The 112,599-nt window shown below is 36.8% G+C and overlaps 7 protein-coding genes across 12 annotated transcripts; 3 read left to right on the top strand and 4 right to left on the bottom strand.

The window, feature by feature from the left end:
- Positions 1–19,684: 19,684 nt before the first annotated feature.
- nabp2 (nucleic acid binding protein 2) lies at positions 19,685–23,621 on the bottom strand. The gene is made up of 6 exons (XM_042765928.1): positions 23,516–23,621; positions 22,579–22,717; positions 21,452–21,522; positions 21,057–21,133; positions 20,910–20,958; positions 19,685–20,747 (listed from the first exon to the last, which is right to left on the bottom strand). Exons 1-6 carry the CDS (start codon positions 23,592–23,594, stop codon positions 20,572–20,574), a joined length of 591 nt encoding a protein of 196 aa, XP_042621862.1. The 5' UTR covers positions 23,595–23,621; the 3' UTR covers positions 19,685–20,571.
- dgkab (diacylglycerol kinase, alpha b) lies at positions 23,507–39,833 on the top strand. The gene is given in 24 exon segments (XM_042765929.1): positions 23,507–23,641; positions 24,933–25,029; positions 25,233–25,309; positions 25,721–25,865; positions 26,485–26,559; positions 26,742–26,801; positions 26,995–27,065; positions 27,712–27,828; positions 27,934–28,051; positions 28,645–28,733; positions 29,959–30,069; positions 30,226–30,315; positions 30,468–30,542; positions 32,078–32,151; positions 32,323–32,397; positions 32,475–32,560; positions 34,009–34,098; positions 35,237–35,397; positions 35,525–35,589; positions 35,690–35,780; positions 36,503–36,677; positions 36,971–37,091; positions 37,616–37,676; positions 38,964–39,833. Coding segments are annotated over 23 exon segments (2,178 nt in total). The 5' UTR covers positions 23,507–23,641; positions 24,933–24,956; the 3' UTR covers positions 39,042–39,833.
- An 8,109-nt stretch (positions 39,834–47,942) lies between these two features.
- LOC109098234 (serine incorporator 3-like) lies at positions 47,943–58,876 on the top strand. 2 transcript variants are annotated; one of them, XM_042765923.1, is made up of 9 exons: positions 47,943–49,828; positions 49,864–50,129; positions 50,369–50,516; positions 52,198–52,367; positions 52,526–52,616; positions 52,818–52,846; positions 57,444–57,616; positions 58,075–58,302; positions 58,447–58,876. In XM_042765923.1, the coding sequence occupies exons 2-9, from the start codon at positions 50,049–50,051 to the stop codon at positions 58,583–58,585; spliced, it is 1,059 nt and encodes a 352-aa protein (XP_042621857.1). In that variant the 5' UTR covers positions 47,943–49,828; positions 49,864–50,048; the 3' UTR covers positions 58,586–58,876. The 2 variants fall into 2 exon arrangements, with proteins under 2 accessions (XP_042621857.1, XP_042621858.1); XM_042765924.1 differs by lacking the exon at positions 49,864–50,129 and having other exon boundaries at positions 48,502–48,920.
- Positions 58,877–59,503: 627 nt separating this feature from the next.
- Positions 59,504–62,122, bottom strand: LOC122146568 (EKC/KEOPS complex subunit TP53RK-like). Its single transcript, XM_042765925.1, has 2 exons — positions 61,822–62,122; positions 59,504–60,285 (listed from the first exon to the last, which is right to left on the bottom strand). The coding sequence occupies exons 1-2, from the start codon at positions 62,048–62,050 to the stop codon at positions 59,801–59,803; spliced, it is 714 nt and encodes a 237-aa protein (XP_042621859.1). The 5' UTR covers positions 62,051–62,122; the 3' UTR covers positions 59,504–59,800.
- Positions 62,123–63,050: 928 nt separating this feature from the next.
- On the top strand, positions 63,051–69,475 carry LOC109098400 (solute carrier family 2, facilitated glucose transporter member 10-like). 2 transcript variants are annotated; one of them, XM_042765921.1, is made up of 5 exons: positions 63,055–63,874; positions 64,936–66,150; positions 67,224–67,346; positions 67,448–67,583; positions 67,797–69,475. In XM_042765921.1, the coding sequence occupies exons 1-5, from the start codon at positions 63,850–63,852 to the stop codon at positions 67,888–67,890; spliced, it is 1,593 nt and encodes a 530-aa protein (XP_042621855.1). In that variant the 5' UTR covers positions 63,055–63,849; the 3' UTR covers positions 67,891–69,475. The 2 variants fall into 2 exon arrangements, 1 of the variants encoding a protein (XP_042621855.1); XR_006161072.1 differs by lacking the exon at positions 67,797–69,475 and having other exon boundaries at positions 63,051–63,874; positions 64,936–66,193.
- LOC109098653 (casein kinase II subunit alpha-like) lies at positions 69,458–88,188 on the bottom strand. 4 transcript variants are annotated; one of them, XM_042765927.1, is made up of 6 exons: positions 87,337–88,188; positions 74,598–74,708; positions 73,389–73,490; positions 72,230–72,354; positions 72,001–72,075; positions 69,458–69,524 (listed from the first exon to the last, which is right to left on the bottom strand). In XM_042765927.1, the coding sequence occupies exons 1-5, from the start codon at positions 87,415–87,417 to the stop codon at positions 72,033–72,035; spliced, it is 462 nt and encodes a 153-aa protein (XP_042621861.1). In that variant the 5' UTR covers positions 87,418–88,188; the 3' UTR covers positions 69,458–69,524; positions 72,001–72,032. The 4 variants fall into 4 exon arrangements, 2 of the variants coding, with proteins under 2 accessions (XP_042621861.1, XP_042621860.1); XR_006161074.1 differs by having other exon boundaries at positions 69,473–69,524; positions 72,001–72,090; positions 72,230–72,343; positions 87,337–88,178; XM_042765926.1 differs by having other exon boundaries at positions 69,473–69,524; positions 72,001–72,090; positions 87,337–88,179.
- A 1,389-nt stretch (positions 88,189–89,577) lies between these two features.
- LOC109069844 (ubiquitin-conjugating enzyme E2 variant 1-like) lies at positions 89,578–104,336 on the bottom strand. Its single transcript, XM_042765920.1, has 4 exons — positions 104,196–104,336; positions 97,122–97,270; positions 94,815–94,940; positions 89,578–90,010 (listed from the first exon to the last, which is right to left on the bottom strand). The coding sequence occupies exons 1-4, from the start codon at positions 104,263–104,265 to the stop codon at positions 89,864–89,866; spliced, it is 492 nt and encodes a 163-aa protein (XP_042621854.1). The 5' UTR covers positions 104,266–104,336; the 3' UTR covers positions 89,578–89,863.
- Between the last annotated feature and the right edge of the window lie 8,263 nt (positions 104,337–112,599).

Here is a 112,599-nt window from a genome sequence, read left to right as displayed (position 1 = left end):
TATTTAATTTACGTTTTTTAATTCATTTTATATGATTTGTTTTGTTTTGGTTAAGAAAGAGGCTTGTTGAATTTGTACTCGTTAGACAAAATTGAGCATCAGTAAAGATGCAGCTGAGATTATTCAATAAACTGCTCATTTATCATAACTTCATCTCCTGCTTTCTGCTGTTCCCTGCCTTATGGACTGATAGAACGGTTGACATGAATAGTTTTGGAAAGCAGACAAAATTCAGTGTAAACTGCTTTTTGATAGCAGACAAAACTTGGTATTGGATTTTAAAAAAACAATAACAAACAAACAAAAAGTATAAAGTAGTAAGTTGAATTTACTTAGAAAACCAGTGGAAACTGATTGCCTTTTTGAGCTGATAAAACCTATTACAGCTTTGTATACAGTAGGTAACTTGTGTATTTGTATGTTACCAAAAAACTTGAGTGTTTGTAACTCAATTTGACAAGTTCAGCCAGCTTAAAGATTTAAGTTAAGCCAAGCACACAGAACTCAAATGTGTATTTGTATGTTAACAGTTATTTTGGGTGTTTGTAACTTTAAGTTGTTAATACAGAAAACAGATTGTTGGCAGCAAATAGGACATTTATATGTTTAATAAAACAATGTTAATTCAAGTCATTACTTTTAAGGCATGCTATCAAATCAACAATTTAACACTGTAAGAAAAACTGCACATACTGCATTATGTAAATAAATAAATAATAATACAAAACTGAAGAAAAAAAAATTAATGTCCCTTTCTGACATCTTGTAAATCTAGATTAGCTTGTCCACACAAAAAGCAGTGAGGATTTGCAATTTTCACTGTTCAAATATGGAAATGGAGAAATTACAAAACTCTTCTTAGTAGATAGCAAGTTTCCTAATTCTCTTTAAAAAGTTCTCTTTAAAAAAAGACACTAAACCACTTAAAGGGATACTTCACCCAGAAGTGAAAATTCTCTCATTTACTCAACCTCACGTTCCAAACTCAGACTCTTGTTCATCTTAGGAACACAAATGAAGATTTTGATCAAACCTGAAAAATTCCATTCCATTGAAAGCTTCAAAACTTTTATAAAGAGATCATAAAATAAATCCATATAAAACAAGCAGTATAATCAAAGTCTTATGAAGAGACACGATCAGTTTAAATGATAAACACAACATCAGCCAGCATAAACAGCAGTTTAACATACTTGCTTGACGTGGATAAGCAGCTGAGTAACACACAAGAATGAACCTCACTGGTTTTCATGCATCAAGCAAACAGCAACTTTTCCAATTAGAAATACATCCTTCAGTAGTGATTTACCATTTTCTAAATCAATAATGGTAAATCATGAACAATTACACTGAAAAATGCTCAATCATGCCACAATGACACGTATAGGTTGGGGATGATTTTACAGGTCATCCAATATAACTGTACCATCCAAAACGATTGCAGTAGATGTGGTGTCAAGATGCAGTGATGGCTCTATGGTCAATGCTGTGTAGCCATCTAATGACTGGTCTTTGTGAATATCCACAGAACTGAAGACTTTCTGAGTGTATAAGCAAAATGCTATTTTAGAAAGCAACAATTTATTGCTACTATCTCAATAATCTGTAACTGTAGTCTAATTATGAGTATTTTTAAAATGTAATTTAATTTAATTACAAGTACTTAATTTTTGGAATCTGATTATGTAATCCAGATTACATGTAATCAATTACTACTCAGCTCTGTCTGATTTATCCTTGTTTAGAAATCCATTAGGTTCAGTCATTGGTCAGCAAGAATGGAGTCCATCATTTTCAGGCTATATAATCACCCCAACAAAAGAAAAACTGGCGAACCCTCTTTGACATGAAAAAGTGCTAGTCATACGACTAAGAGTTCGACGTGTAGGTAGTGAAAGTTTACAAAAGTATCTTTTTATCCTTAGACAAGCTCAGGGGAACACAATCTCTGTTAACAGAACTCTGCACGAGCCTCCTGCCGTGGAGCTTCTCTCTTCCAGTAGGTGGCGCTGTAAACCGGCAGGTTGGTTCATATTACAGCGCAGATGCACTAGTGAATCGCTCACTAGTTACTGTGCATTATTAACGTTGTAAAAACATAGCTTTGCTCATAGATTTGCTCATAGCAGACATCATAGGCATGAGTGTTAGTGTAGTGTGTGTCCTTATGTATTAAAACACATACGACTCAAGACAATCATCAAGTTGTGGTTTATTTCAGAATTTACAGTACCAGTACATGTTTTGAAAGGTTCCTAATGCACGCCAAGGCTGCATTTATTCAATCACCAGAGCTGGGTAGATTACTTATGAATTGTAATCAGTTACTGATTACAGATTACATGACAAAATTTGTAGTCAGTAATATAATCTCTTAGATTACACATTTTTGGTAACATAATCTGATTACTTTTGGATTACATTTAGATTACATTTGTGCTAACCCTTATTTGATATCACATATATTGAATTAGTTTAATCTTGTACTATTTTGACATATACAAAGAAAAAATATATTCCACAAAATATATTTAATTGCCCAACAAGAGCCACAATAGCTTCTAGTGCAATATTACATGTAATCCATTACTACCCAGCTCTGTCAATCACACACACACACACACACACACACACACACACACACACACACACACACACACACACACACACACGCCACGCGCACACACACACACACACACACACACACACACACACACACACACACACACACACACACACACACACACACACAAAAGAGTTATTCTGAAATATTATTACAATAATGAAATAAATTGATAATAAGATTAATCTAAATTATTTTTATGCTTTAAAATGTAGTTTTATTTTTATGTATTACTGTAAAGCTGAATTTTCAGCAGCCATTACTCACACAATCCTTCAGAAATCATTCATTAGCAGTTATTATTGGTGCTCAATTAATTATAAAAAAATCATTTTCTATTTTCAAAATCAAGAATTACAAAATTGTATTTTGTTGTGTTATGGTTATATTTCTTTATTAATTTGTTCTGATTTTATGATGTTAAGTTATTTTTAGTTTTTTTATGTTCTGTGTTAATTATTTTTTCTCTTATTATTACAAGTGTTAAAAACTGTTTTTGTTGCTTAATATTTTTTTCCGGGATTCTTTGAAGAATAGGAAGTTCAATGAATAGCATTTAATTATATATTTTGTAACATTATACTGTTAATGTCACTTCTGGTTAATTGAATGTGTCTTTGCAAAATAAACGTATTATTAATATCATTATTTAATTATTCAATAAATTTTAAAAGGTAATAATATTTCACAATACAACTCTTTTTACTGCATTTGATCAAATGCATATAGCCTTGGTGAGTATAAGAGACTTCTTCATTAAAAAAAGTAATTGTAAAAGTGAATTAAGTATTCAGTTTGCATGTATATCATATTGACATCTGATTGGAATATATTTCATTTCACTAGTGTGTTATCTGATTGTTTCTAGAAACAATAACCGCATTTTTAGAGCCCATTTTTTCCATAGTAAGCTACAAAAAAGTTTGTTCTTAATTCCCACAACATCAGACTGATTTTTTTTCTTTAGAGTAATGTGCATGAACTGTGCACCAGCGACAGATAGAACCCATTGTGATTTTTGTTTTGTCTGTTAGATTGATGAAGCAGATGGCTCTGGTAACAGTGTTCTCCACATGGTTTGTTACACTGGGCAAAAGGCTGTAGCTAGTGAGCTGGTTAACTGTGGTGCCAGTGTTAACCACTCAAACATGCGTGGCTGCACGCTGCTGCACCTGTCTGCTGCCTCCGCTGACGGAGCCTTGTGTCTGGAGCTGCTGGTCAATAATGGGGCAAATGTTAATGTGTTTTGATTTCAGAATAAAGATGGGAAGAGTCCTTTGTATATGGCTGCCATTCACGGACACTTCACCCGTTCCCAGATACTCCTTCAAAATGGTAAAGCCAAGCTCAAAAACACAAATGTCAAGAGCTTAATACTAGTTAGACGAGATTTTACAGCAGTATTTTCCTGTAGAGCGGCTTTGAAACAAAGTACACTGTAAAAAGCTCTGTACGATTAGAAATGACTTTATTTGACTGCAGAGCAATGCTGTTTAAGGCCTTGTAACTATAAGGTCTTTTAGTTGTAAAGGGTTAGTTACATGTTTACTCACATTAACTAAACATTCCTATACTGTCACCTACGACACTGTGACTGCACTGTACATGTGTATATTACTAGCACATTTGTAAGCATAATTTACGTTAGGAACTCTCCTATCTGATTAACAGTGTGTTAATGGATCAAAAGGCCTAATGTTAATTTACACAAAGACTTGGCTTTCATAAAAGTTGTTCAGGAAAACTAAACCTTATGATGCATACCATGTTGCACCAGATGCATTGCATCCTCAAGCAGTCCAAAACACGGCAACTAATCACTATACTGGCCAAAAAGTGGTGTAAATGAATTTTGCTGTGAAAACAGTCAATTCAAGTCAAGTCACCTTAATTTATACAGCGCTTTATACAATACAGATTGTGTCAAAGCAGCTTTACAGTGTTAAACACGAAAAATGTGTGCTGATAATGCAAGAGGACAATAGAAAACAGTCAGTTTATCAGTTAAAGTCAGTTCATTGATGATTCAGTGATGTCATCATCAAGTTCAGTTCAGTTCTCTTCCAATAATGTCTGTGCAATCAAGTCAACAGTGTTGCCAGAAAATTGTGTCCCCAATTAAGCAATTCAAAGGCGACAGTGACAAAGAACTAAAACTCCACTGGTGATATAAATAGAGAAAAAAACCTTGGTAGAAGCTAGGCTCAGTCGGAGGGCCATGTTCTCCTCTGGCCAGACGAAACCAGCATGATGTGGTTTAATTCCAGGCTGCAACACAGGTCAGATTGTGCAGAGGACTCGCCTGGTTCCCGTGGTCTTGTGCAGATGGTCGTCGAGGTGATGAAGTCTTTGCAGGGGATCTGTCTCGGGGACTGATCTAGTTGACATGGTCTCCGCTGACATTCAGGGCTGTAGAGGTCGTCTCTAAGTGTTGATCCACCATCTGATCTGGATACAGACTGGATCTGGAGGCTACGGTGATCTCGGAATAAGAATGAAAGAGACTAATATTAGCATAGATGCCATTCCTTTTACGATGAAGTGAGTACATCGGGTGTGAGAGTGTGTCTGCCTCCTGAACAACGCTAGGTAGGTTGTTCCAGAGTTTGGGCACTAAATAGGACAAAAAGTTTTTATATTATTATACAGTACATCTCTATATGAAGCACAGACTTTATTTAATCCACAGAAAGACAAACGTGTTATGGAAAAATGTCTATGGTGAAGTCATTATGTGCATTAATAATTTGGTACAAATATAATGTTTTTTAAACAATATGAGTGGGTAATAATAATAATAATATTCATGTTCATATTAATATCCAACCTTTATGTTTATTTTGACGTGCCATTGCTGCATGTCAGAATAAACGCTTCTTCCAACAAGAGGTAAAATGAGATATCAATCAGCATCAAACAGCCAGTAGCCAATGAAATTCTGGGGCGGCACCTCTCTGGCTCTTTTACTGATTTCATGAAGTCTTCAGGTTTGTGTTGCTGAAAAGCAACTGAAAAGCCGCCATCATGCTTTCTGGTAAGGATGATGTCACATGGTTACTGGTCTGTAGTTTGTTTGACAAAGGTTGTGTTATAAGGTTAAAAGCATTAGCAATTTTGAAATAACTTTCTGTTTTTCTTTTCTCTTGTAGGTGCAAAGGTGGAGTGTGTTAATAAATATGGTAATACTCTTCTTCACTCTGCTGCTAAACATGGTCATGAGTTGCTCATCAGTATACTCTTGAATAACGGTGCGGATGTGGCCAGGTGTGTCTTTACAAAAGCATTCAAACACACAGACCACTGCAGCAGAACAGACACTTTAGAGTTTGTGTCCACTTTGTTTGTATCTCCCCTCAATGATGAACTAAACACAGCTAGTGCAGTTCACTGGCTTTGGACCAAGTTAAAGACGGACCAAAATCAGAAACAAAAAATAAGAAATAGGTAGATTTTAAAGTAAGACTATTTTCCAACCTTCTTGTGTACAGCATATGAAATTCAGCATCCGATTTATTTTCTTAAAGGGAGGTGGGTGGCTTTTTTTTTCTAATACCAGCTGTATACAGTAACAACATGTTACTAAAACATGGCACAAACTGTCTTTAAATCAAATGTAAATTCCATTTATTGTATTATTTATTTATTTATTATTAAAAAGAAAAAAAATTAGAGCAGGGACTTGGTTTTTTTTTAGAGAGGAATAGAAGCAGTTGCTTTTAACAAAGGTGTGGGGTTTATGATAATGCACTGATTGGTGAAGTCCAGGGATACATCAGATATGACATTTTGAATGTAAGAAGATTTGAAAGTAGAAAGTTGATATGAATTTCCATTCCATTTCCTTTTCATTTCTTTAAATAAAGTGGCTTTTATTTTAAATAAATATAGTGCAAGCATACAATTTTACAAAAAAAAAACAATTGGACCGATGGAAATAGATTAGCATGAGATTGCAATCCCATAAAAGCACAGATGGAAGTGGAAAATTTTACAGGTGATCTATTGACAACAGACACAGACGCAACGTGATTATTTCCATAATGACCAATGCAATTTACCAAGACAGTGACAGTGTACAAGCCTTTTTATCACTATTTCTTTCACTGCTTTCTTTCGTAAATGCTGACAGTGTTTTTTTTAATGCCAAAGGAGGATTTGCACTGTTAGTAAATCTGGCGCATAGTGTTAAAATGTTACAAGTAAACAAGTATTGTTTCTTTGAATACAAAAAGAATTGAGATACGCTGCTATTATCAAAAATGTATGAAATGTGGAACATGTCCATAATTATTGTGAAGGTGAACTGTACCTGTGGTTACTGTGCTGAGTAGCTTGGCTTGGTTTGCCAAGTTATTTCTGAGAAAATCTCTTGCATCGTTTGTTTGCTGATGCCACCTTCTCTGGTATTTTGTTATCTAATGCACTGGCACACATTGTCAAGTAAGCATCCAAATGCTTTTTGAGAAACTGTTGTGCCCTCCATACTGTTATCTTGTTAGTCTCTTTGAGTGAACTGGCGTGGCAATAAATATTTTTTTATTAGCTTATAGAAATGTCTTTCAAATGTGTGGAAGATGTGGAGAGTTGTGTTCCTGTGAGCCCTTTTCACTTCGCTGTGAGTAGTCAGTCTCTAGTCATATCTCCTCTGTCTTTCTCTCTAATGCAGTCATTATTTCAAACTGAATGTGAAATTAAGTAGAATTAAAATGAATTGAAATTCATGTAACTGCTACAAATGTATTTTTTAACTAGAAATGGGAAATTCATAAAAACAAACTTTGAGCCTTGTTTGAAAGTTAAAGAAAAAATGAAGCCATTGCCAGTAGAAGTAATCCAGTCAATTCTTATCTCTATCATTTCAATTCAAAAAACAATTGTGTGGAAAAGCCAGTTCAATTTAAATTACTCATGAATTGATAGCAAGATATTAATTTTATCCAACCCTACCTAGACAATTGTTTCTATCAGGCGTATAATGGTCAGAGAGAAGCTCTTCAGGTGCTGTCCGAAACACTGGTTAATGTAGACATACAGGATCCCGGGGGTCATACAGCTCTGTATATGTCTGCTCTGAGAGGTCACGGACCCCTGTGTGGAGCTGCTGCTGCTTCAAGGGGCCTCGTATGCCATCAGGGAGCACATCCACAGATGGACACCACTACATGCTTCAGGTGTGTAAAGGAACAAAGAATTTGTGAAACTGTGATGAAAAATTTGGTTCAAAGGTTCAGTTGGTAAATGCACTTCACTAATATAGCATAATAATATTATACATTTGTGCTATAGTCTTACCAAGGCTCTTATGTATTCTTGGGAATGATGTACTGTATAATTGCTCAACTAGACTTCAATCATTGCAGAGCTGTGGGAGGGCCAAACTATGAATTGGTACAAGAAACTAACTTTATTTAACCCATTCATTTATGCTCACCTGCCAATGGTCAAACTGACTGCCTGCTCATGATGTTGAAAAGAGCCGAAAAAAGACATAATTGACCTCATGGACAGTAAATGACATTTCAATGTTATAGCATGATCATACAATGCATTCGCATCTTTTAAAATTATTGATTTATATGCATGATTGTGTGTATAAAGCGCGCAAGATGCCGCAGTTACAATACAGCTGTAAGATAACATATCTAATATAACCAAATGACATTTATTTTCATATTAAACATTACAACAAATTTATCACTCAGTTTAGGGCTTTTAAGTGATTATATTAGATTATATTAATTACTTTTGCAATAAATGACTATTTCAGATAGTGCTGAAGCTACAAAAATAAAACAGTCCAATCCAAACAAAATACAAAAACAATCCGATCCAAACAAAATAAATATTATACATAACCAGAGTAAACAGCATAGTACATAGTGATGGCTGCATTTATACAAACATAATGAAACTTTATGATAGATGTCTAAATCAGTGTTTTGCCAAAAATAGTATTTAACAAAAAATAAATTACTTTCTGCACCTTGAATGCCATGATGAATTTTGAATATTTCCATTACTCCATCATTAGCGTTTTGCACTAAATATACCAAAGGAAAAAAAAAACACCTTCCCAACTTAATACCAGCCACTGACAAGAGTAAACATTTGTTGTTGTTGTTGTTGTCTTTGCATTATAGCTCAAAGTTTCTCACCTCCTCTCTGTACTCTGTTGTGTGTAATAAGGCCCACCACTGCTGTCCTCAGCAAACTTGATAATGTGGTTGTTCTGATACTGGCCAACACAGTCATGAAAGGGCTGAGAACACAGGCCAGTTCAAAATGAGAACACCAGACTAATATCTGTTAGTCAGTCCAGGATCCAAGAAGAGTTTACGGGTGAGTGTCTGTGGTATAATGGTGTTGAATGCTGAGCAGAAGTCATTGAACAGCATTCTGACTCTGTCTTTGTGTCTGAAAGGGCACATGATATGGCATTTGCAGTTGTGTTTGTAAGCAAACTGTAAAAGGTTCAGTGTGGGTGGGGTGAGGGTCTTGATGTGAGTCATCACTAGCCGCTTGAAGCACTTCATGGCGATTGGTGTGAGTGCCACAGGGTAGTAGTCATAAAGGCAGGTTATTGATGATTTCTTTGGAATGGGGTGATGGAGGCTGTTTTGAAGCATGCTGGGACAACAGGCTGTTCTAGCGTGTAGTTAAAGCTCAGTGAATTCAGGCATAGTACTGTGATAGCAGTCCACCTTCGTAAGATGTCAGTTTGTGAAATTTAATCCTTGGCAGATATTCCATGGTCATCTCTTTTTGCTTGCCTAGATGAAGTAAAAACTTTTCTAAAAATTTCTATTTCTGAATGAATCAAAACCGAGGTTATAGTCTTTGGTCCCCATGAAAACTCTTGGAGTAGAAGTATTGACCTGAACTACCTTGCTCTCTCTTTACTTCATCCTGCGTTAAGAATTTAGGTGTGTTTTGGGATTGTAGCCTTAAATTCGACAAACAAATAAATGTGGTGACTGGCTCTTGTGTTTTTTTTTTCCAGTTACGTCTTCTCTCCAAGATTAAACCTTTTCTCTCTGAGAAAACCTTAGAGATTGCAATCCACGCACTTGTTACGTCTCACCTGGACTACTTCAACTCTCTTTATTATGGCATGTCAAAGTCCTCTGTCGCTCGTCTCCTATTAGTGCAAAATTCTGCTGCCAAATTCCTCAAATGACCGCTTAAATCTGTGTTCAAAATGTTACTCCGATTTTGAAATCGCTGCATTGGCTGCCTGTACATTTTAGAATTAAGTTCAAAATTCTTCATGTTTTTAAATCTCTAAATAATCTGGCACCAAGTTATCTGTCTGAGCTACTCCATCTATACAATCCCACACCAAATCTGAGGTCTGGTGAACAGTGGTGAAGAGCTTTTGCTATTGCTCGCCCTATGCTGTGGAACAGCCTCCCGGCTTATATCAGATCAGCACAGTCTTAAACTGATTTTAAATGCTTGTGTCATTAATGTGTGATCTGCCCTGTGCTTTTGGTTTATGTTTTATTCAGCACTTCGGTCAGCTGTGCTTGCTGTTTTTAAATGTGCTATATAAATAAAACAAACTAGAAACTTGTAACTGTAAGTGGCATTACTGGAAAGTGGAAGAAAAATGGGAACAGCAGCAACTCATGAAGCAGAAGACCAGGTAAAGTCACAGAGCGAGTGTTGTGGTGTACTGTATGGGGTGTAAAAGTCCCCAATGCTCTGCTGATTTCATAGCTGAAGAGTTCCAAACCTTCACTGGCATCAATGGGTTTCCATGACCGAGCAGCTGCATGCAAGCCGCACATATCCGAGGACAATGCTAAGCGTTGGATGGGTGTGAAGCACGCTGACACTGGACTCTGAAACAGTGGAAACCTGTTCTGTGGAGTGACGAAACACACTTCTCTGTTTGGCAGTCTGGGTTTGCGGATGCCAGGATAGAGCTGCCAGCTGTAAAGTTTAGTGGAGTAGGGATAATAGAATGGGGCTGTTTTTCAGGGGTTGGGCTGTATATTGTTGCACATTTATCAAAAGTGGTAATGTAATAGAGTTTCACATCACCATTATTTTATGTATTCTTGACCAAACAGCTCACACTTCATAATAGGCCTGTAGCAAGCACTTCACTTAACCAACTATGATAGTTTCATCAAACAGTAAACAGTATACCAATATGCAGCATGTTAATAAGAGTAAATTAAACACTACTTACAATTAATGCGACGACTTCTACTTTAGCCATTTCATATTTATGTAAAAAAAAAAAAAACAAATAAAAAAACTGGCTACGCACAGTAGTTTCAACAAAGGACACCAGAAAATTACCTCTTCACTTCATTGTCCAATAAAAATTTAAGCTTGTTTAAGCAAGATGCGCACAACCCATAGCAATGCTACCTTTATAGGACATCGTTTTCAAAACTGCACATTCAAGTCTCATGTTTCTGTTTGATGACAAAGCTCAAAGTTCAGTAATATTGTTTCCCCCATTTTTCTCTCTTCTTCTGGAGACAGAAGAAGCCGCACTGCGTTGCATCGTGCTGTAAGTTTATGTTTTGTACATATGTATGCATATACTTGGTTTGTGCATCTGAATATTTGCACATTATTGTGCTGGAATTTGGCAATGTTGTAAGGAGATTTAAGGAGATTTACACCAGCAGCTGAATTGTGCCATTGCTTTGGTAAACATACTCCAGAATATCTATGTGCTTTTTATTTGCCACTCAAAAAAAAAAAAAAAATGTTGTCTTTGATAATTAGGTTGCACGAATGAATGAAGCATTTGCAATATATTGCGCTTTTTTATCTACTACTGTACACCCAAAGCGCATTGCAATCATATCAGGTGGTCACTGGAATATCTCAACCTGCTCTGAACTGGCTCAAATAGGTGCATACACTTGTAACAGCTGGAGGATAACCCTGAAATTGGTTGGTATACCACACTGTCAAGAAGGACAGAAGACAACACAGTTGTCTGAGCTTTGCTGGTGCATGGAGCCATCACTCTGTGCAGGGATGTTTATTGCAGAAGCTCTGTGCACTTGGCTGCCTCTTGTGGTCACGCATGGCTGTTGTGTCCTTTACTTGATGCAGCATCACTCTCAGACCCACTTGACTCTCTGCTAGACTACAGAGTACACATCTACTCACTGGGCTGCTTACCATGGCAAGAGTCCATTCCAGTACAGAAACATCAGCTGAGAATTAATCTAATGAATTACAAGTCTCTCGTTTCCTACCTAAAAATAAGGAAGCTTTCTGTTGTTGTTGTTGTTGTTGTTTTTAAAGGTACAATGACTGTCTAGAAGCTTCACTTGAATACAGAACATCAAGCTTTCAGGAAGGAAACAGCTTTACACCACTGCACTGTGCACTGTGAGAGAACCTCACCTCATCTCATCCACAAAATGTTTCTGTACACTTTCCATTTCCTGTTTCTTTCTCCACAGAATTGCTGGTCACGATGGTGCTGCTCAACTGCTTGTTGAAACTATAGGAATAAAAATCATGAACCTCAGAGATGCCAAAGGAAGGTATGTATGTCTGTTGTCCACTTAAAATATTTTTCCTAACATAGCAAGTGAGCAAAACATAGAAACTTCAATGACTTACAGTAGGCCACCAACTACTTTGGACAAATAATAGCCTCACTTTCTAAAAGCCACCAATATTTCGTAATTCTTCTTATTATTGTGTATTTTATCTGCTGGACTCCGTTACATGCACCTGCTGGGTCCTCTTCAGATGGCTGAATTGAGGCCCCTTTCGTTTAAGACACTTCTCCTGTTGGCTTTGGTGTTGACCTACAAATGCTCTCTGTGAACACTTCCTGCCTTGAGTTTGGGCCCAATGACTGTAAGGTACTTAAGGTGCTTTCAAACGTCTCGGTTACTAACATAACCTTGGTTCTCTGAGATAATGGGAATGAGCATTGCTTAGCTGGTCTTGCTACTGCACTTGCACCTGTGTTGATGCTTGTCACTCTTCAGACGAAAGATTCTGATGACATTCAGAACTGACTTATATAAGTGAATAGCTCAGTCTCTTTTGGCAGGCTGAACAGTCGTCTGTTCGTGCAGGTGCTCAAACATGATTCAGTGGCTAGTGGTTCTTGGCTAGTGATCAAAAGTTTTGTTTTTCAATCCACTGAAGTTTGGTAGACTTATGAAATGTGGAGAAATTTATATTGCAATACTAATTCTACAGTTTGCAGGTTAAAGGCATATAAAATCCCATTTGCCACTACAGAGCTAACTGACGTGAAGTGTCTGGAAAATGCATCTTTTAAAATTGCGTCAGCAGCACTTTATACAGTATACACTAGATCACAGGGTTTCTGCAGGATTTTTAAGCTCAAATTGAAGACTTTTTAAGACCTTTCTTAAGACCTGCACAAATAAAATGAATTCCATATGAGCGGGGTATAGGGCAATGTCTATAGTACCATATTAAACTGTAAAATTACTGTAAAAAGCATAATTTACAGTTCAGATAATTTTTGAAATATATATAAAAATATATTTAAATATATGATTTTGGCCACTTTTTAATATTTTTCACATATATTAAATATATGTAAATATATTTTTATAGGAAATATTTACATATATTTATTTACTTTATATGTAAATACATTTAGATATCAGACTATGTAAATATATTAATTTGCAATATATGTGCATATATTCATTTCTAATATTTGTTAAAATATTACATTTCTGTACATGTAAATATATTAGATTTCTATAAATCCAAATATATTTTAAAACATTAAAATATTCAATTAAATAAACTTAAACATGTTTCATAGAATATATTCCCATTTACTCAAACTTTATGTTTATGTATTAGTTATTAAATTAAGTTTATGTTTTTGTTATTGTTATTTTAATTTTCGAATTCATAATAAATATAATACAAACAAAATTTGGACCTTGAAAAACTGTAAAACTCTCCGGACAATGTAACTTAAAAACAGTGACAATATAAATTGACTTATTAATATAAAGAGTACATTTATCTACACCAGTTCAGCATGAACCAACAAAATTATGAATACTTATGTTGTTTATGGCACATAAATGAAAGATTATCTTTCTGAAAGCATCCAGGGTCAAAACATTATGCACAAATATGCAAGTCTTAGTAGGCATTAGAGGTCTGCACGGGCTTCAAACCGAAGCCCGAACCCGGCCCGTACCAGAGATCTTCTGACCCGACCCCGAGCATCACAGTTAAATTTAGAGCCCGAACACGACCCAAAATCCTTTTTTTATTTTTTTACAAAAAAGGCTCTATTTCACGATTGCATGCAACAGTCAGTAGCCTGACAAATACGTGTAAAGAAACAGATTCATTAAGGGTCAGCCAGTTCACAAGGCAAAAGAAAAAAACACTTACAGTTACGAAAGTTTATGAACATCAGCGGTCACGTAAATTCTGCTAAAGTTTTTGAATGGTTGTATACAACAAGACGATAATTCTTTCACCGTACAAATTATGGTCATTTCCGTCAGTTAAATTATGTGATAATTCTAAATGCATTTTAACTGACTGATTCATGCAGTGAAAGAACGCACTCTAAATGCGCCCGCGCACTAGTCTAAACTACTAGACTTCATCACCTAATGTATGCATGCACTCTGTAGGTTTGTTTTGTGATTGCTTTTCGCGATATACTCATAATATCAAATCGCACATCGTTAAAACAAGAGTTACGATATTATCGCAGGCCATACATATCCTACACCCCAATGTTTAGATATTTATGATGCATTGTCTTCTTATCGATCCACCAGTTCACATTTACAGCTCTGTGTGTTTGCAGGGTAAAAACATGGTCGCATTGGTCTGAACTCTGAACAAAACAACAGTTTTATTGAAAATGCTCATTCATTCTCTGCCAGCAGGTGGAGTGTTGGTAGAAGTATAACTGTTTCCCCGGTAACAGCAGAAAACAAAGCAGCGCAGCACTGTACTTTGAATGTGCAACGCTCATATTTATTCAATTAAATCATAGCCTTTTGAAGTTTAATCGTCACATTCAGCCATATCACAATTCTGGTCTTTCAATCCCCAAATATAAGACCTCTTGAAATCATAATTAAGACATTCTTGTACAATTTAAGACTATTTAAAGGTGCCATTTTTAAAAATTGAGGTAAAAATATCCAAAAAATGACCTACACGCATCAAAAGAATGAGAAGAAATAAGGGGCGATGATGTCATTAAAAAAAATGTCAAGTTATAGTGCTGCAGAGATATCAACCTTAATTAGCATTAGCATTACTAGCCACGGCCCGACAGGTGTCGTAATACCAGTTTCGGCCATGGGAGGCGGTATGTGGGCAACATAACCAGCAGCCAAACTGCAATACACGAATAACTCGTACGGCTTTTGGGCGTACTTGAACCTGATGTCAATCGTGTGGAAGGTACAGCCCACTACTTCATTTCAGTTCAGGGAAGAGAGCGGAAGGATGGCTGAAGCCCTTGGCAAGAGACACCTACCACCACCACCACCACCCGCTACAGGGAAACAACCGCGCTCTGAATCACAAATCAAATCCGATAAGAAAAGGAGCCGAACCAGAGTAAACATCGGCACTGCTTTCGATCGCTGGAGACAACTGATGGACTTGAAAGAAATGAGCTTCGACTCCGAACTTGCAACATTTCTTTTGGATTGGTAAGTAAGATGCTGTTAGTATTTTCGCTAGAAGTTTGTTTTATATGTTTGCGTATTTTTTTCGGGAAGTTATAACATAGAAATGTATCGAAGGCTGTTCGATCAAACGTGCTAATGTTAGCGATGGCTAACCGTAGCAGCGTTTGATAATTAGCTAGCTATAACTTACCCACAGATCCGATCCGGTTTTCACCTGTTATCTACCAAAGCCCGTCTCTACCAAGCTGATGCTAAAATGTAACATTACCTAAGAAGCTTGAAATGTCTTCGATGATAATGAACCCGAGAGAGAGAGCGCGAGCGCCCCGGCCGCGCGCGCACTCACTCACTATATTCAGAGCGGTCAAGTTTTTGAAAGCGTGTGAAAAGAGTCAATTGCGTGTCTCACGGTGAATGCTTGAGAGTTGGCAGCTCTGGTTACGTTGGTTGGCGCTAGCTTGGTCAACATCAGCTGTCTGATGTTGACAGAATGCTGTCTGTCAAATTAATTTAATTCAAATAATGTGTATATACAACTCAAAATGTAATATGAACAAAACAAATATGAACATATTCACTGGTAAAGGTGAAGGGGAGTAGCTTGAAGATGTCATGGTCATCAAATTCACTTGACATCACCCAACGTTCCTCTGGAGGCAAAACGTCCTCTTAGGCTTCGGCTATGGCTCTAGGGTTGTTGTGAAGGTAGGGGCGGAGCATAGAGACTATGCCGTTTCTCGTTTGTTACTCTAGAGTAATTTAATTTAATTTATTTGTGTATACTGTTCAAATTTTGTATTGAATGTGGAGTATGACTTGATTTTTTTGCCAGACATTACACATGGCTCCTTTTAAGACATTCTTGTACAATTTATAAATTTAAGTCTTTTTAAGACCCCGCGGAAACCCTGGATCAGGGGTCAGGAAATAGATCAGGAACTTTGTTCCTGCAAAGTTCAGTGTCATCCCCTATCAACAGGGTACCTCATTCCTGGTACTGTTAAAATGCATAATTGCTAATATTACAGTTGCTGAGTTACAGTCATTGGTCTTTTCTCACAGGCATGCTATGATGAAAGAAAGATGTTTTAACAGTATTCTGAACATGAGGCTCAAATGTTAGATTAGAATCAAAAATTAGTCTTGTCTGAAACTCCATGATAGAACCATCAACAGTTAAAGTAACCAACCCAGATTTATGTAGTTAGTGGGGTGAACCAATGAGCATAATCTCAGTCTTTTCACTGTTAAGACAAAGAAAATCTGTGACATCTATTCTTTTATCTTAGAAATACATTGATAAACACAATTCACAGGCACAGTATCATCAGGTTTTGAATGTATGTAAATTTGAGTGTCATCCGCATAAAAATTAAATTTTAGACCAAGAGATCTCAAAAGCTGACCAAGTGTTAGATGTTAAAAAGCAAGGGGCCCAAAATTGATCCCTGAGGGACTCCAGATTGCACAACACCAACCTTAGACCACCCATGTGTAACAAATCGCTTATGATCTGTGAGGTAGGACTTAAACCAATTAAGTGCAGTATCAGAGACCCCCAAAAAAGTTTCTAGACAAGTAATTAAAAGAGAATGATCTACAGTGTCACTGAGATCAAGAAGAATCAAAATTGAAAGACAGACAGAATCTGAAGCAATTAACAAATCAATAGTGACTTTAACAAATGCTGTTTCAGTGCTATGGAATTTATGGAAGCCAGACTGCAAGAGATCAAAAAGATTGTTTTCAGATAAATGAGAAATTAACTGAGTAGCAACAACTCCTCCAAAATTTTAGCAAGAAAAGGGAGATTGGAAATGGGATGGAAATTATTAAGGTTTTCATAACTAATGTTTGTCTTTTTTGGTACAAGGGTAACCAAAGCTATTTTAGAAACTGCTGGCACAACACCAATACACAAAGAGTCATTTATAATACTCAAGACAACAGGACACAAGGAAGCAAAACATGATTGAAACAAACTAGTGGGTATGTAAGGAGAAACCTCCTTTTCAAGGGAATGTGTCAAGTGTGCAAAAATTTGAAAAAGTATTACCAGAATATAATTAAATATTTACAAAAGAAGAAAATGAGAAGGTAGAGCCACAAAAACATTTGCATACATTATCAATCTTGGTGCCAAGCAAGTCAAGAAACTTGTTACAAATATGAGTTGAAGCAGTAACATGCTAAAGACCACTGCAATTCAGAAATTAATGGAATTAAACAGTTGTCTTGGATTTCTTTGATTGTTGTGAATTATCTTAAAAAAACATTCAGATCTGGCTGAAACAATTCTAGCCTTATATTCATGTAAACAAACTTTCCATGCTTGATGATGAACAGTCAGACCAGAGAAACACCACTTACGCTTCATCTTACAAATCATTCATTTTATGGTGCACAATTCATCGTGATCATTATATCATTGTACAGGAGATTAGGACATTCAAATGAAACATTGTGGTTGTAAATGAGTAAATGAGTGAAGGGAGGACAGGATTTAAGTTTTTAATCTTGGCCTCCAGAGGATCAGATGAACAGAAACTACTCAATGAAGAATCAATAAAAACAGAAAAGTCAGAGAACTCAGTTAATCTCCATTTAGGGTATGTCAAAACACAAGAAGAGCAGATGTTAACAACAGGCAGATTCATATCAGAAAAGATCGCCAGATGGCAAACCTAAATCAATAGTAGACAACAGACACAATGGATTTGTGATCCAAGGTGTGTCCTTTGTAATGTGTACAGCAGTCAACAAACTGATTCAAATCGAAGCACTCCAGCCAAGACAAAAAGTCTTCTCTTAACGCAGTCTTTTTTGTCCATATGGATGTTAAAATCCCCCAAAATAAGAGTTTTCTCAAATTTGAGGCACAGGTTAGATAACAGATCAGCAAATTCTGATAAAAAAAAGTCTTTATTTGCCTTAGGAGGCCTGTAGACTTTAACTATAGCTATAGATTGGGACTCAGAAACACTCAAAACTAGACATTCAAATGAATTAAACTGAGGAACAGCTACGGGACTTAAATTGTATTGTTGATTAATACAATGATTCCCCCACCTCTACCAGAGGATCGCTGGAGATCAAATAACCCATAGCCAACAGGAATAAGTTCATTAAAAAAGAAAACCATCCGACTGTTGTGCCATGTTTCAACTAAACACAAACGGTTGAGTTTTTCTTCCACAATGATGTCAGATAAAACCATGGCCTTGTTGTTGACAGACCATACATTAAAAAATGCTGATTTCAACAGACGCAGGGACTCTTCATATATAGACACAGACAAGTTGTTATATTTAATCCCAGCAGCTCTAGACAACAGCCTCTGAGGTTTACAAAGAAATGTTGGAGAGGAAACAACATCAGAGGATAAGTATGTAAAACTGTATTCCAACATCTCCACAGATTGTATGGATATCATTTGCCAAATAATAGTTCCTCTTTAGTTTCAACAGCAGGTGAGCAGTGTAGGCCTAACTTAAAGGGATACTCCACCCCAAAATTAAAATGTTGTCATTAATCACTTACCCCCATGTCGTTTCAAAATCAGTAAAAGCTTTGTTCGTCTTCAGAACACAATTTAAGATATTTTGGATGAAAACCGGGAGGTTTGTGACTGTCCCATAGACTGCCAAATAAATAACAGTGTCAAGGTCCATAAAAGTATAAAAGTCATCATCAGAATACTCCATCTGTCATCAGTGATTCAACCATAACGTCATGAAGCGACGAGAATACTTTTTGTATGCGAAGAAAACAAAAAATAACGACTTTATTCATTAATTCATCTCCTCTGTGTCTCTCCACATCACCGTAGCGCCATTTTGGAGAATATGTGCTGAACGTTACAGTTGAATCACTGATGGCAGATTCTGACAATGTTTTTCATACTTTTATGGACCTTGACACTGTTATTTATTTGGCAGTCTATGGGACAGTCACAAGCCTCCCGGTTTTCATCCAAAATATCTTAAACTGGAACGACATGGGGGTAAGTGATTAATGACAAATTTTTCATTTTGGGATGGAGTATCCCTTTAAGGACATGCATGAGGAATCCACACCAACATCAACCTCGGTGCAGTGTACAGGGCAACAAGAGAGTTGGTTCCAGCAGCAAATACTGAAAAATAAAATCAATAATCCAATGGGTGAAGCGTAATTCCACATCGCAATAAAGTATAACAACACAAAGTCTTCAAAGGCTCCAAAACCGTTCACACAAAAACATCAATAGTTAAGACAAACAAATGAGAGAAAGGAACGGAAACCAAACCGCTGCAGCATTCCCCTTTGAACAATCAGTGCTTTAGACACTATTTCATCTAATCTTTTGTAATGTTTATCAATGTCCTACCAGCAAAGCATAAAAAACAAGGTAAAAAAAAAGAGGTTTTTTTTCCATTCTTTTTTATTTTTATCCAAATTTTCTGGCAAAAGATAATCTGCAAATAAAAAAAAGGTTTAATGGTTGCATGTTTTCAGTGTTTTGGGAATAAATGTTCTCACAGCTTCTTTTTATTTGTCTTTTCTGTTTCAAAAGCCCTCTGTGATGGACAACAGTTACAATGGTATTTACTGTAAACAGTTTTGGAGTGTCTCATGTGGAACATCAGATTTTTTAGGAATCCAAAAAGCTCTCTTATCAAATTGTGATCACTGATGACATAGTTTTTTCAATTTCTGGCTGGGAAAATGTTTCCATAACACCTACTTTTCAAACTCATCACAGGACGCTTTTCTAATTTTCACAGAAATTTGTCAGCCTTGTCCCATAATGACCAACTTACAGACATGAAATATTCAAGTTCAAGTTAAGCTCAAAACTTCTGGGGGTCTTGGGAGAACATATCGAATGTGATCAGATTCTGTTCTTAGAGGGCACTATAACAGATTTTTCTCATCTGCTTGTTGGTGAACCTCTTGTTGGTTTCATTTACCTGCCAAGACTTACTTTAGATGACAAACCTGGCATTTTAACAATGACTGAATATTAATGTTGAAACTGATCATCAAAAGTCGACTAACAACTAGAAACTACAATAGCTTAGTGTGTTCATTCTGGAGAGCATAAAACAAGAAAAAACAGGAATTGATCTATACCTCAAAACACATGTGATTTTACAAGACCGGACAGTCCATACAGTTAAACAAATATACATATGAAAGCATTAATCTCAAAGTTTAGCAATACATGTCTTCATATGAGACATGACAAATAGCTGCTGACATCCATTTTGAAATTATTACTGTAAACTGATTCATGATTGAACAAAATCATCTTTTGACCGTTCGCCGTGTCTCCTTGCCATTGCTTACGGAGCTTCCTCCCACACCTGGACTCGGTGTCGACCTGTTTCCATTTCCACTACTTGCTCGTCCACCCGGCTGTGGATTAGTAGAGTTGCCAGAGCCTTGAGAATTCAGCCCATTTCCATTGGGAGTGTCATTCCCCAAAGAGTAAAACAATGTCTGTGGACCAGTATATTGAAAGAATATAGAACATAAACAGGTTTATCAAAAAACTAGGAACCCTAAAGGATTTATAATTCTATAGGCTATGTATAGGCTAGTGGTTCACGACAAAAAGCAGATGTTGCAGTATGTAATGATACCTGCAGGTGCACCAGTGCTGCTGTTCGTGTTGCTCTGGTCATTCAGTCCCTGATGGGTAACAAGAAAAAAAAATCAATTACTATGACCAACGGTTTTTAAAAAAATGATTTGATTAAGTATTAAGCCAGAAATCCATCTAGACGTACCGTTTTATTAATCTGGGCCAAATATTCTGGATTTGGCTCACTAAAGTTTGGCACCTCTGAATACACCATGCAGAATTACAAATTGGATACAAAACATTAATTCATCTAAAATACAATATTTTGGGCAAGATGAAGTTTAATACATATATACTGTATTTTTGTTTCAATTCAATTCAATTCAAGTTTATTTGTATAGTGCTTTTTATGATACAAATCATTGCAAAGCAACTTTACAAAAAATTAAGTTTCTACAATATTTTGTGTATATATTGTCTGTATTTTTCTTAGTGATATTATAGTTTTTATGCAAAACATTTCTTATTGAAATAACTATACTGCCATTTACAAAAAATGAATGATTAAATAATTACTTCCTGTCCAGTAATCAACTTACTCTCCGATCTTCTGTAGTTCTCCACCTCTTCCAGTGTACAGCGTCAGACAGCCTTTAAAAACTGAGGCATAACTGCGGAAAAATACAAATGTACTGTAAATAGTTCTGAAGACTGTAAACTTTTAGTCTTGTATATCAACAGTTTTAGTCATATTTACTCTCAAATGATAAAACTGTTCACTATTGTTATAAACAATAATATAAACTAGAATGTACATTTCCTGAAGAAAATGTGAGTGGTGCTTGCAGTGGCAAAACTCGGCCCTCGGTTGCTAAGGTGTTTCTAGGCAGTTGCTATGGCAGTTGCTAGGGTGCCTAGGGTAGTTGCTAGTGCGGTTGCTAGGGTGCCCACGGTGGTTGCTAGGGTAAATGGGGTGGTTGCAATGGTGTTCCAATTTGGTTGCTAGGTTAGTAGCGGTGGTTGCTAGGATGGTTGCTTGGGTCCCCAGGATGGTTGCTAGGGCGGTTACTAGGGTCCCCAGGATGGTTGCTAGGGCCGTTGCTAGGGTACCCAGGATGGTTGCTAGGGTAATTGGGGTGGTTGCTAGGGTGTTGCTATCTGGTTGCTAGGTTACTTGGGGTGGTTGCTAAGGTGTTGCTAGGCGGTTGCTAGGGTGTTATTGGTTGTTGCTGTGTTGTTGTTTTGTTGATGTTTGTTGTTGCTAGGCAGTTGCTAAGGTACTTGGGGTGGTTCCTAAGGTGTTGCTAAGCGGTTGCTAGGGTGTTCTGGGTGGTTGCTAGGCGGTTGCTAGGCAGTTGCTAAGGTACTTGGGGTGGTTGCTAAGGTGTTGTTAGGTGGTTGCTAGGGTATTCTGGGTGGTTGCTAGGCGGTTGCTAGGCAGTTACTAAGATACTTGGGGTGGTTGCTAAGGTGTTGCTAGGGTGTTCTGGACGGTTGCTAGGCGGTTGCTATGGTAACATGGGTGGTTGCTAGGCAGTTGCTAAGGTATTTGGGGTGGTTGCTAAGGTGTTGCAAGGCGGTTGCTAGGGTGTTTTGGGTGGTTGCTAGGCAGTTACTATGGTAAATAAACTGATTGTCTTTTGAGCATAGTCAGCATCTGTTCAGATGTCTGAAAGAATACGTCTGATAGACTTTCAGTGTGCATCACTGATCAGACACAGTCTCACCCTTTGGTAAGTCTGATGATGTCACCAGCCTGGATGAGGCCACCGACTTCATCCCAAACCGATACACTGATGCTGCCCGTCTTGTCAGCCACTTTACATGTGCGCACCTCATGACCGTCTTTGGTCTTCGTCACTCGTCCTTGAATGAGAAAAATACTACCACTTACAGTAAAAAAAACAACAACCTGATATTCCTATGTACATTAGGGGTTTATGTTACTTCATATGCTGATAAATTAATGTTTATTGCAATTTAAGAGTAATGTTTTCACCACCTGTGGTTGTCATAATATTATAATAGATAATTATAAATTATAAATAAATAATTATTAATAAAAAAAAAAACGTAATGTGGTATATTAATGCTATTTCAGTTAATAAAATAATGAAATTGATTTCAGTCTTTAAAACTGAAAATGCTGCTTCCATATGTTTTTACTGTAAAACTCTGGCAAACATTTCTGCAGTTAAATTTCATGGATTTTTTATTTATACTTTATTACTTAATATACTTAAATTTTAAATAGTAACTAAATGTCAATGACAAATGGAGCCAATAACAAAAAGTACACAAATTAAAAGCCATACCATGAGTACATGATCAATATGGAAATATTACAGCACTTGGGTATAGATTATATTAAAATATGAAAAACGTTTAACAGTGTGTACCACAATACCATCAGAGAACGTGTTTTTTTTAAAGCTACTATATATGCATTAATGCATTAGATGCACTCCTTTTATTCTTGAAATTCAACGGTGTGGGACTGCTATTGTTGGTTCCTGTATGATAAAATGCTTTTGATTTTCCTGATATATGGGTCACTTTAAATAAAAAGCATCGGCTAAATAATTGTGTTAATGCAGTGAAATTATAATTATTATTTTTTCTTTCTTTTGTTCTTCCACTTCATGTAAAGTGTTGTTTGGACACCTGTTTCCAGCACGATGAAGATGACATTGAGATTCTTGAGTCCAGGTTTAATGTCCTTCACATGAGTCTCTGTGCTCATGATCAGTCTGCTTCTGCCCGAATCCTGCAAGACCTGACACACAACATGTCAGTCCACATCTGATGCATTTACACTCACTGTTTCAAATGACATGCAATGCCATGTCCAAATTAAGGATGCATATATGCAAATAATTTTTTGTCAAACAAACATTAATTTCGCTGTGACGACACATGCACGTGCAACACTGACAGCTGATCAACAATACTAACGTTACACATTTTCAAAAGATAAAACTAATGCAAACACTTACTGGTTAGCTCTGAGATATGGCCGCACTGACTGTTTTCTGTTTTAATAGTAGCCTACTATTCCTCGTCATCTGCAAAGCTTTGTGAGAATAATCCAGAACAGACTCACTGCTCGTAATGTTATTTATGGCGCTGAATGTTCTGATCACAGACTGCTGTCAATCATCACAGTGAACGTGGACACTCAACTACCGCTTACAGTGGTTGACGTAGTTTTGCTTTTTTTACTAAAACGTCGTGACGCAATGTTTCCGTACGTAATGACGTAGTTATCCGCACGTATACGACCTGCACAACATATGCATAATTAAAAAGTTGAATTATCTGCAAATGAAATGTGAAAATGTGTCAAAAGTATGGGAAAATGTTCAAGTTTTTACAGATACATTTTTAGAGGCTTGAGCTGTAACGTTACAGTCTCGTGAGCTTTATGTAATGCACATGCGTGTTAATCCACATATGATAGATATCTAAAATGCATTTAGCGCGTTAAAACGGGGCATTTAATCCCTCATTCATTTGTTTCGAGTGAATTTGCGCCTCTTTAAGGTAAGATCTTTAGGGTGTCTTTAGGGTGCGTTTTAAAAAAGTTGTTTTATGAATGCACACGCTGTACAACATAAAGAAACATCGCTGGGAAAATTCAGATCTGAAAAGAGTTGGAGGCGCAATCCAAATTAGAAATGTCATTAATTAGAGCAACCCCGGATTTATTCATTTAGTTGAAAATTTTCTTTTAATTGAGTCCATTAAACGAATTTGTCGATTTTGTAGTCTTTATGCGTTCGTCAGTTATCCAGCATTAAAATTTCACGTAACATGGTAATACCATGTTTCTTGTTTCTTTGTTTTGCTCATCTACTGTGGATGTACAGTAACTTTCAGCACAGCGTAAATACCATAGTGCATGTTACAGTAATTATTCACATGTGGAAATTAAGATCTTGTAACACACCAAAGATTAGACTACAGCAGTTTGCCACAAAAAAAAAGTTCTTTTTTTATTTTATTTTTTTTTTTTTTGTTTTTGTAGTGTATTCTTATTTTTTTTATTATTATTGTTGTTTTTTTCGTGTTCATTTCTCAGGCTGAGAGACTTAAGACAGACAATATGGCCACAGAATCAGATTTAGAAAATGAGATTACCCCCGTTGACTTCATTCAGCTGCAAGAGTATATAGAATGTAAGTAACTTTCATAAACCACCACATCAATAACATTATGATAAACATGATTAATTTCCTTCACTGACTCATACATGATAGAATAATAAGATATATATTATAAGTTAAGAAGAATATTCTAAGTTAAATAGCTGACAAAAGCTTTTCATTATTTATTTGTATGTTTTAATTAAAAAAAAAAAAAATTGTTTTGTATTTTCTAGACAGCAGGATAAAGGTGAAAGATGCAATGAAGGAATTTCATGCTGGTGGAAAGCTGGTCCACCACAGGTTTGGAGATGTAAGCTTGAAAATGACTTCCCCCAATAGTTCATTTGTCCATTAATAATATAATCATCACGTTAAAAAAGATATGTGAAGTTTGGGGGGTTATTGTTTGATATTTAGCCATATTTTGGTTTGATTTAAAGTATATAACTTTGAGTGCAAATGGGATAGTTCACACACTCTGAATGAATAAATCATTCAATCAATCAATAAATTAATTAATTCATTCCTCATGTTGTTCCAAAGCTGTATAACTTTCTTTCTTCTGATTCTTTGTATTCTGAAGAATGAGATCTGTTTTTGCCCATACACTGAAGTCAGTGGGGTCCAACACAACATTGTCACAGGTTTGGAAAGACATGACAGTCACTCAGTCGGTAAATGTTTGGTATGACACATTCTCTTTGCATTTTCCTCACTGAAGCGCATAGATGCAGCAGGATTTTCTCTGTTCCTCAAGACTTATCTCGAGGTAGAAGATTTTCCAGCTGATCTCTGCCAGCGTCTCTACTGGTATTTTCAAAGATCTGAACAGTGTTGTCCTGACCAGGGTCATCACACCAAAGACGGTTAGCTGCTTCATTTTTAACAGTCATCTTGAACTACATAATTTCAGTAAATGTTGCAAAATACACTTGTGTATTGTCTTTCTAACCTCTTCACATCCAAACTTCATAAGAGATCGAATGCCTTGTTTACATTTACGTGTCAAGCGCACAAGACAAAATGATAATGTTCTACGGCACATGCACTTTTTTAATGTTTTGAATAAATGCAATACCTGACAGTGCTTTTTTTTAATGAAAATAATATGAATTTATTGTTTAAAAGGTACGAATCAGTGACAGTGTGCAAGCATTGGCATCTATAACTCCCTTCTGTATTATAATTATTTCTGTGTGGGTGTCACTGTTGCCTTCTGCATGGGAGTCCACAATAAGTATTTTTAAGTACTTGCAGACAAAAATATATTTATAGAAGGTAATTGTGTTCTTAACTGTCATTAAATTGAACAAAAACATATAATTTGTGGGTTTTCACTGCAAAACAAAAGACAAATGACATAAATATCAACAACATTTTTGAGAAAGCTGCAGCAGTTTTTTATTTATTTATTTTTTGTGGTGATCATTACATTGATATTTAGTGTTATTTGTTTTGTTGTCAATCTTTGATCTCCTCTTTCAGGCTGTGTCTCTCTTAAAGCTGTATCTTGTTACTTTTCCATATTGGAGGATGGAAATCCACGAGACAAACTAGAGTGTAAGACATTCTCTAGTAGATAATATCACTGATACTATGTACTAACTCCGTTTATAATGCAAAATGAGTTGAATCATTTTTAATCATCTAAATTATTATAAAAACTTGCCGTTTGTTTTAAGTGTAATTAAATGTAGTCTACATGCAAAGTATTTATTATTTATATAACACCTATTTGGCAGACACCTTCAAATTATATGATAAAGATGACAATGGACATCTTGATAGCAAGGTAACATCAGGCATACTTTTTTATATGTCCATATGTATATTTTAATATTTCTATTTAATGCTACCCTCCTAATTCCCATTGTAGCTTACTTAGGTTCAAATTAGTCTACTAGCATGTCCAGTGATCTCCTCTTAAAATAAGTAATAATTAATATTTATAATAATAAATTCTATTTTTTCTGTGTATGTTTTTTTTATATTTAGTTGTAAAATTTTTTACACTTTTTGTTGTATAATATGAATACCTTGGATGGGATGTGACAGAACTAAAGCCAGTGAGTTCATACATACCAGTAACTTTTTCAGAAGGTATAACTGCTTCACAGAAATTGCTTTTGCTAGTTAGTTAGTTAGTTGGTTCGTGCCAGTGATGGTCTTGCATTTTTTTTTCCAATAGTCCCAGATTTTCTGCTTTTAATATATCTATTACATAATAGGAAAGAAAACATTTAAAGTCAAGTTAAATCATGTCATGCACATTATTTCAAAGAACAGAGAAGCAGGTTTCAGTCACTTCTATGTAAAGCTGTCTTTACATAGATGACAAACAGTGGCACTTTTAAAGCTGGCACACAGTAAATCAGAATAGACCCTATTTATTAATTGTGCTAATTGGGAATGATTCATCTATCCATATATTTTATAAAAACTATCTTTCTATAACATGGCTCTTCTCTGCTAAGCCACCATTCTCTTTAAACAGCATCCATCCACCATTTACAATTCATTTAACAATGATGTGTAAAATCAAGTCCTGCTTTCAACAATTTATTTTTTATTTAGCTTTAGCCATTTCTCTTGGCAGTTGAAGCCCATCGTCCTCCATGCACATCAAGTTTCCCAGTCTTATTATACCATATCCCACTAATATAAGGGCAGTATATATCTTTAAATTTTTTTATGCATTGTTCATTTTCTTAGGTGCTTAGAGACATGCTGAAAGCCATAGACATAGACAGCAGTGGTACTTTAACCCAACAAGAATGGATACAGGGTGGCTTGAACAACATTCCTCTTCTGGTTTTGCTTGGATTAAAGGTAAATAATCTTTGTCATATGCAGATGTATATATAATCATACACCAATGTTGTCACATGGTGTGGAATTCATTATATTGGTTTTTGTTTTAAACGTTATCTTCAGGTAGCTGAAAAAGACGGCCAACATGTCTGGCGGCTGAAAAACTTCAACAGACCCACGTATTGCTTTGTCTGTCAGAACATGATGTTGGGCCTGCGAAAACAGGGCTTGTCATGCAATTGTGAGTTTATTAATGATAATCTTTTTTATTTAATTCATGAGCATATTTTTAATATTGACGTACAGCTTTAAGGTCTGTTTTGCCACTTTAAATGCTCCACCTCTTTAAAGCAGGATAGATTCTGATTGGCTGTCAGTGTTTGTATTGTTCATCAGCTGGAAAATAATTATTCTGAAAGGGATTTCAATGATATCATTCATATGTCCCATTATCATTATCGTTGTGGTGTGGACTTAACTATTCTTTTATATTTAGAACAATATCGATATCATAACTATATCTTACTTATTTCAGAACCATATCAAAACTATTGTTATCGACAGTTATTGTCTTTGGTGTGAACAGGCTTTTATACATATCCTCTCATTATCCAAAGTCCATTTCAAGAGCCCCTACATTTAGTATATATTCATTAGATATTTCGGACATTTTTGGCCTTCATGTGCATGTAACGCTGAATATGTACGGCCTTGTCTTGTCTGATTTCAAAGCATATAAGAATACCCTTGTCTAGTGTCTTAGTATATGCTCTTACTTGTGTCTTTTTTAATTGACATTGTCAGTGTTGCCCCTCTTCTTTTATTGATTTCTAGTTTGCAAATACACCGTCCACAGCAGCTGTGCCAACAAAAACTGCACACCGTGTGTCAGGACCTTTGTCAGGTCCAAAACAGAGATAGGGGTGAGAATTAATAAAAAGAACATCTGATAGTTGCACAGTTCATAAATGACATTGTACAATACAGTAACACCTGCATGCTAATATTTGCTAATATCACATTATGTTCTGTATTATGTAACATTCGCTTGCTAATTATATGTTGAAGTTGTTCAAAAAAGGCATTGAAGCAACAGTTCCCTCAAAGATGAAAATGGAAATGTACTCACCCTCAGACCATCCAAGACATAGATGAGTTTGTTTCTTCACGGGAACAGATTCTGAGAAATGTAGCATTCCATCACTTGCTCACCAATGGATCCTCTGCAGTGAATGGGTGCCGTCAGAATGAGAGCCCATCTGATAAAAATAAGTAAAGCTTTATATAGCACATTTTAAAAACAGTGTTACAAGGGGTGTTACAAAAGAGAAATACATGTGTGCATTCACAGAAAAGAACAAGATACATAAAGAAATGAAATCATAAAATAAAATACAATAACCAGTGTATTTTACACAAAAGAGTAAGGTCTCAATACACCTGTCCGTTACCAGTGTATTTTACACAATGGGGTAAGACCTCAATAAACCTGTCCTGTACTGCACAAGTAATCCACATGACTCCAGTCCATCGATTAACTTCTTGTGAAGCAAAAAGCTGTGTTTTTAAGGAATCCATCATTAAGGAATTTTAAATGTACACTGTTGCTTCTGGCTAAAATATAAGTCCATAATCCATAATAACTTTTCCTCCAGTGAAAAAGTCCATCTCCTGTTTTCTTCTGACATTTTTTGTTTGAGAATGATTTTGGACTGTTTTTGCTTGTAAAAGCTGCTTGATCTGTGCATATTTCTGTCCTGATTCAGATCAGATGACTTGATCACAGGAGATATTGATGTTATGAGTAGAGGACTCTTGTTTTAGCAGAAAGCAATGGTTTGAAGTTAAAAACATCTTAATGATTTTGAAAAAAAACCCACAAATTTTTACTTCAAGATGCGCAAGATTTTTTTAGTTTTTGTTTTTTATCAGCTGTTTGGACTCTCATTCTGACGACACCCAATCACTGCAGAGGATCCATTGGTGAGCAAGTGATGTAATGATAAATTTCTCCAAATCTGTTCTGATGAAGAAACAAACTCATCTACATCTCGGATGGCCAGAGGGTGAGTACATTTTCAGCAAATTTTAATGTTTGGTTGAACTAATGCAAGGTAATGCTTGTCCTGTTTTTTCCCCCTTCACCAGTGTTCAGTTCATGATTGGATCAGTGCTGACTGTGAATCCAACAAATGTGAGATTTGCCACAAAAAGATTAAAATGCTAACAGGAAAGAGCTGTGCGTGGTGTCATCGCATGGTGAGTGCAGATTATTTTTGTCAGATCTGCCACTATTAAAAGCAACCGTGACCTAAAGACTTCATTTTTTTAGTTGGTTGTTTTATTTAGAGAGATCTAGTACTGCATACAGTATATGTTTAGATGCTGATGTTTTTTTGCTGATGATGAATGTAGCGCCACAGTGACTGTGTTCCTCTGGGCTCATCACACTGTGACTGTGGACTATTACAGCATCACATCCTTCCCCCATGGGCCATATGTGCTGTAAGCAACAACTAGAACAATATCAGAAATTATTATTATTTAATTGTTGTTGTTGTTGTGTCTGCTGTTGATATATAGACAGTTTTGCAATAACTATTATAGCATTTTGTATACAATAATTGTAGCATCCCCCCCCCCATGTTCAATTATAGATGGACTCTAGTTCAGGAAGTAGTCTTGAAGAAAATTACCTGGCAAACATAAATTCAGATGGACACTTTCTGCAGGCAAGCACACATTTACATTTAAACCAATCTTGAACTGAAATATTATAATTATACAGTGGTGCTTGAAAGTTTGTAAACCCTTCAGACTTTTCTGTATTTCTGCATAAATATGACCCGAAAGATTATCATATTTTTAAGTCCTGAAATTTTAGCCCAATCCTCAGTACAGAAGCACTTCTACTCTGTGATATTGGTGGGTTTCCTCCTATGAACTTGCTTTAGGTCCTTCCACAACATTTCAGTTGGATTAAGATCTGGACTTTGACTGGGCCGTTCCAAAACATTAACTTTGTTCATCTTTAACCATTCTTTGGTGTAATAATGACTCGTGTGCTTGGGTTGTTGTCTTGCTGCATGACCCATTTTCTCTTGTGATTCAGTTCTCTGACAGATTTTCCTTAAAAATTTGCTGGTATAATTCATAATTCATTGTTCCATTAATGATAGCAAGCCATCCTGGCCCAGATGCAGAAAAAACAAGCCCAAACCATGATACTACCACCACCATGTTTCACCAGTGGTCTAAGGTTCTTATGCTGGAATGCAGTGTTTTCCATTCTCAAAACATTACACTTCTCATTTAAACCAAAAATGTCCATTTTGGTCTCATTTCTCCACTAAGCATTTCTCCAATAGTCCTCTGGTTTGATGATCTTTAGCAAACTGCAGGGCAGCAATGTTCTTTTTGGAGAGCACTGGCTTTCTGCTTGCAACTCTGCCATGCACAACATATTTGTTTAGTGTTCTGCTGAAGATGGACTCATAAACATTAACATCAGCCAGTGTGAGAAAGGCTTTTAGTTGCTTAGAAGTTACCCTGTGGTCCTTTACAGCCTCACAGACTATTACACGTCTTGCTTTTGGAGTGATCTTTGTTGGTCAACCACTCCTGGGGAGGGTAGTCTTGAATTTCCTCCATTTGTACACAATTTGTCTGACTGTAGATTTGTGGAGTCCAAACTCTTTAGAGATGGTTTTGTAACCTTTTCCAGTCTGATGAGCAACAAGAACTCTTTTTCTGAGGTCCTCAGAGATCTCCTTTGTCCGTGCCATGATTCACTTCCACAAACATGATCCCTGTTCTTTAATTAAAATAGGGCATGCACTTACACCTGATAGTCATCCCATTGATTAAAAACAACTCTGAACAGATGGACTCTATATTCACATTCAAATGAACTGCTAATCTTAGAGATTCACATACTTTTGCCTCTCACAGATATGTAACATTAGATCATTTTCCTGAATAAATAAATGACAAAGTATGTATATATATGTATATAAGTATATATTTTGGTCTCATTTGTTTGATTGGATTCTCTTTGTCTACTTTCAGGACTTATGTGAGAATCTGATGATCTTTTGGATCATATTTATGCAGAAATATAGAAAATTCTGAAGGGTTCACAAACTTTCAAGCACCGCTGTGTGTGTTTTTGTAATACAAAAGGTACAGTATGATAAATGTGTATGCATGTGCTTTAGTTTAATCATTTTCCACTTTGTTTATATATTTATTTACTCTGTCTATTTAGATATTTCCTGTGAAGGACACAAACCCTCTTTTGGTCTTTGTAAATCCAAAGAGTGGCGGAAAACAGGGAAAGAGGTTATACTCTCTATTGTATACTCTATTGTATACTCTTTAAGAGCTGTTCATTAAAACAGTTACTGATGACTGTTTAGTGTCCTAAAATGGTTAAGACCCCAACAATCTTTTTACATAGATGTAAGTACATTTAAAATTACATGCTTATTGTCATTATCTGGTTTGTCGTAGAGTGTTGAGAAAGTTTCAGTACCTCCTGAACCCACGACAGGTGTACAATCTTGACAACGGAGGACCAAATCCAGGGTATGTTTTATAAATAGTGTGGACAAACACCATTCAGTTCAAAACCTCATGTGTCTATGAATGTGTCTGCATTTCAGGCTCCAGTTCTTTCAAAATCTTCATAAATGCAGAGTCCTGGTCTGTGGAGGAGATGGCACTGTTGGGTGGATTTTGGATGCTATTGGTGAGAAACACAAATTTATACACAAATCCAAAGATTTATCACGGTATGCACACAATTATATTTACTTACATTGTATTTTGTTGCCCATTAAAACCTACACCCATTTGTTTTCTCAGCTTTTGATGTTTTTATCATAGTTTATTTGGTAAGTTGCATGAGCCACATGAGCCTTAAAAGGACTTTAATCTAGTTCTCCTTCCACAACCATGAGGATGGCTGGAGTCAAATCCTTGCATGGGCCAAAAACACAAAACTCTCTTAATAATCCTGTCACCAGCCTCACTCCCTCCCAATGCGTACTCAGCTTCCCTGAGAGCCATTGGTGGTTTCATCTGTGGGCCCCTGGTTCCATCTCTAATGGGCTGTTAGAAGAGCCGGGCAGACAAGGGGAGAACAGCAAGCCCTACTTACCATCTAGGACAGAAGGTCTGGCTCTCTCCCAGAGATATCTGTGCTGAACTGCCCTGCAAGAAGACAAGTCCCCGCCATATCGGTTCATGAGACAAATCAACCCAGTCACCTTTCCGTTTACACCTCCCAGCATATTACCATATTGCACCCAGATTCTCCAGTATGTGTCACTCCTCAAGACTTATCCCCTTCACTGAGTCTGCTGGGCCTACGATCCTCCTCCGGACCTGCTTCTAGGTGATGGGCTGGTCCTGTGCTGTCTGTGAGATCCTGGACTCCTGGTGCCGGAGGAATCATTTCAAGTATCTGATCGACTGGGAAGGTTACAGTCTTGGGGAGAGTTTGTAGGTACCTCGCGGTGACATCCTGGTTTTGACCCTACTGAACAACTTCTACATGGTTCATCTCATCTTCACTGCATGGACGGGGTCAGCACGGACATCTGAGGTTCCGGTCCTCTGGAGTGGTCTGTGGAGGGGAGGGCACTGTCACTGCTTCACCAGACTCTCTGCCTCAGTCACAGTCCATGTTCACCAGTATACTGATCAGCAACACCTGTCACCAATCAATCATATTTAACATGGTCTCGCTCATCAAATGGACTCGCTTGTGCACACAGTGTTACTGACTCTCTCCTGTTGAACTTACTGGTATTCTGCATCTCAGTAATCCAGTCTTTTAGTTCTCCAGTCATTCTCATCTCTGTGTTCCTGTTGCCTTGTCAAGTTTGCTTTAGTATTCCGGTTGTGTTCTCCGTGTTGCCAGTTCCATCTGCAAAGACTGTTATATCTTCACAGTCTTTGTTCATCTCACCACTGTTCAGTACTAACCATTCTGTTTTCACCTCACCTGTTTTGACCTTTCACCTTTTCCTCTTTTTAATCTTTAAGCTGTCACTACTTGCATTTCAGTACAAATTTAACAGAATACAATCTCATAAATGCAATAAATGTATGTATTTCTTATCATTTAATAATGTAATAGTTAAGTAAATTAGTTAATTTAAGCAGACCTGTCGTTTTTGTTTTTTACTTCAGATAAAGCTGATATGGCGATTCGCCCTCCAGTTGCAATCCTTCCTCTTGGGACAGGAAATGATCTGGCACGGTGTCTGCACTGGGGAGGGGGTGAGTCTTCTCTTGAACAGTCTAGTCCATGAATACTGTCTGCATCAGTTGGGGTATTTCCACATGCTTTTTTTTAATGCGTTTTGACTGTTTGTTTACACGATAATGCATTTTGGGAACTGAAAACACATATTTTTAAAAACGGGTTTCAAAGTGCAAGTTTTTGAAAACGGCATCGCTATCATTTCCGTGTAAACACCCAATATGGGAATCTTTGAAAACGAGACGTCATGCGCATGCATAGTACGTGTTAGGTATGTAGACATGCGCAGTATGTTTTGGTTTTAAAGGCAAGCGTGTACAAACATACACAACAATGGCGGAGTACATGGTACTGTTGTTGCTGCTTAAGAGTTTGCTAACGCTTCTTCAGCAAAGTATGGATTTAATTCACCAATATTACAACCAACAGCAGAGACGCATCATATACAACATATAATCGTCACTTCCCTACAGGTGCTGTTTACTAACAAGGTGACAGCACCAACTACTGGCCCGGCGTACATAATACAGCGTTTTTGGCAGTTTTCACAGATATGTGTAAATGTGAATCATTTTGAAAACATTGTCGTGTATACGTGGAACTTCTTAAAAATTACTTTAACACTTTAAAGAAACAAAACATGATATCCCAACTGCCACAAACTGAATTCATATTATCCATGCTATATGGGACAAACTTTTTAAAAGTTGTGAAGTAAGTTTTAAACCAAGATATCTACTTTGTACATATTTCAGCCCCAGCTATTGACTTACTAAGGTGTCGGCAAGAAAAAAAAAAAAAAAGTCATTTATCAGTGCTGTATGTATGAAACACAGCTCACACAGATATTACTTTCAAATCAAGCAGATTTCTGTTGGTCAGTGTGAGAAATGTCCTCAATCAACTTGAACACAATGCACAATCTGAGTTGGGAAATTGAAGTAACAGATTACTGTACCATATGGTACTGTACCTTATCAGACTCAAGAATAAAACACTATGCTGAGTTGAAATGTAAATAGCAGCTGATAGGGAATAAAATAAGTAATACTCACTGTACATTTCCCACTTCTGGAGGGCCCTTCAATAAAATTAGTCACTGGCAAAACATTGGCCACATGGTTGATGCTGTGGTACTCATTCATTTAATTTCAGGATATGAAGGCTCTGATCTGACAGAAATCATTAAGCAGATTGAAAAGAGTATACTGGTAAAGATGGATCGCTGGAGTTTGCAAGTCATTCCAGCAGATACGGCAGACGAGGGCGACCCGGTGCCTAATGACATCATCAACAACTATTTCTCTCTTGGTGTGGTGAGTGCCCTTTAATTTCCTCTTGATGGATTTTGAGTCATTTGGCTCTTAGAAAAGAACCACTCTTTTTCTTTATTTGGCAGGTATATTGTATTTGTGTCAATAATTTCGGTGGTTCCTTCAACAGGATGCATCTATAGCACACCAGTTTCATGTTATGAGAGAGAAGAATCCGCAGAAGTTCAACAGTAGGTCAGGATCTGAAATGTGCTTACTACATTGTGTTGTGTTTTGACAACGTTTTTAGTTTAGTTCTAACTGTCCTACATTTATCTGTTTTCTGACATGAAAGAGCCAGAAATAAGCTGTGGTATTTTCAACTCGCAACATCTGAGACCATTTCAGCTTCCTGCAGGAACCTCAAGGAATGTCTTACCATTGAGGTAAATGATTGTTTAATAGCTGCACAGGATTTCCACTGACTTTTCTCACTACGAAGTCTAAAAACAAAGTTATTAAATGTTTTCGCCATTGATGCCCAGGAAAAAGAAGGTGATTTAACACACCTTTTTTTTTTTGCACGACATGTCACACATTTTATTTTAGTAAGGGACCTTCAATCACATGACATTAGAGCTTATTTAACCCTATAAAGCCTATGGTATTATATTTGATATACGGCATTATAAAAGGCATTTAGTTTATCAACGTGATCAAGACTTTCTTGAACAACCTGTTGTTCACAATCTACCACATTCCTTCTGTTGTCTGATTGACAGTTTATACTTTTACTTTTTTAGCAAGTAAAAGGCCTTTTTGTATATAGGTTCAATGAACTGTTCCATTTAAAAACAAAATAGACAAAATTTTCATATGTCTGGCAGGGTTAATGTGTAATGGGTAAAACAATTCTGAAAATAAAAAGATACATGAAACAACGGGAAAGGTAACATAAAAATATCAAACAATTAAACGTTCTAACATACAAAAATATTGATTAACAAATTGTAAAAAGTGAGTTACAACTTTAACAACTTGCCCTGATAAAAAAGTGACAAACCTGCCTATTTAATTTTATGAATAAATGGTCTTTTGTCTTATTATTGTCACGTCTTACTTTCATTGAGGTGTTTCAAAATGAGCTGTAGTGTCACTGTCACTGTAGTGTTGTGGAGTTCCAGTCGAACTGAGCAGACTCGCATTGGAGGGCATCGCTGTCCTGAACATTCCCAGCATGCACGGTGGTTCAAACCTGTGGGGAGAAACAAAGAGTGCTGAGAAACTAAAGAAGCGGCAAGAGGTCACTGTTGATCCTGATGCGCTTGAGATGTGCTCACAGGGTAAACACATTCTTATTACAATTAAAAAATGAAATCGACAATTGTATGGTTAGATGTTTACTTGAGAGGGAAAGTTGACCATTGTTTGTTGACCTTAATAAATGCTAGAGTAAAATAAATGGCCCAATGTGACTTCAGCTGAAAAAGAAAGTTGTTTCAGAGCAAATGATTACATTTTTGATTATTATTAAATACTGTATAATTCATGGTTGTTTGATGATGCCCTTGTTGGCAAAATGTCACGATCATCAGTTATGATAGTCTTTTACACTAAATGCTATTTATACTTGTAGATATGAATGATAAACTCCTGGAGGTTGTGGGGCTGGAGAGTGTTGTGGAAATGGGTCAGATTTACACTGGCTTGAAGAGTAAAGCACATCGCCTGGTTCAGGCTGCTCACATCACTATCAGGTAATATGAAAAGCCTCTTACAAACTCTTATCTATTTGGTTATTTGGTCCACATTGAAGTCCATTATATGGAGAAAAATCCTGGAATGTTTTCCTCAAAAAACTTAAATTACTTTGCGACTGAAAAAAGAAAGACATGAACATCTTGGATGGCATTGGGTGAGTAAATTATCAGGAAATTTTTATTCTGAAAGTGAACTAATTCTTTAACACTTTGATCAATATTAGTGAAATGCATTAATATGCATTACTGAAAAGGCTTACAAGCACTAGTGAAATTAATACATTGATCAACGTTATTGAAAATCTTTTATATGCATTATCAAAAAACTTTTTACAAACACTAATAAATGCATCAAGTATGGCCTACACAGCCCCTCATATGGTAAAGCAAGATGATATTTAATTAAATGTATTTTAATATATTTTGTACTGCAATAAAGATGGTAGATTTCAAGTTATTTGAATATTATATGTTGAGCTGCAGTGCATGATACAGGATTACTTTTTCTTCTCTTTCTCTAGAACATATAAAACTCTGCCCATGCAGATTGACGGAGAACCGTGGATGCAGCCTCCGTGTACGGTAAGTCTGCTGTTTGGACAACCTAAACGGACGATGAACTGTGAAGATTTGCATGCATTAATTGAAATGTTTCAGTATGCATCAATTGTAAGTTATAAATGTGGGTATCTGGACAAAAAAAGACACTATTTGGACACAAGTAATTTCTGAAGAGTCTAGAATTGGATCATTATTGCACTGATTAACATGTTTCTGGCATGTTACATGTTTTGCAACAATTATTTTAACTGATGCAGTGCGTAGATTTTTACTTCTCAAACAACTTTGTTGGAAGATGTACCCATGTTCATATTCCAAGATGATAATGCCAAGATTCATTGGACGTCCTGAGCGTAACCCTACTGAAAGTCTTTAGGGCGTGCTGGAGTCTGCTTTACAGAGTGGCTCAACTCTCCCATTGTCAATACAAGATCCATGCCAAAAATGAATGCAGCTCTTGATGGAAATAAATGTAGTGACATTGCTTAATGTTGTTGAAGCAATGGCCCAAAGAAAGAGCACAAAGTTATTAACGTTAAAGGCGGTCCAATGAAATATTAGGCCAAACAGTGCAAGGTCTACTCCAGCACATCTCAAAGACTTTCAGTGGGGTTAAGCTCAGGACTGTGGTTGCTAGTCTTTCACAGTTGGAGCCTGATGAATCTAGCCATTGTCATCCTGGAATATGAACATGGGTTTGTCTTCTAACAAGGTTGTTTGGGAAATAAAAAGCTACACACTGCATCAGTTAGGGTTAAAAGAATTGTTGCCAAACATGCCAGAAACATATTAATCCCTGCAGTAATTCTGCAGTCCTAAAGTTTTGCGTATTCGCTTGTTTAAATCCAGATGGTGAGGTGGCATATATTATCATTGTCAGGAGATGAATGATGCAAAATCAATTCCTAAGAATACTAACCACATTACTTAAGGCGAGAACTGACAAAAAGATGAACTGAGATGAACTGATTTAAGGAAACTAACTAGGACAACAACCTAAAGGAGAAACTGGGAACAGACACATGAACAAATACACAATTGAAACTAAACATAATGCTGACAGAGGTAAATATTACACATGAATGAGTCCCCTCCATTACCACATGCTGAGTATTGTGATTATTCTGTGATGATCTCTAACATTCATACTCCAGATTTCATTATTTCTGGTTAAAACATACGGGATAAGGTGAATAAAGGATGTTTGAACCTTCAAGCTGCATTCTGTGGAGTGATATTTGCTGTAGCTATATGTACTTCCTTATTAACATAAAACTGATGTCTGTCTGTCTGTCTGTCTGTCTGTAGATTCATATCACACACAAAAATCAGGCTAATATGTTGATGGCTGCTCCTGCTACATCACTGGGATGCTTCCCCAAGTAAAACAGAAGCCTGAAGATCACAGCACAGAAGATAAAGTAGATGAAAAATGAGGATATATTGTAGAACATTATACCATTTGTAATTGAACACTGTGTACTGTACGATAATAGTAAACATTGTACTTTTATAGCCTATCAAAATATATTTTTTTAAATAAATTCTGCACTAGGCTTGTGTTCATCTTTACTGCTAGTTTGTTTGGCACATGAATTATGTATTTTCTGTTAGTTAAGAATCCTTTTACAGAAGTAGTCCTAGTATCTCACACGATTGAGTTTGTGATTAATAACACATTACAACAAGATTATATACATTACTAACTGCACATGTAACGTGTATTAGATATTGCATACATGATGTATTATGAATATCTTTTCAGACATTTTTCTTCTTGTTTGATGTTAATTTATAATTAGAATTTTGTTCACTGTTAGATAATGTTAGTTCGTCATTGTGCTGTCACTTTCTTGTTATTAAAATGAATTGGTAGTTCGTGTTAACTATCGTGTAATGTTGATGTACACACAACCTTGTAGCAGTGAAACCAATACATTTAATAAATAATCATATGGTGCTTTCATAGATGATCCTAGAATATCATGCAACTTTTCTTCACTGAATTGTTCTCTTTCTCTGAACTCCTGGTGTTTTCAGTGGTGACTGAAATCTCATTTCAATTTATTAATCACAGTTGTGTAATTGGGTGCTCTCCTAAGGTATTACTGTGACAGGTGTGAAGGAGATTGTAATTAACACATTTTAAATATGATTCCACTGTACTTCTACTAAATAAATGCATAAATGAAAAAAATGTTTTGCCTGTTTTGCATGTGTGATATGTTTGCTTTGCTTGAAAACATGTTTTGCAATGTCTGTTACAAACACTTATTGTCTGCAAAATTATAAAACTGATGTTACCTTAACATTGGCATAACCAGAAAAAAAAAAAAACTTTTTAAAACACTTTTTTTATTTTAACAAGTACTATTATGAATATATAATTCTAAGAATTTCCTTAAATCTGGCTATTATTTTAAAGGTTACAACACTATCAGTGGTTTTGAATTTGATCATGGCCTCTAACCAGACAAGAGAAAATTTAGCGTTGTGCAGATTTAAATTTACAATTAGACAGAGGGAAAAAAACTGAGCACTTTACATCTATTTTTGAACTCTGCAGAGTTCTCTGGTTTGAGGTACGAGTTGAATTAACACAGTCCTTTTTTGCTTCGTAGTAGGTAAAAAATAACATTATCATGAACTTTTTAGTTTTATATGATGTAAGTTCCCATTTCATATGAGTTTTTTCCATTTTTATTTAACTTAAATTTTTTTAAAATATTTTTAACAGCTTACACATATCAAAATAGCCTCATGATGAATCCCTGTCGAAAACCTGTTTATGTACAGTAAATGTACATTTTATAGTTGTATGCAAAAATGTACTACTGGCTGAAAGAGAAATGTTTCCTTATTTTTGCCTTATTTTGCAAAGGGGAAGCTATTTTCTGTGAATGTGCAAGATTTCTGATTCATTAGCAGTTATAGGAAATTAACTACAAGAACAATACAGTGCAGTATTCATTCAACTTTTTTGCGCTACAAACCAAATTGTTTATGATTATGATTAAATTAAAATAATAAAATAACATAAGAGTTTACAATATCAGTGCTGGGTAGATTACTTGAAAACTGTGTTCTGTTACTGATTACTTATTACTTGACAATTACATAGTAGTTAGTAACATAATATATTAGATTACTCATTTTAGGTGATGTAATCTGACTACTTTTTGATCAATTTAACCTAATAGTTTATCACATAGTTTTGAATGGGATTACTGCTTATCATATTGTACCACACACACACACACACACACACACACACACACACACAACATATACATATATATATATATATAATATATATATATATATATATATATATATATATACATATATATACAATGTGGGAAAAATATTTATTTGATCCCCTGCTGATTTTGTACGTTTGCCCATTTACAAAGAAATGAAGGGTCTGTAATTTTTATTGTAGGTTTATTTTAACAGATAGATACAGAATACCAACCAAAAAAAATCCAGAAAAAATACATTATATAAAGGTTAGAGATTGATTTGCATTTCAGTGAGTGAAATAAGTATTTGATCACCTACCAAGCAGCAAGAATTCTGGCTCCCACAGATTGGTTATGTGCCCATGTGGAACACAGATTAGTCTTGCCACTTTAAGAAGTTGCTCCTAATGTTAGCTCGTTAGGTGTATAAGACACCTGTCCACACAATCTGTTTCTTCCATTCCAACCTCTCCCACCACCATGGACAAGACCAAAGAGTACCGTGAGAGCGATTCAAAAGCACAAGAAGCCGTCTGCTCTCTACAGCTCTCACGGTAATTTGTTATACAACAATTGGTCTGCGCAGCGCAAACAAAGCCAAAACATGGATTTTTTTGGCAATATAGAAATCGCCGTGTTTGGAGGGAGAGAAATGCTGACTATGACCCCAAGAACACCATCCCTACAGTCAAGCACGGAGGTGATTTGGGGCTGTTTTTCAGCTAAGGGTACAGGATGACTTCACCGCATCGAGGGGCAAATGGACGGGGCCATGTACTGTAAAACTTGGACGAGAACCTCCTTCTCTCAGCCTGAACACTGAAGATGGGTCATAGATGGGTCTTCCAGCATGACAGTGGCCCGAAACATACTTCCAAGGCCACAAAGGAGTGGCTCAAGAAGAAGCACATTAAGCTCATGGAGTGGCCGAGCCAGCCTCCAGATCTCAGTCCTACAGAAAATCTGTGGAGGGAGCTGAAACTTTGAGTTGCCAAACGACAGCCAAGAAACCTTAAGGATTTAGAGAGGATCTGTAAAGAGGAGTGGATCAGAATCCCTTCTGAGATGTGTGCAAACCTGGTGACCAACTACACCAGTTACTCTTGGTGTCTGGAGCTTTCAGCACAGAAAGTATAGACATAATGCAGATGCACATATAATTTAAGGCAAATTTTTTTTATTTAAATAAATAAAAAATATATATATAATAATAACAATATAGTAATAAAATATAGAGAAAAGGAAAATATCAGTAGACAGAATTGTGAATGTGCATTTGTGCTATTTATGGATGAAAAGTTTTGATAAGTTCGATAAGTTGTTAATAATAAATAAATATGTAAATTACAAAATTATTATTAAATTATTGTACATAACACATGAAATCATCTAAGGCAAATCATATATTTTTTTGTTCTAAAACGTTTTAGTTTTTTTATGTTACTAGTTGTTTCAACCATAAAGTTTGCAAAATAATAAAACTAAATGTTAACGTTCGCATTTCACATTAAAAATGTCTTTTAATATTCACTTTAGTTAAAATGTAATAAATAAATAAAAAACGTATTTCTTCTTCTTGACTCCTCCTTTATCTCTAAATTAATTTATGGTCTGTACTGTGATAGCTTCCATTTATTTTGAAAATTATTTTTAGGAACGCAAAACAGAAACATTCTTTTTTTTTTTTTTTTTTTTTTTTTTTTTAAAGTATAAACAATACAAAGATGACATTAATGATATACAACTTTGTGTAGAGTACACAACATGTATCAACAATATGCCATCTGAATATACAAAACAAACACAAACAATTTAACAATTGCTAATAGAAAAAAAAAAGAACATGAGGGTAAGATATTGATTTATATTTCAAGTAGAGTATACAAATTAAAGTCATTACAAATTGAGGTTGTTTTTTTCGCTTTCTTATTTACAGAGGATGAAATAGTATTAAGATAGATTTTAAATTCTTTCAGAAAAACAAAAAAAATTGGTTTGTTGTTGGTGAATTTACATTTATGGATATAGAATTTGCCAAGAAAAATAAATTAAATTTATAACAAAACAAGATTTGTTGTTATTTGAATCGGAATCAAAGTGTCCAAAAATAATATCTTTAAAAGTAACAGATATGTCTTGTTGGATATTATTTTTAATAAATGTTTCCATATCTTTCCATAGATGTTCAGTATAGGAACATGTCCAAAATAAATGATAAACAGTTTCTGTGTGAACTTGGCAAAATGAGCATCTTGTCTCAATATTGTTTTTATATTTAATCATAAAAAAATTAACAGGGTAAAATTTATTTATTATTTTAAATGATACTTCTTTCACTTTATTGGTGAGAAAATATTTTTGTTGTAAAGACCAAATCTTTTTCCACTTTAAATTTTTAAATAAATTATTCCAGTAAGAGATTGCAGGAGATATTGAGATAATATCTTCAGTAAACAGGGATCTAATTTTCTTATTTCTATCTTTTTTTCCTGAAAAACATATTTGACCTATTGGAGTGTCTACTGGCTCAGGGAAAGCAGTAGTTATAGTAGTAGCTTGGGTGTAATTTTTAAAAAGCATACAAAATTCCTGATGGTATTGCTCCTATAACTATTGCAAATTCTTTGGGAGTAACTGGCATGTTGTATTCTGAAAGAAATTCTGCATAATTCATTAGTAATCCTTTGTCATTAAATAGCTGACAAACTAAAAGTAATCCTTTATTAAACCACCGATCAAAAAATAAAGTTCTATTTTTGTATAAAATATTTTGATTGTTCCAAATAAAGAATTTATGGGGAGTGAAATTATGTTTATATATTAAAGCCCATGCCAAAAGAACCTGTTGGTGGAAATTTGAAAGTTTGATAGGAATTTTTGATAAGTTATAGTTGCACATTAATAAAAAATTTATACCTCCAATATATGAAAAAGTTTGTTGAGGGAAAATATTCCAGATGGAGTCTTGATTTTTCAAAAATCGATGAAGCCAATTTATTTTGAAAGTGTAATTTAAGGAACTAAAATCAATAAAGTTTAAACCACCTTTGTTGTAAGAATTTAAAATTACAGATTTCTTCATATAATGGCATTATTTTTCCAGACAAAATCTGTTAGAGCTCTATCAATCAATTTACATGTAGGCTTATCTACATAAAGAGATTGTGACGCATAAGAGAGGCATGAAAGTCCCTCAGCCTTCGTGAGCAAAACTCTTCTTTTAATAGATAGATCCCTTTGAAGCCAGCAATTAAGTTTTTTTCTTAGTTTTTTTCAATAATCGGATTTAAAGTTTGTTGCACATCTATATTTTTTTCTTTAGTTATTTCTATACCAAGATATTTGACAGTGCTTTTAACAGCTATGCCACAGATTAAAGAGAGATTACAACTTTTAATGGGAAATAATTCACATTTATCAAAATTGAGATTTAAACCAGAAACTTTAGAAAATGACTGAAGGATATTTAAGGCTACTGAGATTTGAGAGGAATCTTCCAAAAACAATGCTGTGTCGTCAGCCAATTGACTAATGATTAATTCTGCATTTCCAACAGTGATTCCTTTCAGGTTACTGCTTTTAATATGTAAATTGAGAAATTGCACCGCAATTAAAAACAGATAAGGAGACACTGGGCATCCTTGACGAACACCACGATTTAGAGAAAACCTGGGAGAGGTACCGTTTTTCAGTTTAATTGAACTATTTCCATTTACATATAACATTTTAACCATCTTACAAAAATAGTCACCAAAACCAATTTTTTTAAGTGCTTGAAATAAAAAACCATGTTCCAAAGTATCAAATGCTTTATAATAATCTAAAAAAAAGATAAAGCTGTCATTAGAAATTAAATCAGAATAATCTAAAATGTCTAATATTAATCTTATATTATTAGATATGTGTCTATTTGGCATAAAGCCAGATTGTGTTTCATCAATAATAGAAGGCAGCACTCCCTTTAATCTTTTGGCCAGTACTAAAGCAATTATTTTATAATCATTGTTTAACAACGTTATTGGACGCCAATTATCTAATAAAGTAATATTTTTACCTAGCTTGGGAATTAAAGTGATCAGCCCTTGGCATAATGTGGGTGGAAGAGAAGATTTATTTATGCTTTCCTTAAATACGTTTAACAAAAAAGGGGCTATGTTTTTATTGAACATATGATAGAATTCTGATGTTAGTCCGTCTGTACCAGGGGACTTATTCATTTTTAAAGATTTAATTGCTTCCTCGATTTCTTTTAAGGCAATGGGAGAATCACAAATGGCTTGATCAGTGTTACTTAATTGATTAATGGAAAATAATGACTCAAAAAATTTATCATGAGCATGTTGTTTGTTAAATTTAGAGGTGTACAAATCGTGATAGAATTTAGCACAAAAATTTGCAATGGCCTTTTGGTCTTCACAGAGATATCCATTGATTAGAAGCTTTCCAATCAAATTTTTTTTCATTTGTAGTTTTTCTAGTCTAAAAAACTACGAAGAGTTTTGCTCACCTTCCTCAATCCATCTTTTTCGTGATCTTACAAATGCACCCTGAGCCTTTTGTTTATAAAACTCATCTAACGCATTTTGATGATGAACAAGCTCAACTTTTTCAGCATCAGTCAGAACCATTTTAGATAGAAAATTTGAGATTTTATATATTATAATGTTCTCTTCATTTTTTTTCTTTTTAGCCAATTCGCTACTAAAAGTACGCAAGTATTTACCAATTTCATGTTTCATCAATTCCCAATTACAACAAAAATTGTTTTCCTCATTAGCTTTTTCCCAATAATTAGTGATAATGAAATTAATTTTATCCTTTACTTCATTATACTTAAGCAATGAAATATTCAACTTCCAATATGAGGTAGTTCTATGTAAATTAGCAGTATCTGAAAGAGGAATGCGTATAGAGATGCATTTGTGATCAGAAAGTGGTGATGGAATAATATCAGAAGATACATTGTTTAAATCTCTAGAGATAAGCCACAAATCAATACGTGATTGGTTTGAGAAGGAATTATTGTTCCACGTAAATAGTTTTGATTTTTTGATGAGTTTCTCTCCAACTGTCAAGTAAAGAAAATCGCTGCATAAACCTCTTTAAGTACAAACTAGAATTATCAGGAGACTTTGGAGGCCATCTGTCTAAGACGTTATCCAAAGCCACATTAAAATCCCCTCCGAAAACTAAATAAGAATTTGGATATTTGGTTAGCAAATTTAACACGTGTTCTTCCACTTGATCAATAAGTTTCTCATTATCTTTTTGTTGATTAAACCCATAAATATTAACAATAATAATGGTTACATTCGAAATTTCCAATACAAGACAAATGTAATGTCCACCAGGATCACAATTAGAACATACAATCTTCCCATCAAAACGGTTTTTAAGAATACAGACACCAGCTGAGTTACTTGTTCCATGAGCCATCCATAAATCAGATCCCCACTGAGATCTCCAGAAATTACAATCCTCTTTGGTTGAGTGGCATTCTTGCAAAAAACCAAAAGTCAGACTTAAATTGTTTAAGAAACAAAAAAATTGCTTTCCTTTTTGTAATGTTTCTTAACCCTCTAGTGTTGAAAGAAATTATAGATAGAGACATAAAAGAAAAAAGAAAAGTCTACTATAGAAGTAGAGTGTATTGGTCTCTGAAAATGTGTTAACACGTAAAACGATGAGAACAGCAAACTCTATATTAATACAAATAAAGTAGTGCAATTCAGAATTTAGACATCAACATCTATAGAACATGAGTAATCTTTTATCTTGTAATTTCAAATTTCTTATTTATGTAGTGTAAATATAGCCAATATATTAATAAAACCATCAATGTTATTGTCTTAGTTTTTAACCCTAACCCACAAGGAGAATACAAAAACATATTCCTGAGATTAGAATGACTTTTAAGTTAGAGAGAAAAAAAAAAAAAAAAAAAAAAAAGTTTGCCAAAACAAAACTCCATAGTATCTTTTTCTCAAAATTATATAAGCAATTATAACTTAGACATGGCAGTAATTATAATAAATTCCTTCAAAATACCAACTAAAAAAAAAAAAAAAAATATATATATATATATATATATATATATATATATATATATATATATATATATTATATATATATATATATATACATATACATATACACACACATATATACATATATATATACACACACATACATATATATACATATATATATACACACACATATACATATATATATACATATATTATATATATATATATATATATATATATATATTTTTTGGACTTTGCCTTCTTTTAAGGGAAAAAAATAAATAAAACTTAAGGGCAACAATCTCTAAATTAAATAGCCTCTCGTTAGCCCACGGTTTCGGCACATAGTGAAACAAGTTTCATGTATATCAGGTCAGCTAAATGAAGTTTCAGGCTGGAGGGAATATTTCAATTCCTTCTACAAACGCCCTACCTCCAATAAAGTAAGCACGCTTGTTATTTTGTCTTGCTTTTTCCACTGCCGGCCATAATTTGCTCCTCCTTTCTTTATCTGCTGGAGATAAGTCCTCAGATATTTTTAGGCCGTTTTCCCTGAGAAAAGTAGACTCCTTTGCTGCACGCCACACAGCGTCGCGATAGAATCGGGAGGCAAATTGAACAATAACTCCTCTAGTTTTGTTCGGCTGCTTGCGACCAAGTCTGTGTACAATATCAATGGCGTTCGGAAGTTTGTCTCTGTCCTCTGGCAGGAGTCGCTGACACAACTGGATCACCTGTAGTCGAACATCTTCTCTCTCCTTCTCGGGGACTATTTATGTTGTTTAATTATAGCGTATATATTAATTTTACAGTTGTGATTGTCTTCTCTCCTGCTCAGAGGTAGTCTGCTCCATTTTGCCAATCTTGGATTCCACTGCACCGCACTTGGTTTTCAGACAGTTAACCTCCTCGCTCATAAATTCGATAGCTTCTTTGACACTTGTGATTTGCTTGGTGTTTTCATTTATTACCTCCTTCATGTTAGTAATCGCGTGTGTATTTTCTCCTATCATTTTCTCCAGGGAATCAGACTGAGTGTTTATTAACTGAGAAAGTGCTCCAAGTTGAGAGAGCACGTCAGCAATCTCAGATTGATTAGTCTTCCGTTGTTTGGCGGCAGGAGATTTGCATGGCGTGTCTAAAAGTGAAGGAAATTCCTCCTCACACAACATGAACTCGTCAGAAATTGCATCTACCGGCAAGTCTGTCTTGACATAATCATGCAGGTTCTCTGTCGCAAGATTATTAGAGCCTTGCAGCGTTTCATGATTGGTTTTGGTAGCAGGACTAGTGGTAGCCTGTGAAGCGCTCTTTGTTTTCCTTTTTTCGGACTTGCCCATTATGTCACTCTTTACTAGAAGAACATTTGTTTAGAAATTGCTATTTGAAGTTAAAAGAAAGTAATTTAGACTTATTCTGACGGCACTAAAAGTAAATTTCACCGTTTGAGTTTGCAGAGCACATCAACTCACATGTTTCTAGAGCGCCATCTTGAACCGCCCCCCCAACAGAAACATTCTTCTTTAAAACATCTCTCTTTGTAATGACGAGGAGAGCTTAGCTTATGAATATTAACGAGGTCGTTGAGTTGTCTTGGTAACCTCCGAACGTTCAACAATTAATATTCATGAGCTAGGCTTTCCGCCAATGCATGGTTCTTCTAATTGGCTAGCTTTCTAGGGGCCGTCTCTCTTTCAGCAAATCGGTAAGGACTGTTGGGTAAACGTCACGAGACGTAATTAATATTAGTGTTGTTTGGTCACGTGACGGACGTCCCATCTGTCATTCCAGAGCTCGAGGTGGGATCGTAACTGATACCTGAATCCCGGCCAGCATGATATTTTATGTTAATTTCTAAGGGACCGCTTCTGTTTTATTTATTTTGCTCTAATTCTGAATTGACTCATTATTAACATAAACATTAACAGGATATTAGATCTCTTGTGTCTCTTGCTGAAAATAGGTTATGGGTGTTGTGGACCCTGACTATTTGGGTAAGTCGGGTTGCTTTTTATATACAAATTCACATTTTGTTCAGATTGTAATGAAACTTTTCAAAAAAATTTATTCATGTGTAATGAAAGCAGGACAAGTCAAAAAAATAAATAATTTAATAAATAAATAAAAATAACACCTCACCTATTACTTACTCTCCCGCTTACCTGGATTAGTCATATTGTTTCCTCTGACAGTCAGCAGCGGGACAGGTCAGTTACGTCACCTCAATGACGTGTACAGGGTATATCAAACAGGTTTATAATATAATATAATATAATATAATACAATATAATATAATATAATATAATATAATACAGGTGACGTGAGTAATTGAGAACAATATTAACAACAACAGATGAAATCTACAGAGTAATGCTAAAAAGGTTAATTCTTGAGAATATTATTAAACACATGTACTCTACTGTACTTTTTACACACATGTATTCTAAAGCAGTGGTTCTCCATCCTGGTCTGCAGTAGCACTGCTCACAGTCGACGAAGTGTGTGTTAGACAATAGAGACAAAATGAGCACGACCACGCTTGACAGTCACTGTTCTACAGAATATTATTCATATTGCTAAGCGCAGGTGAATTCTATAGAATATTATTACACAGGTCTATAAAGAATATTCTGGAGATTATTATTCTGGTGTTCTGGTGTATTCTAGTGTTGCCCATAACACTATCAACCACATGGTTTAGCTGCATGTGTTGTGCACGTGGCTTCTCAAGGACAGGTGACTGTAGTATTAAGTTGTTTACAACAGATTGAGCTCAGATCTCACGTCATCTGTTTTAAATCTTAGTGTCTAATATTTGTCTGTTAGACCTTAGACGTCTTAACAGCACTAACCATCTTAACATTAATATCTATCAATTCTGTGTCCCGTGTGCTTATACTTGGTGGAAGCACCTTTTGCCTTTAATACAGAGGAAAGTCTTTTTGCATAAGAGTCTATCATCTTGATGTGTCCTTTTTTTCCTCCGTCATTCTTCTTTATAAAAGAGCTCCAGGTGGATTTTTTCCCCCTTTTTCCTGAAGGTTTCTTGCCTTTGCAACCATGCAGCATGTCGTAGATGCAGATGCTGCCCACAGATCAAGGGGTCTATTGTAACCCGAATCATGTATGCCTTCATCCTTTTGCTTGGTACCATCATTGCCTGTGTCATGTTGTCACCTGGTGTTGAACAACAGCTTAAAAGAGTAAGAATTAATTATTTCGAGGCATTAGTAGAGTTAGAAATAATCCAATAACTCAAATAATGTACACCAAGAGGGCTTTTTACATTGTGTTGTAAGATTTGTGAAGTTATTAACCAAATGCTCAAGAAGACTTTTGTCTCTCATGCCGAGATAAAATGTAATTTGTAGTTCATTTGAAAGTTGGAGAAGTTTTATAGTTTAGCAGAACGCTGAAAGGATTTTAAATTTTTAATTCTTAGATCCCTGGCTTTTGTCACGGAGGAGCAGGATCCGGTACACCAGGAATTGAGGCGGATGTTCAGTGTGAGATTTTTGTCGGTTATAAGGCTGCAATGGTTGCTGTCTCTGTTGGTGCCTTCTATATTCCAGAGGTGCCTTTTACCCAAAGTAAGAATTGAACTCATTTTATAAATCTGATCTGATTGGTTGGCTATAATGTGAAGTTATATTTCATGTTTTTATTGTTGTTGTTTTTATATAAATGTCAAGAATGCAATGTCCAAGTTGATATCCATCATTAAATTACATCAGATATCACTGCAACAGGTGGAAGTTTATTAGAAGTCACTCTTGTTTCTGTGATAGTCTTATGCTCTGTGAAGAATAATCTTAGCCAATCGGATACCTTTCAGGTGAATCTTTGCCAGTGATGAGAAGTGTTTGTGGAAATCATTAATTTTGCAGCTGACCCTTTGCTAAGCCTCAGCTTGAAGGGGTACGTCACCCAACGTTAATAGAAAACATTGTACAATTAATATTAAATTGAGTGGTTTGATCCGAACAGTCGCTTTATGCACGTTTGAGCTTCCATTTACCATATGTGTGTTAATCAATGTTTATAAGCTCAAATTAATTATGTTCTTCTTATGAAGCGATCGTGTCTCTTCAGAGGACACTTGATAAATGTGGAATACTTTTACTGTGTCTTTTCATACTTTTTAAAGAATGATAAAAAAAAAAATTGGTTGCATGGATTTTCAGTTTCTGGACAACAATGTTTGTGCTCTGAAGATGAACATAAGCCATTGAAATTAGGGTGAGAAAATGATGACAGAGCTTTCATTTTTGGGCGAATCCTTTTGAAAGTATAACTATCATAAGGTACAACTCTTGCCATCCCATCATATTATCAGACAAGGTTGTTGACTTTTCTAGTATAAGTATATGGAAGTCCTGTGTGTTTAAATCATTGCATGCTGTCAGTTAAAATATGTGTCAGCCCTCATTCCCAAATACATATGTATAGCAACGGTAAGTACATTAAATGTTCTAAGGTAAATTATTGTTAAGGTTATCATTCAGGTGTGCAGATAACTAGGTAGTACTATATTATGGTTACTAAAGAGATCAGAGTATAGTGAGTATGTTATGGACGTTTTAGGGCCAGATCTGTTGTGATGAGCATCTTTGTTTTAAATGACGTTAGTGCAAGGTTCAGCAAAGGGTCAGTTCTGCACTTAATGGGAGCAAGCAACCAAATTATTATTATTATTATTAATGTAATAACTTATTGAGCATTGTTTATGCATCACCTCTAGTGCCATTGTTCTTTATCATTTAGTTCAGTTGAATGGGCAAAAAAAAAAAAAAAAAAAAAAAAAAACAGTGTTTTTTGGAGGTCTCCATGAATCATATGTTCTTTATTCTTCATGCCCAGCTCAGTTTGGGTTTGTACAAAATCTGAGTTCATATACGTCTTTTTCTTTAGTGTGGTTTATTGTGGGAAGCTTTGGAGCATTTTGCTTTATTCTGATTCAGCTGGTTTTGCTCCTAACTGTTGGCTCAGGAAACCTTTGCAGGTGTTTTGAGTTGATTAGCTGATTGGCATGTCACCATATTCTAATTTGTTGAGATTTGAATTGGTGGGTTTTTATTAAATGTGAGCCAAAATCATCACAATTAAAAGAACCAAAGACTTAAACCACTTCAGTCTGTGTGCATTGAATTTATTTAATACATGAGTTTCACAATTTGAGTTGAATTACTGAAATAAATGAACTTTCCCACGACATTCTAATTTATTGAGATGTACCTGTATATTGAGTAATTTGACGCTCCTTCTTTCTAGCCTTGCTGTCGGTAACAGGAGTGAACTATATTCTGTCTTTCACGGCTGCTGTTCTCTGCTATAACATCTACGCTCAGCCAGAAGGATGCATGCTAAACAAGTTCTTCATCAGCTTCAACATGTTATTATGTGTCATAGCTTCTGCTCTGTCTGTACTGCCCAGAATACAGGTATTTGCAGTTATTTGTTAGTCTGTACCTGCCATATAAACAGTTTCATTTGTAATTACATCTTATGTATATTTCATGTTTTGTGTGTTTTTGTTAATCATTTATGGTCCCTTTGTGATCTATAGTCCAGTGAAATGAGATAATGTGTGAAATTCTAGGAATACCAGCCCAGATCTGGTCTTCTTCAGTCATCCATTATGACTTTGTACACCATGTACTTCACCTGGTCAGCCATGACCAATGAGCCAGGTTAGCAGCTTCACAAAGCTTTTTTTATACATGTAATCTCTGTCTTAGCTAAATTAGACCACGTGACTTACTTGATATTCAGAATGTTTGACCTTGCTTTTAGCTGATACATTTACTTGGAAAACATACTTCAGAAGTTTCCTTTCAGATGGCTTACAAGATCTGTCGTTTTGTTTGTGTGTGTCCATCCCTCGTCTCCAGACCGCACATGCAACCCGAGTCTGATCAGCATCTTCTCTTGCATGATCAACAGTTCTGTTTGTGTGTCTCCTGGGCAGAAAAAGGTTATGGGGTTGTAATGGAAAAAGAAGAATAAATGGATGTTCAATAACAGAGCTGTTTGCGTGTCCTGATGTTTCACCTCCGAGTTTAAGATATAACCATCTGTTACATGGTGTCAGAAGTGGTTTCCACAACCTGGAAAGAATGAAATAAGGAATTGAGGGAGAAAAGAATGCGATGTTGCACACGGACTGCAAGAAAAAAAAAAGGAATTGAAACAGTGCTCAAGTGCAATTGAGAACGGGCCAGTGAAAAAAAAAAAAGAAAACGATCATCGGAGCAGTGCGCTCGAGATTAAGAGTAAGTGAACAGTCAAAATATGGATCAGATATTTTTCACTGACACCTCCGGGAAGTTTCAACTTCGACGAGCCTAGTTCATGGCCACAGTGGATGTGCCGCTTTGAACGATTCAGAGTAGCATCGGGCCTTGCAGAAAAACCCTCCGCCTACCAGGTAAACTCTCTTCTTTACATTATGGGGGGGGAAAAGTGACGATATATTAAATACGTTACCCCTAAGCGAGGAAGGAGAAAAAGAGTTATGAAGAAGTCAAGAAGGCTTTAAGTGAGCACTTTATCGGCAGACATAATGTTATTTATGAGAGAGCGAAATTCAACAGCAGATTTCAACAGCCTGGCGAATCAGCAGAGAGTTTTATCACGGACGTGTATAAGCTCGCGGAACACTGCAGATATGGCGACCTTCATGAGGAAATGATCAGAGACCGTATTGTAGTGGGCATAAGAGATGCAAAGCTCTCAGAGAGACTGCAACTAGATCCAAATTTGACATTGGATAAAACAATAACTCAGGTCAGACAAAATGAGGAAATAAAACGTCAGCAGCCAATAATAAGACGAGAAAAGTCTGAAGTAAAAGAAGTTAACGTTGATGCAGTCGTAACAAAGAGAACATCTAAAGCAAAAATGACATTACAAAAGGCAGAGGGGACAGTGCAGAGAACGCAAAGTTTTTACAATGCGACTCCTAAAATAAAACAGATGGATTCCTGCAAGCGATGCGGAAAAAGTCCACAACACCCATGGAAATTGTGTCCAGCTAGAGAAGCGGAATGCAGAAAATGCAGAAAAAAAGGACATTTTGCTACAGTATGCCAGTCAGTTCAAAGACTCGAAGCGATCGTTGACAGTTCATATGATGAGTCTGCATTCTTGGGAACAATCCAGACCCAAAAACAAGAGAATTTGTGGCAACAGAAAATACTGGTGAATAAAGAACCAAATCACCTTTAAAATAGATACAGGTGCAGCAGTCACAGCTATTCCAGCATCTTTGTATTCAGCTGAAAAGCAAGGGAAACTCAAAGATTCCAAAAAGAAGATCCTGGGACCTAACAGTACTCCATTGAAAGTGATGGGTACGTTTAGTGCATGCCTGCAGAAGGGAAAAAAGAGAATTTGGCAGGATATATATGTGGTAACGGATCTAGTGATGCCGCTGCTTGGACTGCCTGCAATTCAAAGCTTACAATTACTGCAACAGGTAGCCAACATACACAAACCTGGAGAGCAGTACAAGGCAATGTTCCCCAAAGTTTTCTTGGGACTCGGAAAATTAGAGGGCAGCTACAAGATCAAACTGTCGGAAGGAGCCGTCCCGTATGCTCTATCAGCCCCACGACGAGTACCGCTACCGCTCGTGGAGAAAGTAAAACTGGAACTCCACAGAATGGAAGGAATGGGAGTCATTCGACGAATCGAAGAGCCTACTCCCTGGTGCGCGGGTATGGTTGTCGTGCCAAAACCGAATGGCAATATCAGGATTTGCGTCGATCTCACACGGTTGAACGAGAATGTGTGCAGAGAAAGACACATACTGCCAGCTGTGGATGAGACTTTAGCACAGCTAGAGGGAGCAGCTGTGTTCTCCAAATTAGATGCCACATCTGGGTTCTGGCAAATACCCTTGCATGAAGACTCCGAGCCTCTAACAACATTCATTACACCCTTTGGGAGATACTGCTTTCGGCGTCTTCCTTTTGGGATATCTTCAGCCCCGGAGCATTTCCAGCTCAGGATCTCTCAGATCATTGCAGGAACGACTGGAGCTCTTTGTCATGCAGACGATGTCCTAGTGTTTGGAAAAGATCAAAAAGAACACAATGAGAGACTGTGTGAGGTGCTGAAGAAGTTTGAAGAAGCAGGACTAACACTGAATGATAAGTGTGTCTTTGCTGTTGATAGAGTGAAGTTCCTAGGCCATACCATAAGTGCTCAAGGGATCGAAGCAGACGAGGACAAGATTAAAGCCATCCTCAACATGCCTGAGCCAGAGAACGTGGAAGGTGTGAGACGTTTCATGGGAATGGTTAACTACGTCGGGGAAGTTTTCACCTCATTTGCCGACTCTCTCACGAAGCCACTGAGAGACCTGTTAAGAAATGACAACACCTGGACATGGGATGCACAGCAGAAAGAAGCGTTTGCAAAAGTAAAGAAAGAACTCAGCTCACCAGCTATACTAGCACAGTATAGTCCGAACAGTGAGACTATAGTTTCAGCCGACGCTTCATCTTATGGTCTAGGCGGGGTGCTCATGCAGAAACAAAAAAATGGTGAGTGGAGGCCTGTCGTATATATCTCAAGGAGTCTAACCCCCACAGAGACACGATATGCACAAATTGAAAAAGAAGCTCTTGCGACAACATGGGCATGTGAGCGACTCAGTGCATATTTGCTTGGATTGGAATTTACAGTGCATACCGACCACAAACCCCTAATATCACTGTTGGGCAACAGACCAATTGATGATTTACCTCCAAGAATTCTTCGTTTCAGACTGAGGCTGCTCAGATACAAGTACAACATCATGTACGTTCCAGGAAAACAACTGGTCACGGCAGATGCGTTGTCACGAGCGCCATCGGGACCTGAAAAATCAACAGAAAATGAAACATTGGAGGATGAGTGCAGAGTTTTTGTGGATCTCATAGTTCAACAAATCCCTGCAACAAAAACAAAACTGAAACAGATTCAGGAAATGCAGAATGAGGATCTAACCTGCCAACAACTAAGACAGTATACACAAAAAGGATGGCCAGACCATCAGAAAACGGTGTCGGGAACATCTCGTGCCATACTGGTCTCATAGGGCAGATATCCACGTGGCAAACGGTATCCTACTGACAAGGAGAACGAATTCTGATTCCAAAACCCATGCAGAGAGAGATGCTCGAAAGACTTCATCAAGGTCACCAAGGAATGACGAAGTGCATTGCAAGGGCACAGCAATCTATATGGTGGCCAGGTGTTATAAGAGATGTAAGAGAGTTAGTGGAGAGATGCGACATCTGCTGTCAGCATTCCCAGCAGAAAACAGAGCAATTGATGCCAACACCTTTACCAGCGAGACCCTGGCAACGAGTCGCAGCTGATATCTTCCAATGGGAAGGAGGACATTATCTGGTGGTGGTTGACTATTTCTCGAGATATATTGAAGTTGCAAACTTTGCCAAAACTCATAACAGCAACAACAGTGGAGAGGCTGAAGGTCATCTTTGCCAGGTTTGGAATCCCTGAAACACTGGTGACAGATAACGGTCCACAGTTTGCGTCATGCGAGTTCGCAGAGTTTTCCCGAGACTATGACTTCAAACATGTCACAAGCAGTCCACGTTACCCCCAGAGCAATGGAGAGGCAGAGCGAGCGGTGCGTACAGTAAAAACAAATGCTGAGAAAGAACCAAGACCCTCAGAGAGCTCTTTTGGCCTACAGATCGACTCCATTAGCTCATGGGATCTCACCTGCAGAACTCTTGATGGGGAGAAGAATAAGGTCAACAGTCCCAGTTCCACCTAAAATCTCTCACCCCAAGATGGCCTGACCTGAAAGTGTTCAGAAGAAAAGATAGGATGTTAAAAGAGAAACAACAGGAAACATTCAGATCTAGACACAGAGCGAAAAAATCTACCAGTCATCATACCTGGACAGAAAGTGTGGATCAGGACATCGAAAACCACTGGAACGGTCCGGGGGGAAGCAGCAACGCCAAGATCGTATCAGGTAGAAACAGAGATGGGAACACTGAGAAGGAATCGAGCTCATCTTACTGTTCTTCCAGAACCAACTCAGCAAGAGGTCAACGTTACAGTGACAAGGTCAGGTAGGATTTCCCGTCCACCAGAAAGAATGGACTTATAAGATGAATTAGCATAGGTAGACCTGCTGTCAAGAAAAGGGCAGAATAACCCCTTCAGCAGAGTCAGGAATGCCCAGGTAGTCTACCCTGGCTTCCAGCTTAAGAAAGAAAGTTCAATGTTATGTTATTGAGATGTTTGTTCCCTGGAAAAAAAAAAGAGAATATATAACCATGGGGATATAAGTATGTAGAATAATAATAATGAGATTTTGAGACTAAAAGGGGGGGATGTAGTGTAACCAACAGAACACTAGAGGGCACTCCTGGGCAGAAAAAGGTTATGGGGTTGTAATGGAAAAAGAAGAATAAATGGATGTTCAATAACAGAGCTGTTTGCGTGTCCTGATGTTTCACCTCCGAGTTTAAGATATAACCATCTGTTACATCTTCCAGCAGATCACGTCCTCCACAGTCACCCCACTGGAGATCGAGAACCAGACGGCCGTCATCATTGTAGACATAGAGGAAAATGTGCCATCTGCCCCATATTTGCAGTGGTGGGACGCTCAAAGCATCGTCGGATTGGCCATATTTGTTCTCTGCATTTTGTATTCAAGGTATAGTGTTTTTAATGTGATATAAACAGTTGTTGTCCTTCAAATCAGGTTATTTGTAACTACTTCTAGAAGGTGCCAATACTACTGTTTGTATTAATTAATTCAGCTACACACCAAAGACAGAAGTGTGGTACCAGAATTGTTTTTTTTTTTTTTAAACTCCAGTTTTCTGGAGTAACTTGTGGAGTATTTGGAAAAAAAATCTGAATAAATGCACATTATTTACCTATTTACTTTTACCTTACACCTTTTTTTTTTTAAATGGATAAGTTGGGTAATAGATAAGTTGGACCAGATAACCAACTACTTTGAAGCATGCATGGGAATGTGTGTGTCCAAGCTTTTGACGTAGTTTTGATAGATTAATAAACATACTTGAAGGCATTATGTATCCAGATGGGCCATACTAGAGTTCTAATGCTTATGCCATAAAGAGCTTCCTTTTTTTTTCTTCACAGTATACGCTCTTCCAATACCAGTCAAGTTAATAAACTAACCTTGGCAGCTAAAGATACCACAGTCGTGGATGAAAGCTGCACGGTAAGTCCTGAGACAGCAGAAGAGGTCACAGCACCAACTGTGGAGGACAACAAAAGAGACACTGTTCAGTACAGCTACGCTTTCTTTCACTTCATGCTGTTCCTGGCGTCTCTTTACATCATGATGACTCTCACCAACTGGTACAGGTGTGTGCATTCCCCAGTGATCACTGAAGTACGATGTAGAATTCTTGAACAATTTGAGCAGAAAAGCAGAAACACACACACAACAGCAGGCACTGTATATAATTATTTGCTGAAGTATATCATTGATTTTTATTGTCAAACCAGTCCTGATGCAGACTACAGTGCCATGACGAGCAAGTGGCCGGCAGTGTGGGTGAAAATCTCCTCCAGCTGGGTCTGTCTCTCATTATACAGCTGGAGTCTGGTTGCTCCTATGATCCTCACCAACAGAGACTTCACCTAGATGCATTTCTGCAGAACACCTCTAAAAATCAGGGTTCTCTTCCATCACTTCCAAGATCTTTTTTTTTGTAAGAGTGTAATGTCTTACAGCCTTGATGCTCTTATGAAAATAATGTTTGGTTTTTGTTTATATTTATTGGGAGATTTAATGTTTTTATGGGTTTTATTTTTGGACCATTTTGCCTAATAGCCTCAGGATGTTCTCTGTGCCATCAGCAGGAATGACAATGTATTTTATAACGGAGTGTTTGTACTTTTAATTCATGCTGAAATAAAGTGTTTTATTTCTGTTGGTCAGGCAATTTTTGGATCTTTACTGGATGTTTTGTTTTGTATAAAAATGCTACATTTTCATCATAAAATCAAGGAGTAAAGTGACAAATAATGCATTATATCTGATACATCATCGAGGATGCAAATATATTTTGGATAATGATCAAATAAATTGTATTTTTGTACAACCAGAACAATTTTTTTTATATATGTACATTGTATTAATGAATTAAAATTAGAATATTTAACAGTGCATTTACAATTTTTTATTTTTATTTTTTTATTCAGATGTCATCATTATATTTGCATGTTTTTTGTCATTGTTTTTATACCATCACGGCAGATCTACCTTCATGTTTCCGTACAGACTACATCTCGTCCTTCTCACCTAATGCTGCTGTGATGTTTCCTGATCTTCAAGCAGAAAGATGCAATGCCTGATGCAATTTCTTTGAATAATCTTAAAACTCAATTCTGATTTGTGAGTTAATGTTTCCAGGCTGCATCACAAAGACTAGTGCCCCAACCGAACCTGGTTTCTGCAAAGGGTTTTTTCTCCATCTCCATCTTTTTGACTTGACCATCACTCATAAATGTCAAAAAACTGTATATTACTGATTTAAATGTAGATTACAAAAGCAGAACCTGGTATCAGTGTTTTATTGGTTTCATTCACAGGTCTTGGAAGCACACTGAACATGTTGATTAACGCGTTTACACACGTATTTTTAGTAGAGCTCAAATATTCAGCAGATCAATCAGTCTTTGGTCGAGGGTGTGCTTTTGTCTATTATGCACCCACACTGAACTGGAGAATTTGAATTTAAACCATTCATTACGTACACATTCATGATAGCATTTCCAACATCAAACTACAGATGGAAGCTCGAAGCAAATCCTGTGTGAAAGCATTCCAATGCCAGAATATACGCTGTACTGCACTTCATCCCACCATAGACCTCTTCCGTCCTCTCAATCGAACTTCATCCAGTTTCTTGAGGACCACGGAGGACTTTTTAGATGAAGCAGTGTAACTTTTCAGAAGTCTCTCAAACAAAGTCTCAGTTTTGGGATGAGTGCTGAGAAAAGCTTTCTCCAACACGTACAGATCAACTCCTTTGTCTTCTGGTAGAGCAGAAATGTAACTCAACCCAAAGTCAATCAGAACCAGCTTCATGTTGTGGTCTTCAGCTCCACTGACCAGAAGCATGTTTGAGGTGGTGAGATCACCATGGATGACATCTTCATCATGCATCTGAGCCAGGGTTTCACCAATCTTGTCTGCTAGAGTCTGGAGATGCTGTGGGTTCTGTTCTGACGCTTGAGCCGATGCTATGTGGTCTTTTACTGACACTGAGTGAATAATATCCTCCAAGAAAATACAATGAGTGGTGTAGTCAACAAAATAAACAACGGGTGCGTTGATACCTGGGACAGAGGAAACAAAGCAGTCGATCATACAGAGGTGATGTTAATTACATTTACATTTGTTTGTTTAGCAGATTAATAATCTTAATATTTATGCATGCACTTATTTGCACTCATCAAAAGAGTCATCTGTCACACCGCAGGACCCTTTAAAATCAGCAAGGAGGCAAATAGGTGTTTAAAAATATTCATATTAGTTATTTCCCTTATTGAAGCCTTAAAGGGACAATTCACCTCAAAATGAAAATACTGTCATCATTTACTCATCCTGACGTTGTTCCACACCTGCCCTGTCTTCTGATGAACACAAAAGATATTTTGAAGGATGTTGGTAAACAAATAGCTGATGTTAGCCACTGAATTCTACAGTATTTTTTTCCATACTATGGAAGTCAATGGCTACCAGCAGCTGCTTGGTTACCTACACTCAAAACAACCTATAATCAGTACCTATACTCAAAATAACTTGTATTGCATTCAACAGCTAAAATTAATACAGGTTTGGAACAACTTGAGGGTGAGTAAATAATGACTAAATTTTCATTTTTTCATCTATCCCTTTAAGTACAAACCCAAAAAAGTTGGGACACTGTACAAATTGTGAGTAAAAAAGGAATGGAATAATTTTAAAGAGTAAGATGGGACAAAGAAGACCTAAGACAGCTGAGCAATTAGAAGCCTGTATTAGACAAGAATGGGACAACATTCCTATTCCTAAACTTGAGCAACTTGTCTCCTCAGTCCCCAGACGTTTGCAGACTGTTATAAAAGAAGAGGCGATGCCACACAGTGGTAAACATGGCCTTGTCCCAACTTTTTTGAGATGTGTTGATGCCATGAAATTTAAAATCAACTTTTCCCTGGTATTAAAATTATACATTTTCTCAGTTTAAACATTTGATATGTCATCTATGTTGTATTCTGAATAAAATGTTGAAATTTGAAACTTCCACATCATTGCATTCTGTTTTTATTCACAATTTGTGGAACCTTTTTTGGAATCGGGTTTGTACATGGTCTTGTGACTTTTTTTCTTTCTTTCTGATTTCCAAATACTTTCAGATGTTTTAACTCTAATTGTGATCAAGGTTAGGTTATTCTTTTTTGAGCTTGTCGTTTAAATAACGTACCGTTTTTGATTAGTCAAATATACATTTAACTTAATTCAAACAAGAATAAAGATATACATACAAAATAAATCTCTGGATGCTGCCCTACAAATTTAGAATTTCAAATAAATTCTAGTAGGTTTTACACATTTTTACAAATATTCTGCTCTGTGAGTTTTAGGCTACAGATGATAGAGACGGAGACAACTGTTTTCTATCTGTCAGATATGTTATTTCTTGATTGCGTATGTTGCATCGATCGTATACAGTAGGTCCACTCAGTCTGCATTTACATTACTGAGTGTGAACATGCAGCATCGACAGCTGACTGATTTACGACAGCACTCAGCGTGCAGGCAGCGTCTGCTGGTGTCCTGTACTGACCTACAGTCTGTGGTACTGACCAGTTTTTGTACAGTCTACTGACCTGCTCTCCTGCATCGCAGTATGGATCGCACCTCCTGTGTGGTTCTGCGGCGCGTCAGTTTCTCGTCGACTTCAGGGTGGCGATATAATTTTGGGAATCTCTCTTTAATAATCACGGACCGACCCAAAAAAGTACCTCGATAGACACGTGCCTCCGCGCCCTGTTTAATCATCTGTGCGTCCTTTAAATACGACGGGACACTTGCTTTGACTGAGTCTGAGTGGTCCATGTTCCACCCTCCGCCTGCGACACACGGACACGTGCTCTCTACTTCCGGGTAAAAAATGCTACTTTTCCTTCTCTTCTTCTTCGTTTTTTTTTAAATGACGGCTGGCAGCAAACATAAATTGGTGCATCACCGCCACCTTCTGCTCCGGAGTGTGGAATCAGAGTTTTGTATTCTATTTATAAGTCCCATCTCTCTAATAAAATAATAATAATAAAAAACTTTACTATTTATTTCACTTGACCATTTTATTAAAACCTTAAAATTATTTGTTTTCTCATTTCTTCAATCATTTTTCCTCTTTCTTCATACTTTCTACATTCAAGAAATTCATAACACTGTTCACATACCCATTTGGATGTTTCCCTATTATTTTAAGTGTGCTATTTAAATTTGAGTGCCCTAACAATACTCTGTTATAGATAACACCTTCTTTCCTTGATAGACCTATACACTTCATATTTTGAGTTACTTTGTTTAAAATGCTACTCGTCTTCTTTTATTATAAACACAAGCACATACCGCCACCTACCTTTCTTACTTCGTATCTGCATCACGCCAGAGAGCAGTCCTATTCATAATCATTTCACATTTATAATCTCCTACAGTTTTAGTGTCGTTAGTTTCTTCCCCGTCCAATAATCTCCACAAAGATTACTGACATACTGTAAACCCAAATTCCCACCAGAAACCCCCACAGAATCAGTCCTCACTTTTATCTCTTCCACTCATCTATTACAGATAAACACGAAATGCTCTAGTATAGGCTACACTATGATACAATTATTTTAGCAATTTAAATTTTTTTTTGCAGCGTATTGTCCGAATCTTATAGGCGTTTTATGTCGACTTTTAAGATGTCTTCGATCAGACCAAAGGCTGTCTGATTTTCTGGTGAAACAATTTAAAACAAAGATTCATTATTATTATTATTATTATGATTATTATTTATTAGATGAATTATTAATTTATATTAAAGGTGTTGGTAAGTACGACATGCAGTTGCCGTGATGAGATTAATGGCAGAACTCTTGTGTATTTGCGAGGGTTCCAGGAGTCGCTCAGTTTAAGGAAGAGTTCAGCCTCCTGCCACGTCGCGCGACTTCCTCGGATCATCAGACTTCAGAAAGAGGTTCCAAGAAACTTTGCCAGAACAAAAGCCAGACGAAAAAAAAATATGAGGTGCCACAGTTGTGCTTCCGTTTTACAGTGACAATGTGGACCGCGTGTAATCTTAAACAATGTACTTTTTGATTCAGTTAGTTTTCTGTCGGGATAAACATCTCGTCTGAGGGATGTTAATCGGTCAGAGGTGAGAAGGCGGGCTAGCGGCAGCTACTTTTAGTCGTCTAAATTACTGTTTAAACGGTGGAAGCATTGCCAGCCTCTTATTATTTATTCTATTTATTCTTCCCACTTCTGTTTTAAAAATAACGGGTTGGTCTTGCAGATGTTATTTTATAGCTTCCTTTGGCAGTGGCTTCTGAAAACTTTACAGCAATACATAAATCCCGCAGGCTTCTTGTTTCGTATGTTTGTGCAGTCAGAAACATCAGCTGCTGGTGATTTATAGCTCATTAGAAACGCACTCAAGAGATCTGCTCTAATGAAATCAAAAGCGCCGACACGGGAGTTGTCATGGTGACCGCGTTCTGAATCGAGCGTACAGTCCCAGTGTGAAGCACGACTAGACAACTAGAAGAACTGATGGTCGTGCAGTTCCCATTTGCTATGTTTATGTTTATGTTTTTGTTTTTGAGATATATTATATTCCCGGACGAGACAGACTTGTTGCGTATTTGATGAGCCAGCAAAAAAAAAAAATGGGTAAGTGTGTGTCAGACCTGTTCGATGCTTATTTGTGTTTTTAATAGAAATAACGAAGTGTTGTAATTGATTATGTTTATCTCTATGGAAAACAAATAGGACAGATTTTAATATCAGTTATATGTTTTTGAATTGTATGTATACCCTGCATGGTGATATTGCTGTACTTAATCTAGACATTAATCTTAATCTAACATGCATAATTATTATAAAATGCAGGAATAGTTTTCTGCTTCTTGTAATTTAAGATCACCTTCTGAAATATGACTTTTTCTACTTTTAAACCATTTGTATATAAACATAATTTTAAGTTGAGAGTGTTCTGAAAAGCGGACCTATCGATCAGGATGATCTACCAACACTATATTTAGAGTAATGTGAGGCTTATAAAACATGGGGCAACTTTTTGAGCAATGTTGCTGTCAATGGGCAACCAGGTGAGACACAGGGCCCACGACCGATCTAAAGTATCCAGATAGAAATTTGTTATCCATTCTCAATGGAAAAGTGCCCATGCAACATTCCTCAAAAAAAGTTGCTTGGCAAAATTGCTCAAAAAGTTGCTCCGTGTATCATCAGCCTTAGGGTTGTAGGTTAGTCCAGCCACGTAAAAATATGCTACCCAAGGTGGCAGCACATCCCAGTGACTGAGGAGATGTGCTACTTACATTTTCAACACATTTATTGGATAGTTGTACATGACGTTTTTTAAACTGCAGGCTAAAAGACATCCTGAGCAGGTGAGTCAGATTCTCAGAACACCAAGAAAGGTCCTGGTTCGCACTACACTCCTAATTCCAAAGAGGAAATTTGTGGAAATTTGGGTTCCACAAAGAACCTTTCTGTTAACAGTTCTTAAAAGAACCATTTTTAGTGTGAATAATATTTCAATAATCCAAAGAACCTTTTGTGCAGTGGAAGGTTCCATGGATGTTAAAGATTCTTCATGGAATCATCAATGCTAATAAGGAACCTTTATTTTTTTTAAGAGCATGTGAGCAGGCCATCCCGGCTGCAAAGTTATCTTCTGTGTTATTTGTGTGCCACTTTCTCTTTTCTAGGTTGTTCTGTCCTGATACTCACTATCACTGCGTCCACTCTTGGTGGGCTAGTGTTCGGCTATGAGCTCGGAATAATATCTGGTGCGCTGCCGCAGCTTCAAGCTCAGTTCTATCTGGGTTGTGTCCAGCAGGAAGCCGTGGTTAGCGCTCTTCTGATCGGATCATTGTCAGCATCTGTGATTGGTGGCTGGCTGATTGATCGTCATGGCAGGAGGACATCCATTTTACTGAGTAATCTCCTCATTTTAGGAGGCACCATCATCCTTACTTCAAGCTTATCTTTTTTGGCACTGGTGGTTGGGAGGGCCATCATTGGTTTTGCAATGAGCATTTCTTCCATGAGCTGCTGCATCTTTGTCTCTGAGATGGTTGCTCCCGAACGCAGAGGGTTGATGGTTACCCTGTATGAAGTTGGAATTACAGTTGGGATCTTGTTGGCCTATGCGGCCAACTACGTTTTAACTGGTGTCCAAGCAGGATGGAGGTACATGTTTGGACTAGCTATTATACCATCTCTTATGCAGTTGGTGTCCATTGGGTTTTTACCTCAGACAACTGGTACCTCTGAAAGCCTCATAACAGAGGACGATAGCCAGCAATCTGATAGATTAACAGGGGAAATGTCTAATCAGCACTCAACAGAACAAGTAAAATATAGTGTGTTTGACCTTTTCAAAACCAAAGAAAACATGTGCAGAAGAACCGCCATTGGTCTTGGGCTGGTGCTCAGTCAACAATTCACAGGTCAGCCTAACGTCCTCTTCTACGCCTCCACCATTCTTTTCTCTGTGGGATTTAAGAGCAACGCATCTGCAGTTCTTGCGTCGGTGGGTCTGGGTATAGTCAAAGTCATTGCTACTCTGTTGGCAATGGTATGTTCAGACAAGGTTGGTCGAAGATCACTTCTGATTGGTGGATGCACAGTGCTGGCTGTAGGATTGATACTTACTGGTTTCTTGTGCAGACAGTCAGTGATTGATACAACAAAACAATGCACTTCATTAGAACCACATTCAAATTGGACCTCACTGGCTGAAAACCAAGAAAACATGGGCAACAACGTGGTCAATCAAAGTACTCCATCTACTGGACATGAAACACATGATGCTTATGAAAATTCAAATATTTCTTCACACTCAGAGGACATGTATAAGTGGATTATATTTATCTGCATGATGACAGTTGTGAGTGCCTTCTCAGTCAGCTTTGGACCAAGTAAGTTTTCTTGGAGTGGTACCTACACAACCGGTCAAAATCAGTAAGTCTTGTAATGTTTTTTTTAAAGTCTCATCTTATGCTCATCAAGGCTGCATTTATTTGATCAAAACTACAGAATAAACTGTAATCTTGCAAAATGTTATTACAGTATAAAATAATGGTTTCTATTTTAATATCCTTTAAAATATAATTTATTTCTGTGATGCAAAGCTGAATTTACATTAGTATAAACTCCAGTATAAAGTGTCACTTGATCCTTCAGAAATCATTCTAATATGCTGATTTATTATTAGAATTATCAATGTTGAATAGATGTGTGCTGCCAAATATTCAGGATTCTTTGCTGAGTAAAAAGTTAAAAAGAACAGTATTTATTTAAAATATAAATCTTTTCTAACAAATCTTTGCTATCACTTCTTAACAATTTAACACACAAAAGTTTTAATTTGTTAAAAAAAAAAAGGATAAACATTTACTGACCCCAAACTTCTGAACTATAGTGTATATTGTTAGAAAAGATTTCTATTTTAAATAAATGCTCTTTTAAACCTTTTATTCAGCAAAGAATCCTGAAAAAAAGTATCACAGGATCCAAAGAAACATTAGGCAGCACAACAGTTTCCAGCACTGATAATAAATCAGCATATTAGAATGATTTCTGAAGGATCATGTGACACTGAAGACTTCAGCTTTGATCAGAGGAATAAATTAGATTTTAATGTATATTAAAATAGAAAAAAATATTTTACTTCATAATAATTTTTCACAATATTACATTTTGATGAGCTTAAGAAACTCCAGTTAAAAACATAAAAAATCATTCTGATCTCAAACTTTTGACCGGTAGTGTACATTTACTGTAGTTGCAGTGCCACTGGCAGCACCAAACAATTGTACAGTATACAGTTAACATTATCTCCAGTGTGTTCTGCTAAACATTTGTCAAAACATTAATGTCCAAATAGCTGCTTGGTGCACCTATTTGCACAAAAATTACATCATCTACCAGTATTTCAAGACATACAACAGCTAGTACTTTAATTGCATTAAACCGCTTATTTGTTTCACAGTGACATGGCTTGTGCTAAGTGAGATATTTCCAAAGGAAGTCAGGGGAAGAGCCTATTCATTCATCAACTGCTTCAATGTGGGGGCCAATCTCATAGTTACCTTTTCTTTCTTGAGTATAACAGGTATGCACAAGGACCATGGCCACACACAAAGTCAGCCGTTGTCATATGAAATGTATTTGCAAATAATTTTCATCATATTTCAACGACTTTCATATTCTCAGATGTGATAGGGCTATCTGGAATATTCTTTGTGTATGGAGTTATCGGAATGGCAGCAGTTGTGTTCATCTATCTTGTACTGCCAGAAACCAAAGGAAAATCTCTTCATAAAATTGACAGAGAACTCTCTCAGACACGGTAAGAGAACATATTCAGTACAATACCTTGTTAAATTATATAATATTTCAATATTATAACTGTTGTGACCAGAAGAGCATGTTATTCCTTTGGAGTAAAGCATTTCAGTCAGAATGAACCAGAATAGAGCACTCTGACCTGTGCTTGATGCCATTCAGCAATATCTGACAACATCCAGTCAATGCATTACTCAAAATCTGTTCTTTCTTTTAGATTTTTTCACAGAGAGGAATTCTGCAGTATTTTCCAAAGAAGACATTTCTCTCCAGGTTATCAGAGAGTTCACTTGACAAGCACAACAACATGACAATAGGCAGAAAGTTATGAAGTCCCTCTGCTGACCATCAATACGGATCATTCTGTTCACTGGATAATATTGTTCAATGTTTAAATGATAATGGATATCTATTTTAGTTTTATGTTTTGTAGTAACTCTCGTACTATGATTTATATGGTTAGTTCACATGCATATGATATTTACTAGTAATAAATCATTATGAAATCATAATATACTTTTGTAATAATAATTTTAAATAAGTATAAATTACACCTACTTGAGTCTTATTTTATGGCTTTTGTAGTCTGTGACAAAATCTATGTCAGAGCACATTAAAAATGTACAATTTAAATGATTAAAACTTGGCTTAAATTATGTGTTATGATCTGTGGAACTGCACACAGAACAAATCAAACATTTACATAGAGATAGAGAGAGATGTTAGGGACATCTTACATTTTATATGTAGGTTTTTTTTAAATAAATGAAGTTTTTCAAATTTATATATTTTATGCAGCTCAATGAAAAAAAATTGTGTTACAATTAGAAAAGTCTATCCAAGTAGGGCACAGTGCAAAATAAAAGCCCTTTCTTATTAAACATTACATTTTTATAAACATGATTGCTTTGTATTAATTTTAAACAAATGAATGAAACCATTTAACATTCATATATTTGGACTTTCTTTGCATTCAAAATCAGTTCATGCATTCCCAGGGAACTGAACTGTTCGAGCGACATGATTGCCCACTTCACTGCTCTAATTTGTACAGGTTCAAAAGATGAAATTTAAATCTTATAGAATATATTTCTTTGTTTGCAGCCCATCAGAATTGCCTGTCTAATAAAAACTGTTTGTATATTTCCACAGCCACACTGTTAATTTTGGTTCAGTCAAATGAAGTGTATACAAAGATTGGATAAGTAGTGATTCTTTATTACTGGATTGTGGGTAAACGGAAGTTATGGATTGCTGTATTTATAAAAATTAAAAAAACCCACAGCATTTCCATTTATACGGGACATCCACAGTGAGAGGAGCTAAAGACATTGCTGTATGTAGAGTAAAGGCGATTGGTGTGACCTGATGTGAGCTACAGTAAACAGCACCAATACATTCATTATTTATCACATGTGACCACGTGTGATTCGGCCACAGCTATATAAAGGCTGTATCATTTCACACTTGAGAGAGGATTTGCTCATTGACTGCTAACAGAAATACTGTGCTACCGTGTGCTTCACTTGCTCCAAATAGTCCATTTTCCATTTTCAAGTAAAGCTAAGCTGTTTAATGGCAGGACAATATATTTAATATCAAACGGGATAATCCTCTTTCTGTGAATAAGCTCTCAAACACATCCTGCACACTTTTGCCTGAGGTGAATGCATGATGGTGAACATCTCATGATGAAGTGCATTCAATTTCAGATAAACTCATGCTGCACTGCCGGGTAAACTGAGGGGTTGTGGTGCCGAAGAGCTCTGTGTAACAACAGTCCCAGAGATCCTTAGCAGGTTTGATGTGGACTGACAGGTACAGTGACATCACTGAGTGGCCCCCGTGGCTGCAGGTACTGGCGTGTTTAGGCTGCTGGGAGCCATGAGAATGGGGGAACCTGTCAGGGGCCCTAGAGCTGTGAAGGCTGGAAGCGCAGCTATTCCTGGTGAAGTAGACGGGAAAAAAAGAGGAATCTTATTCGTGCTTATTTGGTGCTCAAGAAACAGTTCTTATTGTCAATGCTGAAAACAGTTGTGCTGCTTTATATTTTTCTGGAAACCATGATACATTTATTTCAGAGCTCTTTCAAAAAAATCCTTCATGAATAAAGTAAAAAAAAAAAAAAAAACATGGAAACTTCTGCCAAAGGGGGAAAAAAAGGTAACTGAAACTTTTTATCTCATGATTCTGACTTCCTTCTTGCAATTATGAGTTTATATCTAAAAAAATCCGACTACAAGTGTCATAGCATAAAATTTAAACTTGCAATTCTGAGAAAAAAAGTCAGAATTAAGCAATTACCTTTTTAAAAAATGTTATTTCATTGTGGAAAAAAAAACATAACCACGAGATATAAACTAAAAGAAAAAAGTCAGATGTAAACTCAGAATTCCAAGTTTATGTTTGCAGTTCTGAGATAAAAAACTGAGAATGAAGTCAGTTGTGAAAGAAAAAGGTTTTTTTTTTATATATATATATATAAATCCGAATTCCACAAAGAATTGCATTTATAAGGTACCAGTGTAAAAGAGTTTTGACCACCTTTGAGTCATTCGATCAACTAATGCATATTAAATAAAATTATTAATTTCTTTCTTTGTTTAAAAAAAAATAAAAAATTCTCAACCTGAAGCTGTCTGCAGGCAGGTCCACTTACTGGCACAAAGTTAAAAACTCTAAGCTCTAAAAACTGCTAGATTTACTTACTGTTCGTCTCTCTTGGAAGAGAACAAACACAACCCCAGGCATTTATTCAATACAGTGGCAAAAGTTACAAAAAATAAAGCATCAACAGATGCAGACATTTCCCAACATCACAGCAGTAATGACTTTATGAACTTTTTTACTTCCAAGATCGATACTATTAGAGATAAAATCATAACCATGAAGCCGTCAACCACAGTATTGCATCAGATCCTATAGATCTCCCGAGGACCAATTCTACTTATTTTCTGCTGTAGGACAGGAAGAATTGTATAAACGTGTCAAATCATCAAAACCTACAACATGTATGTTAGACCTTATTCCATCTAAGCTCCTAAAAGACGTGCTTCCAGAAAACATAGATCCTCTTCTGAATATTATTGACATCAATGTCATTAGGATATGTCCCTAAAACCTTCAAATTGGCTGTTATTATTCCTCTCATTAAAAAAAAAAAAACACAACTTGATCCTAGAGAATTATTTAATTACAAACCAGTCTCAAATCTCCATTTTCTGTCAAAAATACTAGAAAAGGCAGTATCCTCTCAGCTATGTTCCTTTTTAGAAAGAAATGGTATCAGTGAGGATTTCTGGCGGCCAGTGTCAGGATTTAGACCATATCATAGTACTGAGACTGCTCTCATCAGAGTTACAAATGACCTGCTCTTATCATCTGATCGTGGTTGTATTTCTCTATTAGTGCTACTGAATCTTAGCACTGCATTTGATACCATCGACAACAACCTTCTTTTGAGTATACTACAAAATTATGTTGGCATTAGTGGAATTGCATTGTCACAAATGTTACAAATCTGACTTATCTGACCATCATCAATTCATAGCAGTGAATGACGAGGTATCATATTGATCACAAGTACAGTATGGAGTGCCACAAGGCTCAGTACTAGGACCGTTGCTTTTCACACTTTACATGTTACCCTATGGAGATATCCACCATATCCAGATCAGATGGTGGATCAGCACCTAGAGACAACCTCTACAGCCCTGAATGTCAGTGGAGACCATGTCAACTAGATGTGGCTCAGAGACAGATCACCTGCGAAGACCCCATCAGTTTGACAACCATCGGCACAAGACAAGACCAGGAGAACCACAGTCCTCTGCATCTGTGCTGAAGCCTGGAATTAAACTACGCCATACTGGTTTCGTCTGGCCAGAGGAGAACTTGTCTCCTGACTGAGCCTGGTTTCTCCCAAGGTTTTTCTCTCCATTTCTGTCACTGATGGAGTTTAGGTTCCTTGCCACTGTCGCCTTTGGCTTGCTTAGTTGAGGACCCTTGACTGATTGCACAGACACTATCGGAAGAGAGTTGAATTGCATGATAACATCACTGAATCATCAATGAACTGACTTAAGCTGGAAAAATTACTCTTTGTTATTGTCCTCTTGCATTATTGACAAACTATTTTCCTGTTTAACACTGTAAAGCTGCTTTGACACAACCAGTATTGTATAAAGCACTATACAAATAAAGGTGAATTGACTTGACATGACTATAATTTTTAATCAATATAAAATCATAATTCAGTTGTTCTTGATTCTGTGAACTCTGCTTAAAGGAATTTTCCAGATTTAAAGCAAGTCAAGTTATATGGACAACATCTAAGAAAAATGTGGGTGTGTTTTAATCATTATTATCATTATAATTACATTTTAAAGCATGCAAAGAGTTTGATATGCTAAGTAGCTCACCTGTTATCATAGTGGCAGTGCTCACTGCAGTGTTAGTTGTTGGCACAGTAGTTGATCCTGCGAGGCGAGACTGATCTTTCACAACAGGGACTAAGGCAAGGGGCAAGATTTTATATTAATGAATTAAAAATACTAGTATTTGTTAGTGTAAATGTATAGAATTAAATGAAATTATTTTCATAGTAATTCAATAGACCTGGTGCTAATGTAATATTTCAAATGCTATTACAGAAGTAGAGGGTGCTCCATGGCCTCTCTTGCAGTCAGTCTGGTCTGATGGTTGTAACACAGCAACTTGTCCAGAAAGTCAGGAGCTTCAGGATTGACCAAGTGTTGGTTTTCACTGTGAACAAACTGCGCCCATCACTTACAGGAATGTCTAACATGAAATAAATGTAAATTGTCTGAAATCAAATGAAAGAACACAGTGCCAACAATGCCTGGTTATGAAAGGAAGAGGCATAAGGAAGGCTCACCTTCCCAGAATTTCATTAAAATCGAGGCTCCAGCTCAATGTTGTATTTATCAATGCAATCATAAAGATCTTATGTCCCAAGAACTTTAGCTATTCTAACCAACTTTGTAAATAGGAACATTGTAATTAATTCAGTCAATACAACTCCAAAAGTAAAGACCAACATCTGGATTAATTTATGTTACAGTGCTCATGTTACTATATATTAGAAATGCTTGAACTTACTATATTGAAATTCAATACAGTGTTATGTTGCAACACTGCACTTTGTTGTAAGGGTTCATCTTTTTAAATTCCACAGTTAAGTCCTGTTCATGACAAGAACAATAACTATAACCATACGATGTCCACACCAAAGGACAATAAGGTTCTGTTTATTATGAGTGAACAATGCAGTTTAGTCTACTGCTTTAAATGCTCTGATTGGCTGTCAGTGTTTTTGTTGTTTTATATTGTTTTATCAACTGGAAAAATAAAAAAATTAAAGTGATTCCAGTAAGAACTGGTAATATAAGATAACTACACGGGTTAAAGTTTAGGTGTAGGTTCAGGGTTAGTATCTAGTTATTACCCAGTTATTAAAATTGATATAATGTGAATATTTTAAGTACAAGCAGAACAGCAGAACAGCACTGTAAAATAAAATGCTGCCATTATTGTTATCATCCTTGGTGTTAACAGGCCTTTAGATCTGGTTCTCCACATCTTTCTATTTATTTCTCTATTCCTTTTTAAAAAAGCAAACATCAAGGTTAGAGTGGCAATTACAAATGGTAAAAGTAAATAGGGACAATGTTTAGTGGTCTATCATTTACGTGAGGCTTATTCTTTTATAAAAGCACACAATATTCCTTTAATTATCAAACAACTGTCCATTGAACAATCAATTTATCAAGTTCCTGATGATACTCACCTGGTCATAGTAATTATGCCCATGGAAGAACGGCTCTTTCCTAAAGATCATACTGGCCAGCATACAACCAAGACTCCACATATCAAGACTGTAGTCATACATCTGGAATGACAGAAAAAAGTGATTTGTTTCAAATTTTTTAAGATTTTTTTTTTCAATTTCAGCAAGTTTTAAAGGTTGTAAAGACTTTTCAAGTGGCTGACTAGACATTTCAATCAATAGGCCTTTATCACAGTTCGCGTGTCGTCACATCCGTCTCCGATTAGTAGCGTTAAGGAATTTCCGTCTGCTTTATTGTCAATGGACAGACGGCAATTTTGTGAAGAAAATTAAACTAATTTAGTTTAGTTGAACATTGACGCAATAAACGTCAATGTTAAAACTGCGTATTTATACCGATTCCATACCATGTATCATGTCATCCTTTATTTTAATGTGCAACATTAGCCTATCTGAGCGACTGTCAGCGCTGCTAATGTTGCCAGTCAGCACGCAGCTCAAATAACTGCCAGAGGAATACTCAGACTGATTTAATTTTATTTTTAATATTATTTTGTTTATTTTTGCATTATATTTATTGTGATTAACCTCCCGTTCTTTTTTACAGTATAATGACATTCAATCATTGCACGCAATCACTGAGAATATAACTTGATTAAGATGATCAAACTTATTTTTAATTATCGTCTATGGGCTGGAAACATTTCTTTATTTTAACAACTTCAATTTGATGCAATTGAGATTGCATAATAAAGTAAATTCTAATGCTTATGTGATATGTTGTTTGCATATTTTTGCTGTTCTGAAATGAAATAAGGTGATCAGACTGTGAAGAATTGCCTATACACATACAGCATGACTCGCACACTCCTGTTTAAGTCTCGAAATACGCATCGGGATATCGTGACAACTTATTCCTTCATTTCATAATACTCAATTAATTGTTGTAAACTGAGATTGGTGTCTTTAGAAGACATATATGTGCTGAATTCTAGATAAATAATCCACAACAATGGCATGCTATGGGCACAGCCGTTGATAGAGGCTGCAGCGGAAGTTCTTTTACGCCTCTTTTTGAATCTTCCGCTTTTCAAATGCGGAAGTGTGATAAAGGCCTATAGATCCACCTTAGTAAAAGCAACTTAAGCTGTATTTGATAAAATATGTTTTCAGTTGGACATTTGTATATGCATAGATGTTAAGTCTGACCTGGTAATCTATCAGTAGTTCTGGTCCTTTAAAGTAGTGAGAGGCTACTCTGATGTTGTACTCCTGTCCTGGGTGATAGAATTCAGCCATTCCCCAGTCAATGAGATGCAGCTGAAACATGACAGCATCCAGCAGTCATTTGACATCAGTCTCTGTCTGTTTGTCTATCTGTATAAATAATGCTGTAATGCTATAATGCTGTATACATATAGCAACTTCAGTGGCTTATTGAAAGCTTTAAACCTCCAAGCAAGAATCTGTCTTATGCCTACATTCAAATGTTCCTTTTCTAGAACTAGGCAACATTACTTTATACTTTGATTCAACTAATCTGTTCATCCAGCGAACATTCAGTGTACATTCATATCAACTCTAGGAAAGGATATTTTCGTGTCCACAGAAAATACTTTCATATAGTATTAATGCATCAGAGCATGTGAGGATCAAAATCGTAAGGGACATTAATTTGCAAGGCCGAATCAGAAACTCATGTTATTTGTGCACAAGAGTTTTTACTAAACACTAACACAAACTTGTCTAAGAAACAAACAAACATACATACAATCACTCATACAGGGAAAGGGCAAATGAGATTTGATGGATGATACCATCAGGAAAACCAGAGAATGAAGCTATGAAAAGAGTCAGTTAACCACCTGAGTAAAACCATCAGCGCCGTTTATAATGGGGTCTATAGCTTAGACTAAACCTCTGTTTCGTTTAGTTAAATGTACGATACATGCATTACAGTGGAATGGTGCATGAGCCTTTTAAGGTCTGAGAAGATTCACGCCTCTCAGGATAGGCTTGTCCAGTGAGAAAGGCTGAAATTCCAAGCGGGAGTTTTATGGCCCTTTGTCTGAAAGCATGGTAATTTGCATATGGAACTCTATTGAGTGTTAATGCAAAATTACTAAAGATTCTTAGAACACATATATTTCCTATGTACCAACATATAATATACACTCTCGTGTAGATCATCAGAAGATGAGCTCATAGAGGGATTCCCGCGCCGCCAGAGACGTGAGCTGCCAGACCCGCGGCCCAGATGAGAACCGTACCCGTTTACACGGCCACTAGGCCAGAATGCCAGTCGGTCTATCCCCTTCAAGTGCTGCGGCAAGCTAGAAGGATGCAGCCGCTGGAAGAATCTGCCGCCCCTCGCGCCCCGGACCCCGCAGCGCGACGAGGACACCAGATTCCGAGGACACCAGATTCCCTGTTTATTTTGGACACTCTTCCCCTTTGGACAACCCTGCTGTGTTAGTGAAAGCCTCTCCAAGGCCTGACGCCACCCCCACTGTGTCTGTCGTTTGCTCCTCCCCCCACAGTGGTGGAGAATGCGGGCAAGGCAGAGCCTAGACAGCAAAGTTGGGTAACACCTGGTGATGTCACTCCCTCTCGCTTGCAAAATTTCGTGAAAACCCGGACTGGGATGGAGGAACGACGGAGACGACCTCCCAGCCACAAAAGGGGTAAGTGACTTCTCTTTTATTGTCATTTTACCCTGTGGTTGGTTGAGGCTGTCGACTAAAACCCGGTTTCTCTGTCCCTGTTCCGGCACGGTGCGAGAGGTAGAACTGCCCGGAGGGGAATCCCCGCCCCGCCCTGCCCACTCCGACCGCTTGGAGCCTGGTTGAGGAAGGTAGCACTCCCGTGTGGGCGGTGGCCTGATGACGGGGATGTCGCTTGGAGGGGGGTGTGATGAGTCAGCTGCCTCCCCCCCTAATTATCATCGGCACCCCGTCCCAAATCGCCGCCCTTCACCAGGCTCCCGACAGGAGTGGGTGTGTGAGGGAGTAGGGGCGCTGGATGAGCCAGGGCTGGCGGCGTGTGCTGCGGCACACCTGATGTAAATGGAGCCTCATCACCGCCGCTGTTTAAAAAGCCCAACGTGCCTCTCCTCGGGAGACCAGTCTCTTCCCCGTGCATGCACACTGGTGTCCTCGTGGGTCCAGGAAGGGTGCGTAGAGGGATTCCCGCGCCACCAGAGACGTGAGCTGCCAGACCCGCGGTCCGGATGAGAACCACACCCGTTTACCTCCAGGTTGGTGCCTCCAGGAGTGGTTGTGGTGCAGTGGTGGATGCTGTCAGGTGGTGTGCTGTAGTGATGTAGGCTGTAGCAAGGTGCGGGTCCTCGAGCTTATGCAGCAGGTGTTGAGGCTGTGTCACCTGTCATCCTGAAGTGAGTTGGTCCAAGTCAGATGGTTGTAGATGTTGTTAGCCAGTAGGCTATCTGTGGTACCTGTGTTTCGGAACAGCTGGGTTGAACTCTCATTGGTGAGAGTGCAGGTGGTTCCAGGGGTCACAGGGAATTGTTTTGGAGATTTTGATGTGTGAAGAGTTTCAGACTGACCTAGTGATGATGGCAGGAGGGCAGCAGGTGGTTGTTAGCCCTCTGTTTTGCTCGAAGATCACTAGAAATCAGATGTTTGCGGTGTCGCTTTGGTCTTGTGGCAGCACAGACTTGAGCTTGCCTGAGCTGTGTTGGTAGAGGTTTTGCTGTTGGGCATGTGGGCCTGTTGCTCCATTCAACATTGTCTGACTGCTTCTGGGGTGTAGACTGGTTTTAAGGGATGCTCCTCCCTTGGAGGTGTCTGATGCTGTGTTGTGTCAGGCAAGGAGTAAGAAGGTTGTCCTTCCAAGTACTCCTCAGTTGAGTTTTGTTCAAGGAGCTCTTTTGCTAGTGTCAGCAGCTCCTGTAACTCAGAAGTAGGCGTGTCCAGCTGTCCAGAAGTAGGCACCTGTGTGAAGGGTGTGGAGGAGGATGTTGTGGTGGATTGCTGTTGGACATACTGTGGTGTTTGCAGGATGAGGATGGCCTTTTCCATGGCTTCTTCCAGTGGTTGGTCTGGGACTTGGGTCTGCTGCCATGGTGACGGCTCTGTCCTCTGTTGGCTAGTGTCTTTCTGCAGAAAGGCCTTGCATTGTGGCAATGCTGGGTGCCTTCTGGTGCCTGCTTTGGATTCTGTGATGTGTAGTTCAGAATCAGCGGGGTCTTACAAACACCTTTAGTGGAGGCCTTGTGCTTGTTAAAGGCCTTCTGTGTTAGGTCATGCTGTTGTTGAATAGGCATTGTGGGGCAGGCCATAATGCCTATATGGTGACTTACAATGGGGTGGAGGTTTTGGAGGAAGGGCTCTTAAAGCCAGTGTCTTCCTCCATCCCAGGTTCACTGCGAGCTCCGAAGTAAGCTCGTCAAAGTCTGTGGTAGTAATCATGGGGAGTTTCATGACGGCCCTGTACGATGGCTAGGGCAGCGATCAGTCCGTGTTCAGACTCTGGATCTGAGAATTCCTTTATGATGGCGTTGCACTTCCTGGCTAGAGGTGATCCAGAGGAGATAGAGTCTATCTTGCTGTTTCACACTGGTCCAAGACTGCAGGTAAAAGTCAATCTCTCTTAAGTGAGCGTGGACAAGTTCTGAGAAGTTCTGGTCTGAATGCAGGGATGTTTCTGGCCATTTGGTTGAGGACTTTGAGTGTTAGTCCATGTGCTGTTTCAGGGCTCGCCTGAATAAATCCCTTTCCTTCTGCAGCTGCAGAGGTTTTCAGGAAGCTGACTTGTGAAATGTCAAACAGAAGGCTTTGGCTCCCCCCTTCGAATCTGTGTACAGGGGTGAGGGTATTTGAACTGCTGGCTGTGTGACATGCAGCAGGGTGCCTTTTATTTGAGTCCATGCGCAGTCTGTAGGACTGTTTCAGTTCTCTCTGTACCATGTCAAGCCCCTTGTTAATGTTGCAGAATTGCTAAGTTAGAGTTTGGACTTCAGCTCTGACTTCATACATTTGGCCTTCTAAGGCCTTCGATCTGTGGTCTCTCTCATTAGCCGCTTTTCCACTGTCGGGCCAGTGCGAGCCAGGGCTTAAAGCGGGCCGGGCGGGGCTAATAGCCTCGGGCCTGTAGCACGAGGCCAAAATAGCGCTGCGTTTCCACAGTCGGGCCAGAAGCTCCGCTGTGCTTCACTAAAACCTGCCCTTTACACGCCTCTCAGGATCAACGTCATGCAACCCCATCATTTCTCCAACAAAGAGAAGTTATCAGAAGACTAATAAGAAATAAATCACTGGAACATGCGTGATCACAAAACGAACATGATAACAGCGGCCCTTTGTTTGCAGGCTAAGTTAAATATTTAAATTCAAAAGCATCGATGTTTTACTATAAGTGATACATTAAGCATAATGATTTAATTTATCAGTCTTGAAAATTTGTCACAGAAATAAATGTATTTCTTTTTTATTTATTTTTAACGCTGAAGCGTTATTAAAATAGCCTGCTTATTCAGTCGAGACTGTTTCTGTTTATTTGTAGTCACATACATCACATTTAGAAAGAATTATAATTTCTATATTTTTATAAAAGCTTCCGAACAAAAACCATTATTATATTTTAATGACATAGGCTATGCAGAGATAAACTTGAGACGAGACTTATGACAGATAAAATATGTTAATAAATAAATACACGATTGTGATAGAGAATAAGAAGCTGACATCTGATTTCTTCAAGTGGTCGTATTTACCATGTTTAGTATGGTAACGTTAATACCTAGCGTGCAGTCTTTTGCATCGCTTATAAATGTTTCTGCCTTTTATGGTGATTATAATCCACATCGGATCGGATCGAGTTATTTCAAACACTCGCTGCTGACTAAGAGTGAGTTTTGAGCTCAACTTATTTTAAAAAGTGTTTAATGCTGGTGTTATAGCTGTTAGTTTTCTGAAATGATCCGCGGCTCTGATGCTCTCCAGATGCGGAGAAACTCCGCCTTTGTTCATAGCCACTCCTTTAACCCCAGCTGGCCCGTTTTGGCCCAAGGTTTTCGTCGGGACAAAAAACCCGGGCCGTTGGCCCTGAGGAAGCACCGCCGAGGCACGATCAAGACCCGGAAGTGACAGTGGAAACACGACTGGCCCTGGCACGCACTAGCATGCCCGCTTTTGGCCCGACAGTGGAAATGCGGCTATTAAGTTCCAAATACACAGTGACTTTGTGTGAAACAGTTCTCTTTCCAAGTCCTGTCTGGTGGCTTTTTCAAGCTGCTCTCTGTGTCCAGCAGCTGTCAGCGCTTCCTGAAGACTGGTGATTTCCTTCTGTTGCACCATTCTGCGAGGTTCCTTGCATCTGGTCTGTGCTTTCTCTCGTTGAGCAGGTGTCAGTTCCTTGTAGAACTCTGTGACTTGCAGGTTCAGTTCATTTACCTCCTGTCTGAGGCCCGTGAGGCTGTGGGCCAAGGAGAGGATGATGCTGGTCAGATCCTGGTGGTTCAGGCTAGGCGTCAGGTGTCCACTTGTGTCACATTCTTGCTGTTCCTTTCTCTGCCGTTGCAGGTTGTTGGCTGCTTTGGGCTGAAGGATGTCCATCACAGTGCTCTGCTGGGTTTCCAGGTGGTCTTGTTAAGTTGGCAGGGCTGGTTGTCTGTGGAATGTCTGAGACATACTGGCACACTTGTGGGAACACCAGAGAGAGAGAGAGGCAGAAGGCACATGCAAGTACGTACAGAGGTGTTAGCCTATCTGTATGGGGAATGGCTGTGTAGGCTGTGTAAGTTGTGAATAGCTCTTGAGGGGCAGTTAGTGAGGTAGGGTGCTATGTTTTTGTGTTCGTGAACACAAAGAGTGAGTTTGAGTAACTTTGTTGATGGGGCTGTAAGCAGGGGTCATCTAACGACCGGGCTATACATGTGGTCAAACTATTACTCAAAGCACTGATGGTTCACAGGTTTGGTCACTATGAAGGTATCAGATAAAACAAAACTGAAATAAAATCAGAAAGAGACAGAGGGAGAAGGAAGGGCTCTTCTTATTTAGTTTAATCTAGGAGATATGAGTAAGCAGTTATCACTTGTTCAAAGGAATGTAGCAGGGTCATAAAACCTAGGGAGACTGTTAGCTACGCTAGCAGGGACACATCAAACACCTCAAGGTTAATAAACAGAAACAATAGGAAGTGTTTCTAGTCTTCTCAGGGCCTTTAGCATAATGAATGGTAACCGTACCCTATGTAATAGCCTTGTGTTTAGAAGTAAAGAGGGGTAGAGCAGAGACAGAAATTAGGCTAATAATAACCTGTATGGCTCATTAAGGATACGTCAGTTGCTAGGACTGCTATAATCCTATACCGAGAGGGAAGACGGTGATGGTCAAACAAACTAAAATAAGGGCAAAGTAAAACAAAAAGGTCCTAATAGCTGTAGGAAAATAAAAGGAAAAGTAAATAAACAAATTGATTTCATTAAATCTCAGATTTAATAAAAATCAATTTAGCTGAATTGGTACATTCATGCTAAACAAAGGTAAATTAATGAAAATAAAATCAAAGAGAGGCAGAATGAAGTCAAAATAAAAATAATACAAGTAAAACCAACGCATGTGAGGAGGGGCCAACCTATATCTAAACAGAAGGTGATAGCACAAACAGGAAGTGAAACCAAGAGTGAATTATCCAGCCATGGCTTCCTGTTTCACAGAAATATAAAGAGGAGGGATAACAAAGCCCAAATTCTCTTAATCATCCATCAAAATGAGAAAAAAACAACAACAAATATATTTCTGATGTGCAGCAAAAGATAATTGAGCTTCACAAATTGGTGAAGTGGCTTTAAGAAAAGAGCTAGAGCAGTGGAAATTCCCATTTCCACCATCAGGGCAATAATTAAGAATTTCCAACCAACAGAAAATGTTACAAAACTGCCTGGAAGAGGACGTGTGTCTATATCGTCCTTATGTGCGGAGAGAAGGAGAGTTTGATTAGCTAAAGACTCTCCAAGGGTCACAGCTGGAGAATTGCAGAAAATAGTTGAGTCTCTGGTTCAGAAAACCTGTCAAACAGAACCTACATCAACACATGTTGTTTGGGAGGGTTACAAGAAAAATTCTCCTAGCTCATTCAAAAACAAACTAAAGCATATTCAGTTATCAGCCATGACTGGAACTTTAAATGGGAATGGTTTCTATGGTCAGAGGAAAAATTGCTTTTTAGCAGCAAACACTCAAGATGGGTTTGGTGAACACAGAGAAAAAAAGTACCCCGTGTGTACAATGAAATATACTGCTGTATTTTTGATGTTGTGGGCCTATATTTCTGCTGGAGGTCCTGGACATCTTCTTTAGATACATGGCATCATGGATTCTATCAAATACCAACAGATAAAAAATCGATAAGTGACTGACTCTGTTGGAAATCTTATAATGGGCCATTTTTTAGATCTTCCAACCGTACAAATAATCCAAACTCAAACCTCAAAAACAACACAGAAATGGGTCACTGAGCTCAAAACCAAGCTTCTGCTATGGCCATTCCAGTCCTCTGACCTGAAGAGGAGAAGCACCAACATGGAGCTGGGAATCTAAAGGGTCTGAAGTGATTCTGGATGAAGGAACGGTCTCTGATCTCTTGTCAGGTGTTCTCTAACCTCATTGAGCATTATAGGAGAACATGCAGAGCTGTTAAACTGGCAAATAAAGGTTTCAAAAAGTATTGAATAAAAGGGTGACGTTAACTGTTGCCAATGTGTATTAGAGAAAAACATTTATTTCATAATGATATTTTCCCCCATTTTAAATTCTTATTATCCAATGAAAGGTTAGATTTTTGTGATTTTTTTTAAATAAAAGATCAAAAGGATTAACAATGCAGATTAATAAATTTTCACAGCTTTCTTTGATCATATTTACCAAGGGTGTTGATATTTTTGGCCATGACTGTATTTACTTGACATCTCACTGTCAACTCTCTGTCAATTCTGGTTCTGGTTAAGGAAAATAACTTTCTTACTGTTCATTGTTTGCTCATAACTGGAGTCCCTAATCATGCAGATTTTTACTACATGCTCTGAGTATTATTGTACAGTTAGAAAGTTATTTTCCTTAACCAGGAAATTAACATTCTTAGAATTGACAGACAGTTGACACTGAGATGTCAAGTAAATACTTTTAGCGGCTCTAAATATTTATAATTAATCATAACTAGTTATGATTAATTACTCATATTCCCCATTTGAGCTGATTCACTACATCAGTTAAATGAGTGCAATGAGAACTGCAGAAGCATAAATTCAATGAACTGAAGAGGAAAAACATAAATGTGCAGGGCCCCTGATAATCGCCTCTATTTTGTCGAATCTGGCAACATTCCTGGAGCTTTTCCTCAAGGGTGAAAAAAATGGAACACAAACACAACATGAACGTAACAAAACGATTGTGTTTGCCACTTTAAAAATGTTGCGGCTTCTAATAAATAAACCTTCTAATGGTATTAATAAAAAAATTGTTATATTTCGTTATACATACTCCACATGAGATTCATAATCCCAATATTCTCTGGGCCGTTGTGTGTTCACCTCAGCGTAGACTCTGGCACGACTCGCCACAGGTCCTGACATGACACATAGTTCAGCACTGTTTACTATATTGCAAATTAATTATCTGATGAGAACAGTTTTGCAGAATGTGCTGGCTACAGGGAAGGGGCCACAGAAGATGGAGGCACCTCTGGATGACTGTGGGAAAAAAGTAAATAAAGTGGGAAATCTGAGACTTTATCAAGAGGATATTATTTAAAAGGGTTATTTGATGCGATTTAAATAAGTCCTGTCTCTTTGGAGTGATACAAGCTCTTGGTGCATAAAGAAGATCTGTGAAGTTGCAAAGACTAAAGTCTCAAATCCAAAGAGATATTCTTTATAAAAGTTAAGAATCAACCACGCCTACCTAAAATGGCTCGTTCTAACACGCCCCCACGTCTACGTCATAATGTGGGAAAATTTACATAACACCGCCCAAATGTTCACGCAAAGAAAGAAAAGGCGTAACTTTTATTCTCGCTATTGCTGACGCGCCATATTGTGGAGACGCTGTGTGTTTCGTTGTGAAAGCGAAGCTACTTTGTTTGGTCTTCCAAAAGAGGTCACAACTAGAAATCAGTGGTTAAGTTTTATTTACAACACTGTTCCAGAACAGTTCAACCCAAATATTCAGATGTGTGCAGCGCATTTTGTGGAGGACAAGGACTGTTTTCTGGGAGAGTAGCATACAATAACGGTGTCTGTATCTATAAAGTGGGGCAATTACAACTTTGCAAGGACAGTCTGGGGTCTCTCACTCACAGTCTGTAAGTATGTTTACATATGTAAAGGATTTGCCACTGATGATTCAAACGTGAGTTTTGAACAGTGTAGAGTAGCGCTTGTCGTTTGTCGTTTCTCCAATCACAAATGCAGACATGGTTTAATGTTTATGCAGCATGATACATAACGCAACGTGTAAAAAGACAGTATAATTAATTAAAATCAGCAATTATGTCCCCACTGGATGCAACAAATGCCTCGTTTGTAATTGGTTTTATTGGTTTTGTCTCATTGCGCTGGTGTCCTGACATTTTATCCTACCCGTCAGGCACACACGGCATAACAGTGTTAAGGGGCATAACTTTTTGGTCACACGCTTGAGGCATTCACAACGCATTGGATAGCTGGCCAATCAGAGCACACCTCGCTTTTCAGAATGATGAGCTTTGTAAAAATCGACGTGTTTCAGAAAGGCGGGGCATAGAGGAGAAATAATAATGTACATTATGTGGAATAATGTGTTTTTTAACCTTAAACCACATAAACACATTGCATTACAGCAAATACACAAAATAATGTTCTTTTTAGCAATGTCATATGACCCCGTTAAGCTAATTCACATCACACACACACATGTATATTTGTGTGTGTGTGTGTGTGTGTGTGAAAAACTTTTGCACCAACTCTGTGTCATCTGTAGCAAAGCTTTGCATTGATTAGGTTGTGTTTGAACTGAAAACTTTTAACTTGACTTAAAGTTAAACACCCAATTTTATTCATTAATTATTTTATCTATTTATTCACCCTCAACCTCATTCTTCTGTGGAACACCAAAGAAAAAATAAATAAATAAATAAAAATTTGGTTACCACTGACTTCTATTATTTGGACAAAATCCACAGAGACCTTTCTGAAAATATCTTTTTGCATGTTCCACAAGGAAAGAAAGTCAAACAAGTTTGGAATGACATGAAGATGAATGAATGATGACAAACTGCTCAAGTTTTTTTGGGTGGACTCTCTCTAATGTGTTTGCTTCAGTATAATAAAGATCCTCAGTAAGAACTACAGTACAACAGTGTTTTTTAATAACATGCAAATCCCCAATTTTTTTTTTTTTTTAAAGTTTGCAGTTAGATTTGCATTTTCTCAAGAAAATACCAGTACTTGATAGAAAGACTTATTTATTTTTTAAAAAAAGGAAAACTGTAGAACAGAAAAAAGGACAGCCTGCTGACATCAGCTAAAGCAGACAGAACATTATGACATCATCAGCTATTATGATGCAGAGTGTTTGAACGCTGAACATTCTAACAGTGCAAATCAATGGGAGACTTTCAAACTTTAATGTAACCTTTGATAAAAAGAAAAATGAAGTTTAAGTCAGGGACAGTTGTTTTGATGTGACATTTTACATCTATTTAACATCTAACAGTATAACAGAATAACGGTTATAAAGCTCTTTTAATCTGTTTCATTCACATGACTTTTCCACTCATGCAACATATTTGTGGCCATTAGCAGGGCAAATTATTGGATTCCAAAAGACATGAACAGAGGTAACCAAGAAGAAACATCATAAATGGTTTAAATTAGGGTGACCAAACATGCCATTTTCCCAGGACACGTCCTGGCCAGGATTTCTATATTGCCTAAAATATCCACGTTTTGGCTTTGTTTGCGCTGCGCAGACCAATTGTTGTATGACAAAGTACTGTGAGAGCTTCTAGTGCTTTTGAATCACTCTCACGGTACTTTGATGTCATACACCGATCGGTATGCTCAGTGCTGCTTCAAGTCCAGCACTAATATGTACACGTATTTGTATCACTTTGACCATTCTATGTAGATCCCAACTTCTTACGCACCACGATTGGTCGATTACATACAATGTCAGCATGTTATTGGTCAAACGATCATTACCTTCATTAAGTATGAAAACAGGAAACCAAAGCTAAAATCTGGATATTTTAGGCAATATAGAAATCCTGGCCAGGATGTGTCCTGGGAAAAAGGCACGTTTGGTCACCCTAGTTTAAATAATTCCACAAACCATCTCCATATAGCACCGGTATATAAATTGTTGGTTAAATATATAAAAATGTCCATGAATGTTTGATTTGGTAGGTCCTTTGTTAACTTGGTTTCTGGGACCTAGTATGGATCAAATCCAATGATCAGTGTTTTTCTCGGTTCTCGGTTCATGTGTTAGTGTGTCATCTAACAAATAAAAATTATTGTACATGTACATATTGTACATTTTTTATTTGACATTTCTTGGGTTTAATTTTTTCTTATCTGAAATGGTTTCTACACAAAGATCAGCAGGGGTATGAATAGGCCCTGGCTGTTGGCTGTATATGCTGTTGAAGAGCTTGGTGTTTTCATTCAGTTTTATGTGTGCACTGCACTAGTTTTGCTTAGACACGTCTTACTTCATTTATTGCACAATTAATGCTTAAAAAATGTTTTTTTTTTTTTTAAAAAACCTGACCAAAAAAACTGCAAGTTTTACAAATGAGCAGATATGTTTCACTGCTGCTGTCGGAATTACTATCATAAATTTGAGTTTCCTAATCGGAAATTTGACGTAAACGCCTCACAAATCGTTTACTACTGGGAAATTCGGAAATAATTTTGATACCAGAGTTTCCGAGTTGGGCAGGCAATAAACTTTAAACATGGTGGAGGGAGCAACCATTGCTGCTGTCAATGCTGTTGTTATTACAGCTACAACACTTTATCTTTTTGCTTTTTTTCTTTATTTTTATGTTTTTTGTTTATATGATGTATGTTGATTTTAAGCATATTGTATGTTTTATAAGCAGTGAAATAAGCATGTATTTGACCGAAAATCCAGAATTGTCAACGCAATAATTTTATATCAGCGCAATAATTGCTGTAGCTGACATCTCCATGTTACTTTAAGAACTTCCATTGAAATCCATTTTGCAAACTGCTTGTCCATGAGGTGTCAGGTCACAGGGATGCTACTAGTCTCACACAGCCAGACCTTCAGACTGAAGTCCCTCTGCGTGATGTCTGAGGCTGAGACTACAGGGATGCTGAGGCCTATCTCGGGCCGCATGCAGGGCAACAACCTGAATGCATGGCTACTCTCACATTTCAAGTAAGTAATCAATTACATTTACTTTTATAGTCAGTTATACAAGTTAATTATAGAAAACTGAAAATTCAGTCATAGATATCAATAATTAGTTTTTTTTTTTTTTTTTTTTTTTTTTTTTAATAGAAATTGCATTTTGGATACAAAACATTGGGATGAACTCCATTAGGGATACCAAGAATTTGTAATAATGCAAACATATGTATGTATGTATATTTGTATATATGTAAGACATTTTGAGTTATATTAATTATAATTCACATTCTGCAAGTGACTAGATGAAGTTAAGCCGGCTTGCCATTATATTAAGATATTTCTAAGTAAGAGATATACCATATGATCCATATGTTAAAAGATATTATGCCCGCCATTCAGCACACAGCATCTGCAAACTTATAAAGAATTTACTAGCATCAAATACTCAGTGATCATATCATGTTACAGCAGTGATACAAACACACTTCTGAAAGCATTGTAATGTGTGATGAGTTTTCTTTACCACAGCATTACACTAATTTCACTGCATGCATAGACTCGTTTACCTTTTCGATGACAGCCGTATTGACGCGCTTATGTTCAGCCTGTCGTGGAGATACACTTATTTCGGTGCGATATTGAGTCATTTCTGTCCCAGAGACTCAACATGGCTGTTTTGATAACGGCTTTTAGGGCGCACGCGCCAAACATCACAAATGGACATATGCTGACTGATTTAGTCAGTTAACAGCACAAATGGTTCGATTCCAATGCATACAAAATGTATAGCTTGAATGCAATGTAAATCTCTTTAGATAAAAGTATCTAACAAATTCATAAATTATTTAAATTATTCATTTCTTATAGACATGACAGCAACGCCATTGGATTTGGATGTCAAAGCCATTTTGCACCAAAAATTCATATCATGCTTTTTGGCACATTTTGACATTTAAGAAACGTTTTATATATAGTTATAACATTTTTGTATATTTCTGTCATTACATGAGAAAAAAACATGGCTCAATAAGCCTGAATCCATGTATTATGTGTGCTCCTGTGTATGTATTCAACTTTTTTAGTCTCGAGTTTTCAAAATTTTAATTCTGTGCATGTGGTCACCTATTTAGTGCATCAAGTCAACCAATTAATGCCACCCAAAAAAGAAAATTAGCTGAATTTGGAGAAATGTAGCATTCCATCACTTGCTTACCAATGGATGCTCTGCAGTGAATGGGTGCCGTCAGAATTAAAGTCCAAACGCTGATAAAAACATCACAATAATCCACACCACTCCAGCCCATATTCCACAATAACACTTCTTCCACTGATCCAGATGAGATTACTTTTTCGCTGGAAAAAAGCAATATTATGAGAGAACTCATATTTTAATCAGAAGCAATGGTTTAAATTGAAAAGTGTCTTAATGGATTTGTTTCTTAAATTTTTTTTAAACTTTTCTCATCACAAAATGTTAACCGCTGGACTGGAGTGGATTATTGTGGTTTTTCACAGTCTGAGTCCATCATTCTGACGGCACCCATTCACTGCAGAGTGAGTGAGCTAAATTTCTCCAAATCTGTTTCAACATTGAGTAACATCAGAAAACTGATTATTTTTCTAAGGTGTTGTGTACAGTTGTTTGCAAGATTATACACCTCTTGCAGAACCTGCAAAATGTTTCTTAATTGTTTCTGATATTTATTAAATGTTATTTCATACTACCACGAATAAGCTATTTCAAAAGACAGATATTTATGAGTCCACAAGACAAAATAATAATTTAAATAATGATCCAGTTAAAAAGTTTCCATACCTTTGATTCTTAACACGGAGTGTTGTTTTGGTTGTGTTTTGTGATAGTTGTTCATGTGACCCTTGATTACTCAGGGCAGTCATACTGGCCATTGCTCTTCAGAAAAATCCTCCTGGTTCCATTTTCTTTGGTTTTCTAGCATCTTCTACATATTTGACCCCTTTCAAACAATGACTATAAATAGTTGCAATCAGGTTTTTCAAACAATTCTGGGACTCAATTCTGTTATTTATCATTGTGGACTATATTTAAACATCTGTTATATTAAATAGCTTAAATAAATCCCTCTTTTTTAATTATCCAAACTTGCCGTTTCTGCAAGGGTTATGTGAACTTATTGACCCCAACTGTTCACTGATGTTGGAGCAACATACAGCAAAGGTTTGTCAGTTTTTGTTAGAGATTGTCCAGCTCCGCATAACAAAACAGTAATCACCTAAGACCTAAAGTGCAACTGACCTTAATTAACTTATCTAATTTGTCTATAAAGTATTGACCACAACATTTATTTGTAGTGTCCATGGTGTCAAAGCTCTCAATAGCTCAATGGAACATATGTTAAATTTATGTGTAATCTGCAGTCCTAGAACTAAACCAATAAAAAATAAATAATAATAATGAGCCATCAAACTACAAACATCTGTCTTGTTTTCTCTGCATATTGAGATGGGATAGAATATATCATAAAATACAAAGTGCACACTTTATCTTTGCTGTTGTAAATATTTTTCTATTATTGAGCTTATGTTATTATTATTTTGCTGAATTGACCTAAAGCTGAGAGCCTGAAGGAAGTAATGAGACACCATTCAAGATTCAACCTTGACTGGTCAGGCCAGAAGCCTTGGATTAAACAGTCAAAGACTGTCGACTCTAAGGCTAAAAAAAAGATATCTTAATATAGATATCTTAATATTCCCACCACACAGCATGTTACATCGTAGCACAAATCCATTTTCACTGGCACTTTTCTCAAATGAGGGCACACAGATTCCACTCAATAAGATCATTTGTTATTTTTACAATTTGCATGTATAACAAATAAACATTTAAAAAAAGATCAGAATGATGTACAGTATTCTGCTGTGCACACCACTACATCCATCGTTTCTGTCCAATGGGAGCTCCTGAAGCAGGACTGCTCATTGGTTGCTGCAGCGCATGGGGAGTGGTCAGGAACAGAGAGAAGAACAGAGAGGAAATCTCATGAGTCCAGAAAAAAGGAGGAGAAGGAATGCTTTCTGGATGAAGGTAGAGAAGATGGAGAAGCTCTGAGCTCAGTTGCTGAAGATCTGTCCTTCGGGAGGTTGCGGCAGCTTCATATTCTCTTTGCACATCATGAGTCGTCGCAGCTCCTGCAGGACCACACGGATGCTGTACGAATTCTGCCACTTGGCCAGTGAGGATACAGCTCGCATGTCAACCTGAGTCAACCAAAGACGTGAAGACAACGCATTAAACAGTGCAATAAAAAAAGAGAATTCCAATCATGGGGAGTAGGGCTGTACACTTAATGGAAATGTGATATGGACTAGTGTCAGAGAATATGAAATGGCAGAAGGCTGCATGTTCTGTGTGTCTCTGAGTGAATGAATGCCACAGTTTCGTCTCCTACACGTATTGAAGCATGCGTGTCTTCAATGTCTACACTATATGAGTAAATGAACACATAAAAATTGAATGATTTCATAAGGCCCCAGACATTTCTGCCAGAAACAAGTCTCTGACATTAGTAATAAGGAGTACAGTAGTACAGAATGCAAAAGTTAATATTAGTTGTCATCTATAGTTGCTGCAGTGATATGCTATTAGATGATTCACATCATATCTATTTATATATCCCACGTTTTATTACTTTAATGGCTGTATTAGAATCTAGTACCAGAACCATAAATTAAATCGCCTCACTTTAAAAACAAAAGGTTTTTTACCAGCATAGATAAATGGCCTGGCTACTTGGTTCACCAAATTATGACAAAGTTGCAATTGGAAAGTGAATCTTCAATAAAATATTAATAGAATTTACTTGAACATCTACTAAATGTTTACATTTACATTCAATCATTTAGCAGACGCTTTTATCCAAAGCGACTTACAAATGAGAACAATAGAAGCAATCAGACCAGCGAGTTAGCCTAGCACAGAACATGTAGCTATGTTTTTTTTTCTTCCAAGAATAGAATAGAATAGAATAGAATAGAAAAGAAAAGAAAAAAAAGAAAAGGTAAGTGCTAGTATTAGTTGGTCAAGTTAATTTGAATTTTATGTTTTGCCACGATTTTATTTTTTATAAATCGAGGAATCACGATTTTAAACATTAGAATTAGAAACTCTGACAATATGCCAATGTTAACAGTAAAGAGAAAAGAATGATCCACCCGCATGTCGGCGCACGTGAGTAACTGCTCAAGTGTGACGTGCTCTGTGAAGAACCATAAGGTGCCATTCATTAAGGTGCGCTTTTGTGTTGACAAAGATGTGATGTGGGCAGTGAAATAGGAAAAAATTGCAGATAGTTGGGAGTTGAACTTCTTTTAACTTGAGCGCCATGTTTTTATAACGCTGTTTCATGCATGAGATGCTGCAAGAGATGCGAACGCGCAGCAGTCGAACGCATACATGTTTACATAGAAAAAACTGTGGAAAAGCAGTGCAATCGAATGAAAACCTGTAAAGAACTACTACTGTATTTTTGATATTTCATGTTTGCATCATGGTCACAGGCTGAAAGCTGCTGTTCATTGTTTTTACAGAACATTTGTAGTTAATAATAGTCCACTGGTGTTTTACCATTTGAATTACCTTGACTTGAGATTTTTTTTAACAAATTTTCCTTGTATTATTTCTGAACATATAATATGCAGAAGTTTTTACAAGATGTAATTGTAATTCATGCATCTTTTCTGCAAAGATATTTAAAAAGTGATTTGTTTAACATCTATATGATGTTGACAACGTGTGGTGCACTTGGAATAGAATTTTCTTTAACTACAGGGTTAATAAAGAAAAAGTTACTTGAATTACGGAGTTATATTTTCAAGTTGACTAGTTAGAAATCGTAAAAATCAAGAATCAGTCAAATGTTCTGAAAAAACAAACAAATAAAAGGATTTAATTTGTTTAATCCATATCCCCCCAGCCCTAGTGACAGCACAGGGAAAACACTCTCCTTTTGTCTGTCATGTCTAGTGAAATGATTACCGGGTTGACGATAAATCATGATAAAATTTCCCACAGTTAGTATTACCATTTAATATTTTAATAATCATTAAAACCATATTCAAATGTACCTCTGAATGTTATGACTGTCTTCAGAAAAGATTTGATGGCATTTTGTTTTCATCTTTGCGCAATTTAATACATAATAAAATAAGTGTTCTTATTGCAATGCTTTGGCCAATGTGGATTCTAAACATTTAAACAATTCGGATAAGGTATTTATTTCTAGAATTATTTATGGAGCAGATAAAATACGTATAATCATTTTGACTTAAACCTTTTCTTTATTTAAATGTGAAATGTGAGGTTTACCATTTTATGAAATTTTATTCAAACAATTTGTACGCATTACTTGTTTTTGAAAAGGCAGAAAAAAAAATCCCACAAGAAAAAATAAATAAATAAAAAATTCATTCATATATAAAACACTGAAATATTTGGGTTGTTTTTAAGTTTCCAGTTGTGAACATTTCATTCAGGTTCAGTTTATTCTAGTGGTTAAACGGATCGTAGCTGATCCGTGATCCATACGGACCAAGCCCCATGGTTAGGCACGCATGTGATCCGCTGATTAATTGCTAAATTTAACCATAATAGAGTACAAGTTTATCGCTTGTTCGTATTTACACAAGCAAGTGAATTTTAAAGAATTCCAGAGAGAAAAGGTGAAAGGGAACTCGATTCGTTACTCACATGCATTCATTCAAGTAAACGCAGTCAGTTATGTCTCAAGTGAATGAAAGCAGCTGAGAAAGAAATTGGATGTGATGTGTACCATTATATCGGATCTGTGCTTCAGGTCTTAAAGGGACAGCAGCCTATAAAAACTGCTGCTGTCATAAATGATCATCAAACAACAAAACAGCTGTGATAAAAATCTATATTTAATTTTGACAATGAACAGTCCGCAGTGTTATTTTCCCTAATTATTACATTTCTGAATTTGAATACTACCAACTTTAATTTATTTGTAACATACTCTGTTGTATTTATCTATGCTTGTAATTTGTGTATTTGTTCTTATTTTTACTGGCTGTTCTCGTCTCTTTAATCATGTTTAATCTTTCATAGTTAAAGGGATAGTTCACCCAAAAATGAAAATTATGTCATTAATGACTCACCCTCATGTCGTTCCAAACCCGTGAGACCTCCGTTCATCTTCGGAACACAGTTTAAGATATTTTAGATTTAGTCCGAGAGCTTTCTGTCCCTCCATTGAGAATGTATGTACGGTATACTGTCCACGTCCAGAAAGGTAATAAAAACATCTTCAAAGTAGTCCATGTGACATCAGAGGGTCCTTTAGAATTTTTTGAAGCATCGAAAATACATTTTGGTCCAAAAATATCCAAAACTACGACTTTATTCAGCATTGACTTCTCTCCCGGGTCTGTAATGAGCACGTTCACAACACTGCAGTTTAGTGATATCCGGTTCGCGAACGAATCACTCGATGTAACCGGATCTTCTTGAACCAGTTCACCAAATCGAACTGAATCGTTTGAAACGGTTCGCGTCAACAATAAGCATTAATCCACAAATGACTTAAGCTGTTAACTTTTTTAACATGGCACTCCCTCTGAGTTCAAATAAACCAATATCCCGGAGTAATTCATTTACTCAAACAGTACACTGACTGAACTGCTGTGAAGAGAGAACTGAAGATGAACACAGAGCCGAGCCAGATAACGAACGAAACATTGACTCGTTCTCGAGTCAAGAACCGGTTGCATCGGTTTTCGGATCACCGGTAGTGATGGGAAGTTCTGTTCTTTTCCGCGAACCGGTTCTTTCGGACAGTTTGATTCAATAAACCGGTTGCCGAAAACGGTTTCACCAGTTCTTTTGCGCTCGACGTAATGACTTCATTGGCGATGATTGCCCTTGATTCAAGCCTTCGGTTTACCCGCGCTCATAACATTAGCACAGAATCAGTTCAGAATCAATCACCAAAAGAACCAGTTCGGTTCAGACGCGCTGTGTGTCAGTCTGCTTCACGCATGCGCAGTATCATCAGCTCCTCGGTTCTCGAATCGCACGCGTCCGACAGAAACGGTTCTTGACTCGAGAACGAGTCAATGTTTCGTTCGTTATCTGGCTCGGTTCAGTCAGTGTACTGTTTGAGTAAATGAATTACTCCGGGATATTGGTTTATTTGAACTCAGAGGGGAGTGTCAGTCATGTTAAAAAAGTTAACAGCTTAAGTCATTTGTGGATTAATGCTTATTGTTGACGCGAACCGTTTCAAATGATTCAGTTCGATTAGGTGAACTGGTTCAAGAAGATCCGGTTACATCGAGTGATTCGTTCGCGAACCGGATATCACTAAACTGCAGTGTTGTGAACGCGCTCATAACAGACCCGGGAGAGAAGTCAATGCTGAATAAAGTCGTAGTTTTTGATATTCTTGGACCAAATGTATTTTCGATGCTTCAAAAAATTCTAACGGACCCTCTGATGTCACATGGACTACTTTGAAGATGTTTTTATTACCTTTCTGGACGTGGACAGTATACCGTACATACATTCTCAATGGAGGGACAGAAAGCTCTCGGACTAAATCTAAAATATCTTATACTGTGTTCCGAAGATGAACGGAGGTCTTACGGGTTTGGAACGACATGAGGGTGAGTCATTAATGACATAATTTTCATTTTTGGGTGAACTATCCCTTTAATCTAGTAGTATTTACTGTGGTATCAAAGTAGTACTTCGCTTCAAGTAAAAAATGGAAAGCAAGTTAAGTAAATATTTTTCTTTTCTCGCTGATTCAAAAAATGCTCCGATCCGTGGGTCACAAACTGTAATGTGATCCGAACCGTGAGATTTGTGATCCATTGATTTATTAGCAATTCAGAATTCCTTTTTCTGAATGTGTTGATATACACAATATGGTAAACAAAGGAATTAATGGCAAGAATTATGAAGGTCCTAATGAGACACAAAAGGCATATGATAAAAGTCGCAGATGAGGAAGAACCTGAATATCCAGTACTCAGTTGAACTTACCACACCATTTGAGTTATGCACTCCATTCAAGTTGATCTTCGTCACAAAACGAACAAAAGGGGGAGTTTCTGGATATCTTGGTCCACATTCTACTCTTAAGCTGTACATCCTGTTCTCATAGATGGTCTGCATGAAAAAAAAAATATATATAAAGTACAATTCTAAAACAATATTACACTGATTAATCCCTTAATTAAAAACATATTGGTGAAAGTCATCAGCCTAAATACCTGTTCAAACCAAGAATGATAGCTATATAACAGCGTCCGCACCAACGTATGATATTGGTCTGTTGCTGCAGTTTTGTCAAGTCAAGTCATCTTTATTTATATAGCACTTTTAACAATACAGATCGTGTTAAAGCAACTGAACAACATTAATTACGAAAATAGTGTCAATAATGCAAAATGACAATAGTAAACACTAATTTTTCAGTTAAAAGCAGTTCTTCATTGTATTCAGTGATGTCATCATCCAGCTCAGTTCAGTTTAAATAGTATCTGTTCAATCAAGTCAATGATATCGCTGTAAATGAAGTGTCCCCAACTAAGCAAGCCAGAGGCGACAGCGGCAAGGAACCAAAACTTCATCGGTGACAGAATGGAGAAAAAACCTTGGGAGAAACCAGGCTCAGGGGGGGGGGCCAGTTCTCAGTTCTCCTCTGGCCAGACGAAACCAGGAGTTCAATTCCAGGCTGCAGCAAAGTCAGATTGTGCAGAGGACTCAACTGGTTCCTGTGGTCTTGTCCCGGTGGTCGTCTGAGACAAGGTCTTTACAGGGGATCTGTATCTGGGGCTCATCTAGTTGTCCTGCTCTCCGCAGTTTAGTCATTTTAACGTTTCTTTAAAGCAAAATGGATTGGCTGTCAATGTTTTAATTATTTATCAGCTAGGGAAAAAAAAATAATTCTGAAAGTGATTCCAATGATATTGGATTCTGCTATTCTTTTAGAATAAATGTTGAACAATGTAGACGCCTGGTTTGGCCCTGTAACATTTACAGCTCATAATAACAAAACATTTTATGCCCTGATGATTAGTCTACATGTAAATACAACTGCCAAGGAATTTGAAGCCACTTCAGATTAAGTTAATTTATTTCATATAATGCTGTCAGGCACAATTTAGGAGATGGAGACAAAACATTTCAAAGGCTTTATCAATGCCTAGAAGCACAGTGATGTCTGTTATTAAGAAGTGAAAGGTATTTGGTACAGCACAGACCCTCCCTGGATCAGGCGGTCCCTCCAAACTGGATGAAAGATCCATGAGCAAACTGTTCAGAGAGGTGACCAACAGGCCGACAGCTACATGAATTTATTGCAAAGAGTGGTCATTGTGTGCATGTGACAACAATATCACAAATTCTCCACAAATGTGGCTTATATGGGAGGGTTTCAAGAAAAACGCCACTCCTCAAGAAAGGCCACATGCAGTCACGACTGAGCTTTGCCAAAACAAACCTTGGAGATTCTGAGGCAGATGAGACTAAAATTAAATTATTTGGCCTCAAAACCAAACGATATGTCTGGCAGAAATCCAATCCAGCTCACCATCCAGATAACAGCATTCCTCCAGTAAAGCATGGAGATGGTGATATCCTGTTATGGGGAGTTTCTCTGCAGCAAGCACTGGAGCACTTGACAGGATAGAAGGAAACATGGAAGGAGCAAAATACCGTCAAATTCTGGAGGAAAATCTGCTGTCCTCTGCCAGGAAGTTGTCAATGGAAGGCAGGTTTACCTTCCAACATGACAATGACCCAAAGCACACAGCAAAACTGAGCACACAGTGGTTGAAGGAGAAGAAGGAGAAAAATGTGAATGTCTTTGCATGGCCTTCAGAGCCAAGACTTAATCCCCACTGAAAATCCGTGGAAGTACTTGAAGACTGAAGTCCACAAACGGTCACCATTAAATTGAACTGAACCTGAGCAGTTCTGCATAGTAGTGTGGACAAATGTTGCATAGTTGGTAGAGATATACCCTGACATACTAAAGGCTGTAATTAAAGCAAAAGGTAGTTCAACAAAATACTGACACAAGGAAATGATCCTTTTTCCAACTGTTATATCTTTCTCTCGGATGTTATAATTTGCACAGAGTAAATACAGCTGGAAAAAACAAAAACTGTGTCCATCTTCATTTCAGGATGCAAAGCAACAATATGATTTTTTTTTCTATACCCACTCTGACCTCTTGTTTTTCTGAGTAGGAACATGTGAAAAAATACTTGACAGATTTACTCAGGCACAAGAATATGTATCTTAAGTTAGTTCAAAAGAGCTAAGTTGGCTAGTAGAACTGACCCTAGGGGGTCCTATGATCATTCCTCTCCAGCGTGTGAGGGTCATGTCCTCATCGTCTTCCAAACCCCAGCTCACCGTCCCATCTCCAACACCCTTCTGACCCTCCTCAAGCTCCTCCAGCAGCCGGAAGTTACGGGGGACTTTTACGCCTTTGAAAACAAACGCACAATAAAAATAATATAGGTGTTAGGTGTAATGGATGTTGTGTGTTCTGTTTTAGATGTGTTCAAAAGCACATTTATTTAATCACAGGCAAAAGTTCACTTCCAGAATGCACATAATAGATGAATTTGAAGTTCAATGGGAAACTATGTGATTGGCACTCTGTGGCACAGCAAGATTTCTGTTGACTGCATGAACATATCAATTTGCTTTCTCACATCCCTAGCTTTGCTAGCGCTGGCTAACAAATGTATTAATGCAGCGGTTCCCAAACTGGGGCACCCCAGACTGACCACCAGGGGTGCACAAGAGAATGATTTTGATGATCTGTGTGAAAATATGCAGGCCCATCTCACTAAAAAAAGGGCAATAATATTAATTTTTATTTAGCCTATGACTGTCTAATATACAGGATGGCTTGACTTTAACAAATCAAGCCCTGTATACAGTGAATATTTGTATTATTGCAGTTAAAAATGTGGTGTTTAACTGGAGTAAGGTGGTGGGGGTGCTTGACATGTCAAACACTAGAAAGAGGTGCAATGGTGAAAAAATTGTGGAAGCACTGCATTAATGTGACCAGCTGGATATAAACTAACTCAGATAGATGGCAACAGTTCAGAGTCTCGTGACATTAAGCATGTGTGTCAAACCTGCGCATGTTTTGTTCACATTATTTTAACTGCTTGAGGTATTAATAATGTTCTTGTCCTCTCAGCCTTGATGGCAAACATACTGCTGTCCTTTCTCTACTAATGCAGCATCTTGTCAACAAATTAATTACTTTATAATGATATGAAAACATGTACTAGGGATGTTCTTTTTAACCGGTTAACCGACCGTTAAGAATTTTGACCGATTAATACAATCAGTTAACCGGTTTATAAAGTCATTTATTTATTTTAATTTATCAAAGTAGTAGTATAGTAATTTATCAAAGTATTTAAAAAGGTTTGCTGCATGGTTAAAATACTTTACGTGTATAAATTGTGTTTTGTTTTTGTTTTTTAAGAGAGAGAGAGAAAAAAAAACATAAGCCACATTTTATTATTTCATTCAAAAATAGGCCTAATGCCCACTGGAAATGTTTATAAAACATTATAATAAACACTGTAAACATAGCTAGGCTATTTTAGTTCCCCTCACTCCACAACAAATCCATTCAATTAACAATAAACAAAAAATAAAAATATAAGAAGCTATAGCAATATAAACGACAAGCCAAAACAAATGCATTTAGGTTAAAACAAAACAGAAACCAAGGTTGGGTCTCCCATTCCACACAAAATCAAATGTTTCCGTATTTGCTATGTATTTGAATGACAAATTATTATTTATTAGGTGCTATGTACTTCACTCACGTTCCAATATCCACGTAAAACAAAATGTTTCATAACATCACGGCGGTACGGTGATAACACTTTACGGCACAGATTTTACTACATATTTACACTGAACAGTGTTTTTTTTTCTCCACATGTTTGACTGACTGTATTTTATTATAATGATAATGCACAGACTGCATTGTCAAGGTAGCAAAGCTTAACTGTGTGTGCGCATGCAGCGTCAGCGCAATCACTGGATTTTTTTTCCTTCTAACAGTGGAAGCAACTAGGCCTACTCCTTTTAGTCATAAATATAATAGGAATTGTAAAAGGTTTGCCTTTATTTGCGTACATTCACAGTAAAAACAAATCTTTATGCTTTTGTAATATAAGCCTATAAGAAAAATAGGATGCCGCTTTCTGACATCTTTCCTTTCGTGCAGCACAAAAATGAACCGAAACTCTGCATACTAGGCTACTTGTTGCACAGTTTTTCGTTCATTTTCTTAATATATTATTTAAATAAAAATATATTTCTCGTATAGGCCTATTTATTTATTTTATATATATATATAGTAGAGGTCGACCGATGTATCGGTTTTGCTGATTAATCGGCACCAATAGTTGATTGCTGGAACAATCGTTATCTGCAAAAATCCATCCCGATAGTTTTCCGGGTTGTGTCCGTTGCTTGGAGCGGCTGAGAAGGGTCTGTTTTCATTATACAGTGTGAGAGCAGCCTCTAGTGATTGAAATCACTGACAGCATGTGCTATTTTGTTTAGACATGTAATGCTGCACGCTGAACAGAGCGAGAAACGTCAGACCCGGATTTAAATGCAGCTGACAGAAAATCCTGCCGCGCCACAGAGCGCCATTCACATAGTTTTCCATTAAATTACATTATATTCGCCCGAATTGTTGTTAATGTACATAATGAATTGTATATTGAGCATTTTCATCGAAACGTTTGTCTTTCTGTGGCTCTAATAAAGTCTGTATGCTTCATTTTTAGAGCTATAATATAGATTGCTCTTTCCGTTTGCTCCGTTTTTTTAAACACTGAACTTCAAACTTATCTATGCCTCATTGTTCATTCTTGAAGTAAACTTGTGTCCGTTTGGTGAATAAATAAACTGTTTTAGACTGCTGCTCGAGTTGAACGCCACACGTCCAGAGTGTGTGTGATACCGGTGAGTTCTTCTAGACTCAGCTCTTCTATTTTGATTAGATAATCATTGTGTTCAAGAATAGAAGCAGTTAAAGTGTGAGAGTATACATTGTGCTGGTATAACTGTAGTGCCCTGTGATTTCCGTGATTTGAAAATGTGGACGGAATCCAGTCATAAAAACAGAATTCACAGTTTAACACGGAATGTCAAGGGATTGGTCAAATTTTGAATGAATTAATCAAAAGTAGGTCATTACACTTAAATCAAATCGCGATATGGACTATTACCTGTATCTATTAAGCCTTAAAAGTCGATTTAAAAATGAATCCTGCATGTTCTGCGTGACTAATGAATGGCGCAGACGCAAGGTTTCATTTACACTGAAGCGCGTGTGATGCTCGCAGTGATTTCAGCTTCTGTCGTCTCTCTAAATGAAGACGTAAACACATGAACAACATCTCCAGAACTGCTCTGAGAGAGCTTTCAAGCGCTTCTGACTGTTTGATTTGAGTAAAACTAGCCTCATATCACATAAACAGAACTTTAAAGGTATTCATGGCAAAATAAAAGTCCGGTCTATTTTTCAGTAAAATGTATATAGCCTACTACTACTACTAAAATGAAACAAACTATTTTTTAAAGGAATAATCACACAACATTTCTTCCATGTGTTAATTTTAATAGTAAATCCCCTTGGTTTGCCAAAAAATTAAAAGATAAATTAAATTAATGTTTCATGCCTTGATTTGATAACCAGAAAAATTGTAATACACAACACTGAATATTTGAGGGGATAATGATTTTTTGGGTTATTTAAGAATAATAAGGTTTATTTAAGAAAAAAAATTTATGCATTCATATAATTAGACATGCTAAAACAGAATTTGGTAACAATAAAAAAATATGGCGAGAAAAAAATAAAACATTTCATAGGGCCCTAAACATGTAATTTTTGTTAAACTTATTAAATCGATGTGAAAATGTAAAAGTTTCATGGTTTTAATTAATTAGACTTGCTTTTTGATTAATAAACTTTAACTATTAAAACGGAGTGGAGAAAAATTAAAACGGAAAAAAACAGAATCCAGAAAAATTCAAACTGAAACAACAGAATTTGGAAAAAAAAAATACAACTGAATTTAGGAAAGAATAAAATGGATTTTGTGGTAATTTCAACATTTACTATTACTTTTATTATTATTACTACTACTACTAGTATGATTCAGTACTGTTAATTTTTTTTAAATAAATCACTATTTTAGTTTTTGTTCAGTATGCACTTTAAAAACTATCGGTTTATTAATCGGTATCGGCCAGTGTGGTCCAACCTAGCTATTGGTATCGGCAAAATCCACTATCGGTCGAACTCTAATATACAAGCCTGTATATAGCCTAGCTTTATTATGTTTTTCTCCGCTCGCAGGAGAATCCTCATGTTCTGTTGTTTGCTGCTTTTGGCGCATGTAAAATTAATTCCCGGGAAACAAATGTTAGTATATTTAATGGGTCACAGACACTTATCCTTTCTAAATTAATTCAATTCTAATTTAAAATAATCTTGTCGGTTAACAGTTAACGATCGGTTAACGAGCGTCGGTTGTCATTTAGGAAAAATAACCGAAATGAGCATCCCTAACATGTACTGTAGTATACTGTATGTGTACGGTTTTGTTGTGTCTGTTTTAAATCGGCGTGTAAAGTGTCCTCTTCTGTGCAGCACACAGCCTCATGTGTCAAAACAAACAGCACAAGGTGCCACTGATTCCAAAGGCGAACCTTCTCTACCACTCCAGCAATGGACGCAACCCGGAAAAACTATCGGTACAGATTTTTTGCAGATAACCGATAACTATTGTGGTGTATGTGTGTTTTTGATATGTTGTGTGATTGACAGCTTGTGCTCAAATTAATTTCTATGCTGAAAAACGTTTAGAGTGAACTGTGGGAAATGGTGGGGACGAGGCGATACTTGAATACTTAGATTTGATCAGTGGTACTTGGCTTGAAATATTTGACAACCTCAGTCAACAACAATACTCAATCAGTGACTTCTTCAGTAGCAAAATATGAGCCACAAAGGAACGCAACAACACTTGCACACTTTTTCAGTGGCCTAGATTCTGGAATAATGTTTTCCTATAGGGATTTTAAAATGATCTTTAAGAGTTATAAGCCATTGACCAAGCAAAGTAGCAAACACGCTTCACAAACTTTGATTTTAAGGAATAAATATTTAAAAACTGGACAAAAAGACAAGACATGCAAGTGACAATCAAATTAAAAGCAATAGATTTATATAAAACTATTAGTGCTGTGCAAAAAATCTAATGCGATTTTCCTCAGTAAAGGCGCTCCTGTGATTAGTAGTATATCTCCAGCACGTGCGTTCAGATCAGGGTTGCCAGGTTTTCAAAATAATTCCTGCCCAATTGCTTCTCAAAACTAGTCCAAAACTAGTCCAATCGCGTTTCGTTCCGGGCGATAAAAATACATGTTTTTGGCAGGGTTGCCTTGATAATATTCACATTTTAGGGGCTAAATATCATGTTATTGGTATTGGGGTCGCTTCAACCCGCGGACATGAAAAACAACCGCAGACTTGGCAACACTGGTTGGCACTTACTACACAGAGCCGTAATTCACTGACAATCTACACAAAATCAATTTTAAAACCGCAGGCGATTCTTTGTCGATTTTGTGTAGCTTGTCGGTGGACTACGGCTCTGTGTAGTAAATGCCGCTCCACCTGAACCAGTGTTGCCAAGTCTGTGGTTGTTTTTCATGTCCGCATGTTAAAGCAACCCCAATATCAATAACGCGGGGTATTTAGCCCCTAAAATGTGAATTTTACCAAGGCAACCCTGCCAAAAAACGTACATTTTAACCCCGGGATGCAATTTTTATCGGGGAACCTTCTGGAAACGCGATTGGACTAGTTTTGAGAAGCAACTGGGCAGGATTTGTTGTGAAAACCTGGCAACCCTGATCTGAACGCACGTGCTGGAGATATACTACTAATCACAGGAGCGTCTTTACTGAGGAGATGCGCATGAAAATTGCATTCGATTTTTTGCACAGCCCCAAAAACTATTGATTAAAAGATGTTGACTGTGTAAATAGAAAATATATTTTACATTTATTGCAAAATATGCATAGGCTATATACACAAATATATAAATAGTGTGTCAGCATGGGGAGACTGAATCTATTACGTCATTCGCTTAAATATTTTGGTGCAATTTACTTGTATCGATTAAAAGATTGGATCTATAACTTGGATCAACACAAGATTGATGGAGATTTATTTGCAGAATCACGTTGTTTTCCACTGTTAAACAAATAAAAAAATAATAATAATAATAATAATAATATTATTATAATGGCCTTAACAAAAACATAGCATCAGTTAACAACCTCTTAGCTCACAGTAGGTATGTTTTAAATGCTTATAAATTATCACTTCCACCATGAAGAAAAAGAACGGCATTTTTACTACCAAAAACCCTACTGCTGCATTCTATATCACAAGAGCAAATGATTGATGTTAGCTCCCAACAATAACATGCACGTGCATACAATGAGAAAAAACCATTTAAAAAATAAATGATATATAAATAATATATATTATAATAGATAATAATATATATATATATATATATATATATATATAATGTGGGCTTTAGTGTATCACTTTACTGTATAATAATGTATTAGTGTCACCCTATTTTTTTTTGTAAAGGTGCAAGTTATGATAAATTATAAAATAGTAAGACTATATGTACTTTACATTTTCAGCAAGAGGTCCGCAAAGGAACTGACGTTATTAAAGTAAGTTATTGTGCTAAAATGGAAGACATTATGAAATGTTAGGTTTGCAACACCACTAAAGTCAACGGTCGTGTTTTAAATTAGCGAGCTGCCTACCTATACGACATTTTGGCAAAACTATTCTTAAACCTAACGAACTGCCAACAAAGAAAGCATGTTTAAAACGTCTACCAATTTGAGCTGCACGCAGTCTAGCTAACGTTAGGCAGCCAGTGTATCGTGTTGATTCTCTATCATGACGCTGCAGTTGAAGAAGCTACATGGCTAATCAACAGAATAGTCCGATTATATTAAAACCCCGTGGTCCTTTAATCCATATACATTAAGAGCGATGTATATGGATCTTAAACTATTTAAAACAGACGAAAAAATAAGCAGAATCGACATTAAACGCGATAAATGTCACTGCTTTGACAGGCTAACGCTGTGCAAACACACCCACATGAATGCTGAGAGCCCAAACACAGCAACAAGAGTGAATACTTCAATGAAAGTATGTTTCTTCCGTGTTTGATCATTTTATAACACTCGTTTTGGATACGAAAGAAAGAAACGATCTAATAGAAAGGCAGATTTTCATAAATTTACCTGATCCGGCGGCGGCCGCCATCTTGTTACTCAGCAGCGGGGACGCGCCAACAGTGAACAGTCGCCTCATGAATTATGCATATAAATAATAATCAGTGAACCTGGATACTGAAGTTCACTCCAGTGCCTTCATTACTCTGTACATACTCTCGAATCTGTAATAAAGTTAGTAAATGTACTTCGGTTTTATTTTGATATATATTTTTTATTTATTATTATTTGGTAAAGTATTTGAAAGTCAAGAGTAAATAAATAAATAAATAAATAAATAAATACCAAAATAAAATAAAAACACACAATCAAATTGAAAGCACCCATTATGCAGAGTAAGAGAAGAGGTTTTATTTAATTTTCTTTATTTAAGAGGATTTTTTTAACATATTCTTTTTATTTACTTTATTTTTAATGCAGGAGGCTTTAGAAATAAATAAATAAATGTAATGCAAAGTTATAATTGTTTAAAATAGCCAGAGGAAATGTAAATGTGAACAAGTGATTTAATTTACATTTACATTAAGCCATTTAGCAGATGCTTTTATCCGAAGCAACTTACAAATGAGAACAGTGGAAACAATCAAATCTAACAAATGAGCAATAATATGTAAGTGCTCTAATGCAGTACACATAGCAAGTTGTTGTTGTTGTTGTTGTTTTTTATTTTTATTTTTTTCATAATAAATAAAAAGAAAACAAGTTAATAGAATAGAAAAATAATAGAGAGTGTTTTAGAGGGCATTTCTTTTTATAAAAAATGAAAAGAAAACAAGTAGTTAAAATAGAAATAGAATAGATACTGCAAGAGGGTCAAGTGTAGATGGAAGAGATGCATATATATATATATATATATATATATATATATATATATATATATATATATATATATATATATATATAAACACAATTGTGCAGTAAAAAGTAAATGGGTCAATCACATGGACCAAAGTCCTGTTTAGCTTTAACCTGCACCAACACATCTGCCTACATCAAGTTTTTTGAAGACCTTGCTTAACTGGTTTAGGTGTGTTAAATTAGGGTTGGAGCTGACTGCAGGATTGAACATTCCAGGGTTTTTTTTTTTTTTTTTTTTGTGAGATGATTTGAAAAATTCTTTTCCTGTAGAGTCTCTATGCTAGTTTTTGTGAAAATCAGAAAACCGGCCAAAAACTAGTTGAGACAGAAATGGGAAAACATGCAAACTAAATTCACATATTATAGCACCACCTACTGTCAGAAAAATCCCTCTGCTATTGCTAAATATCTGTGACATGCAAATTTAGATGTCTCAGTGCCTTTTGGTCCAGATACTTTTATGCAGGACCGTACGCAGGTTTTTATAAATACCGAGGTCCCAAAATAGAGATCGGTAGTTCGGGGCTACATGTATGCATTCCAAGATGTTTTAAGGCTCATGAACTGTAAACATAACACAGGTTTCAAACCAAGTCAGTGGGCAGTAGCAGCATAAATAATTTATCTAGATAACAGATTTTTAAACATGAGAATCAGATTAAACGTTGCAATGAAGGATCCACACTATAAACTGGAAATAGAGAAGATATAGTTTATGTTTATGAATTTAAAAAAAAAAAAAGTTATAATGATCCTGGTAGCCTTCAGTAAAATCATGTGTCTAAAATGATTAAAAATGAATATTATTATTTATTTATTGAATTATTTGTTTTATTCACACTAATAGAAATGAATCTTTTCCAGTAAGGTTAAACAGATTTTTACATTTTATGGGCATTTTTACCTTCATAAAGCCATTTTTTCTAAAAGTGTCCATTATCTTTTGAGTGAAATTCTTACATTTAATCTGTGAATTAGAATAATAAGACATTTGGGCTTTTACCAAGCAAATGAAATCATTTATAAGTATTTAGACTCTGTTTAATGCAAGACATGAATGCATTTAACCTGCAATTACAAATGCATAAATAATGTTTTGATAAATTAAACATAAAACGTTGAATACTGATATTTGAAGTGATTTAAGACATGAAAAAATAAATAAATAGTCGAAATGTGAAATTAAAACCGCCAATAGGTGGCGGCAAATCACTGTTACAGTTTTTCTCAGTCGCTTTTGTGATTTTTTTGCTTATTTACTAATTTTTGGATAATAATAAGTGCATAAATGCGGAACAATTTGTACAAACTGCAATATACAATAGATATGTTTCTAAAGCTAGTCAGTGACTAAAAATCCTTAGTACATCTCTCAAAAGTAAATATTCATGCCAACGATCATGTCAGTGCCATCAGAATGATAAGTCATTGAGTCATCAGAACAAGCTCGTCAAAATGTTAAGGCATTCAATTTGACAGTAACCATGTAAACTTAGGCTACAGTTTGGATGACAGTTACTGTATTTGAAATGCACAAGTCTGCACTTCTATGGCATATATCAATTTCAACAGTACCATTTACATATTACTGTATGTGGTTATTGATTGAAAGAGACAAAAGAGATTTTGTTTTTCACAGCTTTTACTAGTGCTACTTTATGAAAGAAAACGACAAAATAATTTACAGTAAGAAAAAGACAAGGGGCACAAAGGAAAATAAAAACTAAATTAGAAAGAAACACAGAAAACACCCCTAAGGCACAACTTTGCCCGCAGCACTGTTCTAGTGCTGTCTCTACACATCCAGACGTTCCTGTCTGTCGGCCCCCACATATTCTCATCCACATCACACCGGATATTTTCCCTTCCAATGCAACGTGGAAAGAATCTTTTGGAATGCCTTATCCATCCTCTGCAGGCGTCTACTGTGATGTCCTCACATGCTGCATCCATTGCAGCCAGCAGGGTCATCTGTGTGTGTGGCTGACGATCGTGGGTTAGGACGCCATGCTCCGAAATAGCAGCACACATGGTGATATTTCCTCCCCTTTGGCCTGGCAAATCCACAGTAGCTCTGTGGCCGATGACATTCCGACCCCGCCTTCTGCATTTAGTCAGGTTGAAGCCAGCCTCATCCACGTATACAAAGTTGTGAGAGGGTTCACTTGATTCCAACTCCATTATACGCTATATCCCAGAACACACAGTTGAATTTGTTTTGGTAAGGAAGAGTGACATAAAATGTACATATATTGCATGTTCCTTCCACAGCAATGGAAATGTGTGCAGTTTATGCTTACTGTGCTATGTATCACTATAAAATGTTGCTGTAAATTAGTTACATAGATATATGTTTTACCTGTACATACTGGGTACCGTAGCTCCTTAACTCTGTCCTCATTCCTTTGGAATGGGTACACGGTACAGCTGTTTCATTCTCATCTGGTTTCTGTGCAGCACCCTGTCGATGGTTGAGATGCTAACCGTATGGATGTTTTCAAAGACATCGTTGTCTTCTATAATGGTCCTTTGTATTTCCCTGAGTCTCATAGCATTGTTTGCTCGGACCATGGTGCAAATAGCCTCCTCCTGTTGAGGTGTGAAAAGGCGTCCTCTGCCACTGGTTTGAGGGTAATCTTGCGGTCCTATGTGGGGACAAATGCAGTGATGCATCGCACACTTTCACATAGACAAAAATTATGCAAACACACATTTTACTGTAAAACATACAGGTGGGTGCATGTAAGGTGCAGTATGTATCTGCATAGAGTATATTTCTGTATGGTGTGAAATACAAGTGGACTACTGTAATATGAAGCATTATAGGAAGTAAACAGTATACTGCTTATATACAGTAACAGTGCACTGTACATTGGTGGACATACCTGTTCTCTCTTCGAAACGTTTGAACTATTGAGGACACGGTTGATCTCCCAATATTCCGCTGCACCCTTCGACCCGCTTCAGCCATAGTAAGGGCTTAATTGTCAACATGGTCTACAATAGTGGCTCTTATGTCATCAGATATGCGCCTATGTCCTCTTCTGCCTCTTCCTCTGTTTTGCCTTCCACCACGCATCCTTGCTCCTCTTCTTCCTCCTCTTGGCTGTTGACACTGTTCGTTTCCTGGTCCATTCATTATTGGTAAATTGCAACTCTGTGTTGTGGTCTGTCTATATATGCTTCCCAGTTGATTGTTCATGAGATGCACCTTTGACAACTGGTTGATTGTTGGTTGAACTAACACTTTACATTCCTTGAGTGAGGGTCAATTTCACCTGCATGATTCATCAATTCACGTTTTTGTACAAAAGGTCTAATAGAAATGTGTAAAACTATGCTTGGCAGTTTATGACAAATAGTTCAACAATTTTGCATGTAATGGCTTATGCAAGGAACTAATGCCTAGATGTTTTGAGGTGTAAGACTATTGCAAAGAGAACTATATAATACATTTTGAGCAACATGACATTAGCAACTGATAATGTAGGAAACCGCAGATAAATGTGCATAATCAATTGGATGAATGTACAAAAGCAATCGCAACTTGTTCAAAAGAATGAGAAACTGGTTTTATGATGTGTATAAATGACTAGATGATGTGGAGTTTGTACAAGTAGTTTTGAGAATTTCATTTCTCATTTGAGAAATGCACCAAAGCAACTGAGAAAAACTGTAATAAGCAGTGGCGGCTTGTGGGTTTTAAAATAGAGGAGGCACACTAATTGTATATTGGTCTGGGGATCCTTGCCGTTTATTATTATTATTATTATTATTATTATTATTTGCTTAACCACTTTAAAAAGGCTTTTTGGTTGCTTTTAGTAAGAAAACGTTAAGAAAACTACACACATACAGCAAGATAATATAATTTCACTTACCTGGCCTATAACTTGAAGCAAACATCCATCCATTCTTAAAAGTCTGTGTTAAAAGAGAGCTGCCTGTTGTGCTGTTTAATTAAACCGACTGCTGTAGCCTATATCCAGCTTAGGCGTGTTCTCCCTTTATTTATTTATTTATTTTTTAATTTATATATATATACTTTTTGAATGACAGCTTGGTAAATCTGTTGGCAATCAAATATTCAATATCACTTCTCATCATGAGTAGCCTACTTAATACATTATAGGGACTTTAAGCAACAACAGCCGATGGAACAGCAACAACAAAGAAAGTGCGATTGCGCGACTTTAAGTGCAACTTCGTGATGTGTACGATCTACTATGGGTGTACATCTGAGTACAGCGAATTTGCCGTAGTGTTTGGTTGATTTGTGTTTTTAGACTTATTGGCTTAATATAAGGCTAAAAACTGTTCTTCTGAAATCTATTTGTCGTTTAATGCCAAAAGCACGCTTTCTCTTGCCCGTTTACATTTTTTTTATTATTACGCTAATGATAAATGATTGAATGTTTCACCGTCCTCTCGGTTGTTGCTGTAGCTTTTGATTTTTGCGCTCTTTGGCTACGGCAGTTAACAGTTTACATCAGATTGCCGTTGCTGTTCCATCAACTGTTGTTGCTTAAAGTCCCACTCGATGGTGATTTGCTAATTTTTTTTTTACCAATGGAGGCACAAGAGCTCAGCTCTCCGCCGGCCTCCCACTACCCTTCTCTATCACTTAGTGCTTGTAGATTCGGTAGATTTGCGATAGAAAATTGGCACTTTCACGGTATGGTATTACAACTTAGAAATTACAAACAAAAAATACACATTCTGAGACATGAACTGAAATAAACTGTGAATTTTTTAAACATTAAATCGTCCTCATTTTCACCTCAAAATTTTGGGGAATCTGTGCCTCCCTTGCCTCCGAGCCACCAAGTGAGTCATTGCGATTGAACTGAATCATTTAAACGGTTGATTCATTCAGGAATGAAACACCATATATCTGGCCAAGCATTCAAATAATGCATCTCATAATTTTGGACTGTAGTTATATCTGATCAAATTTGCATTATTATTCTTTAGCTTGGGTTAAACTAATTAATTTTACTTGGCTGGAACAGCAGCTATGCTAATTATGTCTCTATTTGTTTTTCTCTGCTTTGCAGCAGAGAAAGAAGAAACAAATAGAGACCTTGTGTAAACTAGGATTTACACAAGCTCCAGTCTGGATCCAGAACACCTGAGAAGAGATGATGCCAACCCCTCAGAGGACCTCAGATGATGCTAACCCAGAGACTACATACAGAACTACCACATTTTGCTATAAGTTTGATTGCATAATTGCTGTTAATAGTGTTAATCGTCTGTTTGTTTACGTCTTTTATTGATTTTTTTCTGAACATTTCTGCCATATGCACATGAACTGACAGTCACCACTGATAAGCTACTACTAAATATTGTAGAAACTTAAATTTCTGTAAAGTTGCTTTGCAATGATTTGTATCGTAAAAAGCGCTATACAAATAAACTTGAATTGAATTGAATTTAATATATGTTGCTCAGAGACACTGTTATTGAGACTTAGAAGGACTGTATATTGAGTTCTATTGCCGAGTCTTATTTTGTGTGGTAATCACTCTCGGGTGCCGGTCAGGACACAGGAACCAGACCAATTGCTGAATTGAGGTTATTTAATGAACAGTTGAGTAGGCATGGGCAAACAGTCTTGCAGTTGGCTTTATAATATATGTGTGTGTGTGTGGTTCTGAAATTAAACAAATAACAAATAACAAATATAAGTAACATCATATGAAATTAGTATCCATATACCTTCATCCAATAACTAAACTGTAACTAAACTGTAATGTGTGCTATTAATTACAAGCATCGTCAAAGAAATAATGATTGCCATGAAACACAGTCACATGTACGGGAAATGTGACCAAATAAAAAGTGCCCCACAGATTATGATGAATATTACTGGTGAAACTTAAAAGTCAAAGATTTGGAAACTCAAAGTATCCAGCTATACAATACACAATATAGCAAAAAATATCTTCATTCGACGGCCAAACTATACATTATACATTGTGTGTATAATAGTTAACGAGGAGATATTAAATGAATCTAGCAGTGCGTCATCTAGACGCTGGCCATAATCATAATATAGCACCCAAACACAATAATCTAAATGATTAAATAGGAAATGAGAATAGAAAACTTACTATATGGCATCAACGCACACAATATAACTATATTATTTCCATGAATGGCATGAATACTCTCATCTGCACAGCCCGACCCATAACGGAGCACTGCTCACTGCTTATTGCATGCATTCTGGTTGTGTTTAAGCACATCCGTCTGCACCGGAGTTGCGCATATGTGATTGTTCAGTTATCTGCGCATCCTTTCTTACAGACACAAAATTCTGCTGTGGCTGTGTTTGAAATTATTTTTGTTGGCGAAATAGAGCAAAAACAGGCAAATATGCTGTCTAACCATAATATGAAAGCATATGGGTAGCAAAATGTAAAATGGCAATGTATTTCTGTATTAAAATTTTCATTTGTCATACAAATGAGCAACATTTAGTGCAAAATGAAAATGAAAATTCAATTATATCATTTAGATTTGCCATTTCTATAATAGTTTTTATATGGAAATCAAACACATATTTTAACGCTTTATAAGTTGCAAAATGAAAATGAAAATAATGTATTACCCAAATTGATTAGATGTTTAAAATGTCCTGGGCCTATATTTCTGCTGGAGGTCCTGGACATCTTGTTTAGATATATGGCATCTTTGATTCTATCAAATACCAACATATAAATATTAAAAATATAATGATTGATTATTTTGTTAGTATTATTATATTATAATGGGCCATGTTTGGATCTTCCAACCGGACAATAATCCAAAAACAAACCTTAAAAACAACACAAAAATGGGTCACTGAGCTCAAACCAAGCTTCTGCTATGGCCATTCCAGTTCCCTGACCTGAACCCTATAAATACAATAATCATGTTACAAACAATGCTGTTCTTTCATTTAATAAAATATAATAATAATAATAATAATAATAAATGTTTTTTTGAGTAGCAAATCAGAATATTAGAATGTTCTCTGAAGGATCTGAAGGATCGTGTAATTGGAGTAATGATGCTAAAAATTCAGCTTTGAAAGTCAGCTTTGATTGTTCCTAATAAACTGTTTAACTCGCAAGTGAATCGCAAGAGCCATAGTGGAGCAGACAAAGGGAGCAACCGTGGCGGAGACAAGGGCAACCAAGTTGGAGCTGACGACCACCAGAGTACAGGAGAGGGAAGTCTCCATGGAGGAGCAGATGACCACCAGAATACAAAGAGGGGGAAGTCTCCATTGAGGAGCAGATGACCACCAGAATACAGTAGTCGTGGTTAGGGATTTGACCTCCATTGAAGGAGAAATCGCTGTCTTGGTGAGTTGATGAGCAGATGAATACCACTGCACTCCTGCGTCAACAAAGGAACTGGATCCACTGGGAATGGCACTCCTGGCTGAAACTGGGGAAATGGATCCCCTGGGATGGAGAACAACACTCCTGGCCGAAACTGGATCCCCTTCATGAGAGCTGATTTACGCGAACGAAACTGGGAAATGGATCCCCTCCCAGGGCTG

This window comes from Cyprinus carpio, chromosome A11, assembly GCF_018340385.1.
Source record: "Cyprinus carpio isolate SPL01 chromosome A11, ASM1834038v1, whole genome shotgun sequence".
Lineage (NCBI taxonomy): Eukaryota > Metazoa > Chordata > Actinopteri > Cypriniformes > Cyprinidae > Cyprinus > Cyprinus carpio.
Note: the sequence above shows the minus strand (reverse complement) of the source record. Positions and strands in the feature narration are given on the sequence as shown.

Coding starts and splice junctions, on each gene's coding strand:
- nabp2 (XM_042765928.1), bottom strand. CDS start 23,594: ATGAGCACAGAGACTCATGTGAAGGACATTAAACCTGGACTCAAGAAT. Junction 21,134..21,451: donor AGAACTACAGAAGATCGGAG/AGTAAGTTGATT, acceptor TATCCAATTTGT/AATTCTGCATGGTGTATTCA. Junction 20,748..20,909: donor CAGCACTGGTGCACCTGCAG/GTATCATTACAT, acceptor TTTACTCTTTGG/GGAATGACACTCCCAATGGA.
- LOC109098234 (XM_042765923.1), top strand. CDS start 50,049: ATGTATGCCTTCATCCTTTTGCTTGGTACCATCATTGCCTGTGTCATG. Junction 50,517..52,197: donor AGAGGTGCCTTTTACCCAAA/GTAAGAATTGAA, acceptor CCTTCTTTCTAG/CCTTGCTGTCGGTAACAGGA. Junction 52,368..52,525: donor CTGTACTGCCCAGAATACAG/GTATTTGCAGTT, acceptor GTGAAATTCTAG/GAATACCAGCCCAGATCTGG.
- LOC122146568 (XM_042765925.1), bottom strand. CDS start 62,050: ATGGACCACTCAGACTCAGTCAAAGCAAGTGTCCCGTCGTATTTAAAG. Junction 60,286..61,821: donor ACTGCGATGCAGGAGAGCAG/GTCAGTAGACTG, acceptor CCTCTGTCCCAG/GTATCAACGCACCCGTTGTT.
- LOC109098400 (XM_042765921.1), top strand. CDS start 63,850: ATGAGCCAGCAAAAAAAAAAAATGG. Junction 66,151..67,223: donor CTCAGTCAGCTTTGGACCAA/GTAAGTTTTCTT, acceptor TTTGTTTCACAG/TGACATGGCTTGTGCTAAGT. Junction 67,584..67,796: donor AGAGAACTCTCTCAGACACG/GTAAGAGAACAT, acceptor TCTTTCTTTTAG/ATTTTTTCACAGAGAGGAAT.
- LOC109098653 (XM_042765926.1), bottom strand. CDS start 87,417: ATGACTCAATATCGCACCGAAATAAGTGTATCTCCACGACAGGCTGAA. Junction 74,709..87,336: donor ATACGGCTGTCATCGAAAAG/GTAAACGAGTCT, acceptor GTCATGTTTCAG/CTGCATCTCATTGACTGGGG. Junction 72,355..73,388: donor GGCATAATTACTATGACCAG/GTGAGTATCATC, acceptor TGATGGGCGCAG/TTTGTTCACAGTGAAAACCA.
- LOC109069844 (XM_042765920.1), bottom strand. CDS start 104,265: ATGAGGCGACTGTTCACTGTTGGCGCGTCCCCGCTGCTGAGTAACAAG. Junction 94,941..97,121: donor TGATCATAGGACCCCCTAGG/GTCAGTTCTACT, acceptor TTTTTCATGCAG/ACCATCTATGAGAACAGGAT. Junction 90,011..94,814: donor TGCATAACTCAAATGGTGTG/GTAAGTTCAACT, acceptor TGGTTGACTCAG/GTTGACATGCGAGCTGTATC.